General features: G+C 35.6%; 3 protein-coding genes across 6 annotated transcripts; 2 read left to right on the top strand and 1 right to left on the bottom strand.

Moving 5' to 3' along the window:
• The first annotated feature begins 23,963 nt into the window (after positions 1–23,963).
• LOC120635576 (GDNF-inducible zinc finger protein 1-like) lies at positions 23,964–24,782 on the top strand. Its single transcript, XM_039906589.1, has one exon. It carries the CDS (start codon positions 23,964–23,966, stop codon positions 24,780–24,782), a length of 819 nt encoding a protein of 272 aa, XP_039762523.1.
• Positions 24,783–31,922: 7,140 nt separating this feature from the next.
• Positions 31,923–41,279, bottom strand: LOC120635720 (zinc finger protein 37-like). 2 transcript variants are annotated; one of them, XM_039906843.1, is made up of 4 exons: positions 41,063–41,279; positions 39,928–40,419; positions 38,344–38,398; positions 31,923–34,830 (listed from the first exon to the last, which is right to left on the bottom strand). In XM_039906843.1, the coding sequence occupies exons 2-4, from the start codon at positions 40,282–40,284 to the stop codon at positions 32,765–32,767; spliced, it is 2,478 nt and encodes an 825-aa protein (XP_039762777.1). In that variant the 5' UTR covers positions 40,285–40,419; positions 41,063–41,279; the 3' UTR covers positions 31,923–32,764. The 2 variants fall into 2 exon arrangements, with proteins under 2 accessions (XP_039762777.1, XP_039762778.1); XM_039906844.1 differs by lacking the exon at positions 41,063–41,279 and adding an exon at positions 40,666–40,686.
• A 425-nt stretch (positions 41,280–41,704) lies between these two features.
• On the top strand, positions 41,705–103,772 carry LOC120635623 (monocarboxylate transporter 13-like). 3 transcript variants are annotated; one of them, XM_039906652.1, is made up of 9 exons: positions 41,705–41,856; positions 63,591–63,887; positions 81,871–81,993; positions 83,739–83,882; positions 84,561–84,687; positions 85,967–86,146; positions 87,686–87,812; positions 94,882–95,948; positions 102,240–103,772. In XM_039906652.1, the coding sequence occupies exons 2-9, from the start codon at positions 63,749–63,751 to the stop codon at positions 103,459–103,461; spliced, it is 3,129 nt and encodes a 1,042-aa protein (XP_039762586.1). In that variant the 5' UTR covers positions 41,705–41,856; positions 63,591–63,748; the 3' UTR covers positions 103,462–103,772. The 3 variants fall into 3 exon arrangements, with proteins under 3 accessions (XP_039762586.1, XP_039762585.1, XP_039762584.1); XM_039906651.1 differs by lacking the exon at positions 94,882–95,948 and having other exon boundaries at positions 41,705–41,860; positions 102,241–103,772; XM_039906650.1 differs by lacking the exon at positions 94,882–95,948 and having other exon boundaries at positions 102,241–103,772.
• The last annotated feature ends 12,501 nt before the right edge of the window (positions 103,773–116,273 follow it).

A 116,273-nucleotide genomic window follows, 5' to 3' on the forward strand; every position in this document is an offset into this window, starting at 1 on the left:
TTTATGGATACTAATGATTATGTTGTTTAAAGGTAAATGCGATACAGTTAATATTTAATGCATGTTTGCTACGAACTGGAATCCAAATTAAACGTCTTTGGATCTTTAGTTGTACCATTCTTCTTCGTGTCGGGTGGCTTTAGTGGCTGGATCTATGGTGCCCTGGAAAGATAATAGACAAATAAAGGTACCTGCCTCTGTTATTGGTTCTTGAGGACCTCCCAGGTAGTTTATGCTGTGATTTTAAGTGGGAGGTCCCGGGATCCCCGGTATTCAATTTGGGAATTTATAATTTCAGAATTTTCATGCTTGTTAATAAATACTACGATAGTAAATATACTATGACAATACAAACATCGCCATCTAGCCCCAAAGTAAGCGTAGCTTGTGTTATCGGTACTAAGATGGTTGACAAATATTTTTATGAATAACTAGCGTACCCAGCCCGCTTCGCCGGGCTAGATTTTGCTTTATTTTATTTAAACAATAAACTTACATCATTAAATTTTTAATTTAAGTCTCATAATATATTAAATCATTTATGTCTCTCCGTATTCATTCTCTTCTATTCTCTTCTCGAGCGGGTGAAGATCATTATCTGCACCCATGTACGCACAACAACAGAATATCATCATAGTAAATAAAAGCTGTATTTGACAGTTTGACAGTTCAAAAATAGGAGTGCTCCGATCGTCACCAAACTTTACAGGATTACTCGCCAGGTCAATCCGGAGATCCCTGAGTGTCATTGAAATCGGTCCAACCGTTTCGGAGCCTATACGGAACACACCCACACACTTTCTCTTTTATCTATATAGAAGATAGATAGATAGGGTTTTGCGTCATGAATTTATGTTCGTATTTTGAATAAAAGCCAAGCGTCCGAGGTATATTTTTGATTAAGTATTGAAGTACCTCCCATGAACAAAATAAAATGAGATGCGCCATTTTTTTTTTGTTAAATTACACAGACTAGCGGCAAGTAGTATAGCGACCTGTATATATGTATATATGTATAGTATGTATTGCTTTTTAATGGTTAAAATATGATATTGTATATATTTAAAATTATTAGATTTTAGAGGAATGTGCAGCGTCCAAATAAACTCATGTGAGTTTCAGAGATAAAAAAATAAATGTAAAAATAAATAATTTGTAGTGGACTGTGTCATATGTATGACATTATAAATGGGTAAAATCTTGTTTCATTCATTCATCAAGTTTCATTGAAATCGGTCCAGCCGTTTCGGAGAATATACGGAACATACCCACACACATATATACTCGTATATATATACATAAATACTTATAATATACTTATAAACAATTATAGTTTATGTATAAGCATGTAGTTATTCGCATGTATGTATTTTAATATTTGTACCACCAGCAGTCTATTCTCCTCTTCTTTTTTTTTCTAATTCTAAGGTTGCCTGGCAGAGATCGCTATTAAGCGATAAGGCCGTCTTTTGTATTACTACTTCTTTCGATACGTTTCTGTTTTCGTTATATTTTAAATATGTTAATGTTGTGGTATACAAATAAAGAGTTTAATAATAATAAACAACCAGACACTGAAAAACATTAATGTTCATCGCACAGACATTTCAGTTGTGGGAATCGAACACATGGCGCCAATCGGCTGTCATAGTCACCACGCTTCCGAAAAAGACGTGCTTAAATTTAGCGTTTCGGTACGATGTCGCGTGGAAACCGATTAGGGGTATCAACCCTTTACCAGCCCACTACAGGGCACGGGTCTCCTCCTACAATGGAAGAGGGTCAACGGCTTAGTCAACCACGCGTGTTAAAACACATTTATTACAGCGAGGTTATTATACAATTGATGAGTTTCTTAATGACAAGGTTGCTTGGAAGCATCCGGCTCCGCTTTCATCTCTCACAAGATAGAAAAATGAATGTTAAAATATAAAATGTAAATTTTTGATGTTGGAAAAGAGCAACTGCTGAGTTTCTTGCCGGCTTCTTCTCGGTAGAATCTGCCTTCCGAACCGGTGGTAGAGTCACTACACACGGACAGACTTGACGTTTCAAAAGTGCTTGTATTAGGCCTACTTGAAATAAATGAATTTTGAATTTTGACGCTGGTCCAGTGCGGGTAGACTTTACACACCTTTGAGTATATTATGTAGAACTCTCAGGCATGCAGGTTTCCTCACGATGTTTTCCTTCACCGTTGAAGCAAGTGATATTATAATTACTTAAAACGCACATAACTCCGAAAAGTTAGAGGTGCTGGGATTCGAACTCGGTCCCTCGAAAGTGAAGCCGAAGCCTCACCCGCTAGGCTAACACTATATTTTGAGGAACAGAAGCCAAGTAATAAGCTTCTATTCCTTATCTTTTTCTTCACGGTACAATTAGATTTAGTTTAATTATTATTTACAAATAATCTCAATTTTATTGTAATGAATGAGATTATGACTTATGCGTGCACTTTTGGATTTTCCAACAATTTTTTAACTTGTACTGGAGATTTTCTTCATTTTATATCTCCTGCATACCGTCTATGCATAATGCACGTCACTGGGCTAGAGTAGTGAGCAGACAACAATGGGTTAAATAAGACGCATAATAAATGAAGTGCTTACGTGTGGAATACAAGAGATGAGAGAAGAGAAGAAGAAATCGGGAGTCGTTTTTTAATATTATCACCTGGATGGCGTTACCCACTCATTGTACGAGGAGACCCGTGCCCTGTATGATATGATGATATGATGATATGGTATGGCTTGATATGATGATGACGATGATGAAAAAGATAAAAGAAAACGGGCATTCAAATACTTACATGCGTCACCCGACGAGCAGTCACCTAAATTATGCAATTCCGACGTTGAGTCCCAAATTGATCTTAAGTGCATCTAAAATACAAGTCAACGCTTTTCCCAGGCTTTCAATTAAACCAGTTCCTGCTGTAGAACCTAAAACGCCTTTCAAAAGGTAACCAACTTCGTTCAATATGTTCTTCAATAAGCCATCCAAATTAATAATTGATTCCTGAGTTGTGCAACTGGTAATATATCCGACATTCTTCAAAAGATCTTCTAACGCTTTGATAAGATCCTGCACGGTTTTTCTCACTTCCTCGGTTATTCCATTACCCTTTCCGAGGATTTCTTTGAGGTATTTGATTAAATAAGTAATAATTTGTTGTATCTTTGCAACTAGTTCTTTGACATCGACCACCCCCGATTTTGTCGTCCCCAGTAATTTGTCTAACAAGTCAGTGAGTGATTTTATAGTCCCGCCCAAGAGGTCGCTTAAGAGTCCCCCTTCCCCTAAATTCAAGTCTAGGTTCAAATCGAGAATCCCAGTGCCAGAAGGTACAGCTTGAGACCCGACGATCAGTGAGGTGAACAAAGTCTGAAACAAAACGAGATATCCATTTTAACAGACGAAACCGACTAGAATTAGTTATACCGAACAAAATCTAAATAAATGGTTGTCGGTAAACTAAGCTCGGCTGCCTACGCCGTCAGGAAAATTAGACAGATTTCTGACGTAGAAACAACTAGACTTGTTTACTTTGCGTACTTTCATAGTGTGATGTCTTACGGGATCTTAGTATGGGGCAAAGCTGCTGATATTGAAACTATATTTATATTGCAGAGAAGAGCTGTACGGTCGGTACGGTATAGCCCTAAATCACGTGTATCCCTCCGTGAAAATTTTAAAGAAATAGGTACACTTAATTACGGTAGCCTCACAATGTATTTATAACAATATAGTATTTGTAAGACAATATATTAGTCTATATAGAAAAAATTTTAAACAAACAATCGTCTTACAAGAAATCGTCTTGGACCTACCAATGCATAAGTTTAAAGACTATGTTAAAACACATATTACAGCAAAGTTACAATACAATTGATGAATTTCTTAATGACAAGGTTGCTTGTAATCATCCAACTCCACTTTCATCTCTCACAAGATAGAAAAATGATTGTTAAAATGTAAATTGTTGATGTTGGAAAAGAGCAACTGCTGAGTTTCTTGCCGGCTTCGTCTCGGTAGATTCTGCCTTCCGCACTGGTGGTAGAGCCACTACAAACAGACAGAGTTGACGTTTCAAAAATGCTTATATTAGGCCTACTTGAAATAAATGAATTTTAAACTTTGAGATCCGCCATGACAGGGGGAACGCCGAATGACGTCATGTCTATACAAACATAATTTCATACCGCTTGAACTTCGAAAATATCCGCGCTTATACCCAATATTTTATGATTTCAAAATTACAGTTGCTCAGGTTAAGTTTAATTGATACCAAATTCAGCAATCTTTAGCTATGGTACACGTATTTAAAAAGGCAGACAGCTACAATTTATCTATGACATTAAGAGTATGGCATGACACGCGGTGAGCGTTTAAGCGGGAATAATCTGTTTTAAACATGATTTGCAATTTATATCAACAAAACATTTAATTTCTGTAAAAATAAGATATTTTTTGGAAATAGTTGATACTTCCGGACGTCATAGGGCAGTATTTCAAAATAAGTCAACATGCCCGTTCCTGTAGGATTAAATAAAGCTCGAATTATATGTTTTATAGGCCCGTTTTCAGTAAAGAAGTGCAATGCATTACCTAAGTAGCGCCTAATCAAAAAAGGTTTCTAGGCATACATTCACCATTCACCAATCGATTTTCACCAAGCAACTCATATACCATATCATATATCATAACAAAAAAAAACCTGGCTAAGTTTGTTGTTAGATCTTTTTAGACCAGGGCGCGTTTGGAACCCTCCTAGCTTTAGTTTTAAGTTAACGAAAGCATTTATCACCATCACTAACAAAATAGTGTAACATGTTAAATGTATGAACGCTTCATAAGTGCCTGTAATAAGGTCTACATGAATAAAACAATTTTTGAATTTGAAATTTGAATTTGATATAACTAAACTAGTCTATGGTTCTTGCCACAAAAAGTGACATTTTGTGTTTGTATTATCATATCTTTCTGTTTTTTGTATGATTAATAGAAAAAACAAAATTTATATTTTTTTCATCTGTCAAGTGTCAGTTTATAAGTTCCCTATACATTACGCACCGCCGACTCAGTGTCGTAACTTTAGAAATCGACTAAAGTCGTTATTCATCGTTTAAGAGATGGTGAATTTTTTTTTCCCCTCATCATATCAAACCATTAACGGTCCGCTACAGGGCACGGGTCTCCTCCCACAATGAGAAGGGGTTAAGGCTGTAGTCCACCACGCCGGCCCAGTGCGGATTGGTGGACTCCACACACCTTTGAGAACATTATGTAGAACTCCCAAACATGCAGGTTTTCTCACAATGTTTTCCTTCACCGTTGAAGCAAGTGATATTTTTTTATAATGCATAAGAAAAGTTACGAGTGTGTCCTGGGATTCGAACTCGGTCCCCGAAGGTGAAGCCGAATTCCTAACCACTAGGCCACTGCTACCAAACTATAATGCAAAGTACTCGTAAAAATAGATAATAATAAAAAAAAACAATAACTTACCACGATACCGAAGATAACAGTTGCGCTTCTCATTTTGTTTTGTTGATTGTCGGTAGTACTTCAAAACTTAATAAAAATTTACCCCGGACGCTTGGCTTTTATACAAAACACGGACAATAAAATAATGACGCAACGACCTAGAGTAAATATATAAAAATTGATGTTAAAACTGAAAACAACAGGTGGTAAAATATGTAGGTGTTTAGGTCATCTTAATTTATTAGGGCTGATACTGGCCGGAATTCATTAAAAATGAATAAAAACAATAATCTCTTTATTTCAGGCAAAGACCTTATATAGTGCTAGTCGGTCGATCAGTGCGCCGTGCAATAATTGTTGACATTACTATTCCACATGACGATAATCTGGTGAAAGCTGAAAAGGAAAAAGTATCTAAATACTTGGACCTTGCTCACGAGATTACCGCCATGTGGAATGTTGAGTCGACCGTTATTGTTACGATAGTCGTGGCAGTCAATGGTCTTCTCGCGAAAAGCTTCGACCAACATCTTAAGAAGCTTTCTCTTGGTTGTTGGATCAAGGGTCGGATACAGAAGGCAGTTGTCCTTGAAACGGCGCGTATTGTGAGGAGGTTCCTCACTCTGGAGCCCTGACCGTTCAAAAGCCCAAGCGACCGGCGCGGTGGAGCGAAACTTGCGTAGAGGGTACATTTCCGAGGATCTGTGTGGTGTGGAGGATACGGATTGAAGAAATTATAAATTACACCAACAGATTCTCCTGCTGTTCGCGGAGTATAGCAAATGAAGCTTAATTTTCATAATATATTATGGATTTCCGCAAAGTAACGCCTGCTTCTATCCAATATTCAAAAGCCCCGCAAGCGGAGGATGTATGTTTTTTCTTGTAATTTTTTTGGATTTTCATATATAATTTCATGTATGAGGAAAATATGAGAAGTAAAATCTACTGATGAATGACCTCTTTACGTTTTCGCTTTGCGACGTTGCATGCCCGCAACTGTGATGCGCGAACATGCCACGTCGCTTTCTTTTAATTAACTTATTTTTCCTATTTAAGTTACCAAGGAAACCGAATAATATCTAGATAAAGAAACAAACACATAAATGTATAAACCGAGTGAGATAGAAAACATTATACATTTCTTTACCTATTCTAGTTACCATGGAAACTAAATAATAAACATTACATCTATCCTAATAGTTCTGATACTCCACATCCACCTCAATCAGAAGTTACACTTTCGCCAAGTGTGAATAAATTGCACAGGATTTTTTCATCATTATATTTCGCTAAAGTGAACTGAAAGTATTTTGAAATAACTATAGCAGAAAGGTTTAGATAATATTGCCGGAACATCTAACAAACACGTGGGTGCAAGATATGTTATAATTCATGTATTATATGCATGAGAATATGCGATTTGTATTTATTAAATATTGCATAATTATCGATGTAGTGTGATGTATAAATACATATTTGAGAACAACACATAAAATTAGATATTTAATCCAATATGAATTACCAAGCGCATCCACGTAAAATAGACAATTTCTAACCTAACCAAAAATATTTTTTTGTTTTCGATGTCTATACATTCCTCCAAGTTATTATGATTTATTTTATGAATAATTTTTAAATATTAATAATTCAAGTCATTAATTCGATAATATTATCTGAAAAATCAACAATATTTCTTGATTATAATAATGTTTTAAAAAAAAAATCGAAAAGTTTTTTATTAAGCATAGTTAAATAATTTTTTATGCACTATTTATTATTGTACAGACATAATTATTTATTTATTTAAGGGACAATCAACAGGTTACAACAACAACTCTTAAAAACTAAACAAAAAATGAAAAAATATATAAATGTAATATTGTAGACCCACTTAAAGACTGTCACAACTTGCAAATAAAAACTATATTGTCAGTTAGAAGGAGAAAAAACGATTAAGAGAGACATGAGAGTACTTATAAGCTGTAAGATCCATCAGGCTGTGACATTAACTTGACGAATCTAGCACCGCGAACAAAAACATAGGTACATTTAGAATAAATTAAAAAAACAAATACCTAAATTATATATAAAATAATATTAAAAAAATATCTTTTTATAACCATATTTTGTTAGTTATTTTCATTAATTTGTTAATTTACCCTTTCATATGGTATTAATATTTTTTCAGTTAAATAAACTCTTTTTGCGTATGACAATCGTAATTAAGGAGTAAACTCCAGTCGTGGGTCGGAGCTGACACACTTTTTTTTAATAGTGTTTTATATTTCTATTTTTAAGCATTGTTAAGAATTCTAAATAAAATTTAAATCAATGAATGATAGAAAATAGTATCTCTTTATTCCAGGCAAAGCCCATAGTGATACATTTAGAATTACAAAATAAGAGAAAAGATTTAGATATAATTAACAATATACAATATCAAATATATACAATAAAAAAAAAAATTAAAAAGACGAAATAAGAAATGACAATGACTATTTATAATTATTAAATAAAAACATTAAAAAAAAAATAATGAGGATAAAATAGTGTTTTTTTTTAAGTCAAAAATATCTGTATTCAAGTAGGCCCATAGATGGCACTTTTGATGGCGTACATTACATGTGCAAGTGTACACGGTTGACAGATGATGGCACTAACCATATTCGTCACATAAAACTAAAGCTACGAGGGTTCCAAACACGGTCCTGGTCTAAGAAGGAGCCCACAACTAAACATAATAGAGAGAGAGTAGACCGAGACCTCGAGCTTTTTTTAAGATTTATCAAAAAGGGTTAACGAGTCTACCTTGGATACCTTGGCCTTAAATCTTAGTAACTTGGCCTAGCTGCGGTGGTTTCGAAGACGTTTTAGATTTTGTTTCGTTTAAATAGGTTATTTTAGGTTATTTTTGTTTACTAACTAATTTATTAAATACATAGCAGATTAAATACAGATTTAAACGAGAACAAAAAAAGAATAAAGAAAAAAAATAAAAACAAAAACAAAAAACATAATTATAACAATTCAATTAACTTTACAATAGTTTGACCTACTTGTAATTATGCTAACTTCTTACGCAATCATGTTAAGCCAAAAACATGGTGCTATTAGATTTCTCACAGTACTGTAGGCAAGCGGTGTTCCAAGGATGACAGAATATGACGCGAAATCTCAAGATTTTACCCATTTAGAAAGTCATACATATGACACAGTCCACTACATACAATGTATTACTTACTATACATACGTACCTACTCTATTTTTATTTTTTTTATCACACAAACTACTAAAATTAGTATTCTTCGCATCCTTAAACTCACATGAGTTTATTTGGACGCTGCACATTCCTCTAAAATCTAATAAGTTTAAACAATATCATATTTTAACCATTAAAAAGCAATACATACTATACATATATACAGGCCGCTATACTACTTGCCGCTAGTCTGTGTAATTTAACAAAAAAAAAATGGCGCTTCTCATTTTATTTTGTTGATGGGAGGTACTTCAATACTTAATCAAAAATATACCTCGGACGCTTGGCTTTTATTCAAAACACGAACATAAATTCATGACGCAAAACCCTATCTATCTATCTATCTTCTATATATATAAAAGAGAAAGTGTGTGGGTACGTTCCGTATAGGCTCCGAAACGGCTGGACCGATTTCAATGACACTTTCAGGGAATCTCCGGATTGACCTGGCGAGTAATCCTGTAAAGTTTTGTGACGATCGGAGCACTCCTATTTTTGAACTGTCAAACTGTCAAATACAGCTTTTATTTTCTATGATGATATTCTTTTGTTGGGTTTATATGGGTGTAGATAATGATCTTCACCCGCTCGAGAAGAGAATAGAAGAGAATGAATATGGAGAGAAATAAATGATTTCATATATTATGAGACTTAAATTAAAAATTTAATGATGTAAGTTTATTGTTTAAATAAAATAAAACAAAATCTAGCCTGCCGGGCTTTTGTATATTATTGAAAACCAAAAAAAAAAAAACATAACCTAGAGTAGAGACATACAGTACATTTAACATTAGAGGATTGTGCAATGCAAAATTAGTATTCTTCGCATCCTTAAACTCACATGAGTTTATTTGGACGCTGCACATTCCTCTAAAATCTAATAAGTTTAAACAATATCATATTTTAACCATTAAAAAGCAATACATACTATACATATATACAGGCCGCTATACTACTTGCCGCTAGTCTGTGTAATTTAACAAAAAAAAAATGGCGCTTCTCATTTTATTTTGTTGATGGGAGGTACTTCAATACTTAATCAAAAATATACCTCGGACGCTTGGCTTTTATTCAAAACACGAACATAAATTCATGACGCAAAACCCTATCTATCTATCTATCTTCTATATATATAAAAGAGAAAGTGTGTGGGTACGTTCCGTATAGGCTCCGAAACGGCTGGACCGATTTCAATGACACTTTCAGGGAATCTCCGGATTGACCTGGCGAGTAATCCTGTAAAGTTTTGTGACGATCGGAGCACTCCTATTTTTGAACTGTCAAACTGTCAAATACAGCTTTTATTTTCTATGATGATATTCTTTTGTTGGGTTTATATGGGTGTAGATAATGATCTTCACCCGCTCGAGAAGAGAATAGAAGAGAATGAATATGGAGAGAAATAAATGATTTCATATATTATGAGACTTAAATTAAAAATTTAATGATGTAAGTTTATTGTTTAAATAAAATAAAACAAAATCTAGCCTGCCGGGCTTTTGTATATTATTGAAAACCAAAAAAAAAAAAACATAACCTAGAGTAGAGACATACAGTACATTTAACATTAGAGGATTGTGCAATGCCCATACAAACTCTGTGGAGTTTCAAGACATCAAGTCACAAGGTACTTATACTTACCGACTGATTGTAAAAAAAATTATAAAAAAAAACCTCCTCATCTCGAAGGAAGTCGGTTAAAGATGGTGACCCTGACTGAAGTAAAGACCTTGAAGCAAAAAAAAAAGTGTTGTTGCACATGCTACAATTTCTCTCATTATTATTCAAATTAAGCATCAGAACATTCTAGAATAATAATTGTGTTGCTTAATAACGCTGTGGAATGTGGCTTATACAATAATTTATTTTTCCTGCGTTCGCTATCACTATATGTAAACAAGTGATTGTTCTTTTTGATAAATACCAGAACTTCATAAATATACAAACAAGGACAGGACAGTATTTTCAGTTTTTCAAAATACGGTTTTTAACGAAACCTACATGTCAATTATCACCAAAGTCAAAGTCAAAGTTCAAAATATCTTTATTCAAGTAGGCCCATAGATGGCACTTATGATGCGTACATTACATCGATAATGTGTTAATGGTAGTGAGATGATGAGCTACGTGGGTTCCAAACGTGCCCTTGTCTTGTTGTTTTTGTTATCACCATCTCACATTGTCATTTAAAATAATTAGAAGGGTTTTTTGAAGTGAAAACATCTTTAGCGGCGTTGAGCACTTTTTGTGTAATGGGTATAAAATCTTAAACTCGCGTCAGGACACGTGACCTGATCGAAAAAGCGTAAGACGGATTTGTCAAAACTACTATTGATGCGGTCTTTATTAGACATTTAAATAGGTTCGAATCAAAACTGTTCGTTTCTTACTTCAGCTACCATAAACCTATCGTTTCAGCTTTAGAGATTGGCGATGATAGTTCTGGTAATGATGATGGTGAAAAAGTCGTTGAAATTATGGATGGAAGTTGATTTTTCGGAGTGATAAACTTTTTAATGTAAAATAATTGTAATAGTTTTAAAGTGTTAAATTTTTAATGTATTATAAATTGTCATGTTTGTGTACGATAGCGCAATAAATGAATATTGTATTCTACCACATAAATGATAGTACTTTTATACTGATAAAGCAATTGGTGCAAAATTATTCCCTAACCATTCCAAAATATCAAACATGCTCAACGTTAATTAATAATCAAGTTTTCACTTCTGCCGGCACTCCCGGAGTGCAACCCGTCTTTTTTTTTCGGATTCTGTGTAGCGCATTAATCCTAATAGCTTTAACAATGAATTTCACAGCGTAACAAGGGCTTATTGACGTGCCTCGAAATGATGCTCTGCCAGGAAGTTTGAGCCCTAGAGCTCGGAGAAGCGAAGGAATCGTCGACCTGAGGGCGCCTCATGTGAGCCCGATTCTCAGCTCAGGCGATAATTGGAGTGAAAGCGTTTCGGACGATGATTATTCCGCAACCAACATCTTAAGAAGCTTTCGCTTGGTTGTTGGATCAAGCAAAAATAAACTTGCAGTGCAGTACACTAGACTACACAAAATAAGCAATTCATTTAAAGGAAATTGTATACAATTTTACAATAAATTACCGGTTGATATCTTGGGGATGTCACTAAAGAAGTTCAAAGTTTGTATTAAGCGAAAGCTTATAGAAAAGTCCTATTATAGTATAAAGGATTACGTAAACGATAAAAAAGCTTGGGTGTAAACAATTGCTCTAACCAGGTTGCTTCTTAAATATTTTCTAATGACAATGTGAGATGGTGATAACAAAAAGAACACCCGGCTAAGTTTGTTGTGGGCTTCTTCTTAAACCAGGGCGCGATTGGAACCCTCGTAGCTTTAGTTTTAAGTTTACGATTGTAGTTATCGCCATCACTACTCACTGCTATGTACACATTTTGTATATAATAACGCATCAAAAGTGCCATCTATGTGCCTATTTGAATAAAGAAATATTTGACTTTGACTTTGACTTTGGTCGGATACAGAAGGCAGTAGTCCTTGAAAGCGCGTATTGTGAGCACTCCATGACGTAGGTCAGGGCTCCTCACTCCGGAGCCCAGATCTATCTTTATATATATATATTTCTTGTGTGCGTGTGTATGTCACTGAACTCCTCCTGAACGGCTGGACCGATTTGAATGAATTTTTCGGTATGCGTTTGGGTGGCACCCTGGATGGTTTAGATTCAAAAATCAGCCCGACTGATGGCGTTGGGGTCCGCTAGTTTTCTATAAATTTGTAGAGTTGTTTTTTAAGAATTAAAAAAAATTAAAATCAATAATTGTAGAAATAATATTATTAAGGAAATAAGGATTTGTTTTTGAAATTAAAATTGCTCTTTCCGAGTGTAAAGTAAATACAAAGAAACATACACATTTATAATACTAAGTATGTATAGGTATATGGCTTTTTATTTGATATACGGTGATAGCCTAGAAGTTAGGACTTCGGTATCTCGAGTTCCAGCCTCGGCAGGCATCTCTAACTTTTCGGAGTTATGTGCGTTTTAAAGAATTTAATATAACTAGCTACAGTGAGAGAGGAGGAGCCTGTCTACCGGTGCCCTATGGGTGAGGGAAAGGGCAGCCAGACAGAATGGTGCCGTAACGCGTTCACGACGTTATAAGTGCCTAACTTATAAAGCTTTCATACATTTAACATGTTACTCTTAACTCAAAACTAAAGCTACGAGGGTCCCAAAAGCGCCCTGGTCTAAGAAGAGCCCAAAGAAAGCCAGGTTTATTATACATAGTGAAGCCGTTTACCCTCCCATAAGACTTCAATAAGAATTCAAATTTTTTTTATTCACGTAGGCCTATCACAGGCACTTATGAAGCGTTCATACATATATGTTTACATAATTGTAAGGGGTAATAACTTCGTTCGCCAACTTAAACCTAAAGCTACGAGGGTTCCAAACGCACCCTGGTCATAAAAGAGCCCACAAAAGTTAGCAAGGTAATTTTTTTTTGTTATTACCATCCCACAGTAAATTTATATTAAGCTATGAAGCTAGAGCAATTCACACCCAAGCTTTTTAACGTTTAAGTAATCCTTAACATTATAAAAGGATTTTTCTGTATGCTTACGTTTTATATGTATAAACTTGCTATTTAAAAAACACAGCTAGCTCAGTGTTTGTTTAAAGATTCACCTGAAATGACAATGAACAATGGTTTTTATGTCTAGCCACCTGCATCAACAGTCTATGAGACGCAGTGCGTCATCAGTAATTATTTACGTAGCCAATGTGCATCGAAGTTGGGGTGACCAGGTTGCAAATCCTACTATCCCTTCCCTATCCCAATCCCTATCCCTATCCCTATCCCTATCCCTATCCCTATCCCTATCCCAACTAATATCATAAATGTCAATGTAAGTTTGTTTGTTACGCTTTCACGCAAAAACTACTTAACCGATCCCCATGAAAATTTGTACACATATTCTAGGAAGTGTTAGAAGTAATATAGGATACTTTTTATCCCGATATTAAGCTCGGTTCCTTTGGGAGAGGGGATGAAAGTGTTTGACACCATAACTCCGACAAAATTTAACCGATTTAAATAATTATTTTTATATAATAGAGATTATAATATACATTTAATTTTGCCCAAACTTTGTGTAGATCTAATAAATGTAGTTGCAGATAGAAGACAGAACACCTCAGCGGACATCAGCAAACCCCTCATTTAAGGCTGAGCGAAATTGAATACTTTAATTTTTTTTAGAACTACAACTAAATTGAATGCCACATCAAAATACAAAATCAAACGCAGACGAGGTCATGGGCAACAGCTATAATATAATAATTGAATGTGTATTAGAATTTATTACATATAGTTTAGTTTGCAATATTTTTATTTATTTATACATTTTTCTTTATAACAACTACTTTCGCCAAAGGTTGTTGGGGAGTCATATAAGACCTGCAACAGTTAGTAATATTATAAATGTGAAAGTAGATGTTTATTACTCAAACACACAAAAACGGCTGAACGGATTTGGATGAAATTTGGCATGCATGTTTGACATAGAAAAGAACATAAGCTACCTTTTATATCGATTCCTGAAGTAGTTCCCGAGGGAAAATTAAAAAAATGTTTACTAGTAAGCAGCGGGCAGACTTTAAATTTGATATGCATGTCACCTATGCTATGGAAAAGATCTCGTACTTTGTATACCGATCTCTCAAATGGTTCCCGTGGTAAGATTAAAAATTGATAATAAGGTCGAGAAGCTAATGACAAGGTTGCTTCGGAGCATCCGGCTTCGCTTACATCTCTCACAAGATTAATGTAAAATGTAAATTGTTGATGTTGCAACAGAGCAACTGCTGAGTTTCTTGCCGGCTTCTTCTCGGTAGAATCTGCCTTCCAAACCGGTGTTAGAGTCACTACACCGATAGACTTGACGTTTCAAATGTGCTTTTATTAGGCCTACTTGAAATAAATGAATTTTGAATTTTGAATTTTTGAACAAACAGACAGACTTGACGTTACAAAAGTTATATTTAAGCCTACTTGAAATATATGAATTTTGAATTTTTTGATATATGTCGAGTGAAGATGCAGGAGTATTTTAAATTTATATTATGTACGTCATATCTTATTATATATATATAAATCTCCTGTCACGATGTTTGTCCGCGATGGACTCCTAAACTACTGAACCGATTTTAAATTAACTTGGCACACCGTGAGCAGTCTGGTCCAACTTAAGAGATAGGATAGCTTAGATCTTTAAGTAAAGTCACAATTTTATTTTATTGCAAATTATTTGTCTATAATTAATTGACAGTCACATGTTATATGTATATACAACTATACTCATTTAAGGCTTAGCGATACTGAATACTTTAAAAACAAAATCAAACGCAGACGAAGTCGCGGGCAACAGCTAGTAATAATATAAGTTTTGCGACTCTACCGTAATATTAAATACCAACGCAATAGCTAAAATACAAAGCTGCATCAATTTTCTCTATTACAGCGCAAGTGATAACACGGGTGTAAATTTTATTTAATTTTTTATAACTTTCACTTTTTTTGTTTCTTTTTTGGATTAAATTCTGAAGTCCACGCAGACGAAGTCGCGGGCAGAAGCTAGATACAAACATCGCAATCGCAATCTAGCCCCAAAGTAAGCGTAGCTTGTGTTTTGTTTGTTACGACATTTCTCATCAGATCGTTTTTGATGAAATAGAATAATTTTTAGAGCTTAAAAAACTGCGTCGATCGCCGCCTAGAACGTAAAAATCGGTTGATTGGTTCGAGAGATATCCTTGTCGAAATATTTGGAAACAAGTCATTTTTCAACATAACTCTGACATTTTTAACTTCCCGCTAAGAAAATCAAAGATTTTGAAAAATCGAGGAGTTATTGTTTTCACCCCGTTTTACAAAAATCGAGTTTTCATCAGATCTCGACGTTTGAAGGTCACAGGAAGCTTCCCTGACTATTCCCGCGAGGTTGTCACTATGTCTATATGTGTGTGTGTGTGCGCGTGTGTGTGTGTGTGTGTGTTTGGACCGATTCAGATCGATGGATTGTCAGAAATCTTCAAAAGATTAAACAATTTTTTTTTTTCAAATGTGTTTTTTTGGAATAACTTTTAAACAGCAAGCTGTTCGATCAACTCCAAAAACTAATCAGCTTTTAACCTCAAAAAACCACGTCGATCGTTACCAGTCCGGGTAAAATCGGTTGATTCATTCGAGAGATATCGTGAACGAAAGAAAACCGAAAAAAGTGTTTTTTCTAAATAACCCCGAAATTCCTCGCTCGATCAATTGAAACTTGAAGATTCTTTGTAAGGCTTGAAAAACTGGGCTGACTGCTATATGCCGCGTAAAAATCGATTCATTCGTTCAAAAATTATTACGGTTTGAAAATTTGAAAAATAGTGTTTTATCCAACTTCTATCAGACTTGAGCTCAGAGAGCTCAAAAAACCTCATAGCTCATAAGTGCAATTTCAAGCGTTTAGGTATGAAATTGGCGGGAAGTTGCAGGGATGGCCTTCGGGGTCAACCGTTTTCCTAATTTTTTTTCATATATCGATTTTGAAAGCAATCGGCTCAATATCCTAAAAATTAAACATGTGCCATGTTTAACTTTTTTTAATTCTGATGAAATTGTTTATGTATATAGTTTACTTTCATTATGTACTTATTTATTTACTTACGTTGATTATTTACTTAAATATATTATTTACCTGTTTACATTATTTACTTACGTACATTATTACTTATTTGCTTATTTACTTACGTACATTATTTACTTAAGAATATTATATATTTAAATATATTATATACTTTAGTACATTATTTACTTGAGTACATTATTTACTTAAGTACATTATATACTTAAATACATTATTTACTTAAGGACATTATTTACTTGAGTATATTATATACTTAAATACATTATTTACTTGAGTACATTATATACTTAAATATATTATATACTAAAGTACATTATTTACTTAAGGACATTATATACTTATTTACATTATTAACATTATTTACATTATATACTTACGTACATTATATACTTATTTATTTACTTTGTACATTATTTTCTTAAATACATTATTTACTTATGTACATTATTTACTTCATTATATTATATACTTAACTACATTATTTGCTTAAGTACAATATATACTTAAGGAAATTATATACTTAAGTACATTATCTACTTAAATACATTCAATACTTAAGTATATTATATAATTAAATATATTATATATTGTACATTATTTACTTAAGGACATTATATATTTAAATATATTATATACTTTAGTACATTATTTACTTGAGTACATTATTTACTTGAGTACATTATTTACTTAAGTACATTATATACTTAAATACATTATATACTTAAATAGATTATATACTTAAGTAAATTATTTACTTGAGTACATTATAAACTTAAGTACATTATATACTTAAGTACATTATATACTTAAGTACATTATTTACTTAAATACATTATTAACTTTAGTATATTATATACTTAAGTACATTATTTACTTGAGTATATTATATACCTAAATATATTATATACTTTAGTACATTATTTACTTGAGTACATTATTTACTTAAGTACATTATATACTTAAATACATTATTTACTTAAGGACATTATTTACTTGAGTATATTATATACTTAAATACATTATTTACTTGAGTACATTATATACTTAAATATATTATATACTAAAGTACATTATTTACTTAAGGACATTATATACTTATTTACATTATTAACATTATTTACATTATATACTTACGTACATTATATACTTATTTATTTACTTTGTACATTATTTTCTTAAATACATTATTTACTTATGTACATTATTTACTTCATTATATTATATACTTAACTACATTATTTGCTTAAGTACAATATATACTTAAGGACATTATATACTTAAGTACATTATCTACTTAAATACATTCAATACTTAAGTATATTATATAATTAAATATATTATATATTGTACATTATTTACTTAAGAACATTATATATTTAAATATATTATATACTTTAGTACATTATTTACTTGAGTACATAATTTACTTGAGTACATTATTTACTTAAGTACATTATATACTTAAATACATTATATACTTAAATAGATTAAATACTTAAGTAAATTATTTACTTGAGTACATTATAAACTTAAGTACATTATATACTTAAGTACATTATATACTTAAGTACATTATTTACTTAAATACATTATTAACTTTAGTATATTATATACTTAAGTACATTATTTACTTGAGTATATTATATACCTAAATATATTATATACTTAAGTACATAATTTACTTAAGTACTTTATATACTTAAGGACATTATATACTTAAGTACATTTTTTACTTAACTTCATTATTTACTTAAATACATTTTTTACTTAAGTACACTAAATACTTGAGTACTATATTTACTTATTTACATTATATACTTATATACATTATTATTTACTTGAGGACGTTATTTACTTAAGTACATTATATACTTAAATATATTATATACTTAAGTACATTATTTACTTCAGTACATTATATACTTAAATACATTTTTTACTTAAGTACACTAAATACTTGAGTACATTATTTACTTATTTACATTATATACTTAAAAGCATTATATACTTATTAACATTATATACTTAAGTACATTATTTACTTTAGTACATTATATACTTAAGTACATTATTTACTTAAGGACATTATTTACTTGAGTACATTATAAACTTATGTACATTATTTACTTGAGTACATTATATACTTAAATATATTATAAACTTAAGTACATTATTTACTTAAGGACATTATATACTTAAGGACATTATATACTAAAGTACATTATATACTTAAATACATTCAATACTTAAGTATATTATATACTTAAATATATTACATACTCAAGTACATTATTTACTTAAGGACATTATATACTTGAGTACATTATATACTTAAGTACATTATTTACTTCAGTACATTATATACTTAAGTACATTATTTACTTAAGTACATTATTAACTTCAGTACATTATATACTTAAGAACATTATTTAATTGAGAACATTATATACTTAAGTATATTATATAATTAAGGACATTATTTACTTCAGTACATTATTTACTTAAGTACATTATACACTTAAATGCATTAAATACTTAAGTAAATTATATACTTAACTATATTATATACTTAAGTTCATTATTTACTTGAGTACATTATATACTTAAGTACATTATTACTTAAGTACATTATTACTTAAGTCCATTATACACTTAAATACATTAAATACTTAAGTATATTATATACTTAAAATATTATATACTTAAGTAAATTATTTACTTGAGCACATTATATACTTAAGTACATTATTTACTTGAGTACATTATATACTTAAGTACATTATATACTTAAGTACATTGTTTACTTAAGGACATTATTTACTTAAGTACATTATATACTTAAGTACATTATATACTTAAGTACATTATATACTTAAATACATTCAATACTTAAGTATATTATATAATTAAATATATTATATACTCAAGTACATTATTTACTTAAATATATTATATACTTCAGTTCATTATTTATTTAAGGACAATATTTACTTAAGTATATTATATACTTAAGTACATTATTTACTTAAGGACATTATATATTTAAATATATTATATACTTTAGTACATTATTTACTTGAGTACATTATAAACTTAAATATATTATATACTTAAGTACATTATATACTTAAATACATCATATACTTAAATACATTTTTTACTTAAATACATTATTTACTTATTTACATTATATACCTTAATAGATTATATACTTAAGTACATTATTTACTTGAGTACATTATAAACTTAAGTACATTGTTTAGTTAACTTCATTATTTACTTATTTACATTATATACTCAAAAACATTATATACTTAAGTACATTATTTACTTAAGGACATTATTTACTTGAGTATATTATATACTTAAATACATTATTTACTTGAGTACATTATATACTTAAATATATTATATACTAAAGTACATTATTTACTTAAGGACATTATATACTTATTTACATTATTAACATTATTTACATTATATACTTACGTACATTATATACTTATTTATTTACTTTGTACATTATTTTCTTAAATACATTATTTACTGAAGTACATTATTTACCTAAATACATTATTTACTGAAGTAAATTATTTACTTAAGTATATTATTTACTTAAGTACATTTTTTACTTAAGTACATTATTTACTTAAATACATTATTTACTTACGTACATTTTATACTTGTCGGAGATTAAAATTAAAGTGATTATTATTTAGAACGCCATTTGTTATAAAATAGTAGTACTACACAAAATTGTGAAGCGCCGTCTATGAGCGAGCTCAGGTATTGTTTGTTCTAGTTTATTCAATCGCTCAATTGACTTTGACATTCAAATTAAATCACTCAATTGACTGGACATTCGAGGACAATCGTTCGGTTGAGTTTGACATTCAAACCTGGGTGGGGTAGGTGTGGCGGGGGTTGACGATACGTTTAGAGTAGGGCTGGTGCCCGGCGGACAGTGGTTGTTAAGAGCTTAGTGGAGCATGGAGGTAGTCACACCGCCGCGCCAAATCTATCGTTCGCTACATAGTGGTATTTACAAAGTGTTTAAAGTGATATCTGTGTGAACTACAGTGTGTTAATTATTATTCGAAGTGTAAACATTGTGTGCAATAAATTATGTGATTAGCTTCTCGCGTTTATTTGCCCGAGTACCAACAACTATGCAATCGGATCAAAAAGAAGAAGTCGCCCACGATAATGAGGTGCCACCTCGGCCTCCGTTATACTTATTTATTTACTAACGTACATTTTGTACTTCAATACATTATTTACTTCAGTACATTATTTACTTAAATACATTATTTACTTACGTACATTATTTAGTTACATACATTAACTTATATTTACTTACATTATATACTAATTTATTTTCTTACGTACATTATTTACTTAAATATATTATTTAATTCTGACGCCCAGATATCGATTTTAAAAGCAATCTGCTCAATATCCAAAAACTTCAATATGGCACTCATTTTATTTTAAATTCTGATTCATTGTTGGAGTCTAAGCGGCCGCCCAGATATCGACTTTAAAAGCAATCGGCTCAATATCCAAAACTTCAAGATGGCACCCACTTTTTTTTAAATTCTGATAACAGATTTATTGTTGGTGTCTAAGCGGACGCTCCGATATCGATTTTGAAAGCAATCTGTTTAATATCCAAAATCTTCAATATGGCACTCACTTTATTTTAAATTCTGATTCATTGTTGGAGTCTAAGCGGACGCCCAGATATCGATTTTAAAAGCAATCGGCTCAGTATCCAAAAACTTCAAGATGGCGTCCACTTTTTTTTTTAATTCTGATAACAGATTCGTCGTTAGTGTCCAAGCGGACGCCTAGATATCGATTTTAAAAGCAATCGGCACAATATACGAAATATATTCACAAACTTCAAGATTGAGTTCAATTTTTTAAAATTCTGGTTGCAGATTCGTTGTTGGTATCTAAACGGACATTTGGAAATTGTTTCGCCTTCGAGATGAACTAATTTAAGGTCTTAAAAATATCATAATTTATTTTCTAAGTACATATATGTCACCATTTCAAAATACACTGCTTTGAAAACCCCCATTTTAGCACATTTGTATTAAGGCTGGGTCTTAACAGTACATAACATATAACATGTAACGAATAAGACGTCAGCCAGTGCACCGACCACAGATTATAGATAGACAATTTGTCAAAGCCAAGCCGCCATGTTGTCGTACCTCACCGCTATGCCAAAAATGCCGCCATTATGGTTTGGTACGTCAAGCTAGCCAAAGCCCGCAATTTTTTTTTTAAAAGTATTAAAATATTTTGTTGTACTAATATTGTTTTTCATATCTAATCAGATCCTGGAAGTCACTTTGGAATGATTCCAAATCAGTTAAAGGTAAATATTACGCTTCTGTCCAAACTGATATCCCTAGACGTCCATGGTTCTTCTCTTGTAAATATGCTGATAGGTGGGTTACATCTACAATATGCCGTTTACGCCTTGGCCATGCCTGCACACCTGTTCACCTGAATAAGATTAGAATAAGGGATCACTCCATATGTGAATGTGGCTTGGAAGAAGGCACTGTCTCCCATATCCTCTTCTCTTGCCCTAAACTCCTTCATCCCCTCTATGATGTTCTCCCAGTCCAAGTTCCTCGTCCTCTAAATGTTGAGTGTCTGTTAATGTCTGTGTTTAGCCCATTCTGTAGATTCCTATGTAAATATGTTAAGTGTAATAATATTAAGTTGTAAATATATATGTAAGAACCTTCCTATCTCCAACAAACTAACATTCTGATTATCTGTTTTTCTGTTGGAAATTAACTCATAAAGGAGAAGCAAAAAATCTGCTACTTATTTAAATGCGTCAAGATTAATATTTGGTCTTCCTCATATTTCACCGATCATTCTCAAAAGCGTGTCTCCTCCATACCACGTGACATTGGCGAAGTAAATCGTACCCAATTGGTACAAACGCAAGCCATAAAAAAAAAAAAAAAAAATATTGTTTTTATTTGCGTATCCGTTACAAACAATTACTTAATGTTTCATATAGGTAGGTCATTCGTGTAGTGACAAAACAGCCGCGGGCGATCTGACCTAATCAAATCTCATTTGCCCCCATGTACACTTGTACCCCTACTCTGTTTCTACATTCTACCTTCTTTGTCGGTATTAACCAGCATCGACCGCAGCGCCCCAGACCAGACCACAGAAAATTGCCTCTGCCTATGATCTAACTGAGACCTCCAACTTAAGGGGCGCACACGGGCCACCGCTGCGCCACGGAGGTCATCGAAATAAAAATAATTGCCGGCGCAAGCAGACGGCCTATCTAAGTGAGAAACTCCGCCTATAAACATAGCAATACTTCGCAAGGCAATAAACACGTCCGTCAACGTGACGTATGTTAATCAACCTCATGCGCAGATGTTAAGCCTGCCTAGCACCGGCAACTAGGCACTTCAAAATTTAAAAATAAAAAAAACAAATTTCATTTATTGTAAGTATTTACTTCTTCTTCTTCTTCTTTTTTGGCTTTTAGGTGTGCCAAATCGGCACGTAGTACTTCGCCAATGTCACGTATACTTGGAAGATCCACAAAGGTGATTATCAAAAGGTAAACATTATACTTATAACTATAGCACTATACTTTTTATAATTAGTATTCCAAAATAAGGCGTTTGTAATGGAGTGTGGTCTTTGGTTAGTGTTTTTATTCAAAGATTTTTTTTATTATAAATCATAATAGGATACATTTAAAATTAAGTATTTACTTCTACCAGTTCGGAAGGTAGATTCCACAGAGCCAGCAAGAAACTCAGCAGAAAAGTTTCTCTTTTCCAACGGCAATGTGTTACAACAATTTTTTTATCGTGCGGGAGATGAATTGCTTGAAGCAACCTGATAAGGGTATGGCAAATATATTAAACCCATACCCCATAATGGGTTACTACAGTAGTAAAATATTAAATCAATGGGTTTCAAAGCGACATATCGCATCTCTTGGCGGCACGTCTTGGTCGATAGGGTCGGTACTAGCCACGGCCGACGTCTTCAATGAATTTCCTAATTGGGTTTGTATCCTCTCTAATATTTTTTTTTAAATAATGAATATTGATAGTGTGTACGCGCCATAGTACACCTTCTTCTTCTTCTTGGCTTTTTTTGGCTTTTAGGTGTACCAAATCGGCACTTCGCCAATGTCACGTAGACTTGGAAGATTCACAAAGGTGATTGTTTCTTCTTCTTTTGATTTATGGCTTTTATAGTAAACCTATAGAGTATAGAAGTTTGGACTATGACATAAAAAATAACTTGACATTGACATTTTATCATTCATTCATTTTAGTTTTTTCATTTGCTGACTTGTTTATTTACTTTTATTTATTTTGCATTTTCGTTTTATTTCAGTTATGTACAAACATATTTAATAAAATAAAATTCCAGAAACCTTTTTAAAGAATTTTACCTTTTTAAACCTTTTAAACAAATAACGTGAAAAAAAATTTTAAACATGACTGGAGCAAAGATAAATAAGAAACTAAAATCGGAAAACCACTGCAAGTACTGCAAGAAAACAATAATAGGGAACAAATACAAATTCAAAGCGCACCTTTTCAGACACAACGTTATCAAAGAACGGTACAATTGTGGAGTTTGCCTAAAGAAGTTTTTTCGACTGGATGCCTACAAAGTTCATTTAGATAGGCACAACGGTACGGTCGCGCAAAAGACCTACATCTGCGATTACTGTGACCGCACGTTCGTTAACAAGAACAATTTAATCACCCACCTGAAGAGAATTCACGATGAAAACATAGATTCTGAACTCGGTATGTTCACATGCAAAATATGCAACCTTGGTTACTGTGAAAGACGCTTGTTAGAGTATCACATACGTAAAGTCCATTTCAACATTAAATTCAGTAAGGAGCCATTGCACACCAACAAGTTGATCAACGAAACGTGGCTTGAGAATGTTGTTAACAAGAACGCAACAGTGAGTATCACGAAAGTGAACAACAATGTTATTGTTATTAAACAGTTGAAAATTGATGTTAAAGTCAAACATGAGAAACCAAACAGAATGGAGTATAAACAAGACGGTAACGATCAGTATTCGAAGGGAGTCTGCGATTATTGCAAGAAGGAGATGGTAAAGAAGAGTCTTCGATTGCATATCAAAGAGGTACATATGAACATCAGAAGGTTTAAATGTGATGTATGCAAGGAGACCTTTTCAAGGAATTACCAGATGGTTGATCATAAATGCGGGAGTTTTAAGAGCTACAAGAAGATAAAGGTCATGAAAGCAATCAAAATTAATAGTTAATCGTCCAAAACCAACCCAAAATGAAAGGAACCCTTAGTTTTCACTTTACTAGATCTGCCTTTGAGGGATTCATACTTACATACTGTTACTTCCTGTCTAATGTTATAGATGCAAAAATATCTGCTGACAAACTAACCTACTTTTAACTATAGTATGTGCCAAAATGGGATAAAAAGTATCCTGTATCTAAATATTTAGGCCTAGTTAATGAAAAAGTAATTGATATGAGACTAAGCAAGTTCGACCAATGTACATTACAAGTATTTTTTTCGAAACTAAAGTTCCATAAAAATGATAGCGAGAAAGCAAATAATTGCTTCTATATTTTGGACTACTACAAATCATTATTAACCAATAGCGAAAAATCCTATCCTATGGGAATTTACAATTTCTTGCTTTATTATTGCCTAAAAGTTGCATTTATAAAGTTGGATTTTATAAAAGCAAACCTGTTGGTTTTGGAGAAGGTATTGAAAGAATTGTGAATGTTTTGAGTTTTTATACGCATGCTTGTTTTTACAAACTTTTTTAGACATGTAACCCTGCTAAGATTTAGCTGAGTGCTATTTTACCACTTCAATTATTATGTGATAATGGAGAATTTGTTTTATGAACAGACAAAATGTTAGTTAATAAATACAGATTGCCTAGTGTGAGATTATCTATGGAATGTTATGTAAGTGAATTTAATGATTTTAAATATGACAAAATGCATGTTTTGTTACAAATTGACTATAACTGTATCCTCAATTTTTTTTTTTTTAATTTTTATCTGTGGGTTTGATGACCAGCCCCCTTCCAGATTCAGAAAATCTGCTCTGATCATGCATTGTGCGTTTTTGCAATATGGGTCATAAATATTTCTGTTAGCGAGATCTGAGGGGTCAAATCATCCTAAGTATAAGTTTTACATGCTCGGAAACAATTTTTTTTGAGTATCGTAACGCAAGGTCTGCCGAGAAAGCTGTTTGAAGGAATAGGAATTAATTTGGGCTTTAACCCAAGGCTGATAGGTTCCATTTGACTCTATCAGTACAGTGTTTTGAAACACTGTAAATCTTATACTAAAGGGTACTGGTGAGGATTACTATATGATTTGTATGAACTAGTTGAGAACCGTTATTAAAAAAAATAAGGACCTGTGTGCATTTTGTATGAACCATTTGTATGAATGTTACAAGAAATTCTGAATACTGCGATGGACAATCTCTGTATGAATCTGTACAAATCTGTACATTGTTATGCAATTTTTAAACCAAGTACTGAATACTGTATATGTTAGTAATAGTACTTTTTGAGCCTTAATTATATTTTAGTGCATGCTGACTTAGGAGTGTTATACACATATTGGCACATCACCAAAATAGGATAAACTTGTTTTTAATTAAGTTACATTATCTCTTGCTTTTAAGAGGAATTAAATAACATTCGTTTTAACGATGAAGGAAAACATTTAGAGAAAAACTGCATGCCTGAGTTTTCCATAATGTCTTGAAGGGTGTGTGTAGCGACCAATTACTTGGCCAACGTGATGGACTACAACCTAAAACATTCCCATTCTGAGAGAATCCCCGTGCCCTAGTGGATTATGTAGTGGAGTTACATTACGATGATGAAGTTAAAATAATTTAATTAACTTAACTAGACGGGACATATGACAGTATTAAAAAAATGTATTTGCAAAGAATGAATAAGAGACACCCTAAAGTAGATGCAAGCTACATGGTGTGGCGATGGATCAATGAAATGTATAGCACGCCTAATTGACTTCGCACACCACATCGACTCGACTGAAATAGAATCGTTGAATTTTGAACTTTATTTTGTGAGACATAAAGCTAAATTCAATTATGAGAGATGGTAGTTCAAATCATGCCAGTTCTCAAATTTTATATGCATTTTCAAATTGATATATGAAATAAACTTTGTCCCATGATATAAAGCTCACAATGCTGTAGTTTGTCGATATGGTATATGAAATATTAGATAAGTGCGTATTATTAATAAAACATAGTCTTCCTAAACAGATTTGTTGTTTTTAGTCTACCATGTTATAAATATAGGGACCTAAAAAGAATATAAAAAAATATTACTTGAGTAAAAATTTGCGTCCGGTGTTCCGAGTATGGCTAGTTAGCCATACTCGGAACACCGGATACTAAATACTCGTTTGGTAGTTACCAAACGCGCCGGTTTCAGTAGATCTTGGGATTGGCGGTGGTTTAATACGTACGCAGGCTGGATACAAAAAGATGAGAAACATAAACGAAGGTCTCGCATCTGAATTTTACCCAAATAGCGTCCACGGAATCTGTACTCATTAAAAGGTGTTATTAAAAACTGTGTCCATAGCTGCGTACAAATTTGTATCAGGCGTATGACCAATCACAACGCGGCGTTTAGAGCAAGTCTTGTGATTGGAGGTGGCGAAACACAGACGCCAACAATCCCACTTCGACTGCACCCGAAAAGCGTCCATGGAATCTATTTTACTCATTAAAAGGTGATAGTAAACTGCGTCCACGGCAGCGCACAAATTTGCGCATATATATGACTTTTCTTTATATTATGTAGTATTAGTATGAAAAGTACATGTAGTGTATATCAATTATTTCTTTTTAAATTGAATTTTGCACTATACCAAACATGCTTCATCAACCAAAGGTTGTCTGGAGGAGATCTCTTCAAGCTATAAGGCCGCCTTTGCGCAAATCTATTTATCTACCTTTTGTTTTGCTAATTTTTTTTTTTTTTTGTATATGCAATAAAGACTTTCTATCTATCTATCTTTGCGTCCGGCGTATGGACGCTACTTCACAGATAAATAAATAACTTTATATTAACAGATGATTAGTTTTTACACGAATTTGGTTAAGGACACAATCTCACTGATATTGAGACTGACGAAATATCTCCATCTAAATGATTCTCCATCCAAATGTTATGATAAGATAAAGTGTAAATTGTTATGTTAATTAATGTAAAAATCCTAAAAATCAAATTTAGCAGATAAGATAAATAGCGCGTAAGTAACAAAATTTAGGTATGACCCGAAGTCGTTTAAAGCGATATTGCGTTACTGTTTTTGTAAACCAATTGCTCGCAATATTAATTTATTTAATTGTATTATCTGAAGGAGTATAAAATGTTTCAATACACCAATCCCATTAAAAGTAGAAAGATAGGGTACGAAAGAGTTCTATTTTTTTTTTTATTATATGTAACAATATTAATATTTTATTGCAACATATTAAAAAAAAAAAAATTAAACTAGCTTAACTTATGGAGATTAAAACGACATAAATATTAACATTGAATTTTTTTAGTTTTAGAAAAGTGATTTTTAAATATCGTTTGCTAACATGTAAACGTACTGCAGTCTTTTTCATCCACTGTTAATGTACTTACATAATACCAAAATTAGTAATTAGTACTTACGCGGTATGTTATTTTTTTTAATATACTTAACTACTTATGTATGCCTTATATATAGTTTTACACTTGTTAGGAACTTGGCAGTAATAAATGTTTACAAATAAGTAAATAAAATGAATATTATGTAGGTATGTCTATTATTTCAAAAACAACTTTACCGGTGTCAATTATTGTATTTCCCGGTTAAGGTTTCTTCTCACTTTTCAGTGGTATCACGTGCCACTAGCTTTTCAGAGTTGTGCCTAAAAGTTTTAATCAAATAAAATATCACTCGTTTTAATGGCCAAGGAAAACATCGTGAGGAAACCTGCATGAATGAATGAATACACTTTTATTGTACACCAAAGAAAAAAGAAATAGTTACAGAGATATAAATACATATCAAGAGAGTACATTTTGGTGCATGCCTGAAGGTTCTCCATGACGTTCGCAAGGGCGTGTGTAGGTCAATCCGCAATTGGCCAGCGTGATAGACTACGCTTAACCCCTTCTCATTCTGAGAAGAGACCCGTGACCTGTGGTGGGCTAATGGCTTGTTGATTATGACATTAAAACAAATTATAAATCCAAGATGGCCACCACCGCAAATTGGCGAAATAAGTTTATTTTCCACAACTGCCTCATCACGGGTATTAAATCTTCTTATTTTAGCTCATTAACTCCCAAATTAATTCTTCCGTCTTGCTCTCGCTCATTACTATAAATACTCGCGTTAACACCAGATTAAAATATTTTAAACCATTTGCCCTAAGTGTCTACATGAACAATACTTCCTTTTACAATTCCATCGTTCGCATGTGCCGCCTTTATAATGATTTAGTATCAAGTAATCGTAATATTGACATTTTAAACAAAAGGATAAATATTTTTAAAAATCAAATTATTAAGCATTATTCCACATAATCTTTAGGGAAATAATATATATATATTATTGAAGTGTTTCTTTTTTGTTTCAACTTTAATTTTATCTTTACTTTCTGTTTAATTTAATTCCAAGTTGTGTACACATACTTTGGGTTGTAGCTTAGAACAAAACTTGTTATTACTTATATTTAGATCTACTTTTAGTTATTACCTGTTTTGTGTACATAATAACAATAAATACATAAATGAAAGTAGTAAAATGGCTTGACTATTAGTAGAATAAATAATAAATATACTACGACAATACACACATCGCCATCTAGTCCCAATTTAAGCGTAGCTTGTGTTATGGGTACTGAGATGACTTGAATATTTTTATAAATAATATACATAAATACTTAGAATATACATATAAACACCCCAGACACTGAAAAACATTCATGCTCATCACACAAACCTCTTCCAGTTGTGGAAATCGAACCCACGGCCTTGGACTCAGAAAGCAGGGTCGCTGCAAACTGCGCCAATCGGCCGTCAAAATATAGAATACTATGATGCAGCCTAAGATGGTAGTTGGCTAACCTATTAGGGAGTATGGTAGTCATAACCCTTATCGGTTTCTACGCGACATCGCATCGGAACGATAAATCGCAGCGGAACAATAAAAGGTAGAGTGGTAACTAGCCACGGCTACAGGCACCCAGACCAGGACAGAGAAAATTCAGAAATTACAAATTCCCAATTCCCAGTCCCGGAATCAAACCTGGGACTTCCTATTTAAATTCACAGCGCTCACCGTTGCGCCAGTGAGGTCGTCGAAATCTTAACTTTTTGTATAGCAACTCGAGGGGTCATCAGTAGACTACGGCCCCCTTTGAAAATTCTTTAGGGAGGCGATCCAAGCTCCCAGGGATAGTTAATCGAAACAGATTTCATTTGGTAACAAATTACCAAATGAAATCTTTGAGATGTCTCTCAATAAGTTCAAAGTTTATGTAAAACGTAAGCTTACAGAAAAATCCTATTATAATATTAAGGATTACTTAAACGATAAAAAAGCTTGGGTGTGAATTGCTCTAGCTTCATAGCTTAATATAAATTTGTTGTGAGAGATGGTGAAAACAAAAAAAAAATTTACCCGGCTAAGTTTAGCTTTAGTTTTAAGTTTACGAATGTGGTTATCGCCATCATCTCACTACCGTGTAATTCTTATGTACGCATCAAAAGTGCCACCTATGGGCCGGCCTACTTGAATAAAGATATTTTTGACTTTTGACTTTGACTTAATACATCAATTCAATTCTTGTTTATGGCTTTTGTCTGTGCCAACTGGGCACAATATAATCTGGACTTTATACATCGTACACGATAAAGAAACTGACACTTCATAGATGAAAAAATATTCATTAGTTTTTTTCGAAACACATAATACCATACCAGCAAAGAACCATGGACAAGTTAAGTTTTATGAGTTGCCAATTGAAACTCGATTGCTGAAAGACTAATGTATGCCTAGAAATCTTCTTTGATGAGGCATTACTGACTTAGAGATTGTCTGGCCAGATCACTTTCTACGATCGTGCGCACACTGTCATAAAAAATCGCAACCCTGAAGTGAGCTATAAGGTATGACAGTGTACACTTTAGATTGTCAGTCTGCGATCTCATTCCGGTGTTTTCATTGATTCAATTGTACAAAAATCTCAAATTTTAAAACTTAAACTTGGTGGTCCGATAATGAGATAACTAGATAATGCGTTATAATAAAACTTTCAATGTATGTAAATACTTTTTTTCTATTGTTTCTCTGCAAACGTAGAATAAGGCGTAATTATATAGGCATAACTCCTAATGCATGTACAAAAGTTCATACACATTTTTTTAAATTTAAAAGTATATTAATGAAATAATAATAAATCGGACGTAATCGATACATAACCGGATAATTTTAAAGAAAATTAAAAGCAAATCGATTTTTTTCGCAAAAGATCTTGTTATCCAATTATATTCAAATCGAAACAACTCACAAGGTACTGGGCCTAGATAATTGCACGATTTACTAGCGCAGGTTACGTGAATGAACTACTTGCCCGAGTCACTTGCTCATATTGCCCGTTCGTGTTACTTGCTCAAGTTACTGGCATAAGTAACTCGCTCCAGTTACTCGCTCAAGTTACTAGCTCCAGTTACTCGCTCAAGTTACTGGCATAAGTTACTTGATCAAGTAACTCGCTTCAGTTACTCGCTCCAGTTACTAGCTCCAGTTACTCGCGCGAGTAACTAAATATATAATTATTTACACACAAAATTTAATTCACAAGCATACCCGGGCGAAAGCCGTAGTATGCGTAAATAAAATAGGTCGGTCGGCCCGCGAAGTTCCTACCGCGATCGTCGCTTACGCGCCGGGCGCTGGAGTGCAGTCCAAACCTACCGCGCGACTCGACTGTATGCGCTACCTATCATTAGACTTTTTATGTGCGCACCTTCTTTTATATTATTATTTCGTGTCGTCTTTAATTTGCTGTGTCATGTACTCTTCTTGTTATATTTAAATATTCTACTTCTGATTGAAAGTCTTCGTGCTTGTTAATTTAACCAAAGCTAACGCGCCCCTTAAAATTTCACTCCCATGATTTTTTCCTAACGCCGCTAAAGAAGTATAACTTCAACTATCCAGTTGATTATCACGAGGAATAGTCACTTTATATATAGTCCCAAACTGAATTTAAAAATTTAATTTCAATTATCAAATATATTTTTGCCCGAAACAACCATGGCATTTGTTCAATTCAAATAACGACTGTCTATTAAATTTTTATTTAAAAAAAAAAAATTAAGAATTATTCAATCATATATTCCATCATATAACATGCGCCGCCACGGCCTGTATCGCCACGCCAACAATCAGGTTTACCCTCACCTGTAGATGTTCCACATCCAATAAATTTGGACGATCCAGTCCTGAACTGGGTCCACATGTTCGGGGAGGTAATAGCTTCGTAAACTGGAGCGTCCGACTAAATAAGCTTCCAAGTTTTCAAACAGCTCTCATTGAACCAGTCTTGATACCCAGCAAACTCATTTCTTTCATTTGACGAGAGGTTTGCGAATATTTGGCCCTGATACACCCAACATTTTAAGTACTCATGTGTGCATCGATGGATAAAGTTTCCGACAGTTTTCCTCACCAGAGTTTTTCAGCAGTGTTTCTCACCAGTCTTTTTACCAGTGTGTATCGAAGGATAGGGTTCCCACCAGTGTTTTTCACCATTGTACCTCGCCATTATGTATCGAAGGGTAGGGTTTCCTCCAGCGTTTCTCACCGGTGTGTATAAAAGGATAGGATTTCCACCAATGTTTCTCTGCAGTGTGTATCGAGGGATAATGTTTTCACCAGTATTTCTCACCAGCGTTTCTCGCCAGTTTTTCTCATCAGTGTTTCGCACCACTGTTTCTCACCAGGGCCTTTTAAAGTACGAGCGTCTGGTTAAGTATGTAAGTACTTTTTGAGAATGCAACTTTTTGCCTGTCAAAGACTGTGTACTGGTCTGCTTACTTTTTCTTTTTTATAGTAAAGTTGGCACCATCCTTTTAAGCTGCTGAACTGGTTCGTTTTTAAATATGAGTACAACTGAATTGCATACCAGTGTGATTCACACAATCTAAGCTTCAAAGAGTTCTCAGTCACCAGTGTGTTTTCTCATATGGTTTTGTAGACCACTGACTTGCGCACATTTGTAGCTACACAACTTACAAGAATAAGGTTTTTCACCAGTGTGTGTTCTCATATGGTTTTTCAGACCACTGGCTTGTGCACATTTGTAAGCACAAAACTTGCAAGAATAAGGTTTTTCACCGGTGTGAGTTCTCATGTGGTTTTGCAGACCACTGGCTTGTGCACATTTGTAAGCACAAAACTTGCAAGAATAAGGTTTTTCACCGGTGTGTGTTCTCATATGGTTTTGTAGTCCACTAGACTGCGCGCATTTGTAACTACACAATTTACAAGAATATGGTTTTTCACCGGTGTGTGTTCGCATGTGGTTTTGCAGACCACTGGTTTGCGCACATTTGTAAGCACAAAACTTACAAGAATATGGTTTCTGTGAAGTGTGCGTTCTCATGTGACATTTATACCGTGATTTATGGGTGCATTTAAAGTCACACAACCTACAGGAATAGGTTTTCTTGCTTGTGTGTTTGTTTGTGTGGATTTTCAGGGCATGCCTGGTCGAGAATTTATATTCGCAGTACTTACAAACATAGGGTTTATCGACGGTGTGGATGCTCATATGCCTCACCAAACTAGTTGTAAATTCACTTTTGTAATCGCACAACTCACAGTATTTAAGTTTCTTATTTTGATCTTGTTTCTCGGGCTGTACAACAACGTAATTATTAGTGACGCTGTTACGACGCAAGTTTAGTTTGAGTCCAGTGGGAGAAATATTTGTTTGATGCCCTCTCATTCTCTTCTTCTTCTTCTTCATCTCTTTTTTTTTGCTGCTGACTGAATGGCTGGTTTCAGCGACTGATCGATCATTATCAGTAAGTGATAAACTTTTCATTGTCTGCTTATATTTACGTATGACGTTTTCTCGACGGAAAATAAGATGAATTTTGGTGCCGGATGCACTGCTACTTCTATTAAACTTCAAATTTTTTTCTTTTTTTGAGGAGGCATCTTTTTGTTGGTCAAAGATTGGTTTGAGGCTCTGAGTGACTGGTTTTCTGTTCTCAGTGTACGTTTGCCTGTTTCCATCGACTGACCTGCTTCTGTCTGCTTCAGGTAAAAGATCTTTCGACTCAGAGTCACCAGAATCGTTACTTTCATCAGTTTCATTACAATTAACGATGCCATTTTGTCTGCCAACTGATTCATCTGATAGCAAACTTTTGATGGGTCTCCTATATTTTCGAGTGGCGTCGGTACGGCGATAAATTAAGTTTATTTTGGTGATGGCTGGATTTGTAAAGGATTTGTAATTTGTTTTATTTGGGTTGGATACTTTTTGTCTGTCAGAAACTGGTTGACTGTTCTTAATAGTTGGTTGACTTTTCTCAGTGACTGGTTGACTTTCCTCAGTGACTGATTGGTTGATCTCCATGCCCGGTTGAGTTTCCTCTGTGTTTTTGATGCACGGAAGACTTTTTTCAGTGATTGAATGATTGACATCTGGTTGACTATTCTCAATGATGGATGGACTCTTCTCAATGAAGGATAGCCTCTTCTTTTTAACTGGTTGACATTTCTCATTGACTGATCGTTTTTTTTTAATAACTGGTTGCCTTTTTTCACCAAATGATTGTTTTTTCCTCTTGGCTGGAAGATTTTTATCATTGATTGTTTGGTTGTTCTTGTCGACAGGATGGCTTTTCTTAGAGACTGTTTTTTTTTTCTTATTGACTGGTTGTCTTTTCTCAACAACTGACTGGCCGTTTCTTATGACTAGTTGACTTTTGTATGTGCCAGATACTTGCTCCAGAAGACCAGCTGAGTCAAAAGACTTGCTCCCTTCTGTGTTACCAATAGCAGTGGTACCTTGTTGCTTCCACGCAGAATCATTTGATGACTTTAGGGATTCTTCAAATGATCTACGATGGGGTTGATACAGGAGATTATTTTGTTTCTGTTTGTTTCGCACGTGTGCTGTCGGTTTAATGGATGCCTCTTTTGGTCGAACCATATCTTTTTTCATTGAATTGACTCCACTTTTCATCCTCATACATTCTAGTGGTAAGGGATCTGAAATTAAAAAAACAAATTATACAGTAACAACTTTAAATAAATAACAAAAAAAATATTGTCAAACCTTATAATTAGAAATGATAGAAAAGTCCTATTATAGTATAAAGGACTACGTAAACGATAAAAAAGCTTGGGTGTAAATTATTGCTCTAACCAGGTTGCTCTTCTAATAATTTAAAATGACATTGTGAGATGGTGATAACAAAAAAAAAAAACACCCGGCTAAGTTTGTTGTGGGCTTCTTGTTAGACCAGGACGCGTTTGGAACCCTCGTAGCTTTAGTTTTAAGTTTACGAATGTGGTTATCGCCATCTTCTCACTACCGTGTGGTTCTTATGTACGCATCAAAAGTGCCACCTGTGGGCCTACTTGAATAAAGATATTTTTGACTTTGACTTTGACTTTGAAATTATTTTGACATTTATATTAAACCCTATTGTTTCTACACCCATAATAATAAACTCCTACATTGACCCTACCAGGAATCGAAGTCTACTGTGCAAACCTAGTTGTGTTAGTTGACCAAATGAATTATTTATGCGGCAGTCCAACACACTGGCCAAGTGCAGGTAAAGGTGAAGGAAAATATTGTGAGGAAACCTGCGTGCCTGAGAGTTCTTGATAATACTCTCTTAGGTGTGAGAAGTCTACCAATCTGTACTTGGCCAAGGTGGTGCACTGTGGTCTAAACCCTTCTCTCTGTGAGAAGACCCGAAAGTAAATAAATGATGAAATTCAAAAATTCTAAATTCAAAAATGTTTTATTCATGTAGACCTTATCACAGGCACTTATGAAGCATTCATACATTTAACATGTTACCACTAATGTAAGGTCGTTGACATAGTCCTTAATACTATAATAGGACTGCTCTATAAGCTTACGTTTAATACAAACTTTGAACTTTTTTAGAAACATGAGACATAAACTACCAGTGTATCACAAAGATGTCCACTGATAGTTTATTGTAAAATTATATAAAACTTCCTTTAAACGAATTTCTTTCTAGTATATTGCACTGCAAGTTTATTTTTGCTTCGAATGTTCAAATAATTGCAAGCTCATTTTCTCTTAAATTTGGATATATTTTTGTGAACATACATTAAATTTTCAAATATGATTTGGCTAAAAACTGTCATGATGAGGCTTAACACCTACGCCTTGGCCCTTGGATTGATCGACACAGGGCGAGACTTTGAAGGATGTGCACCTTGCATGCCCTGCGAAGTGTTGCTTTGTTTAGGCAATGGTATTCCATCCATTAATACATTAAAAAAAATCATTTATTTGAAGTAGGCCCAATATAAGCACTTTTGAAACGTCAAGTCTGCCCGTTTGTAGTGACTCTTGGTTCAGAAGGCAGATTCTACCGAGAAGAAGCCGGCAAGAAACTCAGCAGTTGCTGCCGAACATTAACAATTTACATCTTACATTTTAACATTCATTTTTCTGTCTTGTGAGAGCTGAAAGCGGAGCCGGATGCTTCCAAGCAAACCTTGTCAGTAAGAAATTCATCAATTTTATAGTAACCTCGCTGTAATAAATGTGTTTTAACAGATTCCTTAAACTCATGCATTGGTAGGTCCAAAATCACCTCAGGAATCATATTATAAATGCGTATACTTAATCCCACAAATGACTTCTGTACCTTTCGCAGAAGATATGCAGATGACACTAATTTATGACCATTTCTTGTAAGTCGACTGTTTATGTCCACTTTTTGTTTATAAAGACTACTATGTTGTCTTACAAATAGTATATTGCTATAAATATATTGTGAAGCTACAGTAAGTATGCCTATTTCTTTAAACTTCTCACGGAGGGATTCGCTTGATTTAAGTTTATATATTGACCGTACAGCTCTGTTATTAACCAAATATTAAAGAAGCCTTGCATACAAAATGTGTAAATTAAAACCGAAATAATACTTCACAGGCTTTCAAGGTACTGTTATGTACTGTCTCAGAGACTTATCTGTGAAACCGAACCTTATAGTTTTTGAGTTTTAGCCATAGTTTTTACTGAGCGAAATCAGATACAGCCCTAACATCACGTGCAAAATTAAAATCATGTGACTCCTGTCACTTTGCGCTATAGTATGCGCGTTGTAATTACCACACACCACACACATTATTGACGGCCGACTGGCGCATTTGGCAGCGACCCTGCTTTCTGAGTCCAAGGCCGTGGGTTCGATTCCCACAGCTGGAAAATGTTTGTGTGATGTTTATATGTATTTTCTAAGTATTTATGTATATATAATTCATAAAAATATTCATCAGTTATCTTAGTACCCATAACACAAGCTACGCTTACTTCGGGGCTAGGTGGTGATGTGTGTATTGTTGTAGTATATTTATTTAATTATTTATTTATTTATTACACACTCATTCGCTGGAGACAACTCCAAGGAATGAACCATTCTCGAATGCTAATAAGACCATTCAACAAAAGGGCCGCCTCTGAGGCATTAGCACTCAACAGAAAAAACCTATGCATCCTAGTGCGAGCGCTTACGGGGTACTGTGGGCTTAATAGACACATGTTCAACCTAAAGCTGCAGGACACAGATCTATGTAGACTCTGTAAGGAGGCTGCGGAGACGCCGCTGCATTTGATCTGTTCCTGCCCCGCGCTGATGCATAAACGCAGCACTCTTTTGGGGAAACACATAATGCAACCAGAGGATGCTAAATTTCTTCCAGCAAGGAAAGTGCTGCTTTTCCTGAAGGCGACCAACGCTTGCTGGGAGATCTAGACAGCGGCGTCACAATAGATCGTAGCCGGTCGACGTGACACCAGGGACCAGACGAGCAGAAGAAGAAAAAATGCGCGTGTCGGGCTTTTACCTTCAATAGGGTTGTCAAAAGTAAATACTTAGAATTGTTGTATGGAAAAATGAATATGCTTCTGGGTAATCACCCTGTAAAAGTTGGTATAGCAAATTTTACTAATTCCATATAAACATGCAAAAGTTAATTTAGTAAAATATTTAGGTGTCCGTTCGTATTTAGAAATAATAGTTTGCTGCTTTAATAACAGTTAAATATCTAACACTGTTTCAGAATCTCGTGAAATAGGGACTAGTGGTGCGAGATTTTCTTACGATATCAAAAATGAAACATGATTAACAAAAATAGTAAATATCCATACCGTCTCTGTCCATTTCAGATTGGCAAATCCTTTTCTTTTTTCCCGTTACGAAAGTTATCTATCTCTATACCTATCTTTTTTTGGCCTATCTTTTTCTATTTCATAGATAAAATTACGTAATATAAAATACGTGTCCTAAAGGAGTTGTAAAAATAATGTCTTATTTTTTTAGACTTTATTTGAAGTCAATAATAATAAATATTAAGGGCACTCTTTCATTAAAAACGAATGTTATAAATCACCCTTATGAAATATGGTTTTGCATCTTTAAATTTTATTTCGTAATTCTGTTACATGTTGTACATTGTCATACATATCAAACTTCTTATTCATACGGTCGTACAATTTTCAGAACTTACTAAGTATTTGAGTGTAACCCCCACTCAAAATGGCTCCAGTTATAGAAGACTCCAACTGCAAAAACAATATACATATAGCTATATTATTTACTTATAAATAAATAGTCCACCAATCCCCTCCGCAGGGCTGGCATCGGGGGGAGATAAAAATTATATCCCCTGACAAGTGATATAATCAAAGTCCCCATCTGCTAAATTACTGGAACATGGAATAGGAGAAGTTTACCCCCGTTTATTAACCCATTTACGCCCGCTGTCCCCATATATTATTTGGATATTATTTCCACTTGTGCGCCAGTGCTCTGAGAGTTGATTAAGCTGTGGGAGAAGATACCTTTATATCCTTTCCCCGGGCATATAATAGTCTCCTGCCCTAGCTGTGCTGGGCCAGCTTGGTGGACTATGGCCTTAGCCCGTTCTCATTGTGGGAGGAGATCCGTGACCTGTAGTAGGCCAGTAATAGGTTGATATAATGATGATTATGATGATAAATAAAAATAGATTGCTGCCTAGAAAACTTGAAAACGACAATCTGATTTTTTTATTGATTTAATTGAAACTCAACTAGGGTGGTTGAGGAAAGGCAAAGATTAGAAAAACCGCTAACGATTGGAACAATCTTCCGTCATCTGTGTGTCCTGCCACATACAACCAAGCAAGCCTATCTAATACTAATATATAACGCTGATTACTTCAACGCAATGATCTCAGGAACTACTGGTGCGATTTGAAAAATTCTTTCAGTGTTAGATAGCCCATTTATTAAGGAAGACTATAGGCTATACTTATCACGCTAAGACCAATAGGGGCATAGCACCAATGCAGAATGTGTCAAAATGTGGGTTTTTTTCCTTTTTAGAGCTTCCACTGCGTATGCTGCGTAAACAGTAAAAGTTTCCATAAAATCATGTATGTCAAAGTTGTTCCCTTTGACATACATGATTTTTAGGAAGGAGGAATTTGGCCTCTTTATGCATTTTTCCTGCTGTATGCATACCCTGTTAAGAAACCCGGTGCACGCCACTATGGATGAAGTCGCAAGAGACCAGTAGTCTTGTATAAAAAAAACCTTGAAAGATATGTTGAGATCTCATGCAGATCTCAACATATCTTTCAAGGTTTTCTTATCTTTCATCTTTGGATGTTTTATTATACAAGACTTTATACAAAACTGCATGCAAATTTATCCCATATTTTTGTCATACAATAGGTATAACCAGACTATATAAAGATTGTTAAACTTTAAAATGATGTTGGAAAAGAGCAATCTGCTGATTTTCTTGCCTGCTCTTCTCAGTGGAATCTGCCTACCGAACCGGTGGTAGAGTCACTACAAACAGACTTGACTTTTCATAAGTGCTTATTAATTAGGCCTACTTCAAATAAAGGAATTTTGAATTTTGATTTTTTTTTTAATTTTAACGTGCCACGTCCTTTTTAAGTAATAAAATGAAAGACTTTAATAAATGTTTAACTAGGAATTGAATGTAGTGAACTACAGCACAAACCCTTTTTATTCCTAGAAGACACACAGGGCACAGGGAATAATGATGAATAATATCATAGTATCAAAAATTAACTTACTTCATTATTTTCAAGATCAATGGTATTTTCTGAAGACACAATATTCTCAAAACTGAAATCTGCCATTGCTGTAGTATTGTCAAAGTCTGAACTATCGCTGCATATCTCATGCTTTATTGCAACAAAGTGCGAATCGTATATGTTATGGCAGGTCTCAGCCCAGTCTCTTTCTAAGGGAACAGAGGTTGACAGTGTTTGGTGGTCCTCAACAAGCAACTCACTGTCATTTTTCATTTCAACATTCGCACTAGGCTTCAAAATGTCTGTAGCCCCATGTTTATCTTTGCTTGACAGTTTATGAATTATTTTAGGCAATCCAATGTGTTTTACAATGTATGTATGAGATTCGCTCTGCATTTTCTTTTGACGGCTGATGGTTTTTTGCAAAGTTAACTACTCTCTCTTTGGATGAACGTTCCTCGCTTAACATTTGCCAGAGCCAGCAACTTTGTGCAAGTGTTTATGTCATCAGTTCAGCACTCTCAGATAGACCTTTAACAAATATACAACAATTAATATAACCAGGTGGGCGTCATTATAATCGGCAGTCATTCTAATCTAACAAGATGTAACTAAATGTTAATTAATACAGATTAAAAAAAACCAAAATAGCCTAATAGGAGCCTTCTTTTAAGGGTAGTATAACTACCCCTGTGTCAGAAGACACTGCACTTCCATAAAAAGAAATAAACATAAAAACGAGAATAGGTATAAGATATATGTAAGACATGGGATAACTTTGATTCAAGAATAAGCTCGGCGTAATGTTTCAAGGTAATTAAAAAAATATATTTTGTCGAAATCTTTACGTAGAGATATAATATTTTAAATAAGGGCATTTAGTAGTGGTGGATATACATTTAATATTCTTTGACTGACTTCACTAATAACAACAATGATGTGGTGATGGTAACCAAAACTATTCTAAAATTCATCAGAGATTATTATCTATAACAGATAGCTTGCATCCTAAACTTAAACGTGCTACATCTGTTGTTCTGTAATAGTTTTAAGTAAACACCGGAACAGCAGAACAATTCGTCCGGGGCGTGTTTGTAAGTTTCTTAGTTTCACTCTATCAATATCTTCTATTTAAAGTAGGCGCATTGAAGAAATAAAAACTGGAAAACAATACCTGGTTTTCCGAATCACTGAGTACTGTTTGCCACCAAAACAAACTATGTTTTAACTGTTTATTTTACCGTACAAAACAATGTTTTGAGTGTACCACAGAGAACATTGAGTAATCTTTTCCTGTGTCAATAATCAATATACGAGGCTATCGCGAAAAAACATAGTAGAACGGACATAAAAACTAGAGTAATAAATAGGTATGTACACTGGTCTAAAATTAACGCGCCAAAAGATGCGAAATACCAAAATCAAATAGTATATATGTACTATTTTTTTTTTGTGAATAATATGAATGATACAATCTTCTTCTTCTTCTTTTTGGTTTATTGGTTCTGCGTGCTGAGCGATTGAACCATTGTCAATTGCTTATTTTTTTAGGTAGTGGTTGTGAGAGACCTGAGGCAGTGGGTTGAGTGATGTTGGCACCAGTATTAACCGGTGGGGCATACGATACAATCTTTTATAATAAGTATTCTATCCGGTTAAGGTACCTGCCTATACATCCGTGGTTATAGTACTCTCTATCCTCGTTGCTCTACTCTGTACGAGAGATCTATAGACAACAAAACTCTTTAAATTTTCATTCATATCATTTGTCATTTGTCATCGAACGATCATGGTTCGGTACATTAATTTTATTATTATTTCAGAAATTCAGTGGAATTTCTCATAATTTTTTTTATTTATGATACTTTTACTATTATTTTTAGTTGTAAACTTTAGTGAAATGTGTTAGTGACTAGTTTTTGTGTGTGACAATTTTATTTGTGACTTTTGTGGTACACTGTTTATACGGTAAGTACGTACGAAATATAAATATTCCAGTGATTTGCTTAATATTTATGTGCCCCTTGAAATAATTATGACGTCTCCATTGTAAATTTGCGTCAGAATTGTTTAACTTTCGATAGACATAGTTGTACATTCATCGTTCAAAATAGGTATCTGTTTTACTCCTAGACGGAAAGAGACGGGTTTTAACAAAGAAAATATAGTTAAAAACTGTCTTTAGATGATCGCTTACGATAACTTAAATTAAAGTTTGTCGGTAGCGTTCAGTTATCACTATTTTGATGCGATATAGCTGACCGAAATATGTTTCGAAAATTTCCTTTGTTAGCTTCTGTTTTTTTTTTTGGCTTGTTTAAAAACTGGTGTGGGCAAAGTGAACCCAATCTGGTAACTAGATGAGATCCTAATTCCAATTGCCTTTACTGTCTCTGCTTTCACTTATGCGCATTTTGTTTGTGCCTAAACATAAAACAAACATTTTTGCCAGAATGTTTATACAAATATTATGGTAGTTTTATAGCGAAAGTAAAAAATATCTTTATACAAGTATCATGAACTTACCAGTTACAATCTATTGTGCCACCAGGGACCAGGTGTATCTGAGCCGAAAGCAGAAGAAAGCCCATAGATGGCACTTATAATGCGTACATTACATGAGAAATGTGTAAATTTTCGGGAGATTATATGGATAACCATATTTTTAAACTTAAAATGAAAGTTTTTCCGTGTTCTCTATGGTCAACATTTTTATACATCCTGAAATATTCTGTTTCCATTTTTCTTGTAAGCCTAAATACCAACTTTAGTAACACGTTAGCCTGTTACTATCTTAGACCACATTATACCTCACCACCGTTCAAGATTGCAGTCGAGGGCCTGAACCTGGGAATAAAAAGAAAGCTACTAAGGCCAATCTTTTTAATATCCCGTGCCTGAAGTTATCGGGAAGCTTTCAGCAATAACACCAGCTTTTTTTTCCTACCTTTATTTAAATGTATCGTTCTGCCATTATATGCATACTCAATATAATAATAAAGCTTTATTTATTCCAAATAAATTTAGAAAAAAAGATTCAATCCTTACAAACTACTTGTGTTAATTCTTGGTTAGTGTGGTTTTCAATAAATTCTTAAATTAGTGTTAGTATGTTATTCGTCCTTATGTTAGATGGATCCCATAGGATGGGTGAAAGCCTACTCTGTATCTTTCCACACTTTTCTGTCTTGGGCAGCTTTCATCCACTTGGCCCCAGCAATGTGGATTATATCATCAGCCCATGTTTTCTTAGGTCTGCCCACATTCCTTTTACAGCCTGGCCCTACCCATTTTGTTAGAATTGTAGTCCAACTACCATACATTTGCACTACTACATATGCATGCTTACAGTTGTATTATTTTACCATAGAATTTAGAGCAAACAAAACCCTCATTCAGCCATTATTGTATTAAGTGCATTGTGTCCACAACCAGTGAAAACGCCCTCAGCACATCTGAATTCACACTCGCGGAAAGTTGCTAGCTCACAAAATTTTTCATTTTCCTCATTTTATGGTAAACACAGAACTGAAGAGAGAAAGAACTTTAAGGTAAAATGTTTACTGGCAACTGTTAAATAGAATGAAATGACTTGAGAAACCGTTTTAAAGTGGAGTGGTTTATGATGCTTCAATATAAGTCGTGTACACAGTTTCTTGATGTTCTTAAATCCGTGTATTTTACTATTACATACATACATAACATGTGATGACTTACGGATCTGAGACATAGCCGCTAACTATGGGCCTCATAAGAAGGCTCAGAGTCACTCAGCGGGCGATGAAGAGAGCTATGCTAGGAAGAACTAGAGTTTCCTAAAAATATAACTATCAATAAGAAATGTTGCAAAAACTGCAAGTATGTCGGAATGGTTCCTCTTTAAAAGTTCTAAACAAAACAGTCTGCAACAACATATGACTGTTTTTTAAGGTTGACTCGTACGCGGACGAAGTCGCCAGGGACCGCTAGTATAAGTATATTCAAATTAAATTCCAAATTCATTTAATTCAAGTAGGCCCAGTTTATAAGCACTTTTGAAACGTCAAATCAGTCCGTTTGTAGTGACTCTACCACCGGTTCGGATGGCAGATTCCACTGAGAAGAGCCGGCCAGAAACTCATATAAGATTATAATTTACATCTTCAAACCGGTTAATGAACTGAAATGGCACACAAAATGGCGTGTTTTACAATAAAATGGTAATGACCGCGGTCTATGACCTCGCTCCTCGACTACGCGTCATGCCAGGCCGATGTCCGGTAAAAATGGCGATTTATGGTTCTCACCGGATAAAAAATAATACGATTTTTGGAAGGAACGTAACCGATTTCCGATCGTCGTGCCATCAATTTCATGATCGGGCCATGCCTTTATGACTGTCAAAAGTCTCCCATATCAGGAATCGGGAGCTGAGAGACAGAGGTTTTTATTTGAATGAATATGTGCAAGAATGAATACATTAGCACTAAGAATGACGTAGGTAGGTGTTAAGCCTAATGTATCTGTAACAATACTAATATTATAAATGTGAATGTATGTTTTTTTGTTACGCTTTCACGCGAAAACTACTGAATCGATCTTCATGAAACTTTTTATAAATATCCTTGGAGGTATTAGAAATAACATAATATAGAAGTATACATTGAAAAAAAAAAATTATGTGTAACCTACAGGTCGGTAGGTTATGTGTACGATCAAATTATTTAACAACCGCAGTGCAGTTGCGCAGTGTTAACTCTGTGGTCCCGGGTTCAGGCGGGGAAAATTTTCTCTGTTCTGGTCTGACGGGAGGCTTCGGTCGTGGCTAGTTTTTAGCATTCCAGTACGATGCGACGCCGCGTATAAAACGATTGCAGTATGGGCTTAGTATAACTATGTATTAATATTATTTTCCTGTAATAGGATTACAGGAAAACAAGATAGTCAAAACATTGTGTTTAAAAAAAAATGTTTCATAACATTTTTAGTCGTAGGAAATAAACATACGCTTAGGTGTATATGTATGACGAATCAGTTTTATCACGGTCATAATAGAACCGGCATATATAAAAATATATGTTACGTTGTAAAACAAAAGATTTCTGAGAATATATTATAGCTTAAGAGCTAGTGGCAGCAATCTATTTAATTTAATTTTTTATTGATTTCACGTATAGCATACAATCTATATATATAAAAGAGAAAGTGTGTGGGTATTCCGTATAGGCTCCGAAACGGCTGGACTGATTTCAATGAAACTTTCAAGGAATCACCGAATTGATCTGGCGAGTAATCCTGTAAAGTTTGGTGATGATCGGAGCACTCCTATTTTTGAACTGTCACACTATCAAATACAGCTTTTATTAAAAATTTAATGATGTAAGTTTATTGTTTAAATAAAATAAAGCAAAATCTAGCCCGGCGAAGCGGGCTGGGTACGCTATTATTTTATAAATTTAAAATGCATATAATTTTCGGAACCGACAGCATTTGAACCTGCGACTCTGGCAATCCCGCGCGGCCTGTAGCAATCCTGTCGGTTCGAAATTATTTTATATGCATTTAAAATTTGTAAAATTAATAAAAGTAATAAAATTAGCATACAATACTTGGGTATGTGTATAAACACGATGCCCCATTAGGTGTATGGTGTAATTTATAATTACTTCAATCCGTATACTCTACACCAAACATCTTCCTTGGTGTGGAGTATACGGATTGAAGTAATTATAAATTACACCATACAGATTGTGCGGCTGTTCGCGGAGTATAGCAAATTAAGCTTAATTTTCATAATATATTATGGTTTTCCGCAAAGTAACGCCTGCTTCTATCCACCCAACCGAAAAATACGTGACGCTTAGCGATTTAGTGTTCCGGTGCGTGGAAACCGATTAGGGGTATGACTACCATAATCCCTACTAGATCAGCCCGCTACCTTATTATACTGCATCATCACTTACCACCAGGTGAGATTGCAGTCAAGGGCTAACTTGTAGTGGGGAAAAAAAATTCAACCCATCACCCACAATGAGGAGGGGTTAAGACTGTAGTACACCACACTGGCTATACCAACATTTTCTTTTAATTCATAGAATATCATCAGGTTTATTGACAAAAATTTGATGAGGAATAGTCGTACCGAATTCGCCGCCAGCTCCTGGACTACTATACATAATCTGACGTTATGCGTACGAGGAAAATGTTTTGTTAACTATGTTAAAATTTTACATACTTACTTGGTATAAAGGTCGAAAGCCCGATATCAATAGATATAGCAAAAACTGGTAGTAGGTATGTCAAACAGTTGTTTGTTGATCTGTCTATCATCATCATCATATCGACCCACTAGCTGAGCCGCGCAACTTCGTCTGCACCAAATCGTTTTAATATCTTAAAAATACCTAGAAACTAATTGCAGCGCTACCAGGTCCAGTTTTATTTCCAAAGTATGTTATTCGCGGCCGGTCGTCGCCGTACGTGTTATTCTATACCCGTCGCCACTTCTAAGCGATAGGTTCTAATTTGAACAATTAAAAAATGAAATTGCAGGTATATAATCAAACTTAATATTTATAATATTTTATTTCTTTTGCATTTATAATATTAGTAGGATGCTACGCATGCATTCGATCGTTGTACAATATGCCTTGCGACTGGTGGTATCTGTGAAGAGTTATGTCCTTTATCTCCGACAATATTTATCAGATCTCTATTAAAATTAGACAATAAATGCTTGATAGTATACACTTTCAAACAAAAAAAGAATTATTAAAATCGGTTCTAATTTAACGGAACCATGAAGTAAAATTGATAAAAAATTTCATCCTGAGAAAACTTATTGTTTATCGGGATAAAAAGTATCCTATATGTTGACCCGAAATGCCAGCTACAACTATGCCAAATTTTATTTAAATCCGTTCAGTGGTTTTCATGTGATGCCCGGACAGACAGACAGACAGACAAAAATTAAATAAAAATATGTTTTGGACTCAGTATCGATTAAAGAATCCCCCGGTTAAAATTTTCATAATATTTTAAATGTACAGAAATCTTCCAGTTACAGTTTTATTATAAGTATCGACCCATTACCGGTCCACTGCAGGGCACGGGTCTCCTCCCACAATGAAAAGGGGTTGAGGCATCACAGGCAGGAGACAAAAACTATATCCCCCTATTATATTTTGACGGCCGCTTGGCGCAATGGGCTACCCTGCTTACTGAGTCCATTGCCGTGGGTTCGATTCCCACAACTGGAAAATGTTTGTGTGATGAACATGAATGTTTTTCAGTGTCTGGGTGTTCATCTGTATATTAGAGGTATTTATGTACATTATTCATCAGTCATCATAGTACCCATAACACAAGCTACGCTTACTTTGGGGCTAGATGGCGATGTGTGTATTGTCGTAGTATATTTATTTATTTATTATTATGCCCCTTTTTTTTTTTAAATATATAGACAAGTGCTTGACTGCAATCACACCTGATGGTAAATGATGATGCAGCCTAAGATGAAGCGCGCTTGCCTAGAAGATGCCTATTCACTCTTGATTTGAAGGTACCCAGATTATAGGTATCAGGGAAGACGGAAGATGGGAGGGCATTCCAGGCCTTTGCGGTGCGGACCAGAAAGGAAGAAGCAAAACGCTTCGTACGTGTTGATGGTATTTCAACCATCGTAACGGTGCAGATTCTTTCGGTGCCTCGCAGTTCGATGGTAGAAAGGAGATGATTTGACCAAATCGAATAGCTCCTGAGCACACTCTCCGAAATGTATCTTGTAGAAAACAGCCAGACAAGCAACCTTGCGCCGGTGTTCAAGGCTTATCCCCTGACGAGGGATATAAATAACGTGTCCAACTGCTGAGTTTCTTGCCGGCTTCTTCTTGGTAGAACCTTCCTTCCAAACCGGTGGTAGAGTCACTACAAACAGACATACTTGACTTGACGTTTCAAAAGTGCTTATATTAGGCCTACTTGAAATAAATGAATTTTGAATTTTGAATTTGAATTTGATTCAAAAGTGCTTATATTAGGCCTACTTAAAATAAATGAATTTTGATGAATATTTTTTTCGTGAGTGATATACTTATAATATACAAATAAACATATGTTATTCATGTATGTTAGACGCAGGTATGTATTTCACTGCAAATTAAAAACTTTGCTTATACAATTCGCCATTTACCCGAGTCTATTGACTCACCGGACGTGACGTCACGTATCGTGATAACATCGACGATGTTGACCGTAAACAAAATGCCTTTTGGAATTTCGTTCACGAAGAAACGACTACGAAGCTGATATTTGTCTCTTTATTTTATATCTTTATTTTGACATATAGATGGATAAATGAAGTCTTTATTGAATAAAAATTCCAGAGAAAACAAAACATGATATAACAATAACAGTTTTTCTTTAGTTATTTTTTCTCTGTACAAGTTATGTTATGTGATACGATTTTCGCCGAGTAACCGTCTAGCCGACCAGCCAACTAGCCGATTGTAGAGGCCGGCTAGTCTACCAAGCCGAATTACGGTTTCGGGGGTTAAAAGAACCGACTTTCTTCAAAAAAGAGCAGGTTGTCAATTATGTTGTTTTTTATGTATGTTTGAGCATAACTCCGTCGTTTATTAACAGAAGGATTTACAATTTTTTTTGTTCGCAATGATTGTGATACTTTTGATGGGTGGTTAGTAGGCCTAGTGATACTTTTTTTGGGTGGCCAGTACCCCTTGTGATACTATTTATGGGTGGCCAGTACCCCTTGTGATACTATTTATGGGTGGCCAGTACCCCTTGTGATACTATTTATGGGTGGCCAGTACCCCTTGTGATACTATTTATGGGTGGCCAGTACCCCTTGTGATACTATTTATGGGTGGCCAGTACCCCTTGTGATGCTAATTATGAGTGGCTACCTTTTACATTTAATGTAACGAACCCTCTGCCCAATGAGGCTTGTTTAAAGCGAATAGAACTATGAATCAATGGATCAATGATTGACTTAATGAATGAGCGAAAGAACACACTTTTATTGTTGAAGTAACAAAAAATGTCCATTGACGATAATAAAATAATCCTTTATCGCTTTATGACCGCCTCGTTGACGTTAACGGTTATCACTTAACAGTTAGCACATCATTAGATACGTCTTTAGTTCGGTTATCGCAGCGAGATAAAACTTGAACCATATTTGAATAGCAATATGATTATAAAGCGACGTAAACTAAAATCCGACACTACTTTAATGTTTTTTTTTCATAGTAATGTAGGAGGACCATTTTTTTTTTCTAGTAACGATTGATAGAACAAACAGATGGCCCACCTGTTAATAAGTGGAACGACATTACATATAAACAGTGCAACACTTCAGAGGGCATGCAAGTCGCATGCCGCCCTGTGGCTATCAATTTGAGGCATAGCTGTTAAGCCTCATGCGCCTGTAACTACACCGGCAACCACGCCCTTCACACTGGAACACAGCATTGCAACAATGCTGCTTAGCGGCAGAAATAAGCATGGCGATAGTACTTCCCCGGACTTCACAAAAAAAATTGGTTGTCTGTAAAGCCGGCGTACTGACGATAGTTGAACGTGACAACGTCGTAAGAAAATACTGATGGAATGGTTGCATTTTTCAAAATAAAATTTTAATTTTATTTGTTTGATAGATATTATCGTTGCTATAAACAATTGACACCAGATTCACTTTTCACTGCACTTCATCCTTGCCGAAAACATGTAAATGTATTATTGTATAGAAGCTGTCCACGCGGACGCATCGCTCACTCTAGTAGGAGAGAGACAGATGTCGAACGCGGAGGCCGACTGTGCCTCTTTGTCGCTCGTTCCGCGCTCTCGCTTGCACTTCAAGCCTTGAATGGAACGCCTCAGAGCGGGGTAACGCCGCATACGTCATGTTTTTTCGTGCGTGCAGCCGAAATCCTCCATCGAATTATAAGACGTTGTAACGTCAAAAAAGTACTACTAATAAACAAAAACACCTCTACTACTTTATAATGTTCAAGTAATGAAAATAGTATGGGATGTCATTCTTTAGGTTACACTTGCAAAAATTTTTTTGAAGTAAAACTTGTTTAGGCGCTTCTAGGGAGTAACTCAGATTTTTTTCTGACGGGAGTAACGCTTACGTCAGACGTCTGTGTAGTTTCCACTATTAAAAATAATAATTTGGATTGGTCGTAAGTATATGACATATATTCCACGCATTTTGACTTATACGCCAGCTAGTGGTAAATATCATAATCAATTAGCATTTTGAAAAGCTCTAAATTCCCTTGTTTATTTATTACTTTTGTAATAAATCAATTATGTATTAATAAATTTTCTGACGATTGCGACATTCTATAATATTAAATGACAAGGTTATATTGACTTACCGATGCCGATCTAACCTTCAATTTTCTACTCTAAATAAATGAAAATATTTATAAAATGTGAAAGTGATATTAATGAATTTGAAATAGAATATAAAACGCGAATATTAAATGAAATGGTGGAGTCACAGGAACCTTTTACTCTTTCATTAATAAATAATAATAAAAGTTTTACTTCTATCGCGCTTAAAGGTTACACGCTCAAACTTTTTTTTCTCTAAATCGAGCATTAGTGATACTAATTATGGATGGCTTGTACCCCCTGTGATGCTTTATATGGGTGGCTAGTGCCCCATTCCCAATAAGCCTTGTTTTAAGCGAATAGAACGATGTCAGTTGATGCTAGTAAAATAATCCTTTATCTCCTTCAATACGGCCTTGTTGAGTTATCGGTTGTCACTTATCAGTGAGTACATTGTTAGATACTTCTTAATGGCGGTTATCGCTGCGAGATAGAACTTGATCCATAGTAACATCTAATATTTGAAGAGAATTATGATAATAAAGTAATGTAAACTAAAATCCGACACTACTTAAATATTTTTTTTTATATTAATACTAGCCGTTTCCCGCCCGCTTCGCTGGGCGAATTGAAAAAGGAAATAAATTACATTTTATGTTTCATTTTTATTTTATTTTTTCATATTTTTATTATTCTCCTTTTTTTTATTTTTGTATGAACATAAATAGGCCCCGCGGATAGAACTGTAAGCATCGATATTGTTTAGACTTACTCAAATTCCAAATTCCAAATTCCATCGATTTAGCCTGTATCTTTCATCCAGGTGATTTTTCTCACTAATATTCATTGTAACTTTCAATGTGCAATCATTATAACATTTCCGTGCCTTTCTTCCAAAAATTAATAATAATTGACATGAAGAAAAAAATTTGAAATGAGCATTGAAAGTTTAAGTTAAAGTCATTGCAAGTCTCATATGTGAAGTTGAAATCTGTCTAGGTTCAAGTGCGACGAATTTTCTGTTAACTAAAATTTTCTCCGTGACATCAATTTTTTATAGAAAATTAATTGTGCATGTTTTTTATGAATTCTATTGGAATAAGTAACTAAATTTCTTTTCCACATCTCATGTGCTTGGAAAATGCATTCATTTTAATCTGTTACATTTCCGCGATCCCGCAATAAAAGAATTCGTCGGTTATGTAGTCTGCAAAAGTAAAATGAATGTAAAATTCTTAGTCCGTTGATTGGATAGCTACATGTAAAGTTAAGTTTTTGAAACCTCTCAATGACTTTTTCTCCGCTGCCAAAAAGACGATTGTTGTAAGGAAATACACGAATATCCCTACATACACGAAGATCCCCACCAAATTTGGAGTCTGTATAAGTTACAGGTTAGAAATAAAAATTTTAAATTTTAACACCCACCCCCGCAATTCCTGTCGGAAGTAGACTTTATTGAAATCCATTTTGAGATGTTCTTTATGTGAATAATAAAAGATTCCTACCATATTTAGAATTTTTAGAAGCTATATTTCGAAATTGAAATTTTTTATTGTTAACACCCACCCCCGCGAACCTTATTGGAGGTGATTCATTGTAATATCCGCTCGAAGATAATTTTTATATTACATATAGAACACTCTCACTAAATTTGGAGTCTATAGGAGCTATCGCTTGGAAATTGAAAATTTTCATTGTTAACGCCCCCGCAATCTTCTTTGGGGTGGGATATCGTAAAATTTGTTCATAAATCATTTTTACATCACTTATAGAAAATTCCTACAAAATTTGGAGCTTGTAGGAGCTTTAGCTGGAAAATTAAAAATATTAATTGTTAATACCCACCCCCGCAACCCCCTGTGGGGTGAGCTATCGTAAAATTCGTTCATAGCCTATTTCTACACCTCTTACAGAAGATTCCTACCAAATTTGAAGTCTATAGGAGCTATAGTTTAAAAACGGGAATTGTTCATTGTTAACGCCCCCGCAATCCCCTTTGGGGAATGAATTTCTTAAAATCTATTCATAGCTGACCTCTACATAGCAAAAGTAATATTCCTACCAAGTTTCACGTTTCTAAGTCTTATGGTTCCCGAGATTTCGTGGTGAGTGACTATATAGATGGGAATTCTTCGATTATCATCGAAATTTTTAACTTTTTATCGGGCTTTTTTAAAATTTTCTTACATACAAAACTTTCTCCTGACAATTCTGAAGATAAAAAAAGCCCAATTGGTCCAGCCGTTCTCCACTACCGTGAGTAGATTCTCAGCTGAATGTAAAAAACCATAATCCGTTTAATACACTCTGTTGAAATCCATGAAAACAAAAGAACCAAGAGAAAATGCTTATCTTTTGTTTTTATTAGCGGGATAAATGTTCATAAAAGTAAAACAGCAATAAAAAAATGAAGGAATGTTGGAATTCAAAAAATAGATAGCCATAAACCATCTAGGAAAAATTTCGCATCGAATGGTGGTAGTTTCATGTCGATACGATCAGTGGTTTAGGCGTGATTGAGCCTCAAACGAAGACCATTTTCATTATATATATATAGAAGATCGTATATAATATAATATATAATCGACGGCCGATTGGCGCAGTTTGCAGCGACCCTGTTTTCTGAGCCCAAGGCCGTGGGTTCAATTCCCACTACTGGAAAATGGTTGTGTGATGAGCATGAATGTTTGCCAGTGTCTGGGTGTTTATATGTTTATTCTAATTATTTATGTATATTATTCATAAAAAAATATTCATCAGTCATCTTAGTACCCATAACACAAGCTACGCTTACTTTGGGGCTAGATGGCGGTGTGTGTATTGTCGTAGTATATTTATTTATTTTATTATTTTATTAGTTAGACGGCCGATTGGCGAAGTGGGCAGCGACCCTGCTCTCTAGGTCTAAAGCCGTGGTTTCGATTCCCAGAATTGAAAAATGTTTGTGTGATGTTGTGAACATGAATGTTTTTCAGGGGTGTTTATATCTATATTATGTATAATCTTTGCGTCGCCATCTAGTTTAGTATAGTGGAGACCGCCACCCAACAATACTTGCAAGGCATTCAAGGAAGAAGTCCTTTAAAGCACCGCTCCGTGTCCATAAATCTGTTGCATAGTTGTTAAGACCCACATGTATGTGATTACATCGGCAAATACGCCCTTCAGACCGAAACACAGCAATGCTGATTGTCGGCAGAAACAAACATGGCACTTCCCCGGATGAGCTCTGTCACAAAAAGCTCTTCTACAAAGTCAAAGTCAAATATTTCTTTATTCAAATAGGCACATATATGGCACTAAATATAACATAGAAGTGAGTTGATGGCGAAAACTAAATTCGTCAACTTAATACTAAAGCTACGAGGGTTCCAAACGCGTCCTGGTCTAAGAAGAATCCCACAACAAACTTAGCCGGTTTTTTTTTGTTATCACCATCTCACATTATCACTTAAAAATATTAAAGCAACAACATACAACAAACAACTATATGATGTTCAAGTTATTTAACATATGTGAGGATTGTGTTACAGTGAATTTATAAAGTGGGTAAATAAATAAACTTTTTATAGCTATAAATTCATATTTGCCAGGTATTTCATTAAATTGATTAGAATTTTTACGAATACGCTATGATTATTTAGTTTATAGATAGCTTTCAAGAAACAATTAAAATTATATTTGATTAACAACCAATATTCATGACATTGAGTTGGTGGGTATTTTGATATAAATACCGATGAATTATCGATACACGTCAGTCTTCGAACGATGCAAAGATACCTCCCGGTATCTAAGTCGTTATCAATCGTAATTTTTTTCGGTTCCTAATGCAAGAAAGCTTATTTCTCTAAATCGAGCATTAGTGATATTATTTATGGGTGGCTAGTACCCCGTGAGATACTTTTTATGGGTGGCTAGTACCCCTGTGATAATTTTATGGGTGGCTAGTACCCCATTCCCAATAAGCCTTGCTTTAATAAGCGCATAGAACAGTGTCACTTGACGATAGTAAAATAATCCTTTATCCTTTTCAATACGGCCTTGTTGAGCTATCGGTCATCACTTATCAGTGAGAAAATCGTTAGGTACTTCTTAAGATCGGTTATCGCTGCGAGATAGAACTTGATCCATAGTAATATCTAGGTAATATTTGAAGTGCAATACTGTCGTTAAAATAGCTAGGCTTGTTTATTTTGCGTACTTTCATAATTTCAAATTTAAAATTTTAAAAAATGTTGTATTCATGTATCACCAGGCACTTAGGAAGCGTTCGTATATTTAATAAGGTTGCCTGGAAGAGATCGCTACTAAGCGATAAGGCCGCCCTTTGTATCCTACTTTTAAAGTTTATTTTTGTTGTGTCCATTGTTTTTTTTTTCCGTTTGTGGTGTACAAATAAAGTTTATAAATAAAAAATAAATAAAATAACATGTTACACTTATGTTAGTGTTGGTAATAACTGCATTCGTTAACTTAAAACTAAAGCTAGGCGGGTTCCAAACGTGCCCTGGTCTAAGAAGAGCCCACAACAACTTAGCCAGGTTATGTCCTACGGTATCTTGTAATGGGGCAAAGCTGCTGATATCGAAACTATATTTATATCGCAGAAAATGGCTGTACGATCAATATCCCTACTTACTTAATATTATAAATGTCAATGTAAGTTTGTTTGTTACGCTTTCACGCCAAAACTATTTAACCGATCCTCATGAAACTTTGTACTCATACTCTTGGAAGTGTTAGAAGTAATATAGGATACTTTTTATCCCGAAATTAAGCTCGGTTCCTTTGGGAGAGGGGATGAAAGTGTTTAACGGTTTTACACCATAACTCCGACAAATTTAACCATAACCCATTTAAATAATAATTTTTGTACTATAGAGTTTATTAATATGCGTTTAATTTTGCCCAAACTGTGGTTGGAGATAGAGGACAGAACTCCTCAGCGGACAGCAGCAAACCCCTCATTTAAGGCATGAATACTTTAATTTTTTTTAGATCTACAACTTAATTTAATGCCACATCAAAAAACAAAATCAAACGCAGACGAAGTCGTTGAATCTAACTCCCGGTGTTCTTAGTCGTTAACATAATGCATGTGATATTGAAACGCACATAACTCCGAAAAGTTGGAGGTGCGTGCGGGGATCGAACTAAGTTCTTCCGCAAGGGAAGCCGAAGCCCCACCCACTGAGCTATCACCGCTTCAAAAATATTTATGAATAATACTGTCAATGACCAAGGGTTTTTCCACTGCTCACTTGAAGAAAGTAAAGTAACGTATACGATTGGGATGCGTTAACATCAATTAACTGTTAGTCTAGGAGACCACCGTAGGAATGCAGCTAGAGTTTTCAGACGGCCTCCCTGGCGCAACGGTGAGCGCTGTGATTTAAAGTAGGAAGTCCCGGGACCGATTCCCGGCAGGGCCAATTTGGGAATTTATAATTTCTGAATTTCCTCCGGTCCGGGCTGGTGGGAGGCTTTGGCCGTGGCTAGTTACCATCCTACCCAAAAAGGACGTGCCGCTAAGCGATTTAGTGTTCAGATGCGATGTCGCGTAGAAACCGCTATCAGCCAAGACTACATCATCACTTACCACCAGGTGAGATTGCAGTCAAGGGCTAACTTGTAGTGGAATAACAAAAAAAAATTTCGACCACTTCGGGCGCGGGGTGGTCGATAGCTCTACAAATAATAATAATAATAAATTTATTTATTCATTCATAGTGGTGAAAACATTACAAATACCAATTTAACATAATTTATCTAAGATACAGTTTTCTTTTTCAAATGATGCAAAATATAATAAATTAATTTTAAATGGTTGAACCAAAAACTAAGCTAAAATCTTGCGATTTTGTGGTATAGCTTTTGGATCTCTTTCTGATAGAAGGTATCCGTTATTAATTTATAACTAAGTGTTACAATTTCAAATAATATAATTGATGAAAATTGCAAACTATTATATTTATTGAATCAATTCAATTTTTTTTATTTTTTTTTTATTATTTTATTTGAGTTAAGAGAATTGAGATATAATATATAGATTATTTAATAAGTGTGGCGAATTGGGTGTGTATAGGTGTGAGTGTATGTGTATGGGTGTTTATGAGTGTGTGTGTGTGTCTGTGCATGTGTGTGTTTTGCGTGCGTGTGTAAGGATAGGTTTAAATATTGATACGGTTAAATTTTATCTGGTAATTCTTAATAGCTTTTCCGTTTTATCGTAATCTAGTGTTTGAAGCCAGGCCTTAACCTTTATTTTACAATTATGCTTTGACAAAGAATGAATTTTTATTATCTAGACGGTTATATTAAATAAGACGGTTTTAAGGAAGTTTGATAAATGTTATTCATAAAAATATTTATCAGTCATCTTAGTACCCATAACACAAGCTACGCTTACTTTGGGGCTAGATGGCGATGTATGCATTGTCGTACTATATTCATTTATTTATTTACCATGGATGTTTCATAATGGTCATAAGTGATCAGTAATCAATAAATATATAACGGCAATACACGCATCAATCAATGTACACAATCAATATCTGCCGACAGGCAACATTGCTGTGTTCCGCATGGTGATTACGTATCTCACAACATGTTTGCGACAGGCGTAAATCTCGCGATATTTGCTGTCAGAAGTCAGTTTCGCAAAAGTGACGTTTGATAGCAAAGATTGCAGGATTTACGACTGTCGCAAGCCTGTCGTGAGATACTTTATCACCATGCGGATCTGAAGTGGCGGCGCATTCACAGGCACGTGCGGCTTAGGACCTACAACTCAGATTGATGGACACAGCTCGGCACTTTGTAGGGCCATGGGAAGTGTAGCCCTGTTTACAGGCGTTGGTTTCCCTTCAGGTATGCCTCGAAAGTCGGCAGTTTCCCCCCCGAGATCATCTAGCCCTGGGGCTCTGCCCCCAGTGACGCTGTTCAAATTCAATTCGAAATTTCTTTATTCATGTAGGCCTATCACAGGCACTTATCTGTTTACATAATTGTAAGGGGATGGTGATAACTTCGTTCGCCAACTTAAATCTAAAGCTACGTGGGCTCTAAACTTAGCCCGGTAAATTTTTTTGTTATCACCATCTCACAGTTTATTTATATTCATCATCATTTTATCAACCCGAAGACCCGAGCAGGTAAAACCTCGGGTCTCTTCCCACAATGAGAACGGCCAGTGGACTACGGCCGTAACCCCGGCCGTAACCCCGGCCGTAACGCCGGCCGTAGCCACGTTGGCCCAGTGCAGATTGGTGGACTCCACACACCTTTGAGAACATTATGTAGAACTCTCAGGCATGCAGGTTTCCTCGCGACGTTTTCCTTCACCGTCGAAGCAAGTGATATTTTGAATTACTTAAAACGCTCATAACTTAGAGAAGTTATAGGTGAGTGCTGGGCTTCGAACTCGGCCTCGCGAAAGGGAAGTTCTCTAGTGTGGATTGTGGAGTCACTCTCATGCATGCATGTTTCATCACGATGCTTTCCTTCACCGTTGAAGCATGTGTTAGAGTTAAAAGTTTGACTAGTAAATGTTGTATGTAGCTCTTGGACTATATAGTTCATTGGGAACACTTAGATGACATCATGAGTTTGGCCCATTTTCTGAATTACTGTTTGTATACAGTATCATAGACTATGTTAGTAGTATATATTATGTACTAGCTGTTGGCCGCGACTTTAATTTTTTTTAATTCGTTGCAGTTCTAAAGAAATTTAAAGTATTGAGTATCGGTAAGCCTTAAATGAGGGGTTTGCTGCTGTCCGCTGAGGAGTTCTGTCCTCTATCTCCAACCACATTCATCAGATCTAGACAAAGTTTGGGCAAAATTAAACACATACTTTAGAAGCAATATAGGATACCTTTTATCCCGACATTCGGTTCCTTTGGCAGAGGGGATGAAAGTGTTTGCAGATTTATACCGTAACTCCGACAAATTATAACCGATTTAAATAATTATTTTTGTAATATAGTAGTTATAATATGTATTTAATTTGGTCCAAACTGTGGTTGAAGATAGGGGACAGAACTCCTCAGCGGACAGCAGCAAACCCCATAATTAAGGCTTAGCTATATTGAATACTTTAAATTCTATTAGAACTAAAACTAAATTTAATGCCACATCAAAAAAACAAAATACATATAATAAAAACAGTACATATCTTTAATATGTTATGTTTAGTATAGACTATGTTTTATGTTTTTTTTTTTTTTATTATTTATTTTTTTATGTTAATTTAGTTTTAAGTCCTAATATTTAATTTTGTTTGTTGTACCACCTACTTTTTTCTTATAACATTTTCTTGTATGCCTTTGGTTGCCTGGAAGAGATCGCTATTTAGCGATAAGGCCGCCAAATTGTACGTTCTACCTTATTGTGCTGTTGTATTTGTATCTCTGTAAATTTTCTCTGTGGTGTACAATAAAAGTGTATTCATTCATTCATTCATTCACGGGCTTCATTGGTGAAGTAAAACATCGTGAGGAAACCCGCATGCCTGAGTGTTGTTCACAATGCTTTGCACTTGAGCAGTTTTTGGGTGGAACTTGCGACATCGTTGTCTCTATGTTGTCTATGTCTATGTGTATCGCTGTGGTAGAGTCACTACACACAGACAGACTTGACGTTTCAAAAGTGCTTATATTAGGCCTACTTGAAATAAATGTTTTTTTTTTTTAAACTCTTTCCATGAGTGATATTTACTTCACTTTCGGGAGAACGAGTTCGAATCCTAGCACGCACCTCTAACATTTGGAAGTTATGTGCGTTTTAAGTATTTAAAATATCACTTGCTGCAACGGCGAAGGAAAACATCGTGAGGAAACCAGCACGCCTGAGAATCCTCCATAATGTTCTCAAAGGCGTGTAAAGTCCATCAATGCGCAATGGGCCAGCGTGGTGGACTGCAGCCTGAACCCTTTACACTGTGGGAGGAGACCCGTGCCCTGTAGTGAGCCGGTGATTGGTTGATATTTTTTCACAATTATTCTCTCAATATGGGTATCAAATGAAATTGCTAGACTAGTAGAATAATGAACTTTATTGAAATTCGGGGGTTATAAAATTCTAAATTTATATAAAACTAGATGTGCCCTGCGGCTTCGCCCGCGTAATTTTGGGAGGCAGCGTACTCATATAATATTAGATTTTTAGATTTTTTCACAAACATTTTTTATCTTACGTAATTTTTTTTTAATGAAAAGTATACTATAATACTTGTAATACCTCCAAAAATATGTATAACAAGTTTCATGAAGATCGGTTCAGTAGTTTTCGCGTGAAAGCGTAACAAACAAACTTACATTCACATTTATAATATTAGTAGGGATATTTTAAATTTTAAATTATTTTTTATCTATTAGTCATAGATCGACCTCTGACAACAGAGTTGTACTAACAGACAAGGAGCCCAGGGTCGTCTGGTGTAATATGAAGATTCTATTGACCGTATTATCTAGTGCCCTCTAAAACAGCAACATTGCTAAAGTCTGAAGGCGACCGGCGCAATTAAATCCGATAATTGTCTGATATAATTGCACAGTAAGTACATTATCTATACTTATAATAAAACTGTAACTGGAAGATTTCTGTACGTTTAATATATTTTGAAAATTTGGACCGGGGGATGTTTTATAATCGATACTGAGTCCAAAACAGATTTTCATTTCATTTTTGTCTGTCTGTCTGTCGGTCTGAAAAACTACCGAACGGATTTTCGTACGGTTTTAGTGTATTTTATTATGGTTTTCTGTAATTAGCTGAAATATAACGATGTTTGTTAATGATGTCACACCGACCTGGAGCTTTACTGGCGTACGCCGCGAAAATGATTGATAAGATATGTACAAGATGTTTAAAGTAATCATTATTACCTACAAATATGTCCGGCTGTTTGTCTAACTGTTATGTCCTAATAACCGCTTTTTGTTATAATTTGTCAATCAAAACATGAGTACAATCTAAAGATGGTGACATTCCTATCATGATATTGAACCTTATCCAAATAATTAGTAACCGATTTGATGCAGACGAAGTTGCGCGAGTCAGCCAGTTGTAATTATAAACGGTAAAGGTTTTCGCACACCATATCGCCTTGACGCTTGGTCGACACCGCGATTCATCATTATTTTTTCGGGAGGATCTTAGCTGTTACCTTAAGAGTTGTAATAGCGTATTGAAAGTTTGCCATGAGTATATCTATATCCCCCGATTATATCATCTAACTTCTTCTTTAGGTGCCTCTCCAACTAGCGAAGGTTGGCCGTCGGTTTTTGATAATTTTCCTTTTCTCTCGCGAGGCTAAACAACTGGGCGGCACTCGCCTCCACCTCTAACAAGGGATTTATTTATTATTATCTTATTTATTTGTAATGGACTACCACCAGTAGATACATTCAAACTTGCTCTTTTTTTTGGAATGAGACACATAGTAAATGTTCAACTATTTAGGTAAAGGTTATCACAGCATGCATTAAAATGTAAAAAGTCATCCTCATAAATTATTTACAATTAATTATTAGTCTGTTAATATAAACCTTTAAAAGTAAATATTTAAAGCTAAGTTACAATGAAAAATTTAACTTAATCTATTATTAGGAAACAAAACAAAACAAAAAGAGATATAATTAACGTGTCCGCCTGCTAAAGCACTGGAACATGGAATAGGAGAAGTTTACCCTCGTTTATTAATACACATATATTATTTGGATATTATTTCCACTTGTGCACCAATGCTCTGAGAGTTGATAAAGCTGTGGGAGAAGACATATTTTTATCATTTCCCCGGGTATATAATTGTCTCCTGCCCATGCTAGCTTTGCTGACAAGGGATAAAATAAAAGTGTCCAACTGCAACATAGGATAAGTTTACCCCCGTTTATTTATCATACGCAGAATATTTAATAAGTGGGAGAAGATAAACATTTTGCCCTGTCCCCGGGAAAAAAGTCTCCTGCCCGTGCTACCCCGTGAAGGGCTCGACGACGTCGGGGGGAAGGAGGGACGTCGACCTAAGGGTGCCTCGTGCAGAGGCTCGGATAACGGCTTAGGTCGATGTTTCGGACTGAGAGGGCCTTTGGACTAGGTTTCAATGCCGACCGCTCCCGTGACCGTGGAAAGAACCCACGTCCGGATAGAGTCTTCGTCGGCGAAGACGTTGAACCGTCACGCGTCGTCGATACGGTGTCGAGTCGACTGTTGAGTCGACAAATGAGCAAATATCTTTATGTAATCGGTTTATAATGCTAATAGGTACAATTAACTTATCGTAATACACTTCAAATGAGTGCATGTTGCAAATTGAACGACTCTAATAGCTCGTGAATAAAAAACTCTTTCTAAATTATTTAATATTATATATTATAGGCTTCATAAAAAGGCTCCGAGTCACTCAGCGGGCGATGGAGAGAGCTATGCTCGGAGTATCTCTACGTGATCAAATCGGAAATGTGGAGATCCATATGTCCATATATCCATATATCCAATAACCAGCTCGCCAGCTTCATTGGGAGGCGGCGGGTAGCTATTGGGTTAGCTACCCGTCACTACACGAGCCTCTCTACAGTCGGGGGGGGGGGGGGGGGGGGGGGGATTTCAAGCCGTCCTGATCCGAGGGGGGGGGGTTTCCCACCACACCCCAACAATCCGTAGACATCCGGGTGGTATACAACGGGTTCCCCGGGCGTCTAACAAAGCCAACAAGAGATGGACATGGAGACATGGAGATTCATAGAATAACCTGAGTTACCGACATAGCTCTAACGATTCGCAAAAGCTGAAGTGCCAATGGCAAATAGTTCGGAAATAAGGATGGAAGTTGGGGTCCCAAGGTGCTGGAATGGCGACCCCGCACCGGTAAACGCAGCGTAGGTCGGCCCCCAACGAGGTGGACAGATGACGTCAGGCTAGTCGCTGGGAGCCGCTGGAGGCAAGCGGCACAGAACCGTGGAATTCGGAACTCCCCACAAAAGACCTATGTCCAGCAGTGGAAGTCAATTGGTTGAAATGATTATAAATAAATAATAATAAAATAAATATATCAACTGGTAGTTTATTGTAAAATTGTATTCAATTTCCTTTCAATTAATTACTTATTTTATGTAGTACCCAGCCCGCTTCGCCGTGCTAGATTTTGCTTTATTTTATTTAAACAATAAACTTACATCATTAATTCATTCTCTTCTATTCTCTTCTCAAAAGGGTGAACACCCATGTACACCCAACAATAGAATATCATCATAGTAAATAAAAGCTGTATTTGACAGTTTGACAGTTCAAAAATAGGAATGCTCCGATTGAGATTCCCTGAAAGTTTCATTGAAATCGGTCCAGCCGTTTCAAAGCCTATAGGGAACATATCCACACACTTCCTCTTTTATATATATATATAAAGATATATTCCCACCGGAGGGGGGGGTTCAAGCTGATCCCCTCGTTAGCGCGTCTAACAAAGCCAACAAGAGGGACATGGCGGGGGAAATAAGAGGGGGGAGTCCCAAATAACCTCCGTCCTGCCCAAGGGTCGGAGGTAGCAATAAAGCTTTTCCACCACGACGAAAAAAATAAAAAGGGTGGTAAGTAGCCACGGCCAGAGAGAATTCAATTCCCAAGTTGCGCCTGACGGGAATCAAACCCGGGACCTCCTACTTAAATTCACAGCGCTTACCGTTGCGCTAGGGAAGTCGTCAGAAGGCTAACTAACGTTTAAATTCTAACGTTCAAATTATTGCAGATGTGACTGCAATAATTTGAACGTTAGAAGCAAAAATAAACTTGCAGTGCAGTACACTAGACTACACAAAATAAGCAATTCATTTAAAGGAAATTGTATACAATTTCACAATAAATTACCGGTTGATATCTTGGGGATGTCACTAAAGAAGTTCAAAGTTTGTATTAAGCGAAAGCTTATAGAAAAGTCCTATTATAGTATAAAGGATTACGTAAACGATAAAAAAGCTTGGGTGTAAACAATTGCTCTAACCAGGTTGCTTCTTAAATTTTTTCTAATGACAATGTGAGATGGTGATAACAAAAAGAACACCCGGCTAAGTTTGTTGTGGGCTTCTTCTTAGACCAGGGCGCGATTGGAACCCTCGTAGCTTTAGTTTTAAGTTTACGATTCTAGTTATCGCCATCACTACTCACTGCTATGTACACATTTTGTATACAATAACGCACCAAAAGTGCCATCTGTGTGCCTATTTGAATAAAGAAATATTTGACTTGACTTGACTTGACTTGCTACTTAGTCCGCTACCAATCTGGATTGCAGTCAGGAGCTTACTTATATTTGAAAATGATTGAGTATTTGTTTAAATCCCGTTCTCTTTGCAGATTAAGCAAACGCCAGCCAAAAATAAGAAGACTGAGAAAAAAAAACCCGCCAATAACATGTCCACATAGCACAGCACATTCCAGAAGATGCAAGAACATTAGGGCAACCGGAAACACGTGATGCGCCATTTTGTAAGACTCCATTCGTGATAAACAACATGGCGGCTCTTCCGGCGGTCAGGTCCGAGAAGGACTTCATGGATGAAGCGGCAGAGAAGCTTCTAGAACGGAATGAAGTTATAATAGTGCCCGCGCAGAACGAGGACGGTCTGGTTTCTGCGAAATCGTCCAAAAAAGGTAGGTTATATCTATACTTCTTTTATGTCCATTCGTTTAGATACGGTCATCTTGGTCCCGTGCCGTCTTGGCCTGTGCTGCAATTTGTCAAAGGTACATCCGTAGGAGAATTTGGATTTTTATATTGAAGTATTTTCGTACTTCATGTAATACCTACGTCGAACAGATGTTATGCTACGTATTGATATTTTAATATGGATTCAAAACGTAATGTCGTTGGATCCTTTAATATATAAAGGTTCCTTTTCCGCCATTGGTTGCCTGGAAGAAATGGCTATGTATGTGTATGTGCGATAAGGCCACCAAATTGTACTCTCTTGCTATGTATTTATATCGCTGTAACTACTATTTTCCTTAGTGTATTCATTCATTCATTCATTCAAAGGTACGGGACAGAATGAAGCCACTTCGCGTGATGTAAAATAGTGTCTATTTAACTTTCGCTTATCTACTCTTATTTTTCATTTTAATTTTTATTTCTTTAACTTGTCTTTATTATTAATATTCGTATTTATAATATTACCATAAAAACATAAAATAGAATAACAATTTGTTCAATATACAATTTACTCACATGAAAAGTAAAATTTACAAATAAAATATAAACATAAATGTAAAATGCCAAATTCTCCTGCCGGTGTACACTATGAAACTGAACAGACTTGTTCATAATACAAAATAAAGTCACTCCCGCTGTTTGTACGCTTACATCTTAACTACGTAACGGATTTGAATGCAGTTGCCAGTACCTACCAGACACGGTGATTCAAGAGGACGGTTAATATGTATTAAATCGGAATATTATAGTAGAAAAAGCAAAGATACAAAGATCTTTTTGTACGCTGACTAATCCTTTTGAGATAGTATGAGTTAACCACCCCATATTAGTTGCCTGGAAGAGATCGCTATGTAGCGATAAGGACGCCAAATTGTATACTTTTTATTAAATTTTTATTTATAATTTTACTATATGTTTATGTGGTGTACAATAAAAGTGCATTCATTCATTCATATTAGTATCATCAGTATCCGCACGAAGTCTGGGCGGGTTGCTAGTAATATTATAAAACTGAACTACATTAGAAGTAAGAATAAACTTACAGTGCAATATACTAGGTTACATAAAATTCATAATTCGTTTAAAGGAAATTGCATACAATTCTACAATAAACTACCAATTGTCATCTTGGAGATGTCTCTTAAAAAGTTCAAACTTTGTATTAAACGTAAGCTTATAGAAAAGTCCTATTATAGTATAAAGGACTACGTAAACGATAAAAAAGCTTGGGTGTAAATTATTGCTCTAACCAGGTTGCTCTTCTAATAATTTAAAATGACATTGTGAGATGGTGATAACAAAAAAAAAAAAAACACCCGGCTAAGTTTGTTGTGGGCTTCTTCTTAGACCAGGACGCGTTTGGAACCCTCGTAGCTTTAGTTTTAAGTTTACGAATGTGGTTATCGCCATCATCTCACTACCGTGTGGTTCTTATGTACGCATCAAAAGTGCCACCTGTGGGCCTACTTGAATAAAGATATTTTTGACTTTGACTTTGACTTTGAAGAGTTTGTTTGTTTGCGCTAATCTCAGGAACTTTTGGTTCGAATTGGAATAATCTTTTTGTGTTTGATAGTCCATTTATCGAGGTAGGCTATAGGCTATACAATGTGTAACATAATTACGAAATAATATTCAAGGATGCATAAGTATATTCCATAAGTAATCACCCTGTCAAAATATTAAAACAAAAGAAACATATTTATCTCCTCGAATTAAAAACATTATAGGGTTGTCATAAGTGAACACACTCACGAGTGTTTACTTATGACAACCCTATTGAAGATGAATGACCGACACGCGCATAGTACCTACGCTACGCGACGCGCACCTAATAAACTGACGGGCGTCACATGATTTTAATGTTGCTTACTGAAACGTCACGTACTAAAATCGACTCCGGCCATTTCGTAATATAGCATAACATGCGCGTAGTGTTTAATCTGGAGGGAAAGTTATAGTGCGCTTACTTGTGATAATAGTCTGGCGGCATATTGATGCAATGATGTCATGGAGCACCTGGTTTTGTACCCTTGTGCACCCTTCAACGTCCAAGTTACTCAACATTTACTATAGTTATAAATAAATCACAGTAAGGAACCTTAGCCTTGGCGCGACTTTGTCTAGAGTTCATAACTCTTTAGTAATAAACAAGCAGCTCCATCGAGACTTGGCTAGTTTTTTGCATAATGTTTTTGGTGGCATTATTTATTACTAACTAGCTGTTGCCCGCGACTTCGTCTGCGTTTGATTTTGTTTTTTGATGTGGCATTCAATTTAGTTGTAGTTCTAAAAAAAAGTACAGTATTCAGTATTGCTAAGCCTTAAATGAGGGGTTTGCTGCAGTCCACTGAGGAGTTCTGTGCTCTATCTCAACCGCATTCATCAGATCTACACAAAGTTTGGGCAAAATTAAATACATATACCCTCTATAGTACAAAAATAATTATTTAAATCGGTTATAATTTGTCGGAGTTATGGTGTAAAATCGTCAAACACTTTGATCCCCTTTCCCAAAGGAACCGAGCTTAATGTCGGGATAAAAAGTATCCTATATTACTTCTAACACTTCCAAGAATATGTGTACAAAGTTTCATGGTGATCGGTTAAGCAGTTTTTGCGTGAAAGCGTAACAAACAAACTTACAATGACATTTATAATATTAGAATTTGGATATCAGATCTCTCATTTCTCTAAAAAAAACATTCATCTTGTAAAAACATTGGTCAAGTGGGCTAAAATAAAATAATATATTGGACAAGTTATAGAGAATGGACTATGATTGAATTCGATTCTTTTTTATTTGCTTTTATCTGTGCCAACTGGGCACAAGGTACTTACTCGTACGTACTCTAATAATGGTGTTACTGAATTGGAACCATAGACCAAACTATCACTTCGAATGACTTCTTATATTTGAGGGTAGTCTAAATAAAAAAAAGACGTTTATCAGTTGAATGTGTCTAAACATTAACCTCTAATATTACCTTCTAATTTAACTTATTAATTTTAAAACTGTACACGGTGTATCTTAAAGTAATTTCGCATATTTACATTAAGTGAAATAATTAAAAAAATCTAATAACTGTGTTGGTTAGAAATAAACAGGACGGAAAGTCGGAACTGTGTTTTTCGATTAGCTGGTGATGTTGAAAAATATACATTCTTTATTCAAATGGAAGCGGTGATAGCGCATTGGGTAGAAGCTCTACTTCAATTTCAGTGGGCCGAGTTCGAATCCCACCACGCATCTCCAGCTTTTCTAAGGTATGTGCGTTTTATGTAATAAAGATATCACTTGCTTCAACGGTGAAGGAAAACGTCGTGAGGAAACCTGCATGACTGAGAGTTCTACATTATGTTCTCAAAGGTATGTGGAGTCCACCAATCCGCACTGGGCCAGCGTGGTGGACTGCGGATTGAACCATTTTCTTTGAGGGAGGAGACCCGTGCCTTGTAGTGGGCCGTTAAAGCAAGTGACATACTAATTACTTAAAACGCACATAACTTAGAAAATCGAGAGGTGCGTGCTGAGATTCTAACCAATATATACAATGGTGTATAGTTAATGTCAATCGGTGTTTTCTTAGAGACCAATGCAAAAAAACATTACCTACAGTGTTCTAAAATAAAATTATTAATTATTTAATAGTGAAGTGTGAAAATGGCTCGCGGAAAATACAAAAGGATCACGTGTAAGTTTTAACTGAAAATTGTAATTAATTAATTAACCAAGATAACTCTGAATTATTTTAATCGTTTGATATACCCATCTAAATGAAACTGTGTTCTCGGGTCTAAGGCATAACGTCCTTTTTCGTATAACATATCTATACATCTATATGTATACATACAATTCAATTTTTTTTCTTTTTTTATACTACGACAATACACACATTGCCATCTAGCCCCAATGTAAGCTTGTGTTATGGGTACTAAGACAGCTGATGAATATTATCTTGATGAATAAAATACACATAAATACTTATAATATACAGATAAACACCCAGGCACTGAAAAACATTAATGTTCATCACACAAACATTTTTGCAGTTGTGGGAATCGAACCCACGGCCTTAGGTGCAGAAAGTAGGGTGGCTGTCTTCTTGTCTGGCGCCACATTGTCTATAAGGCTAAAGAAACAGCCGTATAGCACTTGGATGATTATTTTCATGACAAAAAAAACACATATAAAAAAATAAAAGAAAAAAACCTTAAAATGTCTGTTTGTTGGCAAGTCTTTGGAACGGTTTAAAAGATTTTGACGTGAATTTCTTAAAAAAAAATTTGATTTCCCAATTCGAAATTCGATACGAAATTCCCCGTCCTTTGTGGATAAAGGACGGGGAATTTCGTATCGAATTTCGAATTGGGAAATCAAATTCACTCTCAAATTCCTTTGTTTTGGTGAGTTAGAAACATTACAATATAGAAGGCATCGGATCAGTAAAAGCACTGCCTACCCTAATTAAAAAAAAAATATATATATATATATATATATATATATATTAAATAGTAGTTAATTACAGTAACATGTGGATTAGTACGTTTATCGGCTTATTGCTGAAAGGTTTTATGTATATTTATAATTAGAAAAGTAGGTATATACATTGCCTGATTCAGCAAGCGCGGGGCCCGAAGCAAATTCCTCAAAAGGGCCCTTGATCTGCTATGGGTTCTTAAGTTTAAATTGGTAAAAGTACAATTCAATACTCAATGCGGATCTTAAATGCAATACGTGTTTGCCATCTATAGGTTACAAATTTGTGGTTAATTAATCTATATATATATAAAAGAAAGTTGTGTTAGTTACACCATTTATAACTCAAGAACGGCAAATAATTTATTATTAATTAATTCATTAATTAAATTTATTATTTTTATTATTCTTATTTTATTTCCTATTTTATTCTATCTGCCTGCTTTATGTCTACCTTGATCATAAACTTTATGCACGCCACCTCAAGGCGGTGAAATGGGGTTGAGATTTTTTTTTATTACAGCGAGGTTATTATACAATTGATGAATTTCTTAATGACAAGGTTGCTTGGAAGCATCCGGCTCCGCTTTCATCTCTCACAAGATAGAAAAATGAATTTTAAAATGTAAAATGTAAATTGTTGATATTGGAAAAGAGCAACTGCTGAGTTTCTTGCCGGCTTCTTCTCGGTAGAATCTGCCTTCCGAACCGGTGGTAGAGTCACTACAAACAGACTGACTTGACGTTTGAAATGTGCTTATATTAGGCCTACTCGAAATAAATGAATTTTGAATTTTTTTTGAAAATCCTTTTTGAATTTGGATGATTTTTTTGTGGGAACATTGTTTTTATCAGAAATTGTACGCAGACGTAGTCGCGGGCAACCACTTGTATGTTATAATATTTTTTTTCAAACTTATTGGTATGCAAAAATAATTACAGTTAAATACATATGATATCACGCGATCTCAGTTTTTAACCTTTGTTTAGCAGTGCACCGTTGTTTTTAGTAATGCACGTTCGTTTTTTGTATTTAAAATAAATGATTGGCATTTATTTGCTCGGTCTGAAGTGATATAAATCATCATAAAGAAATCAGTTCATTCAAGGAAATAAATCATCTATTTTTGTGTGAAACTTTAAAGTAAAATTAAAATAACAAAATGGTTCTTACGAATTACTTAAGCTACCCTCAAAAAAAAAAGAAGTTTTTAAAAGTGAAAAAGTTAAATAATAATACCTTTGCAAAAAATAATTTTGTAAATATAGTGACATACATGTACTTTAATTATTAATAGTAATCAGATCAACTCTTCAATATTTCAGTTGTTTTTTATAATAATGTTTGAACGAAAATTCATTACCCTCATGAAACGAAACAAAGATAAATGATTTGGTTTGATTGTTTCTTTAAAATTTATTATACTATCTAGCCCCAAAGTAAGCGAAGATTGTGTTATGGGTACTAAGATGACTGATGAATATTTTTATGAATAATATACATAAATACTTATAATATACAAATAAACACCCCCACATGAAAAACATTCATGTTCATCACACAAACATGTTCCAGTTGTGGGAATCGAACCCACGGCCCATGGACTCAGAAAGCAGAGTCGCTGCCCACTGCGCCAGTCGGCGATCAAATATATTGTATTCTATTTATACACCTCAAGCCTCATTAAATAAGTGATAAATATTTCGCTATAGTTAATGCAGTTAGATATTTCAGAGTTAAATATTGAAATTATGAGAATTTGTCACAGAGTTAAGAACATACAGAACCCTCATTTAGCCATTACTGCATGCACAGCTTTGTATCCAAAAACAGTGAAAACGCCCCGCGCACATCTTCGCATCCCATTTTACCCATTTCACGGTAAAAGTTTAGAACATTCAATTCAATTCTTGTGTTTAAGTGGGCCAATGGGCACAAGGTGTTTAGAAATTAAAAATTTTAAACTAATATTTTCGTGGTTAATCAACATTTCTTAAATATAGTTCAACGGGTACATACGGCGATAATATTTTTAGATTTGTCGATATTTCGACTCAGTTGCATGGATCGTAGTCACGACGGGACTCATGATCCATGCAACTCGGTCGAAATATCGACAAATCCAAAAATATTATCGTGGTATGTACCTACCCGTTAAACTATATTTAGGAAAGGTGTTTAGAACATTAGATGCTAATTAATTTTCTGTCAACTTTTAAACGGAATTATGTGACTATTCTGTTCGAGAAACACTACTAAAGTGGAGTAGTTTTTCATGGCTTCAATATTAGTCTTGTACACGGTTTCTGTACGTTATTAATTCTGTGGTATTTATTTATATTGTTTAAATTTTTTTTATCAGTCATCTTAGTACCTATAACACAAGCTACGTTTACTTTGGATCTAGATGCGATGTGTGTATTGTCGCAATGATAAAAAAACAACCATTTAACACAACTTAGTCATCAGTTATGATCGTTTAAAAAGTATAAAGAATAAAAAAAAAAAGTGGGAATGTCTATAGAGAAGTTTGATAAAAACGGTAAGTTATATATTAAATTATATAATTAATACTCAGGAAATCACATAATTAATACTTGGACTGCATCATCACTCACCACAAGTTGAAATTGCAGTCAAGGACCCCCACTTCGCCAGCGTGGTGGGCTAACCTCTTCCTGCACAGCTAGAATGGGCAGGAAAGAATTATATCCCCGCAGAAAAAATAAAAATTTATCTTCTCCCACAGACTTATCAACTCTCAGAGCACTGACGCACAAGTGGAAATAATATCCAAATAATATATGTGTAACTAGCTGTTGTCCGCGACTTCGTCTGCGTTTGATTTTGTTTTTTGATGTGGCATGGGCATTCAAGTACAGTGAACCCCCGGTAGTCCGGCCCCTGTCTAATCCGGCGCCCCCTGTAATCCGTTAAACTGTTAAACAAAAAAAAAATTGATGAATATTTGCATGCTTCTTAAACTACATAATTGATTCATAGTTTTTGATTATTATTTGACATACATAATGAAGTGTAATTAGTATTTCAGAGTACATATATGTACATATGTATATATAATATGTATGTATAAAGAATCTGAAGAAAAGAAAAGAATTATCATTGGATCTGTAATTTGTCGGATTACAAGGTACTCTTTTGTAAAAAAATCCGGACTATAGGGGGTCTTAGGCAGTACTCTATAATCCGACGAATTCGAGAGTTCGACACTGCCCTGCAAAATGTTTGTCGGACTACCGGGGGTCCACTATATTCAGTATCGCTATGCCTTAAATGAGGGGTTTGCTGCTGTCCGCTGAGGAGTTCTGTCCTCTATCTTAAACTACATTCATCAGATCTGCACAAAGTTTTGGCTAAATTAAACACATATTATAACCTCTATAGTACAAAAATAATTATTTAAATCGGTTGTAATTTGTCGGAGTTATGGTGTAAAATCGTCAAACACTTTAATCCCCTCTCCGAAAGGAACCGAGCTTGGTGTCGGGATAAAAAGTATCCTATATTACTTCTAACACTTCCAAGAATATGTGTATAAAGTTTCATGAGGATCGGTTAAGTAGTTTTTGCGTAACAAACAAACTTACATTGACATTTATAATATTAGTAGGGATTATAAACGGGGGTGAACTTCCCCAATTCGTGTTCCCGTGCTTTAGCAGGGGGTCCATAACGCCATTTTTTCCATTCTTAGTGTCTTCTACAAATGTAGATAGAATAAGGCGACAAATGAAATTTTAAAATACGCCAAAAGAAGTATAACTTCTAACGTTTTTTTTTTTTTAATTTATTTCAACATTACTAAGTTATTAGGACTAGAGACAAAATCCTTTGCCCTCCAGCAGGGCGAGAACAGGCAAGAGACAAAAAAGTGTGTGTCAGCTCCGACGCACGACTGGAGTTTACTCCTTAAGTACGATTGTCGAAACATACACAAAAAGGGTTTATTTAGCTGAATAAAGATTAATACCATATGAAAGGGTAAATTAAAAATCATTGCAACTTATTCACACACGGCGGAAGTGTAACTTCTTAAAAGTAGCCTACGAGAGATTGAGGTGGATGTAGAGTATCTGAACTCTTAGGATACATGTTATGTTTATTATTTAGTTTCCATGGTAACTAGAATAGGTAAAAAAATGTATAATGTTTTCTATCTCACTCTGTCCTATAAATTTATGTTTGTTTCTTTATCTAGATATTATTCGGTTTCCTTGGTAACTTAAATAGGAAAAATAAGTTAGTTAAACGAAAGCGACGTTGCATGTTTGCGCATCACGGTTGCCGGGCATGCAACGTCGCAAAGCGAAACCGTAACGAGGTCATTCATCAGTAGATTTTACTCCTCACATTTTTCTCATACCGGGCGCCTTATATATGAAAATCGATTTTTAAGGAGTAAACTCCAAAAATTACATCCCCCGATTATATCCCCTGAAAAGGAATATAATTAACGTGTCCACCTGCTGAAGCACGGAAACATGGAATAGGAGAAGTTTACCCTCGTTATTAATACACGTATATTATTTGGATATTATTTCCACTTGTGCGCCAGTGCTCTGAGAGTTGATAAAGCTGTGGGAGAAGATAAATATTTTTATTTCTATCATTTATTATTTTTCTTTTTTTTTTTTTTAATTATTAACAATGCTTAAGAATAAATTAAAAAACACTATTAAAAATTTATAAAAAAAAAAACTTCCACCCTCCGCTTGCGGGGCTTTTGAATGCCCAAGCAACCGGTGGTCAGGGCTCCAGAGTGAGAAACCTCCTCACAATACGCGCCGTTTCAAGGACTACTGCCTTCTGTATCCGACCCTTGATCCAACAACCAAGCGAAAGCTTCTTGAGATGTTGGTCGAAGCTTTTCGCGAGAAGACCATTGACTGAAACGACGATCGGAACAACAACGGTCGACTCAACATTCCACATGGCGGTAATCTCGTGAGCAAGGTCCAAGTATTTAGATACTTTTTCCTTTTCCTTTCCCGCGAATGCTCCCGTTACCGGTGGTGTTGTGCGTCGCATGAGATGGTCTCAATCCATCAATGAGAGCGTCATGCGTGCGTACTATGGGGCGACAGAGGGGGGAACTAACCTCACTTCGTAACGATCAAGGATGCTGTCTTGGGAGAAGATAAATATTTATCATTTCCCCGGCGGTATAATTGTCTTCTGCCCATGCTAGCGGTTCAGGGCGTTAACTACAATTAGTTAATGCAAAGGTATTTTTCTAAACCTCCCCGGGAATATTCACACCTAAATGATAAGGCTGCCTTTGCATCCGAACACTGTGTACGGTCTTTATTTTTCACGCTTTTTATGAGCTTCACCTGAATCTAAGTTTGCATGTCTCTATGTTTGTAACCGACTCCTTTTAACTTGATTTTGACCCTCATCGAACGGTCTGATTTCGCTCAAACTTTGTAGATATACCGAGGACCGATGAACACTAATTCGATAAGATTTTCATCTATCGTCGATAAGGCAGGAATAATGTTAATTTTAATTCATCAATTGTATAGTAACCTCGCTTTATTTCTATAGTTTTAATTGTATGGTTGTTATAGTTCTTTTAGTTGCCGTCAGACGTCTGTGTAGTTTCCGCTATTTAAAAATAATAATTTGGATTGGTCGTAAGTATGTGTCATATAAACTCCACGCTTCTTGACTTATACGCCAGCCAGTGGCAAATATCATAATCAATAAGAAATATATTAAATTGCAAAGTTTTTTGAATATCTCTAAATTTTTTTTGTTTATTTATTACTTTTGTAATAAATAAATTATTAATAAATTTTATTCTATAATATTCAATGACAAGGTTGTATTGACATGTCACATGAATCTAACCTTTAATTTTCTACTCTCAATTATTCTATTTAACAAACGAAAATATTTATAAAATGTGAAAGTGATATTAAATGAAATGGCGGAGTCCCAGCTACATTTTACCCTTTCATCAATAAATAATAATCAAAGTTTACTTCAATCGCGCGTAAACGTTACACGCACACCCTACTTTTTATATATTTGTCCTGATATCCTCGCCGCGGAGTTGGTTACACTGGCTTTGTCTGAAATCTTTCTTGAGTTCCTCTCCATATTTTCAACTCCAGACACATGCTGGCGCTGAGCCAAGTTCATAAGTCCAGCGGTTTATTTATAGCTTATTGACTTACGTCACTCTCAGATCGATACTTTAAGAGCAATTCCCTTTTTTTATAATTATTAATTGTGCGACCTAGTAGATAGGCTACCAGCACGGATAGCGTAAGTAGGAGTCCATTATCTTCCCCGGGGAAGGGATAACAATGTATATCCTACTAATCCTACTTCCTACTAATGTTATAAATGTCAATGTAAGTTTGTTTGTTACACTTTCACGCAAAAACTACTTAACAGATCCTCATGAAACTTTGTACACATATTCTTGGAAGTGTTAGAAGTAACATAGGATACTTTTTATCCCGACATTAAGCTCGGTTCCTTTGGGAGAGGGGATGAGTGTTTGACGATGTTACACCATAACTCCGACCAATTATAACCGATTTAAATATATATAGGTTATAATATGTGTTTAATTTTGGCCAAACTGTGGTTGGAGATACAGGGCAGAACTCCTCAGCGGACAGCAGCAAACACCTCATTTAGGGCTTAGCGATACTAAATACTTTATTTTTTTTTAGATATACAACTAAATTGAATGCCACATCAAAAAACAAAATCAAACGCAGACGAAGTCGCGGGCAACAGCTAGTTCTCTGTAAATGAGATATAAATCTATTAATGAGACACAGGTTTTACGGAGTCATAAACGACTAAGACACCGGGAGGTATCTTTGCATCGTTCGAGTCCATGTAGGACTGAGGTGCATCTTTTTTTTTTTTGCTTTTTCGGAAGGACACTTGCCGATAACCACCTAAGGGGTTGCTACGGCGTCACCGGGGGAGTGGGGCGAGCGCGAAAGCTCGCCATGAGAAGAGCCCCAGGGCTCGACGACATCGGGGGGATGAGGTGCATCGATAATGCAGTCGTATTTATATCAAAATACCCACCATTGTCATGAACATTGGTTGTTAATCAAAGTTTAATTATTTATTTACCCACTTTATAAATTTACTGTAACACTAGTTCAAGCATCAGTCCCCAAATTATAACTGTGTAACAAAATATCCCGTAAGCAACATTATATTGTACTTATATAAGTAATGTGATGAAATATATAAATCATTCATTCATTCAAATAAATATAATACGCCAATACACACATCGCCTCGTGGCCCCAAAGTAAGCGTAGCTTGTGTTATGGGTACTAAGACGACTGATGAATATTTTTATGAATAATATACATAAATACTTAGAATATACATATAATAGGAAAGATAATACATGTATGTAATACGCGATTTTTCTTCGATATTGATTTGTTTTCTTTTTTGCGACATTTTACAATTTTCACAGTTAACTCAACAATATGTTTTGGTGCGTCTTGTGTAAAGATAAGTAACAAACTGACTTAAGAGATATGACGAAGCGGGTCTTGAGGCTACGGCATGCATTGTTTCTAAGAATTATAAAAGAGCCTGAACTTTGATTACTTTTACCATAATAGCCATTGATCATTATACTGTGCCAGATGTGGATACTTTTACCTATTCAAATGGTTTACAATACAGCTGAACCGGTCGTTCTACAGATATAATTTTCCGAAAACATTAACCAAATGTGGTCGCTTATGTCGTAGTAAACAATGTCGTAAAAACCAATGTTTTCCGATAAGGCGGTCATATAGCATTCAGCCAGGAGCGTTGATTTTGGTCAATTTAACCAGTATATTGTTCTAAACGCTGACAACATAAACGGTTTTGACTTTATTTCCACTTGTGCGCCAGTGCTCTGAGAGTTGTATAGGATAATTATAAAAAGTATAGTGTGTGCATCTAATCAACCACTGGCACCAGACCCTCAATGCCCTTAAATTTTACCTCGTTAAAATATTTAAAGTGTACTCATTCCGATTACGAGGCCTCGTAAGAGTCCCGTATCGTTATTTTTCGTCACTACCTACCCCCCCTACCTCCCCCCCGTGCAGGGAGTGGGTAATTTGCGCGCCTGCTGCCTTCCTTGGATGTGGTAGCAGTTTCTCAGGCTCCCTCACCGGAATCGAACCCTGATTCCCCGTTACCCGCGACAAACAATGGTAGTCGCAGAAACTCATTCCGATTACGAGACCTCGTAAGAGTCCGGTATCGTTATTTTTCGTACCTACCCCCCTGACGACATAAACGGTTTTGACTTTATTTCCACTTGTGCGCCAGTGCTCTGAGAGTTGACAAAGCTGTGGGAGAAGATACATTTTTATCCTTTCGCCGGGCTAATTGTCTCTTGTCCATGCTAGCGGTGCAGGTGGACACGTTAATTATAAATAAATAAATAAATAAATATACTACGACAATACACACATCGCCATCTAGCCCCAAAGTAAGAGTAGCTTGTGTTATGGGTACTGAGATAGCGGATGAATATTTTTTTATGAATACAATACACATAAATACTTATAATATACAGATAAACACCCAGACACTGGAAAACATTCATGTTGTGATCCCTTGTCGGAGGATATAATTTATGTCTCTTGCCCGTTATAGCCCTGCTGATGAAGCCTGTGGATGAGACGCGATTGTCTATATGATGCCTATTCACTCTTCTTGTTTGTCTGTTCACGAAAATACTTATAGTGCAATAACTGTACAAAGATTTACTAGGAAATAATTGGAGTGTCACCATAAAATCTGCTGTACGTTAAAGGTTAAATGCTCCGCTCCTATTTATTGGTCGTAGTGTGGCGTGATGTAATATATATATATATAAAAGAGAAAGTGTGTGGGTATGTTCCGTATAGGCTCCGAAACGGCTGGACCGATTTCAATGAAACTTTCAGGCAATCTCCGGATTGACCTGGCGAATAATCCTGTTAAGTTTGGTGACGATTGGAGCACTCCTATTTTTGAACTGTCAAACTGTCAAATACAGCTTTTATTTACTATGACGATATTCTATTGTTGGGTGTACATGGGTGTAGATAATGATCTTCACCCGCTCGAAAAGAGAATAGAAGAGAATGAATACGGAGAGAAATAAATGATTTAATATAATATTTTTTAATTCTATCATTAGTTCCTCATGTAAGTGCGTTCAACCAAACAAAAATACAGTAGAAGATGCTTTATAATATATTTGAATAAATTAAGGTGAGATCGCGAAATATTGAAAATTATAATACATATTATTATGATATATTCATTGCGTGTCAAGGATTGGAATCATTTATCAGAGAGATCAGTTTTTTTTTGTATGTTTTTATTCTCGAAAATGTACCTATTTTGACGCACGGTGAACGCTGTGGTTTTTAGATGGAGGTCCCGGGTTCGCTTCTCGGCAGTGGGGCTATTTTGGATATTAATAATATCTGAATTTTCTCTGGTCTGGTCTGGTGGAATGAATCATTCTCATCTGCCGTCACCACTCTGCGCAAATGATAATAAATGAAGGTAATATTTTTATTATGCACTACAAAAGTACTCTACAACACAACAAAAACAACGACAACGTTACTTCACACTCGCGGAATTTATGGTTGGACACGTTTGGAACATTTATCACCATAAATAAGGTATGATCTTTACTGGCACAGTGCGTGTTGCCAGTGATGACCTGTGGTTCTTTTTTTTTTTTTTTTTATTAACGATAGGCCAGCATTTGACGACAATCATATCCGTAAGAAAGCAATTATGAGGTCTAGGTTGGAGCACGCTTGCCTAGAAAAAGCCTATTCACTCTAGCCTTGAAGGTACTCAAATTATACGTGGCAGGAAACACAGTTGGCGGGAGGGCGTTCCACATCCTAGCGGTACGTATCAGAGACGTGGATAAAAAACGTTTCGTGCGTGTTGATCGACACGGTCACGGTGTCTCGCTGTTCTGTCACGTGGTAGAACGGGGAAGGAGGAACAAGATTGTGAAGTTCCTGAGCACTCTCACCGAAGTATATCCGGTAAAAAACCGATAAACAGGCAACATTGCGTCGGTGCTGGAAACTATGTAGTTTCGCCTGCGTTAACGAATTGTCGCCTATAATTCTCCTGGTGCGACGATCCACCGAATCTAAAGCTTCAAGCAGGTACTTGGCAGAGCCACCCCACAGGTGACTACAGTACTACATGCTTGTACGCACTTGAAAAAACATTAAAAAACGATTCAGAAACATGGTCGCTAACTATGGGCCTCACAAGGCTCAGCGTCACTCAGCGGGAGATGGAGAGAGCTATGCTCGGAGTATCCCTATGTGATCAAATCAGAAATGTGGAGATTCGTAGAAGAACCAAAGTTACCGACATAGCTCAACGAGTCGCGAAGCTGAAGTGGCAATGGGCGGGGCACATAGTTCGGAGGAAGGATGGACGTTGGGGTCCCAAGGTGCTGGAATGGCAGCCCCACACTGGTAAGCGTAGCGTCGGATGACCCACAACGAGGTGGGCAGATGACATAAAGCGCGTCGCAGGTAGCTGCTGGATCGACGCGGCACCATCATCGTATCAACCGATGACAGAGGAGACAAAAATTATATCCCCCGATTATATCCCCTGACGTATATAATTAACGTGCCCACTTTCTAAATCACCGGAACATGGAATAGGAGAAGTTTAAAAAAAAAATAATGACAGTGTATAGTCAGTACACATTTTAAAATTTAATGTATACGTTCATAAAAACATTTCTAAATTTAAGAAAAAATGTGACTGCAATAATTTAAAAATTAGAAGTGAGAATAAACTTACAGTGCAATATACTAGGTTACATAAAATTCATAATTCGTTTAAAGGATACAATTGTACAATAAACTACCAATTGACATCTTGGAGATGTCTCTTAAAATTTTCAAAGTTTGTATTAAACGTAAGCTTATAGAAAAGTCCTATTATAGTATAAAGGACTACGTAATCGATAAAAAAGCTTGGGTGTAAATTATTGCTCTAACCAGGTTGCTCTTCCAATAATTTTAAATGACATTGTGAGATGGTGATAACAAAAAAAAAAACACCCGGCTAAGGTTGTTGTGGGCTTCTTCTTAGACCAGGACGCGTATGGAACCCTCGTAGCTTTAGTTTTCAGTTTACGAATGTGGTTATCGCCATCATCTCACTACCGTGTAATTCTTATGTACGCATCAAAAGTGCCACCTATGGGCCTACTTGAAAAAAGATATTTTTGACTTTGACTATACGCCCGTTTATTAATGCACATATATTGTTTGGATATTATTTCCACTTGTGTGCCAGTGCTCCGAGAGTTTTTCTCCTTTCCCCGGGGATATAGTGGTCCCCTGACCATTCTTGCCGTACTGGAAATCTTCTTTGGTCTTCTTTATGGTGCATGGCGACTTTAATGGGAAGCAGAAATACAGCAAGCGGCACAAAACCGGGGATTTGATTATCATAATTACTGTCAACTGCTAAATAGAATGGAGTGACTAACCGCCTGTTCGAAAAACCCTACTAAAAAGGAGTGGACTTTGATGCTTCCATATCAGTCGTGTACACGGTTTCTGTACGCTCCTAATTCTGTGGCCTCTATATTTGAAATAGATATAACTGTTCGGGAATCCCTTGGAAAGAATTAAAGTTCAATTCTTTATCGAATAGATAAACATCAGCGGCAAGTAGTAGTAGTTTGATAGGCCTCGATTATAATTTCTATAAGTTGTTTGCGCATTGTAAAGGCAAAGATAAGATGGAGACATGTTATCTCATTTCGTTGTTACCTGGTCGCTTCGTGCTTGATAATATATTTATGTTTGAAATTATGCGTAGGATAGGTGCCCTTGTCGTTTGGGCAACAGTTATATGTATATTATTCATAAAAATATCCATCAGTCATCTTAGTACCCGTAACACAAGCTACGCTTACTTTAGGGCTAGGTGGCGATGTGTGTATTATCGTGGTATATTTATTTATTAAAAAAATTGGTTGTCTGTAAAGTCGGCTTACTGACGATAGTTGAACGTGACAACGTCGTAAGAAAATACTGATGGAATGGTTGCATTTTTCAAAAGAAAATTTTAATTTTATTTGTTTGATAGATATTATCGTTGCTATAAACAATTGACACCACATTCACTTTTCACTGCACTTCATCCTTGCCGAAAACATGTAAATGTATTATTGTATAGAAGCTGTCCACGCGGACGCATCGCTCACTCAAGTAGGACAGAGACAGATGTCGAACGCGGAGGCCGACTGTGCCTCTTTGTCGCTCGTTCCGCGCTCTCGCTTGCACTTCAAGCCGTGAATGGAACGCCTCAGAGCGAGGTAACGCCGTATACGACATGTTTTTTCGTGCGTGTAGCAGGCTCCATCGAATTATAAGACGTTGTCACGTCAAAAAAAAAATCACAGATACGTCTCAAGAGACCGTGAACAACGTATCTCTAAAGCCCGTGGAGTAATATTTCGGTTTTCATTTACACGTTGTATAATTGGAGGGCGAGCAGATGGCGTATCTGTAGATCAATACTCTGTAGGGCATGCCAGGAAACATGTATGTGTCTATAAACCCGTCGCTTAGGTGTTAAGCCCCACGTGGCTGTAATGACTTGTGAGAGAGAAAAAAATAATGAGAATAAATAAATAAATAAATGAAAATACTACGTCAATACACACATCGCCATCTAGCCCCAAAGTAAGCGTAGCTTGGGTACTAAGATGACTGATGAATATTTTTATGAATAATATACATAAATACTTAGAATATACATATAAACACCCAGACATTGAGAAACATTTATGCTCATCACACAAACATTTTCCAGTAGTGGGAATCGAACCCATGGCCTTGGGCTCAGAATGCAGGGTCGCTGCAAACAGCGCTAATCGGCCGTCAAAAAAGATATTAGACCTATTACAACATTAAGGATTACTTGAACGATAAAAAAGCTTGGGTGTGAATTGCTCTAGCTTCATAGCTCAATATGAATAAACTGTGAGATGGTAATAACAAAAAAAAATACCCGGCTAAGTTTGTTGTGGGCTCTTCTTAGACCAGGGCGCGTTTGGAACCCTCGTAGCTTTAGGTTTGAGTTGGCGTACGAAGTTATCACCATCCCCTTACAATTATGTAAACATATATGTATGAACGCTTCATAAGTGCCTGTGATAGGCCTACATGAATAAAGAAACTTTGAGTTTGAATTTGACACCGGCAACCACGCCCTTCAGACCTGAACACACACAGCATTGCCGCTTAGCGGCAAAAATGAGCACGCCGTTAGTACTTCCCCGGACGAGCTCTGTTACAAAAAGCTCAACTTTTAATAAGCTGACGATCACGATACCAATTTTTTTTATTTTTTCGTTTTCCAGTGAAACTTCCCGTGGAGGATGAAGGCGGCGTGGGTGGTGGTCGGTTCACCATCGGGCCGGCGCCTGAACGGGACTGGGAGATGGTACCACCGGATGGAAAGTGGGGATGGTGCGTGCTCGTAGGTAAAAACTGTGTTAATTCATCACTACATCTCCTCCTTGCCCTTATCCCACTTTATGTGTTTTCTTGCCCTTATCCCAGGTTTTGCGTCTCCCCATCCTTATCCCACGTTATGTGTCTCCTTGCCCTTATCCCAATTTATGTGTTTTTTTGCCCTTATCCCAGGTTAGGCGTCTCCTTGCCCTTATCCCACGTTATGTGTCTCCTTGCCCTTATCCCATTTTATGTGTTTTCTTGCCCTTATCCCACGTTATGGGTCTCCTTGCCCTTATCCCATTTTATCTGTTTTCTTGCCCTTATCCCACATTATGTGTCTCCTTGCCCTTATCCCAGGTTATATGTCTTCTTGCACTTAACCCGCGTTATATCTACTTGCCCATATGCCACGTGATGTGTCTCCTTTTTTTTATTCCGCGTTATGTGCCTTCTTGATTTTATACCACGTAATGTGTGGTCGCATAACGTGGGATTAAACCAAGAAGGCATATAACGTCTTGCTCGTAGTTCTGACTACAATGAAATTGCAGTTACTTGACCCACTAAAACTTCAGGTGGGAAACATTACTTTCCCGCCCATGGGTGGTGGTAAAGCAAAAATAGAACAGTCGGAACACATGTATAATATACAATACATATTATGTAGGTTACGGGTTCAAAATAACTGCTATACCCCACAAAGGTTAGCCCGCGAATATATTAGACTGCATAATCACTTAAAAGTCGGATCGAACGTTTACATAGTTCTTCGCCTAATTAATGAATTGCCCACTGATATAGGAGACGATATCATCGTGATGTTAAGAAAAAACTGAAATCCTTCTTTTCAAGTCACTCATGATCATTTTTATACACAACATTTAACATGTTGTGTATAAAAATGATCATGAGTGACTGGCAATAATGTTCTGTTAACGTACCTAGACTTGATTCTCTCTTAGCATATATAACAAACCTGGGTAGTTTTCTGACGAACAAATAGTTTTTTTTTTTGTAAACTATTTTTTAAATAAATAAATAAATCTAGTGCGTAATCCAGCATACAAATAGTTCTATGACGTCTTCGCCACGTATTTCCACGGATTAGGATCGGATGCAGTGCGAAACCGCTCCAAGTCCACCGGCTGATAGCTCGATATGTTGTTTTACTTCATTTTGGAAAAATCTGCATCTTAAGCGTCATATTACAAACTCTCTGATTATATAAATGGACCAATTAACGTATAAATATAAATAAATATACTACGACAATACACACATCGCCATTTAGCCCCAAAGTAAGCGTAGCTTGTGTTATGGCTACTAATATGACTGTTGAATATTTTTATAAATCATATACATATTTACTTATATACAGATGAACACCCAGACACTAAAAAACATTCATGTATGTTGTCTTAGATCTTAGATCTTTAGACTGACAAATTTATTATTTTAATTCTAAATTTATTTAAGCCTACGTATTGTAATACAATACCTTTTGCTACTTAATTCAAATCAAATAATTGTAAATAATAAATAATTAAATTTCCGATATTTCAAATCAATCAGTATTAATAAATTATTTTGGTTATTGGATCTACCAGCCACTTACTACACTATATTTAAAGGAATATTCCCTAATAATTCTGTTAAAAAATATTTGCACGCCATATTCCTATGGCAAAAATTACCACATTTAGCTGGATAAAGATTATTTCATTTCATAAGTGCATAAGTAAACATATGAGTTTTTTCATATATATTCCAGGCGCGACGCTGGTGAACATCCTGATCCCGGGAACTATCAAGTCGTTCGGGGTCCTACTTCTGGAATTCAACGACCTGTTCCAGGCCAGTGCGTCCGCCTCCTCGGGCATCGTCGCGTTATGCTACTTCCTTTACAGTAGTTTGGGTAGGTATCTGCGGGCGGGAAACGCTACATTCTCGCCCTGCGGGTTGTAAAGTTATTCAAAATAGGACAACAGAAAAACCACTAATACTGTAAAATTACGGACCAAGTTTTTTTTCCTCCCTCCCTATGGGCCTCGAAATAAGGCTCGGAGTATCTCTGCGCGATCAAATCAGAAATGTGGAGATTCGAAGAAAGACCAGAGTTACCGACATAGCTCAACGAGTCGCGAAGCTGAAGTGGCAATGGGCGGGGCACATAGTTCGGAGAAAAGATGGACGTTGGGGTCCCAAGGTGCTGGAATGGCAGCCCCGAACTGGTAAGCGCAGCGTTGGTCGACCCCCAACGAGGTGGACAGACGACATTAAGCGTGTCGCGGGTAGCCGCTGGATCCAAGCGGCACAATACAGTGGAATTTGGAACTTCCTACAAAGGACCTATGTCCAGATTAATTGTTAAACTGAAATTTTATGATATTATGTTAAATCGTACCATTATTTAGCATACCATGTTTACGTTGTCTGCTAAAATATTGAAATAAACCTTCAGCTGTAAAATTTGTTAAAGTGGGTGGTGAGCGACTTCGGCTTTGCTTGCGCACCGCTACTCTCAATGAGTATACAAACATAAGCCTATATAGCAACCCCTTACCCTCAACTAATTTTACTTAATTGGTACCAGGTCCGATATCGTCGATCCTTTCCGTGAAGTGGTCGTACCGCACCGTGACCCTCATTGGCGGGAGCTTCGCTGCATTCGGGATGATCTTCAGCAGTTGGGCGTTCTCCATCAGCTATTTGTACTTCAGGTGAGTTCATCTTCCATTTATCAGACCTCCCTGGCGTACCATTTATATTATATTACTAGCTGTTGCCCGCGACTTCGTCTGCGTTTGATTTTGTATTTTTAAAGCATTCAGTATCGCTAAGCTTTAAATGAGTATAGTATTATATATATATAACATGTGACTGCCAATTAATTATAGACAAATAATTTGCAATAAAATAAAATTGCGACTATAATTAAGGATCTAAGCTATCCTATCTCTTAAGTTGGACCAGACTGCTCACGGTGTGCCAATTTAATTTAAAATCGGTTCAGTAGTTTAGGAGTCCATCGCGGACAAACATCGTGACTGGAGATTTATATATATTAAGATTAAGGACTACGTTAACGATAAAAATGCTTGGGTGTAAATTATTGCTCCAACCAGGTTGCTTCTTTAATAGTTTTTAAATGACATTGTGAGATGGTGATAACGAAAAAAAATAACCGGCTAAGTTTGTTGTGGGCTTCTTCTTGGACCAGGGCGCGTTTGGAACCCTCGTAGCTTTGTAAGTTGTCGAATTTATTTATCGCCATCAACACACTCCTATGTCATATTTTACATGTAATGTACGCATCAAAAGTGCCATCTATGTGCCTATTTGAACAAAGAAATATTTGACTTTTCGACTTTTGACCTCCCTGGCGTACCATTTATCAGACCGCCCTGGCGTAGTGGTGAGGATTGCGGTCTCAAGGTTTTTTTTTTTTTTTTTTAATATTTATAATATCAGAATTGCTTCTGGTCTGGTTTGGTAGGAAGCTTTTTCCGTGGCTTTAGTAACTATACAATTAAGCGTGGCTTTAACAATTATGCAATTAAGCGTGGCTTTAACAATTATACAGTTAAGCGTGGCTTTAACAATTATGCAATTAAGCGTGGCTTTAACAATTATACAGTTAAGCGTGGCTTTAACAATTATACAATTAAGCGTGGCTTTAACAATTATACAGCTAAGCCAGCTACCAGAATAGAGTTTATGGCCACTTATTACCATGTGAAATTGCAGACAACTGAAAATAACTTGGGGTAAGACTTGGAATAAATTGATTCCTAGTACGAACCTTTAACGTAACCTTTCGGAGTTATATGCGTTTCACAGCAATTCCAAACTCCGGGCAGGTATTGTACGGGTAATGTTTAACTGAAAAAATCTGTGTACGTTATGAAAACAATATTTTTTTTACCGCTTTTTGTCTACTTAAAAGTGTAAATAGAATAATAAAAAAACTTCGTGACTAACATTTTAATATATTTATAGTTTCGGCGCCATGGTGGGCACGGGAGCGGGGTTGGCGTTCCCGCCCACCGTCTACATAGTGACGTCATACTTCGTCCGACTGCGCGGATTGGCCAACGGGATATGCATGTCGGGGTCCGCGTTTGGCAGTATTATCCTGCCGCCCGTGCTGAGGTATCTGCTCGAAGAGTTCGGCTACAAGTGAGTGTTTATACACCTGTGACGCTGCTTGCACCATTTTATAATGGATTCTTTAGTGGGGTGGCGTCTAGTTGGTTACGTCATAGGTATCTGCTTATCTGCACAAAGATCTTGTGACGCTGCTTGCACCATTTGCCACAACATATTATTTATTATTTATGTACCATAAATTATGATTGTGCACGTAAGATACCTGAAGTGTACAAAGGAAAGCTTATCTCTATAAGAGATCTCTTGAAGCTACCCCAGGATGTGAGTAAGATGATTTAATTGTGGTATAGGTCAAATAAAGGTACAATATACTTCATAATAACTACTAAGGATATTTAATATATCTAAATAATAACAAAATTCTGCAAACTAATACAATAAAATTTGAAGACACTACACTAAACTAGACGGAGCTGGTGTCTACACAGTGATGTTTAACTTAGGTACGTTCTCGACGGTTTTGTCGTCAAGATGCACCTTTTGACACTATTTGACACTATAAACAGGAGGCTGGCGTCTACATAGTGATGTCACACTTAGTGAATGGTTTAACACTCGTGACGCTGCTTGCACCATTTGACACTAAAAACATTAGAGCGTGCTGGCGTCTACAAAGGGATGTCAAACTTAGGGAATCGTTAAACATTTGTGACGCTGCTTGCACCATTTGACACAACATACACTAAAGGGGGCTGGTGTCTACATAGCGATGCCATACTTAGTAAATGGTTAAACACTTGTGACGTTGCCTGCACCATTTGACACAAGATACACTAAAGGGGGCTGGTATCTACATAGCGATGCCATACTTAGTAAATGGTTAAACACTTGTGGCTCTGCTTGCACCATTTGACACAAGATACACTAAAGGCGGCTGGTGTCTACATAGCGATGCCATACTTAGTAAATGGTTAAACACTTGTGACGTTGCCTGCACCATTTGACACAAGATACACTAAAGGGGGCTGGTGTCTACATAGCGATGCCATACTTAGTAAATGGTTAAACACTTTTGGCTCTGCTTGCACCATTTGACACAAGATACACTAAAGGCGGCTGGTGTCTACATAGCGATGCCATACTTAGTAAATGGTTAAACACTTGTGGCTCTGCTTGCACCATTTGACACAAGATACACTAAAGGGGGCTGGTGTCTACATAGCGATGCCATACTTAGTAAATGGTTAAACACTTGTGACGTTGCCTGCACCATTTGACACAAGATACACTAAAGGGGGCTGGTGTCTACATAGCGATGCCATACTTAGTAAATGGTTAAACACTTGTGGCTCTGCTTGCACCATTTGACACAAGATACACTAAAGGCGGCTGGTGTCTACATAGCGATGCCATACTTAGTAAATGGTTAAACACTTGTGACGCTGCTTGCACCATTTGACACAACATACACTAAAGGGGGCTGATGTCTACATAGTGATGCTATATTTAGTAAATGGTTAAACACCTGTGACGCTGCTTGCACCATTTAAAACTGTTTAGTAAATTATATTACTGTTTAACAATATAAGTATGGATGTTTGTCCCCAGTGGCGCAGTGCTTATTCTGGGCGGGATAATGCTGAACGTGTGGGCCGCCGCGTTGCTCTTCCAACCAGTTGAAGTGCATATGGTGAAGAAATACAAAGAGATCGAAGAAGACGAAGATTGCCCTCAGGTTAGTTTAAGGGGGGATCTTTTTGAGGTCAAGTTACGTTTTTATATTTTACTAGCTGCCGCCCGCGACTTCGTCCGTTTTTATTTTAAAGAATAACTCGTATATTGAGGTTAAAAAATCGAGTGTAATTTTTAAATAGAACTCTTCCAGTTAAGTTTTGTTTATGTGTCCTTAATTTTTTTAATCTCAGGAAATAATAAAATATTTTTTCCTAAAATAAACATAGCCCAAATCACTCCTTATTACATCAGCTAACAGCCAATAAAAGGCCCTTCAAAATCGGTCCAGCTATTACAGAGATTAGTCGGAACAAACGGACAATCCTAATTTAAATTAAAAAAGAAATTGGTATATTAAAATTAAACAAAGAATTAAAAGGTCTCCGACCACCATGTCGGAGGTGTCCTGCTATTCTTTCCCAAAGGAAGAATATTTAAAAAAAAACAAATGGACTGACAAACAAAAACTGTGAAAAAAAAAAAAAAAAAAAAAAAAAATTTTTGCTCTTGCGTCTCAGGTGTATGGACACAGGGCGGTATGTTACAGATCGTGTTCCTTGCATGCCCAGCGAAGTTTTGCTCTGTATATACGCCAATTATATAAATATATATGTATACAACGTGTAACCGAATTACGAAATATGCATTTTGAAGGATGCATAAGTAAATAAATAGAAAATTGGTTGTCTGGAAAGTCGGCTTACTGACTATAGTTGAACGTGACGTCGTAATAAAATACTGATGGAATGGTTGCATTTTTCAAAAGAAACATTTAATTTTATTCGTTTGATAGATATTATCGTTGCCATAAACAATTGACACCACATTCACTTTTCACTGCACTTCATCCTTGCCGAAAACATGTAAATGTATTGTATAGAAGCTGTCCACGCGGACGCATCGCTCACTCAAGTAGGAGAGAGACAGATGTCGAACGCGGAGGCCGACTGTGCCTCTTTGTCACTCGTTCCGCGCTCTCGCTCGCACCTCAAGCCTTGAATGGAACGCCTCAGAGCGAGGTAACCGTGGATTCGATTCCCACAACTGGAAAATGTTTGTGTGATTAAAATTAATGTTTTTCAGTGTCAGTGGTGTTTATATGTATATTATAAGTATTCATCAGTCATCTTAGTACCCATAGCACAAGCTACGCTTACTTTGGGGCTAGATGGCGATTTGTGTATTGTTGTAGTTTATTTATTTATTATTTAGTTTTTTCAAAACATTCTTAGTGTTTACTCGTGACAACCGTATTGAAGATAAAAAACCGACACGGACATAGTACCTACGCGTACCTAATTAATTACACGTTGTATATATAAATATTAAATATTTGACGGCCGAGTGGCGCAGTGGGCAGCGACCCTGCTTTCTGAGTCCAAGGCCGTGGGTTCGATTCCCACAACTGGAGAGTGTTTGTGTGATGAACATGAATGTTTTTCAGTGTCTGGGTGTTTATCTGTATATTATAAGTATTTATGTGTATTATATTCATAAAAAAAATAATTATCAGCTATCTCAGTACCCATAACACAAGCTACGCTTACTTTGGGGCTAGATGGCGATGTGTGTATTGTCGTAGTATATTTATTTATTTATTATTTATTATATGAAAATTATTTTGGTTATAAATTTTAAAAATGAAGGTAGTTCTACTGACGGGACGGAATTATAATTACGTTAAGTTTTTCTTTAGTAAGAATATGATCAAATTGTTGAATTTTTGACATGTGGCAAGATAAGAATAAGTGTTTTTTTTTTTTTTTTACATTTATTACTATTGATGTTTTAAAAGAATTGGGTGCAAACTTCGATCAATCTATTTACTAGCTATGCTGTCATTTGTCCGCAAAGCGCAGTGGCGTGCACTTGGTTTCTTACCAGGGTATGCATACAGCAGGAAAATGACATAAAACGGTAAAATACCACCTGCTCTAGGAGATATATATAAATTTTAGGGTATGCAGTGCTTTAGTGCCTGTATGAAGTGCACGCCACTGGCAAAGCGATATTACCTATCCCAGAGAAGCCTCAATCACGAATTTAATATCGAATAAAAAAGTGCTTTTGAATTGGAATAGAATATTAATCCTTATTGAGCGGTGATAGCGCAGTGGTTAGGAGCTCGACTTCACTTTCGGGGGGCCGAGTTCGAATCCCAGCACGCACCAAAACAGTTTAAGTATAGAGAACATAAGTTGCGCATTTTTGCTGTTCGTTTTCGCATAACTTTTGATCGAAGTTTAAAATAATATAACGAACGATTTATTTTGTGTGTAGAAAAAACGTTGCGGAATACTAAACTACGGGTCACATTTTTTGTTTACTAAAAATGTATGTTTTGATAAAAAAAAAAAAAAAGTGTGTTTATTCTTTTTTGGAATTGGTTTTGAAAAGTGTTTTTTTTTTTTGAAAATGAATCGAGTACTCCCACAGCACTTCCCATTGGTGAGTTGTATTCCATCAAGTAAGCTACCCTTTACATAATATATACATATATACTATACTATGTTTTGTACCGTTCAATGATATATTTGAAGCAAATCTATTAGAAATTATATATTTTATAAGCAATATATTAAAACACATTTAACAAATCGTGGTTACTACACGATTGATGAATTCATTAACGACAAGGCCGCTTGGAAGCAGGCCAATCCGCTCTCATCTCTCACGAAACAGAAAAATTCTAAAGATTGTTAAACTTTAAAATTATGTTGGAAAAGAGCAATCTGCCGAGTTTCTTGCCGGCCCTTCTCGGTGGAATCTGCCTTCCGAACCGGTGGTAGAGTCACTACAAACAGACTGACTTGAGGTTTCAAAAGTGCTTATTAATTTGGCCTACTTGGAAAAAATGTATTTTTTTTTTTTTTAATTTTGGTATCGAAACGCGGTAACTATACCGTTAACGTTATATTATTGATATTTGTTTTTCTCTTTGCTATATACTACATTTAACTGTAATAAAAGATAATTACTTTTAGAGAAATAAATAATTAGTTTTTAAAGGACAATGTGAGATGGTGATAACAAAAAAAAAGTAACAACCGGCTAAATTAGTTGTGGGCTTCATGGAACCCTCGTAGCTTTAGTTTTAGACTTTGACTTTGTCTAATATTGCTACAAACAAAACATCCACATTTGTTTGGGTCTTGGGTCTGGGTCCAGAGCTAACATTTATGACAGTTTTGGTCATGCGGTACGTTCTTATCATCAATAATAAAGAATATGATTTGTAGTTATCACAATAAGTTATTTTTTTTAATTTTAAAACCGATAATTCTTTTTTTTTAATTCTCAAATACCTCGTAACTCTCACTATGTGACTAGGATCGCATAGTGGAATAGGTTTGCTTCAAATAAAGAAATATGTTGCTATTTTGCACTCTTGTATATATAAAATAATATAATGCATCCGCTTTAGAAAAAAAAAACTAACACACGACACTTCAAACAGTTTAAAAAGGTGTAGGGGGTGTGACCTTGAATGTTATCCTTTGACCTATTGTCATACTGACCACTTTTAAACCAGTCGGGTTAGTCAAAATAAAGGGTTTTACCCCAAAGAAAGGATTACAGAGTAATAACTCGCTATTCACAGAAACTAGAATAGTATTAGTACAGTGGTTTTTTTATTAGTCGTGTCTTTAAAGCAGAAACAAAAAGCCTTAGTGTGAAAGAGTAAAAAAAAAAAGTATAACCACCATTTCAATATTTATTTTTGTGAACCACACTTTTTTAATTAATAAAGAAAAATATACTTTGTAGAAAAAGAAATTATTACATGGGCTATATAAAATCTATTTTTTATTTTTTTTTATTCTAATTCTGCTACTTGTGAGAGTTTAAAGAATTTAACTGTCGATGTGCAGAATGCCAATCTCACGTGATTTGACAACTGACAGTCCTGACAATCACTTGACATTGACAGCTTGTCTCGACGAATTAAAATTTCTTTTTAACCTGTGTTAAATCACAGGTTTATAAATGAGCCTGAAAAAATGTTTTTTCTCGATATTGGGGTTTTTTAAAATCTGTAATCTTCAATTTAAAAAAAAACTATTTCTAAATATCACTAACCCGGCTGAATTCTTTAAAACGTTGTATATATTCTATAAAAAAAAAATACCAACGTTTAAACACTTTGCTTCCATTCTCACTTCACTTTACAATAACATCCATTCACTTTCCACAGCAATAATCACTTTCTCCCTAAAAGTTTCAACTTGCTTCATTTTCAAAAAAAAAATTAGAGACGCACTTATTTTTTTTTTTTTTTTTAATCGTAGTTTTTTTTAATATTTTTTGTACTACGAAAGTGATTATGCGTTTTTTTGTGTTTTTTTTTTTTAAGTTATAATAATTGTTAAAAAACTAGCAGTTGTTATTAATACTTTAAAACGAGGTTTTATTAGATGCTTTTTCTTTTCTTTTTTATGTATATTATAACCTATTTTTACTGAACTGGATTTTCGGTGTTATATGGTGATGGCACAGACCTTTTTTTATTAACACTGTACCGGGTCGTAATACAAATAAAAGTTTAAATTTTGTTCTGGAACTAATAATGTACTGGTTTTTAGTAATTACATTTTTAGTTCCTTTGACACTCGCATTACAGCGTCACACTTGCTGGACCAAAATGGCGTCAATCGATTGATGGGAAACAAAAAGACAGCAACCAATTTTTTGCTTTGGCCGTGGCTAGTTACCGCCCTACCGACAAAGACGTGCCGCTAAGCGATTTAGCGTTCCGGTGCGATGTCTCGTAAATAACTTTACGACTGTGTACTTTGAGTTGACGGATGTCATGTCCAAGAAAATTTTGAAGGAAGGAAGTTGTATCAGAAACGTAACCATTGGTATTAGTAGAAGATCAGTGGCTGACGGTTATATATGACTAGTCCGAAAACGATCGTAACTGAGTTTACGACTGTTAATAGTTTTAGTTAAGGCATGTAATTTCCAAGAAATTCTATGAAGAGAGTTATATCGGACACATAACCAATAGTTATAGTAGAAGTGGTAATTTAAGAATAATTCAAAAATTATAGTAACTAACTTAACGAATATATACGTTGAGTTAACAGATGTCATGTCGAGGGAAATCTGTAAAGGAAATTATATTAGTGACTTATTTACTTACCACTGGGTAATATTAGAAGCTTAACATTAGAAGCAAAAATATACTAGACTACATAAAATAAGTAATTCATTTAAAGGAAATTGTATACAATTTTACAATAAATTACCAGTTGATATATTGGAGATGTCTCTGAAAACGTTCAAAGTTTGTAATTAAACGTAAGCTTATAGAAAAGTCCTTTTATAGTATTAAGGACTACGTCAACGATAAAAATGCTTGGGTGTAAATTATTGCTCTTACCAGGTTGCTTCTTTAATAGTTTTTAAAGGACAATGTGAGATGGTGATAACAAAAAAAAAATAACAACCGGCTAAGTTTGTTGTGGGCTTCTTCTTAGACCAGGCCGCGTTTGGAACCCTCGTAGCTTTAGTTTTAAGTTGACGAATTTATTTATCGCCATCAACACACTCCTATGTCATATTTTACATGTAATGTACGCATCAAAAGTGCCATCTATGTGCCTATTTGAATAAAGAAATATTTGACTTTGACTTTAATAATAGAAGATCAGTGTTTGATAGGTATTTAGTAATAGTCCGAAAATTATTGTAACTGAATATACGACTTAATAGTTTGAGGTGAGAGATTTCATATCCAAGGCAATATTTGTAGGAAGTTATATCACCAATAGTTATAGTAGAAGCTTAGTACTGTCGTAACTGAGTATACGTCTTATTGAATTAAAAGATCTCATGCTCAAGAAATTCTATGAAGGAAATTAGTTAGTGAGTAAGTTATTAGCGGATTATCCAGTGGTAATATATATAGATAGATAAGTAGAAGATCAGTGGTCAGTGTACTCCATAAATTACCGTAACTGATTTTACGACTGTATACTTTGACAAAAGAGTTGTCAAAATTGAATACGAGGGAAGTTATATTTGGCTAAGTTCGAAGTGAAAATAAGTGGCGCAGTAAAAATAAGGATTAGGAAATAGCGGGGTATTTTTATGTTTTATCGATTTTTTTGTGTTTTTTTTTTAGTTTAGTATGGGAATCGCCCCGCCTCCAACCGGTTTAGCGTTTCGGTATGATGATGAGTAACCGATTAGAGGGCTAAAATATAACTGACAACAGGTTAGCCCGATACCATCTTAGATTGCATCATCCAGTCCTACCAGTGAGATTGCTGTCAAGGGCTAATTTGTAATGGAATAAAAATAAAGATCGGATAGATTAAGTAGGCTGTCGATGTTTTATTATAAAAACACTGTATAGTGCGATAATAAACCCTTTAATTACGCAATGTAAGCGTACAGTAGCGACGCAGATGTTCAACTTTGGTGACGCGTGCTTTAATGCTTTTAAAATAATAGGGGTTATGGTTATGGCTTAAAGACATACACACCGGAGTCGGCGGCAATTCTTAAAATAATCTTTGTTTTTTTTTAGTTGGGGATTATCCTTAAATACCTTCCAAGGTTAAAGTCAATTAAAAAAAAAAAAAAATGTAAAAGATTAGTGTACTCCATTTCTCTAACTTGTGTAAAGTATGCTTTAACAATATAAAAACACAAGTGCGATAAAATAATAACAATAAAAACACTCAAAATAAAAAGAGATATTCTTTATGTAAGTGTGTTTTTCGTTATTTCCTTAACAATTTAAAATAAACTTTACACTAAAAAGTAGCAAAAAGATTGAAGACTTTCGAGTGAAAAGGTAAAATTGGTTTGTTTGTAAGTCTAGGGAATCTCTGAAACAAATAATAAAATAAATTTATGTATATTGTAATGAAATTTTATAGTATCCAAGAATAAAATGGTTTTTTTTTTAAATTTAATGTCGGCACACGAATTCTATTTTTACCAAGTTAACCATTCCGGTCAAGCCGCCCACTCCGGTGTGTTTTAACCATTAATTATAACAAAAAGTTCTTATCCACATGTCACTGGATAATAAAAACCGCACGTTTCTCTTTCAGGACGACATTCTATTTGAAGAGGAGGAACCCATCGACGCCTACTACATGACAGTCGCTGAGAAACAAAATGGCGTACCGGACGGTCTGAGCAAGGAGAACTCAACCAAAAACCTATCACAAACGCATATGCATAACAGTCAAATTTGCATGAACTCGTCACAAAACTTACGCTACAACGTATCCAAAAGGAAACTTTCGTACACACGACCGATCACAAAAAACACCTTGAGCTCAGGCTCCATCGCTGTGGACGGTATACCGGAAGGAAAGAAACTAGACTCCCAGGAGGGTTTCGGAAGAAAACTGAGCGTTACGAAGAGAAATATGTCGACATCAAGCTTCGCGTACGTCTCTACGCCTTTCCACGGCTCGACACTCTCAGCATTCGAGAAACCCAACGAATTCGCATCGCAGTTCTCGTTAAAATCTATAACGGAAAGCGTCGCCGATGTCGCCTCTTGCTGTTTTTGTTGTAAACGCAAAAAGAACGCCGAAAAGAACAAGTTCTTTGATATCACTCTACTGAGCGATCCCACGTATCTTGTCATTTTAATATCGAGCAGTACAGTCGCTATTTCTTGCACGAATTTTATCATCCTACTACCCTCGCACGCACAAAACATCGGTTTCGATAAAGCGAGAGGCGCGTATTTACTCAGTACGGTCTCGGCCCTCGACCTGGTCGGACGTATCGGGGGCTCCGCGCTTTGCGATTTAAACTATATGCCGAAGTCGTTTTATTTCGTCGGGGGTTTATTTTTTTCCGGCATCAGCCTAGCTACTATTCCATTTTTGACCTCTTATACTGCTATTAGTGTTTTTTGCGCGTTTTTCGGTTTAGCTTCCGGAATAAATAACGGTGTTACAACTTTGGTTATGGCTGAAATTCTGGGGTTGGATAGATTGATGTCGACTTACGGTATCAGTTTGTTTGTCAATGGTTTGCTACAGCTGATCGGCCCGCCTCTATGTGGTCTATGGTACGAACACGACAAGAACTACGCGCATATGTTCGTAACTTTCGGCTTCATTTTCATTATAGGCGCTTCTCTATGGTTGTTTATGCCGATGATAAATAGACATAAGAAAAAGAAATTAGAGAACGCAACGTGCTGTAACAAAGCATAGAATCAAAGTTATGCTAGACAAGCGTGGTGGGTGTAAGTCCCATATACCTGTCTCCTATTGGAGAGGTGGTTTTTGTCCAGCAGTGGGTGGCTTTTGCCAGAAAATAGCATATAAACTATATAGTTACATATATTAAATGTATCCTGCCAAAGCTGTGTAGGGTGTTACTTGTACCAGGGTCGCATAGGCATTAAGAAGGCAGAATATTATAAAATAGTACCATCTGGTAAGCGATCTGCTTGGTCCATAAATAATTACTACAAAAAAGAACTCTATTGCAATAAAATAAGGTCGAAATTTAGTTAGTTACTGCGCAAGTATGCGAAAGCTGTTTGACTTAGATTCTTATTAAATAAGAAACCTTTGGGATAACCAATTACTATACATATCATAATATATATTATATTAGATTTAATTAAAGTTAATATAATAATTATTGATTTCATATTCTACGTCTTATTTTTATATTATAATTTTTTGTTTATACAGGTTGACTTTTTAATCTCTGCCCAAACTTTTTCCAGGTTTAACTATGCATGGATCTTTTAAAAATATATAGGAATAGGTGATAATTTGTTTTTTTTTAGTTTGGTGCAGTGGGCAGCGACCCTGCTTTTTGAGTCAAAGGCTGTGGGTTCGATTCCCACAATTGGAAAAATGTTTGTGTGATGAACATGAACGTTTTTCAGTCTCTGGGTGTTTATCTGTATATTATAAGTATTTATGTGTAATAAATTCATAAAAATATTCATCAGCTATCTTAGTACCCATAACACAAGCTACTCTTACATTGGGGCTAGATGGCATTGTAGTATATTTATTTACTTAGTCAATTTTGGATTATCAAAAGAGCGTCTTTGTTTATGAGTTCACTTTTATTGAATTATATTAATATTTTTATTCTGTGTGTGTGATAAAAAAAACTCCGTAACTTACCATCAGGTGAGATTTCATTCACAAACTTACATTTGATAAAGAAAATAAAAGTTAGGAAATTGTGTGTATCCACTCTCGTAACCCAAAAAGCACATTAAGCCCACCAACCCACATAGAAGCAGCGTGGTGAGTCTGTGCTCTAAAACCCATTTTGTATAAGAAAATAGGTCGATAGTACCATTGAAATTAAAACCCTTAAAATATGTTAAATACAACCCCGAAGAAGTAATTTTGGGGCAGTGACTAAAAAGTCATCTTAAAAATCAGCAATTTTACAATCCAAAAACGTTTATATATAGATAAAACTTATAAATGTTATTATTACATATTTTATATTAAACTTTTTTCACTAAAAAAAGTTACTTATTAGGTAAGGTTTAGACATATGTAGTTTAATAAAAAGATAAACACCCATATTTGGGTCAAACGGATGATTCATTTTGGTCCACATCTGTCCACTGTCCAAAAAAGTGCCAGCAAAGAAAAAAACAACACAAGTAGACTGCAATTTCTATTTTGGACCAAAAAATGTGTAAAAGACGGATAATGTTCTTTAAAAATTTGATTATTGTACAAAAATGGACGGTGACTAAAAAGGCCGTAATTTGGTTATAATTTTTTTTAAGGCAGGCCTTTGTGCTTATATAAAGTGCACGCTTGATATAGTTATCGATATAACGTTACTATCGTTAGAGCTAACGATAACGTTATAGCGAAATGAAAAACACATTACTGAATTGTGATTTCTTGACTGTCCTTTGCCATACGAATTATAAAGTTATTTACTCTCTATTATTTTTTATTACTTTAATATAGTATATTTTAACACTCGTAACTTTACATCCCGGCCATATATCGTCAGGAGTTAAAGTGCACATGCAAATTATCCTGGTCGTCTTTAAGTACTCGTAACTGAAACTAATACATAGTAAGGATATATTTTAGAGTACCTGTTAATGTGTAGCTTTTAACTGGTTTTTTTTTACATATAGCACAATCTAATCGCCGGGTAGTTTTATCTGCTGCTTTCTATTAACTAAGGTTGTAAAGTGACGAGTGCTAAAACTCGCCACTTTACATCCCGATACGATTTTACGCAGGAGCGCCAAACGAGTTTTAAAAGAAAGGTACACAATATTACAAGTCGGGATGTAAAGTGACTAGTTTTCGGACTTGTTACTTTACAGCCCGACAGTGTCGCATCGCCTGAAGATTTAACTTTCCTGCCTGTAATCATGTGTACCTTTATTTTGAAAACTCGTTTATCGTTCGTGCGTAAAATCATGTATCTTTCACTACTCTTCATTTTAAAATGACGCATAGGTAGGACATGAAATTCCTGTTCACTATCTATAATAATAATGCGCGAGTCAGAACGCTTACATTATAGACTTGCATATTTAAATGTCTCGTTACCTGTGCCTAAAGCGGAAAGTTGGTATGTTTGTACTCGTTCAGAATTTAAAATGAGAACTCTTATTGCGTAGGTAGTCCGTTTAAAGTTTCTACTGAAGGCTGCGTAGGTAACTGCGGGTTTTATTTTAACTGTATCGTCGTAGAAACCTTGGAACGTAGGTAGGAAAAAAAAAATTTAATTTAATGTTTCTAAAATATTCAACTCATGTGATATATGTGGCCAACTTAATGTTCATTCCGTTTCCATTCCATTGTGTCAAAAATTTAATTATTTTATTACGTTATGTCGCATGAAAGAGAAAACCCACCGTGGGTTTTCACTGTATAACTCTCTTCTCTTATGAGAAATGAGGCCTGAAAATTGATCAGGATTAAAGGGCATTAACTAAATAAGCTAAAATTATTTATGTTTTTCTATCTTTAACTTTAACTTTTATAACACTTTATGTTGTGAAGCATAAAAAACTTGCATAAAATATTTATTACAAAATAATTCACTTTGGTTATTTCATTGTTCTGACCTAATAATAGACTAAAATGTTAAATACAGATCGGCTTCCTGTACTGTTTTATTGGTCGTAATACGCTTGAAATGCTACGAAATCGTACGGATTACTAGACTTCCTCTATTATATGATTTTTGAAAATACGTATAATAGCGAAATAGGGGTTTGAAATTCTGACAAAATTTCAACACGACCATTATATTCTAATTAGACGTGAGCGAAGCCGCGGGCAAAAGTTTGAAAGTCTAGTACATTATAAGTAAATGTTATGAGCACTCAAAAATCTTATGCTAAGAGTTATCTTCCCTACACCTGTTCTTTATTATCACGGTTTCGTTGGAGCGGTTTTTGTTTGCGAGACATGGTTCAAAGCGGGGTAAGACCATTCCTCTCTCACTTAGGCACAAAATGATACCAACAGGGATAAGATCAGACGTTAGTTTTAATTTAGTCGACGTCACAGTCGACACCACACCACATACTGCCCTCAGATTCATATTCATATTGAATACTTTCTTATCTCGGTTTATTTACTTTGCGTTTTCCTGCACAATAGAAATAATTTTGTTTTTGATATCCGATATAGCAAAAAAACAGCCAACCATATTTAAATGGTGCCAGCAACGTCGGAAATCAGACTTCAATACACTCGCGCGTTGTCTGTGTGCGGAACACGACTTGTTCAATTTTCTCGCACTATCGTTGAGTAACCTCTATTCTTTATAATAATAACAAAATACAATTGACGTTACACTACAACTATAAATATTTAAATTAATTTAAGCATAAATTATTATTATTTTGTAGGCTCGTAACTTAAAAATCTGTTGCGTCTTCAAATCTGTGTACAAGTGCACGATTAGAACTTTTAACGTATTTAATTACAAGTTATACGGATTATTGGACTCGTAACTTAACATCTCCTTTACTTAAATTTTTATTGCGTGTTAGTTAGTCTAAAAACCATACAATCAGAACTTTAAACGTATTTAAGCACAAATATAATGTATTTTGGACTCGTAACTTAACATCATCTTGTATGAACCTCACCTACGCGTCTAAAAACCTGTACGGTACGCAAATACTTTACTTTAAAAGTTTTAAAGCACAAACTCCCAAATGATTATTATTGTAACTCGAAAATTTACTTCAAATTTTGAGGTAGTTTGTATTAAATTTGACTTTATATTTTATTAAATAAATTACTAATGTTACCTTTTTAAAGCACAAATTAAATTTTTTTTCGAGTTTAATGCAATGTAATTATATATATTATTACTAAAACGTTATATTAATTATGTGAAGTCATGTTTTGTTTATTTTCAAATTATTATTATTATTGTAATCGAAGTTAATATATACTAAACTGTTTTTCTACTACTTTGTTATCTAATTCTATGGAATTTTATTCTAATAAGGTCGTAGTATTGAAGATATTTTGTGTTAATAAATCTATATTTTCTTATATTTAACTTGTTTAATTTTAAAACATAACACAAGTATATTTATAATTTTATTATTTTTATTAGTGTTTTTATCTACATTTGGAGGAGTTATCTATTTTATAAATTTAAAATGCATACAAAAATTTTTCGGAACCGACACTCAATTTTTATAAGCATTTTAAATTTATAAAGTATATTTATATTTGACGGCCGATTGGCGCAGTGGGCAGCAACCCTGCTTTCTGAGTCCAAGGCCGTGGGTTCGATTCCCAGAACTGGAAAATGTTTGTGCGATGAGCATGAATGTTTTTCAGTGTCTGGGTGCTTATATGTATATTCTAAGTATTTATGTATATTATTCATAAAAATATTCATCAGTCATCTTAGTACCCATAACACAAGCTACGCTTACTTTGGGGCTAGATGGCGATGTTACTCTCGTAATCGGATGAACGGACACGACGGACAAGATATCAGGCGCAGTACCGACCGCTCGACGTGCTCTACGAGGCACGGGGGTAAATCACCATGTTTCCAACCCGGCTGGTACTAACAGTTTCTTAATGGAAAATAATCGGCTATCTTTTTTTTTCTTCTCACCTTTTTTTTGCTTTATACCGCTGAATAGGTCGGTAGGTCTGTGTATTTCTATTATTCTTTTATTTACCTAACTTCATAATAAATAAAGTATCTTAATACTTGGACCTTGCTCACGAAATTACCGCCATGTGGAATGTTGAGTCGACCGTTGTTGTTCCGATCGTCGTTTCAGTCAATGGTCTTCTCGCGAAAAGCTTCGACCAACATCTTAAGAAACTTTCGCTTGGTTGTTGGATCAAGGGTCGGATACAGAAGGCAGTAGTCCTTGAAACGGCGCGTATTGTGAGGAGGTTCCTCACTCTGGAGCCCTGACCGCCGGTTGCTTGGGAATTCAAAAGCCCCGCAAGCGGAGGTTGGATGTTTTTCCTTATAAATTTTTAATAGTGTTTTATATTTTTTTTAAGCATTGTATAGAATTTAAAAAAAAAACGAATAAATGATAGCATTTTTATAATAATAACAATCGTTTATTTCAGGCTTTACCCATAGCACATCAGTTAACAAAATTAAATTTAATGCAATTTAAATAAATACATGTCAAAAATAAATAAATTAGACACTAAGTGAAATCAAATCCAAAAAAATTGGCCAGTAATAGGTTGATAAACAAATAAATAAAAATACTACGACAATACACGCATCGCCATCTAGCCCCAAAGTAAGCGTAGCTTGTGTTATGGGTGATAAGATGACAGATGAATATTTTTATGAACAATATTCATAAATACTCATAATATACAGATAAACACCCAGACACTGAAAAACATTCATGTTCATCTCACAAACATTTTTAATTTTTCGACTCTGAAAACACAGTCGCTGCCCTCAGCGCCATTCACTACGCAACTCATACAACCTGTCTATGGTTCTTGCCACGAGGTGTTGTATTTTGTGTTTGTATTGTCATATTTTTCATTTCTCGGATCGATTTAAGGTTATTAAAAAATGTTCGAATATCTTTTTTTTTTTCATCTATCAAGTGTCAGTTTACGAGTCCCCTAAACTTTCCGCCGAATCGGTGACGCAAGTTTAGACGTCACATAAGAGTTCGTGAAACGTTTTCCCTCTTTCGGAATCACTAGAATTCCGATTAAGGCGATTCTTTCTCTTACCACCAGATAAAATTGCAATCATGGGCTAATTTTTAGTGGAATAGTAAATAAACTTTTTACAGTAGAGCCACACCGTAAACAAATATGTATTCATCAATAAGATAAAGTTTATTTACGCATCAAAAGTGGCCTACTTGAATAAAGATATTTTTGACTTTGACTTTGACACCCTTTCCAATATGACTTTATTAATTTTCATCTTACCATCCTTTACAGCTGGAGCCGTTTGCTGAGGAAGATCCCAACGAGTTGGAAGAGACAAATCCCAAGCTTATCCTGACACCAGAGGAGAGCTGTGGGGAGAAATACCAAAATGGCAGCCCACCTATATTCAAGCAGAACTCCAACGCAACATTAAACGAAAAGCAATCGCCGAAAAACGATTTCGTGCGCTCAGCTAGTGTTGCGCACGTCTCCCATATCGATAATACCCGGTCTCGAAAAATATCGACACCCGCCACATCAAAACATGGCCTGCAGCATATATCCAGCAAAATCTCTAATCATCTACCCAGTAATCTATCTCTTTTAGAATCCGTACCGGAAGGGAAGCCAAGCAGAGTGAATTCTCAAGAAGCGTTCGGTAAGAAATTGGTCGTGCCAAAAACTCCCAAACGGAGCCCGTCTACCTCAAGTTTTCAGTATATGTCCACACCTTTCCACGGTTCAACGCTGTCAGCATTCGAGAAACCTAGCGAATTCGCGTCGCAATTCAGTTTGAAATCCGTCACAGATAGCTTAGCACCCATAAGCTATTGCTGCGGTTGCAAGAAACGACCAAGAGACGACGAAACGAAGAAAGAACCCAACCGCTATTTCGATGTGCAGCTATTAAAAGACCCAATCTATCTAGTTATCTTAATATCGAACTGTACTTGCGCCATTTCATACACGAACTTCATAATTCTAGTGCCGTCTTACGCTCAAGAGCAGGGCTTCGATAAATCATTGGGAGCGTATTTGCTATCGATAATATCGGCGTTGGATTTAGTCGGTAGGATCGGCGGTTCCGCATTATCTGATGTGGTTAGTACGCCGAAGCGTTATTTTTTCATAACTGGCTTACTTTTATCTGGTATAAGTCTGAGTATGATTCCATCGGTATCTAGTTACTCGGCGATCAGTGCGTTCTGCTGCGTTTTCGGTCTTGCGAGTGGTATAAACGTGGGAGTTACAGCACTAGTGATGACCGAAATGTTGGGTACAGAAAGACTCATGTCGTCGTACGGTATAAGTTTGTTTATGAATGGCATCTTACAGCTGCTCGGCCCGCCGATTTGCGGCGCGTGGTTCGAATATACGAAATCATATAAGTCGTTATTTGTCACGCTCGGTTTCATTTTGATATTCGGCGCGGCACTGTGGCTTTTTGTGCCAATTATACACAGGCGGAGAAAAAAAGCTGAGGAGATGAAAAACGAGTTCGCACAGCCTTAAATTGTATGTCTCATGAAGACCGTTCAAACCTCGGTAGTAGTTAAGTCATTCAGTTTATTAACCTTTTATAACATATCTAATAAGTCAAAATAAAAACTGTCAAGAGTTTTGGATATAGATATCTTAATGAGGCACTAGAAATGCCCTATAGCACTTGAATGCCCGTTTTCACTAACGACGATGCTTAATTAAGTAACTCCTAATCAAAGAAGATTCCTAGTCATAACTTTCACCTATCGATTTTCACTTAGCAACTCATATAACCTAACTTGTCTATGGTTCTTGCCAAATGGTGTGATATTTTGTTTTTGAATTATCATATTTTTCATTTTTCGTATGTATTTAAGGTTATTATAAAAAAAACCGAATTTATATTTTTCTTTCATTTGTCAAGTGCCAGTTTAAGAGTTCCCTAAAGATAACGCGTCGTTAGTCTTTATCAAAGAGTTGGTGAAATCTTTTTATTCATCTATGCACCCGAATCAAAGGCATCCGATTTAAGAGTTTCCTTGGTTTAGTGAAAACGGGTACAAGTATAGGTAACTTTTGTCATCGAAAGACGGATCCCAGGGGCCCTACTACTATAAGCTCCGAGTGGAAACATAACGCGCTAGGAGTCATGCATTTCTTTATTTCACAACGGCATTCGACGGCCGACTGGCGCAGTGGGCAGCGACCCTGCTTTCTGAGTCCAAGGCCGTGGGTTCGATTCCCACAACTGGAAAATATTTATGTGATGAACATAAATGTTTTTCAGTGTCTGGGTGTTTATCTGTATATTATAAGTATTTATGTATATTATTCATAGAAATATTCATCAGTCATCTTAGTACCCATAACACAAGCTACGCTTACTTTGGGGCTACATGGCGATGTGTGTATTGTCGTATATATTTATTTATTTATTTACTTATTTATTCAATAATACGTTTTAGAGTGTCAGAGGAAAAAAAACACTAACAGTTACAAAGGATTTTCTAGTATCGAATATCTATTGGTGTGCTCTGAGTCTCGTACGCGGCGACAAAATGAAGCGTACGCAACATTTCTAGTGTCTTGTTAATAAGATTTCTATGGTTTTGGAATACTTTATGGAGGATAGAGGCAAGGAGAACCATCTATGTTTGTAATTTTTTTTCCGTCAAAGAGCGTCAAATTATGCTGGAGCCCCCGGTAGCGAGTGGATTAATAAAGTGCCAAAAGTTTTTAGAGTTTAGGGACAATAAAGTGACGTAAAAGTAACATTTAAATTAAATAACTGAACATCATGTCACAGCAGTTTTATAGGTTATACGAATAAATTATTATGTAAAAAGTTACGAGTTAAGGTTTTTGTCTATTACAGTTTCATTAACTTTACAAGTCACCTAAAATATCTTCCCTCCATTACCAAAACATTATAGTTTTGAAATCTGCATAGGGCTAAATTGATATATTTCGCTCTGGCTATAGCGCTATTTAATATAAAACGGTTTCACTCTTTTTTTTCTTTATTCTTTTTCATAGAGAAAATGCAAAGACGGTTCTATTTACCTGTACCTTCCATTTTTAAATTACTTGCAATTATTACACTGTCTTAGAAAATCTAATTGTCTTTAGAGAAGACATACTCATTAAAAAAGGACCTCACGACTAAGCTAGTGTTTTAATCCTTCAATCAGGATAATATAGGTTGGTAGTTTTGACTTAAAGCTTTGGATCGATTAACAACATAATATGTTCACTTTTCAGTATTAACTATATAATTACTCAATCTCTTCCTCGAATATTTCTCGCAATTTATTTCATAGGCAAATCTTATTTTTTTTTCTATACTTTAAGGTTACTTAAAGCTAGAATTAGTATTTGTATCCTCATTGGTTAGCGTGCAGTAATAAACAGCTATTATAATTTTGGTCGTATTATGTCAGTTTTCTGAAAGGTTGCCAACCGGACTCCTCTATACAAATCACAGACTTGGCTACTGTCAAAACTATCCGTTTGGTTTTTCTAACGCCCACACTACTTAAAAATACTTACAAAAATACAAACAAAATGTTTTTTTTTGCTATGTGGTTGGTTCGGAGACGGTTTAAATAAATATATATTTTTATTATCTTTTACACTTACCAGTTACATTATTATTTCTAATGTTAGAACTTAAAATAATATGCGCAATACTTTAGCTAATTTTTAGGAATAAACTTAGTTTAATTTTTCTTGATATGTTTGTATTTTGGGGCAACATACGTAAAACATTTATGTGTAATGACGTAATGAGTATATAGTGATAGAACGAATGGGTGATCTAGTTGCGCGCCGGTTTTCTCATTGAGTATACAAACAAGTTGACTCACTATAAGCTTCTTACTCTGCACTGATTCGTATAGTTAGTTTTTAAAAAATCACAATAAGAAGTAGTATCAATTAAATTGTGATCATGTAAATGACAGGTGAGAACAAATATCTATAATCTATGGTGTTCCTTATATTACGCTTAGCTTTAGTTTGTCGATTTGACAAATTAATCTCTAATTAAATACTTAGTATACTTACTAAAAAAATCATGCCTTATTAAATATAATTGAACCACACAGTAATAATTCTAATGTATATTTAAATCTTATATGTATGATAGTTTATTAGGTAAGTTGAGTATGTACAAAAATAACTCGAAAATCGAATACTTTTAATCGAGTGTTATAATCAAAAATGTAGCTTAGAAAAAATAATTCAATTAACGAGACAGTTGTTGCGTGTTATTGTGTGTACACGCGATAAAAGTGAAACTTCTTTGGGTTTTATTCATAATTTTGTAACGAATGGAATAAGTTTGCGTAAATTTTTCTCAACTGCAACGTGTAACGGCTAATCGAATGTCTATATGAAATAAAGAACATTTCAATACATATGTGATATGATTAAGAAACGCCCTATAGCAAATGCAATTTTTTTTTTTTGTGAATAAAGGTATAGCTTAAAAATAAATTTGCTTTACCTCACACCTCCTAAAGAGGTTTTACTTTGAAACTGCATTTATAGTTTACGTGTGTAATCGATATTTTATTATAGGTATGTAGTTAATAGTTCTTTTGTCTCACAAATATCATTTAGCCCTGGAATGTTTTTGTATCTTCTTCCCATATTCAAAGAATTTTGATATGCAACCACCTATACAGCCTTAACCAAATTGTATTCGTGAGCTATAAGAACTAAAACTGCTAGCAATAAGTATATTAATATTAAATTAGAATTTGGTCCAGTGTACTTATTATGAAAAAAAAAAACGATTTTAATGTATTATTTTAACGAAGTGTTATTTTATTAGTTTTATATCTGAAAATGTTGCAGTCTTTTTACAATGTAGTGTTTGTATACTCTTTGCCAGTTACTTGTATTTTAACATATTGATTAACCAAAAAAAATTTTATGGCTTTTTTCATAAGGTTTAGGCATAATTGTTAAATTTGGCAATTTTTTTTTATATTCTGTTACGTCACTATTCAGGGAAATACGTAACGTAAAACAGCCAGACTACCTATAATAGGTCTGTAAGCGGTAATGGCTTCCTAAATAATGTATCTTTATGAAAGTGTAATTTACAGAAGCCGAAGTCTACCATAGATTATTAAAAAAAAGGATGCGAGTACAATAGCGACACAAACCTTTATTCTTATGAAAAACCTTAAATATTACAAGAGTTACTGCATGCATCTTGATACTAGAACCTTCGTCTTCAAGTTCGACGCACACAACCGATTTTTTTAGTAATAATTGACAGACCGAGCACAGAATTGAAAACATACAGAACCCTTATTCAGCCATTATTGCATATTCTGTCCAAAAACAGTGAATACGCCCCGCGCACATTCCTCTTACACCCGCGGAACGTTACTAGCTCACAAACTTTCCCAATGTTCCCCATTTTATGTCAAATTTAAAACACTATCACAGGCACTTATGATGCGTTCATGCATGTATGTTTAAATAATTGTAAAGAGAATGGCGATTACTACGTTCGCCGACTTAAACCTAAATGTACGAATGTATAGTAAACGTTTTAATATAATAACAAGGTTGCCTAATGACAAGGTTGCTTGAAAGCATCCGGCTCCGCTTTCATCTCTCAAACTTTAAAATGTATAATGTAAATTGTTGATGTTGGAAAAGAGCAATTGCTGAGTTTCTTGCCGGCTTCTTCTGCCTTCCGAACCTGTGGTAGAGTCACTACAAACAGACAGACTAGACGTTTCAAAAATGCTTATATTAGGCCTACTTGAAATAAATGAATTTTGAATTAGAATATTGAGGAAATTGAATTTTTAAAGAATTCAATTTTAAAAGATTTTCCTAATGCCCCAAAAGTTAAATCGTTGTTACCTAATAAAAATAAAAAAATAACGAAATAAAATGCTTTCGCTTCATATGATACGAATTTACAGACCTGGATTCCTTTTTTTTTTTATTATTTTAAGTACAACAAAGTTTAGTTGATACAGGATATGTAATGCTACGTTTACACGCTAGCCGACGCTTGGCAAACTTCCAAAACCTCAAAGTCAAAAACCCTTCGATGCAACTGACAGACACTATTGCGTGTTTGTCAGTGTGTTCCGGAAAGGCAAACTGTGCCCAAATGCCAGTAAAATTGCAAACATGGGCATTCGTTGTAGTTTAGTCAGCTATTTACGCTGTACTCGTAGTTGCAATTTAAATAAACGTGTGTGTACACGCGTTAGAAGTTATACTTCTTTGGCGTAGCAAGATATAAATCTGTTCAAAATTTTTATCTTACGCCTTATTCTACGTTTGTAGAGAAAACGACACTAACAATATAAATAAGGTATATACGTTGAAAGTTTTATTATCGGAACACAGAGTTTCACTGAACATTAAAATTTGAGATTTTCGTACAATTTAATCTATTAAAACACCGGAATGAGCCCGCAGACTGACAATTGAAAGTGTACACTGTCAAACCTTATAGCTGACTTCAGGGTGTCCGTCTTTTGTGACTGTGTGCGCGCGCATCGTAAAAAGTGAGCAGGTGGACGATGTATTCCCCTCTCATTCGGTTTCGCAACTTCCTTCATCCTGTTAAAATCGTGTAACATTTCACTCCCATGATTTTTTTGCTGACGCCGCTAAAGAAGTATACCTTCAAGGTAGCTTTTAGGTAGGTTACACTGCAGGGAGCAATTTTGAATAAAAAAATTATAAAGCTAGGCGATTTCAACATCCACCTCGGATTTCGTCTGCACAGTTTGCCTGGCCGGTACAACGCTTACGCACACGCGTGTAAATGGTGCAGTATAAATCTGATATCAAGGCTTTGCTACGGCAAACTAATAATAGCTCATCGACGTAATTGTTATTCAAATTTTCAAAATAACAGTCAAATACGTTAAGTAGTATTTCTGTGAAGGTGTAACAATCATGCACGTGAGCGATGCTTAAAACGCGCCAACGTATGAATATGAGCAAGCTTCCTTTGATCTGTGCTCAAAAACAGACGCTAGCCTGGATATACCTCACGTAAGCCAATGCAAAGACCACCACACAATACTTGTGTTTGTGGATACTAGTATGTAAAGAGTATGTAAACATTATGCCGACTCTCTATTTTGTCAGAGTTAAATGAATCTTGTTGCCTTGTTTTAACGCTCAAAATCGACAGCACAATACCTAACTCTGAAGTTAGTGTTTCGTTACTTGGTAACAAACCTCAATTACACGCATGCCAATCTTAAGTCGGGTCCAGATCCTGGGGCTCGGTTCGAATGCTGTCCTGTGATTTGAAAGTGCAAATAAATATCCATATCTGAACCCGGCTTTATACTAAGAATACTATACGGACCCGACAAACTATCTTGGCGGGTTGTATGTTATAATGTTGGCAAATGTAAACTTGCTTTAATTATGCCTATACTCGATGTACAATTATTAAATGATAATCTTTTATTGTATATTTCATATTACAGGTTTTTGTAATAACTACAATTATTGTAATATAATTAAATGATTTTTTATTATTAACTCCATATACCCTTTTGCAATCCCACCTGCACGGCAGGAGACAATTATCTCCCCGGGAAAGGATAAAAATTAATCTTCTCCCACAGCTTTATCAACTCTCAGAGCACTGGCGCACAAGTGGAAAACATATCCTAATAATATATGTGTATTAATAAACGGGGGTAAACTTCTCCTATTCCATGTTCGCGTACTTTAGCAGGTGGATACGTTAATAGTATCCCATGGGATATCATTTTTATCTCCTGCCCGTGCTAGCCCTGCTGGTGGAAAATGGTGCAGTTTAAAATGGTAGCTAACCTGTAAATAACAGCTATAAATATAGATTGGTCAAATTAAAAATTATTCATTGTAAAGTCAACATCTCCTGAGGATGCTCCGGTAGAGCGAAACGTGCGTAGCAATGTACCCTACATTGCCCAAGATCTGTTTGGTGTGGACTATGGAGTATAAGGATTGACGAAATTATAAATTACACTACACAGATTCTCCTGCTTTTCGCGGAGTTTAGCAAATTTAGCTTAGTTTTCATAATATATCATGGGTGTAAGGGGGAGGCTAGTACCAGTCAGCCTCCCAAAATGCCAACCTCACCTGCCCGTGGTGCACCCTGCCGTCTAACCGACGAGGCTCTGGCGACCGACAAGTGGCGGTATAACCACTTCAAATTGGCTAGACGAAATAAATGGCACAGAACGGTGTCGGGCAGCAGCGACGCCGGTGCGATCAGTCTAGCCCTGCGATGACCAACTAGATAGAGAAAAAAAGGCCACAGCCCCTAGTCCCCGGCAGCCCTGCTATTCCTGGCTCTGGCAGCGGTTATGGTAACGGCGGGGCAAGGGGTGTCAAGAATCTCCGGAAGAGATTCCGCTGCCAAACCCGACGACTGGACCTGGCAACGAACGTATAACGCACGCACGTTGAGGACCGATGAGAAGTTAGTCGAGCTGGAAGAAGCAGTAAGCAAGTTGCGCTGGAGTATCATGGGTTTATCTGAAGTCCGTAGAGAGGGGGGGGACACGATAATCCTAAAATCCGGCAACCTGTTCTACAACCGGGAGGGCGAACAACAGTCCCAAGGTGGTGTCGGATTCATCGTCCACAAATCCCTTGTCAACAACATTGTTCGAGTCGAAAGCGTGTCGAGCAGGGTAGCGTACCTTGTACTCAGAGTAACCAAACGGTATTCCCTGAAGGTTATAGAGGTATACGCACCCACAACTGCGCACTCCGACAAGGAAGTAGAGGCATTGTATGAAGATATTTCGAAAGCCATACATACCTCGAAAACCTACTACAGTGTTGTGATGGGGGATTACAACGCGAGGCTGGGCAAGCGAAGCGGTGCAGAACTGAGAGTGGGGCAATTTGGATATGGGCAACGGAATGAACGGGGCCAAATGCTGGCTGACTTTATGAAGAAGGAGGGCCTCTTTATGATGAACTCCTTCTTCGAAAGCGGCCGCACAGGAAATGGACCCGGCTGAGCCCCAATGGTTCGACGAGAAATGATATCGACTTTATCATGTCGACCAAACGGCATATATTCAATGATGTATCTGTGATCAACAGGGTGAAAACCGGGAGCGATCACCGTATGGGCACATTGAATGTAAAGCTGGATAGGGTCAGACTGGTAAAGTCAACGCTCCGACCTACTCGTGCTCATATACAAAACCTCGAGACCTTTCAACTGACCCTGCAAAACCAGTTTGATTGCCTAGACTGCGATTCTGTGGACATGAAATGAGACTACAGTCTTCAAAATATGCGTCTGAATATCGGCGTATTAATAGACAGATCTCGAAGTCACAGACGAAAGGCTTGCGACACTTTAACACTGAGAAAATTAAAGTCGCCATTGAGCGCAACAAAGGCTCGAAAGTGTTCGCTGTCTATCGGACAGAGCCTGTTGACACGCCTGAAGACTGACAATGGTAATCTCATTTCCTCTAAACCAGAGATTCTGACTGGGGTTGAGAAATTCTATGGAAAGTTATACACCTCAACACAAAAGCCTGTTGAAAGTTTGGCTAAAGACCCTAGAGCCCAATTGACATGACACTTCACCGAAGATATCCCGGACGTATGGACCCGGACGTCAGCCTTTACGAGATTAGTATGGCTCTCAAACAAATTAAGAACAGCAAGGCACCGTGTGATGACGGAATCACAGCAGAACTCTTGAAAGCGGGTGGATAAACCGATACTTAAAGTCCTTCAGCGGTTGTTCAATTCCGTCATTCACCAAGGCACAACGCCAGAGGCTTGGCACATGAACGTGGTGGTTCTGTTCTTCAAAAAAGGTGACAATACCTTGCTGAAGAACACCAGACCTACTCTGAGCGATGTCTACAAGTTGTTCTCGAGAGTCGTTACGAATCGTCTCGCGAATAGGTTCGACGACTTCCAGCCTCCCGAACAAGCCGGTTTCCGAAAGGGCTTTAGTACCATAGGCCACATACATACGCTGCGTCAGGTTATACAAAAGACTCAAGAGTATAACCGGCCACTTTGCTTAGCGTTTGTGAACTATGAGAAAGCCTTTGATTCGGTGGAAACCTGGGCTGTTTTAAGGTCACTGCAGAGATGCCGAATTGACTACCGGTACATCGAAGTTTTGAAGTGTTTGTACAAAAACGCCACTGTGTCAGTCCGTATACAGGACCAGACTACGAAACCGATCCAACTGCAGCGAGGAGTGTGACAGGGAGATGTTATCTCCCCGAAGCTGTTTACCGCTGCGCTAGAGGACGTTTTTAAGCTTCTGGATTGGAACGGGCTTGGAATCAACATTGACGGCGAGTACATCACTCAACTTCGGTTTGCCGACGATTTAGACCCTGGAAGACCTTAAGATTTTCGTCTTGCTCATGTTCATACGAGGGCCTAACTGTTGAGAGCTCTGCACTCGAAATTGTAGACGAGTACATATACCTAGGACACACGATCCAGTTAGGTAGGTCCATTTTCTAGAAAGAGGTAAACCGCCGAATCCAACTCGGGTGGGCAGCGTTCGGGAAACTGCGTGACATCTTCTCGTCTAAAATCCCCCAGTCCCTGAAGACTAAAGTCTTCGAACAGTGCGTGTTGCCAGTGATGACTTACGGATCAGAGACATGGTCGCTAACTATGGGCCTTTCTCATAAGAAGGCTCAGAGTCTCTCAGCGGGCGATGGAGAGAGCTATGTTAGGAGTATCTCTACGTGATCGAATCAGAAATGAGGAGATCCGTAGAAGAACTAGAGTTACCGACATAGCTCAGCGAGTCAAGTAAGTGGCAAAGGGCGGGGCACATAGCTCGGAAAACCGATGGACGTTGGGGTCTTAAGTTGCTGGAATAGCGACCCCGCAACGGTAAACGCAGCGTAGGTCGGCCCCCAACGAGGTGGACAGATGACATCAGGCGAGTAGCTGGGAGCCACTGGAGGCAAGCGGCCCAGGACCGTGCATTGTGGAACTCCCTACAAAAGACCTATGTCCAGCAGTGGACGTCAATTGGTCGAGATGATGATGATGATCATGGAAGTCTCTGACATAAAGTTAAATTGAACCTAATCGTTTCTAAAGCATCGTACCAGAATGCTAAATCACTTAGCGGCATGTCTTCACGGGTACTTTTCTGGAATAAAGCCACGAAAAGCCCCTTGCTGCCCCTGGACCTCCCACTTTAAAGTCAAAAATATATTTATTCAATTAGTTACCCATAAGGTGGCACTTTTGATGCGTGCATTACTTGAGAAGTACACGGTGGTGAGATGATGGCGATAACCATATTCGTAAACTTAAAACTAAAGCTACGGGGGTTCCAAACGCGTCCTGGTCTAAGAAAAAGCCTACAAAAAACTTAGCCGGGTGTTTTTTTTTGTTAGCATCATTTCACATTGTCATTTTAAATTATTAAAAGAGCAACCTGGTTAGAGCAATAATTAACACACAAGCTTTTTTTTCGATTACGTATTCCTTTAAACATAGCATCATAGGTATTTGCTGACGTAGTCGCTCCAGTCCAGTGTTTTGAACCCCCGACGTATAAATGACGGGGTGTTATAAGTTTGGCGTGTCTGTGTGTGTCTGTCTGTGGCATCGTAGCTCCCGAACGGATAAGGCGATTTAAATTTAGTTATTTTTGTTTAGAAAGCTATGTTTATTGAAAATTTGTACAAGATGGCCGAAGCCACAAAATGGCCGATTACATATTTGTTCACAACACCTTTAATATGGGTATCAAATGAAAGGGCTTGACTAGTAGAAATATGTATACTATTGGATAAAAGCAGGAGTTACTTTGCGGAAATCCATAATATATTATGAAAATTAAGCTTAATTTGCTATTCTCCGCGAACAGCAGGAGAATCTGTATGGTGTAATTTATAATTTCTTCAAACTTCATACTTGGTTGGGTTCAGAAAATAAAACAACAAATAAATATGAAAGTTCACTTTATAACATTTTAATTAAAAGTAAAATGGATCACAAAGTTCGAGATATGTTTATATTAGGGATCAAGAAAATATAGTACCACACATTATTATTTTCTTGGGAATAACCTTAGATAATATAAACATACTTAATAACTTTTATTATTATCTATGGTTACATTTTGTTGTATATTTCCTTGATCTGAGTTTCATTTTATCATAGACGAGGCGACTTTTTTTTTACTAAAATTATCCAATTGCAATTGCAGTCAAATTTATCATCAAGAGCAGATGCATATAATGTATTTAATCTGTCTATCTATCTGTTATCTAGCATATTGGACGGCGAATTTTTATGCCAGTTGTCATAAGGTTCAAAGTTACCTGACATTGGCTAATCTGTGTAAAGCCAGAAAAAAAAGGTTTAAAGTTAAAAACAATTTCAAAATTAGAAAATTTGGCTTTTTATTATTTATTTTTACATTAACGTCACTTTTTAGGGAAATTCGTACAGAAAATATCTGAGGTCTGGATATTTTTTGTTTAAATGGTTCTGTAAACAGCTTCCTTAATAGTTTCTGTTCATGAAAGTGGTATTCAGTGAAGTCTACAATCAATTATATGAATCGGAAAGAATGCGTCGATAATCGCGACACAAACTTTTATCATTATGAAAAAAAACCTTATCCTACTACGGATAAAGCTTATATTTGCGTAATTGGTATTTGAATTTCGTGACTTTTCAGTCATCAGTGTTTTGGAATATATTTTATTATTATTAAATTTTTTATTTGTATACCACAACATTAACATATTTGAAATATAACAAAAACAGAAACATCGAAATTTTATTGGTGTTATTGCCAGAGTTGAACGATAATTTGGATAAATAACTATTGTTAAGGTGTATTTGCCGCCCATTTCAATCATTATGCACACAATTTGTACAGATATTACATATAAATGACTATAACTGGCAACACCACCGTTCCGGTATTTGAACTTGATAGCTATAAGAATACAGCGAATTTTACAAATCCGTATGCTAAAATAGCTTTACTGTTGCGTTATCATCATACAGTTACCTAGTTATTACACAATACACTGATATACCGTGATAAAATTGAACAACAGAAAGATTTATCATAAGAAGCACCTTTTTTAATTAATCTTTCTTTTGCTATTAAAAAAATTTAACTAATATTAGTTTTTTAACAAATAATTTGCTATCCAGATCTGTCGATATGAATGTTTTTTTTTTTAAAGAAATAAAGTCACCTTGTATATAATAATGTCAACGAAAAGAGATAATTTATGCATAAAGGGGAGGGGTTGACGCGAACCCACTTTCTTCTTACGTGAGATTGGCAGAGGTTCCCCCACCCCTCAAATATTTATTCCATTAAGTGAGATTGAGTGAGGTTCGCACCCCCCCTCCCCACTCTTCTGTTACGAGAGACGTGTGAGAGGGTCCCCCCCCACCCCATTAATCAGTTCTTTTCGTTGATTTGCTTATGATTATTACTAATCTAGTGTAGAAGTAAATGTTTATGACAGTTAGTGTAAAAGTAATCACAAATCTTACAGCTAAACGTGTAAAAGGTAAATATTCACATTTCGTTTCTCCTATTCATAAATAGCTACTTTTATTTTGTGTTCCACTGCAGGTGCGAAGCGATATAATGCTATGATATCTAGATATCTAAGCTATATTTATGTATAGACGCCAAAGGGGCATAGAGATATTCTCTTGGCTATTAAGTATTTCTTTTGAAAAACTGTTAAAATATCTGCAGATATTCTCGCTTCGTTTTATGATTCGAGTCCCGATTTCGATATGTATTATAGTGTATATTAAATAACTTAATAAGTAGAAAATGGGCGAATAGGTGAAAGCAAGATGGGCAAATGGCACCTTCTAGACATTTCTCACCACGGAATGTACGATGTAATTATTTTAAAAACCTACCAAAGAGATTGTTTTTCAATTTTTTTATTTTTAAATTTTTGATTAAGTTTTCTAAATCTAAGAAATTTGCCTTCTTTATACGTAAATACTAAAATAAATATTCAAATAATTCTTTTAATAATGTTTTTTTAAGTCTATAAACTTTGCCTGCACATTGAGACCTTAGAAAGACAATGAGTGAAAATACGGCATTCTAGAAAGCAAATCGCAAAGCAAGCACGATGCGGTTAACTTTGCGGTCCTTTGGCTGCAAGTGTGCTGTATAAGACTCTCCGACGCTTACTATGTCAAAACTATGACACTTAAAAGTAAAAGTCTTCATGTGAACAGAACCGGCTAAGTTTGTCGTGGGCTTCTTGTAAGACCAGGCGCGTTTGGAACCCTCGTAGCTTTAGGTTTTCGAATTTAGT

Source organism: Pararge aegeria, chromosome 27, assembly GCF_905163445.1.
Source record: "Pararge aegeria chromosome 27, ilParAegt1.1, whole genome shotgun sequence".
NCBI classification, from domain to species: domain Eukaryota; kingdom Metazoa; phylum Arthropoda; class Insecta; order Lepidoptera; family Nymphalidae; genus Pararge; species Pararge aegeria.

Excerpts from the sequence above, each read along its gene's own strand:
- LOC120635576 (XM_039906589.1), top strand. The coding sequence starts at position 23,964 with ATGACTGGAGCAAAGATAAATAAGAAACTAAAATCGGAAAACCACTGC.
- LOC120635720 (XM_039906843.1), bottom strand. The coding sequence starts at position 40,284 with ATGCAGAGCGAATCTCATACATACATTGTAAAACACATTGGATTGCCT. Across the intron at positions 38,399-39,927 it reads TTGATCTTGAAAATAATGAA|TTGGAGTCTTCTATAACTGG; the intron begins GTAAGTTAATTT and ends TTGTTTTTGCAG. Across the intron at positions 34,831-38,343 it reads GGGTTACACTCAAATACTTA|ATCCCTTACCACTAGAATGT; the intron begins GTAAGTTCTGAA and ends TTTTAATTTCAG.
- LOC120635623 (XM_039906652.1), top strand. The coding sequence starts at position 63,749 with ATGGCGGCTCTTCCGGCGGTCAGGTCCGAGAAGGACTTCATGGATGAA. Across the intron at positions 81,994-83,738 it reads GGGATGGTGCGTGCTCGTAG|GCGCGACGCTGGTGAACATC; the intron begins GTAAAAACTGTG and ends TATATATTCCAG. Across the intron at positions 87,813-94,881 it reads AAGACGAAGATTGCCCTCAG|GACGACATTCTATTTGAAGA; the intron begins GTTAGTTTAAGG and ends TTTCTCTTTCAG.